The sequence below is a fragment of the Octopus sinensis genome, linkage group LG11, assembly GCF_006345805.1.
Source record: "Octopus sinensis linkage group LG11, ASM634580v1, whole genome shotgun sequence".
Classification (NCBI taxonomy): domain Eukaryota; kingdom Metazoa; phylum Mollusca; class Cephalopoda; order Octopoda; family Octopodidae; genus Octopus; species Octopus sinensis.
Window position 1 is genome coordinate 21,758,419 of NC_043007.1, and position 129,766 is coordinate 21,888,184.

General features: G+C 38.8%; 4 protein-coding genes across 10 annotated transcripts in view; 2 read left to right on the forward strand and 2 right to left on the reverse strand.

The window, feature by feature from the left end:
- Positions 1–770, forward strand: part of LOC115217577 (cell surface glycoprotein 1) — a 314,511-nt gene extending 313,741 nt beyond the window's left edge. For all 7 annotated transcript variants that reach the window (XM_036507206.1, XM_036507205.1, XM_029787317.2 and 4 more), the window contains one exon: positions 1–770. This exon is cut by the window's left edge and continues 2,319 nt beyond it. The gene's annotated coding sequence lies outside the window, so the exon portion shown is untranslated.
- A 27,034-nt stretch (positions 771–27,804) lies between these two features.
- LOC115217274 (plasminogen activator inhibitor 1 RNA-binding protein-like) lies at positions 27,805–29,210 on the forward strand. The gene has a single exon (XM_036507212.1). The coding sequence runs from the start codon at positions 27,824–27,826 to the stop codon at positions 28,310–28,312; it is 489 nt and encodes a 162-aa protein (XP_036363105.1). The 5' UTR covers positions 27,805–27,823; the 3' UTR covers positions 28,313–29,210.
- Positions 28,557–120,472, reverse strand: LOC115216962 (low-density lipoprotein receptor-related protein 6). The gene is made up of 16 exons (XM_029786433.2): positions 119,467–120,472; positions 84,838–85,228; positions 60,701–61,101; positions 55,667–55,798; positions 54,090–54,290; positions 52,245–52,440; positions 49,371–49,621; positions 47,216–47,356; positions 45,204–45,502; positions 43,723–43,949; positions 42,147–42,331; positions 39,955–40,161; positions 37,339–37,494; positions 36,306–36,508; positions 33,608–33,807; positions 28,557–33,506 (listed from the first exon to the last, which is right to left on the reverse strand). Exons 1-16 carry the CDS (start codon positions 119,519–119,521, stop codon positions 31,940–31,942), a joined length of 4,812 nt encoding a protein of 1,603 aa, XP_029642293.1. The 5' UTR covers positions 119,522–120,472; the 3' UTR covers positions 28,557–31,939.
- A 9,241-nt stretch (positions 120,473–129,713) lies between these two features.
- The window catches only part of LOC115217275, an 855-nt gene continuing 802 nt past the window's right edge, over positions 129,714–129,766 (reverse strand). The window contains exon 1 of the mRNA XM_029786916.1: positions 129,714–129,766. This exon is cut by the window's right edge and continues 802 nt beyond it. Coding sequence (XP_029642776.1) covers positions 129,714–129,766 — 53 coding nt within the window.

Genomic DNA, 129,766 nt, shown 5'->3' on the forward strand with positions numbered 1-129,766 from the left:
TATGTCTTGTCTTTGGCTAGAAAATTGACATAGATACTATAAATGTCCAAGGAAGAGGAACAGCGCTTGCCAGTTCCATTTTCCATGTCTTCCATCTCTAGTGGTGTTGACGCCACTTTGAAATTATAATAATGGCGATGGCTTTTAGCACGTCTGGACGTTGCAAGAATTATTCAACCATTTTGAAATTCACTGCTGCCAACTATATCATATAATTTTATTGGACTGTTTCTTTCACACTATATACATATATATATATATATATGCATATATATATATATGTATATATATGTGTATTCTTTCCTTTTCTTACACCAAATTATCTAGCTAAACACATTTTTCTTTTCTTTTTTTTATGTATTTGAAATAAAGAAATTTATTAGACTATTCCTATTCCTATCATTATATTATTATTATTATTATTATTATTATTATTATTATTCAAAACAACACACGGACTAAGACTTCTCAATTGCCAATGCAACTGGTCAATTCAAAAGTGATGGTGCTACAAAAAGATTTCGGTTGACAAATAATACTCAATAAGTCTTTTGAAATTGTCTTTTTTTCCTTTTATAGTTGGCAGCAAACTAACACACTAATAATATCCAAAGAAGACTGAATTCTTTTACAATTCTTACTGGCACCAAAGTTATCTTATGCTTTATCTAGCTGCCTCGTTTTTTGTTTTTTTTTCCAATTTTTTTTTTCTTTGCCTGTATTTTCTCATATTTTGTACTTGTCACAGCTAATAAATTATTGCCTTTTTACATACTTTTCGTGTTGACATTTAATATTTGTGGCAAAATTTATGACAGAACTTATTTTATCTCGTCTTTACATTATTCTATTCTATCATGTGGCATTGCATGTGAACGGCAAAAAATTCATAGTTTAAATACCAAAAAGTAGTTACAACATGTAAAGAAATTTACCATCTAGCTCTTCAACATTTTTCCAAAGGTGCTAATATACTGTAAATCTTTTGTTCTTTTGAAATAAAAAAAGATCCCAATCAACTGTTTACATTTTATTCCCACATTACAAAAGCATCTGAGTTCAATCCTAGCAGACCAGGCTCCAGAGGCCCAATTGCAATAAAAAGGGGTTATTGTCAAACTGGTAAGAAACCTATCAATCATAGGGATGAAGGTGTTGGTGGTGGGGGCTAATTCGTTGTATGAATCATAGTCTATCATCATCATCATCATCATCATCGTTTAATGTCCGCCTTCCATTCTAGCATGGGTTGGATGATTTGACTGAGGGCTGGCGAACCAGATGGCTGCACCAGGCTCCAATCTTGATCTGGCAGAGTTTCTACAGGTGGATGCCCTTCCTAATGCCAACCACTCCGAGAGTGTAGTGGGTGCTTTTATGTGCCACCAGTATGGGGGCCAGTCAGGTGGTACTGGCAATGACCTCGCTCGAATCTTTTACACATGCCACCGGCACAGGTGCCAGTAAGGCGATGCTGATAACGATCACACTCAAATGGTGCCCTTTATGTGCCACGGCACGGGGGCCAGTCAGGCGGTACTGGCAATGACCTTGCTCAAATCTTTTTACACATGCAACTGGCACAGGTGACAGTAAGGCGATGTTGGTAACGATCACACTCAAATGAAGCCAGTTAGCCGCTCTGGCAACGATCGCGCTTGGACGGTGCTCTTAGCACCCTACAAGCACGGGGCTCAAGTGCCGGTAAGGCGACACTGGTAACGATCACACTCGAATAGTGCCTTTTATGTGCCACCGGCACAGAAGCCGGTTAGCTGCTCTGTCAACGATCACACTCGTCTAGTGAAAAAAAAACTAGGCAATATTAACCTTTTAATTGCAGGATTAAATTTCTTCGTTATTCCAGTAATGACATTAAATATCTACCTTAAAAAATTGAATTGGTATTTTCTGAAAGTTATGTTACTCTTTGTTTCAGTCATTTGACTGTGGCCATGCTGGAGCACCGCCTCTAGTCGAGGAAATCGACCCCAGGTCTTATTCTTTTTAAGCCTAGTATTTATTATATCAGGCTCTTTTGCTAAACCACTAAGTTACGGGGACGTAAACACACCAGCATTGGTTGTCAAGAGATGATGGGGGAACAAACACAGACACACATACATACATATATGTATATAGATATAGATATATACATATATACAACAGGCTTCTTTGAGTTTCCGTCTACAAGGTTTTGGTCGACCCAAGGTTATAGAAGACACTTGCTCAAGGAGCCACGCAGTGGAACTGAACCTGGAACCATGTGGTTGGTAAGCAAGCTACTTAGCACACAGCTACTCTTGCTAAATTTTTTATCATTTTCAAAATGAATTGAAACAGAGTCAGGGTCTTTCAGCAGAAGCATGGTACCAAAATGGTTAAGGCATGTAATGACCAGACAGTAAGAAGGGTAAACTCAAATATATGGATCACTGTATATTAATAGCGCTTGTTTCCTTAATTTCAGCTGAATTTGAATTCAACTAAATACGACAAGGCATTTAATTCGATGCTCTACCAACTCTGTTAATCTGCCGTCTTATGTGTATTCGTTCAAACAGTCTGTTGCATCCTAAAGTCTTTTGTCTACCGTAAATCCTCGAGTATTGTCCGTCCTTGAGTAAAATACGCTGGGAATTTTTAGGGGGCTGTACCTCTGAAAAACCTAAACCTTGTGTATGATACTCACCCCTTCTCTAACTTGAGTCGTGCGTAATTAAGCCAGCAGCACTGAGTCGAACAAACACTTCTGTGCATGCATAATAAAATAATGGTGATGTTCTTAACTGTTATATGGGAATGTAAATATGTTAGCAAATTGTTTTTGTTACATGTTATTCTGTGTTCTGAATACTTTTATTTTGATAAATGTTGCTTACTGCAAGTTATGGATGATTCTTTTATGACTTCATTGCTTTCAGGCTTAGCTTAAGGTATTTTCGTGCCCGACATCACAAAATGTGTCTGAATAAACATTGCCAGACAGCAAATAAAGACTCGGACATTGCTTAGAAAATATTTTTTATTTTTAACCTCGTATGTAGTACGCACTAGGGATTTTGACCTTTAAATTTTGGGCACTAGGGATCTTGATCTTTAAATTTTGGGCACTAGGGATTTTGACCTTTAAATTTTGGGCACTAGGAATTTTGACCTTTAAATTTTGGGCACTAGGGATTTTGACCTATAAATTTGGGGCACTAGGGATTTTGACCTTTAAATTTTGGGCACTAGGGATTTTGACCTTTAAATTTTGGGCACTAAGGATTTTGCCCTTTAAATTTTGGGCACTAGGAATTTTGACCTTTAAATTTTGGGCACTAGGAATTTTGACCTTTAAATTTTGGGCACTAGGGATTTTGACCTTTGAATTTTGGGCACTAGGGATTTTGATCTTTGAATTTTGGGCACTAGGGATTTTGAACTTTAAATTTTGGGCACTAGGGATTTGGGGGAAAAAATGCAGATTATACTCGAGGATTTACTGTATGTCTAGCTTGACAACCCTCAACTACCATTTCTTGGCACTTCTCCAATCAGTTTATGACAATGTTTTCAATGCATGTCAGTCGTCTCTTCTCTGCATACATTAATCATTCAACATATGCTTCTAATGCTTCTTGCCCTTTAATCTCTCCTTTCTTACCATATTTCCACTGAAGCATCTTGCCTGTGCATTTTGGTTGATTTTTAAAATAATCCAGAATTCAAAAGGAATTAGTAAAATTAGATTTTTCTTTATCAAGATGTTGATATTTTAAAAGTTTTCAATTTTAAATTTATGATGCAAGGATTTTAGTTATATATATTATGTCGTGCTGGAGAAGAAGACCCGTCGAGCCAAGTAAAATCGCAGTTGTGGAAGATACTGGTGTCACACAAATGGCACATAAAAGCACCAGCACCTATTGAGCGTTGGGCCTCATGGAGGCAAAGTGGTACATGAAAAGCTCCTTTTGAATATTAGGCCTCACAGGGGCAATGACTGAGACCTTTGGTATTATGTCATGCTTGAGAAGACGACCCATCGAGCCAAGTAAAATCGCAGTTGTGGAAGATACCTATTTCTTTACTACCCACAAGGGGCTAAACACAGAGAGGACAAACAATGACAGACAAATGGATTAAGTCAATTATATCGACCCCAGTGCGTAACTGGTACTTATTTAATCGACCCCGAAAGGATGAAAGGCAAAGTTGACCTCGACAGAATTTGAACTCAGAACATAGCGGCAGACAAAATACCTATTTCTTTACTGCCCATAAGGGGCTAAACACAGAGGGGACAAACAATGACAGACAAATGGATTAAGTCAATTATATCGACCCCAGTGCGTAACTGGTACTTATTTAATCGACCCCGAAAGGATGAAAGGCAAAGTTGACCTCGGCGGAATTTGAACTCAGAACGTAGCGGCAGACAAAATACCTATTTCTTTACTGCCCACAAGGGGCGAAACACAGAGGGGACAAACAAGGACAGACAAACAGATTAAGTCAATTATATTGACCCCAGTGTGTAACTGGTACTTATTTAATTGACCCTGAAAGGATGAAAGGCAAAGTTGAACTCAGAACGTAGCGGCAGACAAAATACTGCTAAGCATTTCGCTTGGCGTGCTAACGATTCTGCTAGCTCGCCACCTTGTTGTGGAAGATACCGGTGTCACACAAATGGCACTGATGCCAGTGGCACATAAAAGCACCAGCACCTATTGAGCATTGGGCCTCACAGAGGCGAAGTGGTATATGAAAAGCTCCTTTTGAGAATTGGGCCTCACGGAGACAGTGACTGAGACCTTTGGCATTATGTCATGCTTGAGAAGAAGACCCATCAAGCCAAGTAAAGTCGCAGTTGAGGAAGATACCGGTGTCACACAAATGGCACCGATGCCAGTGGCACATAAAAGCACCAGGACCTTTTGAGCTTGGTTGGGCCTCACAGAGGCAAAGTGGTACGTGAAAAGCTCCTTTTGAGTATTGGGCTTCACGGGGGCAGTGAAGAAGAAGACCCATCAAGCCAAGTAAAATAACAGTCATGGAAGATACCAGTGTCACACAAATGGCACTTGTGCCAGTGGTATGTAAAAGCACCAGCAACTTTCAAGTGTTGGAGCTCACGGAGGCAAAATGGCTGATGCTGGTGGAACACGAAAAACTCCTTTTATGTGTGGGGCTCACGGAGTCAATAACGAAGACCTTTGGCATTATGTCATGCTTGAGAAGTCCCATTAAGCCAAGTAAATTAGCAGTTGTAACAGATACCAGGGTCATGTAAAAGCACCCATTACACTCTCAGAGTGGTTGGCATTAGGAAGCATATCCAGTTGTAGAAACAGTGCTTGATCAGATTGGAGCCTGGTGCAGCCTTCTGGTTCGCCTGTCAAATTGTCCAACCCATGCCAGCATGGAAAGCGGACGTTAAATGATAATGATGATGATACTCTCTTATTGGCATTATTTATTCACCACTACATTTTCAGAGTGGTTGGCATTAGGAAGGGCATCCAGCTATTGAAACTGCCAGATCAGATTGGAGCCTGGTGCAGCCTTCTCGTTCGCCATTCCTCAGTCAAATTGTCCAACCCATGCCAGCATGGAAAGCGGGCATTAAATGATGATGATGATACTCTCTTATTGGCATTATTTATTCACCACTACATTTTCAGAGTGGCTAGCATTAGGAAGGGCATCCAGCTGTTGAAACCATGCCAAATCAGACTGGAGTCTGGTGCAGCCCCTCAGCTTTCCAGCCCTGGTCAAACCATCCAACTTATGCCGGCATGGACAATGGACGCTAAATGATGATGATAACATAATACCATTTTGAAATGACAGCTTCTATATCACAGAACTAGAAGCGGTACAAGTTACTAATTTCCTCAATTTGACTAAAATGTGTTTCACCATTATATTTTACTATTATGTCACCTAAGTAACGAAGTTTCTTTCCAGTTAATTCTACGACCTAGAGATCTCCTGAAGTTATTGTTCCTATTCAACAGCCTGTAATATCAATAAATCAATCCTATATTTATTGCATCGTGGAGGTGCAATCGCCCAGTGGTTAGGGCAGCGGACTCGCGGTTGAAGGATCGCGGTTTCGATTCCCAGACCGGGTGTTGTGTGTGTTTATTGAGCGAAAATACCTAAAAGCTCCATGAGGCTCTGGCAGGGGGTGGTGGCGACCCCTGTTGTGCTCTTTCGACACAACTTTCTCTCACTCTCTCTTCCTGTTTCTTGAGTAATGCTACGATGGACTGGTATCCCGTCCAGCTGCGAGGAACATATACACCACAGAAACCGGGAAACAGGGCCCATGAGCTTGGCTAGGCTTGAAAAGGGCGACATTATATTTATTGCATCAAAGAGTAATAACTGAAAGTATAATCATAGATTTTGATTATAATGAACTGGGGGCGGGACACACTATATTGTCTGCAACATTGCATTGCATGTCACACGTGCCATTTCTGACCAGGCAACTGGTCAGGACTGATCTATGTCACCTCTGGATGGTCCTTCAAGAAGCACTTCTCGCTTTGGTCTTCGGTCTTTCAGAGGAAAGAAAAGGCCAGTATATCTGAGAGAGACAGGTATACAGAGGCTGCCGAAAGAACAATGCTTGGCTCAAAGTTTCAAATAAGTGCCACTCCATTTGTTGATTTCTTAATGGATGGCCATTAACTTTTTGAATTCATCTGCGCTCATTAGCAATTTTGATTTTTGTTTTCTTTTATTCTTTTACTTGTTTCAGTCATGCTGGAGCAAATAGTCAAATAAATCGACCCAAAGCACAACCTTCGAACATTAGCCTTCACCAAGGCAATGACTAGTGACTGAGACCTTTGGAAATATGCAGTTCATGAGAAGATCTGGCAAGTTAAGTGAAACCATAACACATGGCCTGTGCTAGGGGTGTAACCAGCCCACATATGTGTACCTTTCCTTCATTGGACACTAAACTCTGCTTGCGAAGACCTGTTGAGGCAGGTGAAATCAAAATCAAATCAAATTCGACGACTGGCACCTGTGCCAGTGGAGCACTAAGAGCACCATCTCAGCGTGATTGTTGCCAGAGAAGCTGACTGGCTTCGATGCCGGTGGCGCGTGAAAAAACATTTGATCGAGGTCATTGCCAGTGCCACTGGACTGGCTCCTGTGCAGGTGGCATGTAAAAAACACCATTTGAGCATGGCTGTTGCCAGTCCTGCCTGACAGGCCCTCATGCACCCACTACACTCTCAGAGTGGTTGGCGTTTGGAAGGGCATCCAGCTGTAGAAACTCTGCCCGATCAGATTGGAGCCTGGTGCAGCCATCTGGTTCGCTAGTCCTCAGTCAAATCATCCAACCCATGCTAGCCTGGAAAGCAGATGTTAAACAATGATATATATATATTTGTGTGTGTCTGTCTGTTTGTCACACACACTACCACTTAACCAGTGCTTGTTACATCCATATAACTTAGTAGTTCAGCAAAAGAGAACATTACAATAAGTACCAGACTTTAAAAAAAACAACATAAGTACTAGCTACTGATTTATTTGACTAAACCTTCAAGGTAGTGCCCCAGTATGGCCACAGTCCAATGAGTAATGAAACAAATAAAAGTTATCCATCCACCCTCCAAATACAAAAGGTGAGACACTACACTCCTCTCTTTCCAATTTTCTGTGTAAATAATATCTTGCCATGAGGAGACTTAGAAACAGGTGGCAAGAAAGGCATCGAGCCATAGAAAATTTCTCTCAAATTTCCTCTGACTCATGCAAGCATGGAAAAGTAGACATAAAAATGACAACGATAATGATATGGAAACTGGATTCCTAATTTTGAATGTGTTGAAGCAATAAAGCCAAATATTCATTAACCATTTTACAGTGGAAATCAGATATATCCGTTCAAAATTCCATAACCTTCGAATAATAGTTTAGTCACTAATGGCTCAACTAGTAAAAAAGTAGTCGAAGGTAAAGACCTGCTTCAGTCATGAATGACCGTGGGATTGCACCTAGACAGTTCCCCTCTAAGACACAAGTCCAGGCAAGGTGGTTTACATGGGAGACCAGCAGTCCTCCATGCATACCAGCCTATTATCTTGTAGCTTTGAGGTTTCAATGCTGTGATCATTTACGTTTTGAATGACATTGTCGGACACGTGTAAGAGGCTGGATGTGACCAGTTTTAACATGGAACATTTTGGGCCAAATATGGCCAGGTTAAATGCTAAAGGGTTAAAAGAAGTACCAGTGAAGTACCGGATTCAATATAACAAATATTATATTGAGTAGCAAGCTCAAAGGGGAGTGTTTAGTGTATATATGGTATTAGGCATAAATAGAAGCTGAAGTGCCTGTCTGTTCAATTCATTTGTATTGTTCTGATTTGACTGTATCGCAGCTTAAATAATACATGATTTGATCTACTTGTTCAGAAAGTGGAAATCTCTTCACAAATCTAAAAGTGGCCTTGACTTGCCCTCAACTCTTAATTCAATGTAATTGAAATTTTGTTGTTATTTGTTTTCCTTCTGAGATAGAGTTACAACTTGGAGGAAGTGACAATGAGTTGAGTGGAGGGGAAGGTTTGAAAGAGGTGAGTTCTTTGTGGCCAACAATCCTCAATTTTCGTGTACTTCCTTAAGCGTTTAGCATTTAAGACCGACCGTATCTGGCCCAGATGTTCTTCCTGTTTTACGTTCAAAACAGAGGCCAGATCAGGCCTCTCACACCTACCCTTCAATGTCATTCTAAAAATATACAATTGCATCATAGAAACTTTGAAGCTACAAAATAATGCATGATTAATTCAAAACAACGTGAATAAATAAACATTCCTTTTGAATGAGTTGTCTGAATGCTAAAGGGTTAATACAGTTTAACCTATGACGATATAGATAGGGAAATACCTCCTTATTTTATATATATATATATATATATATACATACATATATATATCATAATATTAGGGAGTATAACTCCAAACTTACAGGGAAAAATTCAATTTAATATTAAATCAAATTTCACAATATAAATATATAATATATATAAATTAGAGAAAAACCACTATTAAGCAATTATATATATATATATGTATTTTTCTTCAATGGTAGCAAAGAGATAATATGTCACATCTCTTGTTTAGCAATATCAGAGGGTATTTCAGGATCTGGAATGCTTCAATCAAGCTAATGTAAAATTTCTTGCCCCATTAACATATGGGATAGATTTGGTCATAATGTTCATCTCATGGTTTGAAAAAAAAATTTACTCAATGATTAATATTATTTTGATAATTATGGCAAATAGGTGAGATAATGTTAGATATCACCAGTTGTGTATCATACTAAATGTATACAAATCGAAATCGATCAAAAATCAATGAAAATTGTAGTTGTGATACCAGTGCCAGTGGGACGTAAAAAGATCCATCCGAACGTGGCTGTTGCCAACGCCGCCTTGACTGGCCTCTGTGCCGGTGACACGTAAAAAGCACCAACTGATCATGGCCGTTGCCAGCCTCGTCTGGCACTTGTGCCGGTGGCACGTAAAAAGCACCCACTACACTCACGGAGTGGTTGCTGTTAGGAAGGGCATCCAGCTGTAGAAACACTGCCAGATCAAACTGGTGCCTGGTGCAGCCTCCTTGCTTCGCAGACCCTGGTCGAACCGTCCAACCTCTGCTAGCATGGAAAATGGACATTAAACGATGATGATGATGATGAGCATTAGAAGGGATGATGCTGTGGAATTTGTCTGAGATAAAATCTCATCATAGACTGCTAAAAAGCACAATATATCTCAGAGCAAGGTGAACATCATTGCTGCAATGACTCATGGGAATGACAGCTGCATTTAACCTTTGTTGAAGCTTGTTAATGTCATGCATTCAATTTGTCACCTAATTAAATAAAATTTATGCTTCCGTGGCCGTTCGCCAGCCTTGTCTGGCACCTGTGTCAGTGGCACATAAAAAACACCATCCGAGCGTGGCCGTCTGCCAGCCTCGTCTGGCACCTGTCGGTGGCACATAAAAAACACCATCCGAGCGTGGCTGTTCGCCAACCTCGTCTGGCACCTGTGTCGGTGGCACATAAAATCACCCACTACACTCTCGGAGTGGTTGGCGTTAGGAAGGGCATCCAGCTGTAGAAACACTGCCAGATCTGACTGGCCTGGTGCAGCCTTCGGGCTCCCCAGACCCCAGTTGAACCGTCCAACCCATGCTAGCATGGAAAGCGGACGTTAAACGATGATGATGATGATGATATATATATGTATATATATATATATGTATGTATATATATTATTTTATGCAATACAGTGTGAAGGAAAAAGTACTGCAAAATTTTAATAATAGTAGGTACAGGTGTAACTAGGTGCAGGTGTAACTGGGTGCAGGTAACTTATTTGTTTAACAAATGTGAACAATAGAATAAGTACTAGACTTTAAAATAAACAACATACGTAATGATTTATGAGACTAAGCCTTCAAGATAGTACCCCAGTATGGCCACAGTCCAATGAATAATGAAACAAAAGATATCCATCCACCCTCCAAATACAAAAGGTGAGACACTACACTCCGCTGTTTCTAATTTTCTGTGTAAATAATATCTTGCCATGAGGAAATATCACCTTACAGGTGGCAAGAAAGGCATCCAGCCATAGAAAATTTCTCTTAAATTTCCTCTGACTCATGCAAGCATGGAAAAGTAGACATAAAAATGACAATAATGACTAATATGTAAACTAGATTCCTAATGGATGGATAGATGGGATCTATTCCATCTCAATCACAGATTTTTTTTTTAACTAAACACTTTGAAACTTCAAATACTGGTAGAATTCCTCACATAAAACACGGTTTACTCTGAACATTTTTGACCAAATTTCGTATTTTAGAAATTATTTTGTGTTAAAGCTGTCTTAATTGGGTAATTTCAACCAATCAGCAACGTGTATTCGGTTAAAGAAAGCTAGTGCTGTTTGTGATAATAATCCTATGTATGTATGTATGTATGTATAATCAAACTAAACAACAAGGATATCCTTGTTGCTTATTTTGATTTTAATCACCTTATTTTGAAATTGTATGGATAATAGGCACAGGAGTGGCTGTGTGGTAAATAGCTTGCTTACCAGCCACATGGTTCAGAGGTCAGTCCCACTGCATGGCACCTTGGGCAAGTGTTTTCACATTGGGCCGAACAATGCCTTGTGAGTGGATTTGGTAGACGGAAACTGAAAGAAGCCCATCGTATATATGTATATGTGTGTTTGTCCCCCCAACATCGCTTGACAACCGATGCTGGTGTGTTTGCGTCCCTGTAACTTAGCAGTTTGGCAAAAGAAACCGATAGAATAAGTACTAGGCTTACAAAGAATAAGTCCCGGGATTGATTTGCTCAACTAAAGGTGGTGCTCCAGCATGGCCACAGTCAAATGACTGAAACAAGTAAAAGAGTAATACCGTACTAAATTCTGGTGCTTCAACTTAAGTACCATATTCATCTGAATTTAAATTTATATATATATATAACTCTATTACTTGTTTCAGTAATTTGACTGTGGCCATGCTGGAGCACCACCTTTAGTCGAGCAAATCAACCCCAGGACTTATTCTTTGTAAGCCTACTACTTATTCTATCGGTTTCTTTTGCCGAACCACTAAGTTCCGGTGACATAAACATACCAACATCGGTTGTCAAGCGATGTTGGGGAGACAAACACACACAGACATATACTCTTTTACTTGTTTCAGTCATTTGACTGCGGCCATGCTGGAGCACCGCCTTTAGTCGAGCAAATCGAGCCCGGGACTTATTCTTTGTAAGCATCGGTTGTCAAGCAATGCTAGGGGGACAAACACAGACGCACAAACATATGCACACGCATATATATACATATATATATATATATATATATACATATATACGACGGACTTCTTTCAGTTTCCGTCTACCAAATCCACTCTCAAGGCTTTGGTCGGCCCGAGGCTATAGTAGAAGACACTTGCCCAAGGTGCCACGCAGTGGGACTGAACCCGGAACTATGTGGCTGGTAAGCAAGCTACTTACCACACAGCCAGGATGTATCCTCATGTTCTGAATTCTATTTTCCTGTTTGCATCACCTGACCTACTTATTATATCAAGATAATTCACACTAAAATTTAAACAAATGAGACAAGAATTTTTTTTAAAAAATGCTTTTTATACACTCAAGAAAATTTTTCAGCTGTTCCAAGGAAAAGTCTTCTGGTATTCTGCATACGCTGCCCCTCCACATCTACACTTTTTCAGTGTAGTTAACCATTGATAGCCTATCTCTGTGAAAGAAACCAGCTGCTCTCTTTTAAGAGCTCTTATTGATGAAGAAGAAAACTGATGAAGACATACTATGAGAATTTTAAAAGGTTTGACTTAGTAACATGAGATTAGAAGCCTTTAAGAGATGAGTGTATGTCAGGTTCTTTCACGAGTTGAATATGTGTTATATCAAATAGAATATTATGATGAATCAGTTATAGAGTTTCTCTATGGTTGGGCAATTTACTAGAAATAACAGCAAAATTTCCGTCAATTCAAACCGCACCAACAAACCTAGGTCGGGCCAGCCAGGCATCCAAAACAATGACAGCCAGCCAGCCAGCCTAGGCAAGTTTCCAGCCAGGCATCCAAAACAATGACAGCCAGCCAGCAAGCCAAGGCCGGGCCAGCCAGTTTCCAGCCAGCAAGCCTAGGCCGGGCCAAGCCAGGTCCACCCAGCCAGCCAGCCTGCCTAGGCCAGTTTCCAGCCAGCAAGCCAAAGCCGGGGGCAGCCAGCCAGCCTAGACCAATTTCCAGCCAGCAAACATAGGCCAAGCAGCCAAGACCCAGCCAGCCAGCAAGCTATATCCAGGCCAGCCAGGAAACCAAGGACAGCCAGTCAGGTAGGCAAGGCTCAGCAAGCCAGGCATCCAGAGATGGCCAGCCAGCCTAGGCCAATTTCCAGCAGCAAACCTAGGCTGGGCCAGCCAGCCTAAGGCCCGGCCAGTTTCAAGCTGGCAAGCCAAATCTGGGCCAGTGAAGCACCCAAGGACTTGCCACCCAGCAAGGCTAGGCCAGTGTCCAGGCTGCTAACAAAATCCAGGCCAGCCAGGCAACCAAGGCCCTGCCAGCCAGCCAAAGCCAGTTTCCAGCCAGCAAGCCAAGGCCAGGTCAGCCAGACAGCAATGGCCCGGCCAGCCAGCAAGCCTCAGCCATTTTCCAGCCAGCAAGCCAAGGCCAGGCCAGCCAGGCAGCCAAAAGAGGGCCTGCCAGCCTAGGCCAATTTTCAGCCAGCAAACCAAGGCTGGGCCACCCAGGCAACCTAAGCCCAGCCAGCAAGCCAAGGCCGGGCCAGCCAAGCAACCAAGGACCGCCCAGCCAGCTAGCCTAGTTCAATTTCAAGCCAGCAAGCCAAGGCCAGGCCAGCCAGGCATCAATGGCATGGCCAGCCAGCCAGCCAGCAAACCCGGACAGCCAGTCAGCCTAGGCCAATTTTGAATAAGCAAACCTAGCCCGGGCCAGCCAGGCAGCCAAGGTCCAGCCAGCCAACCAGCCTAGGCCAGTTTCCAGCCAGCAAGTCAAGGCCGGGCAAGCCAGGCATCCATAACAATGCCAGCCACACAGCCTAGGCCAGTTTCCAGCCAGCAAGCCAAGGCCGGGCCAGCCAGCTAGCCTAGTTCAATTTTAAGCCAGCAAGCCAAGGCCAGGCCAGCCAGGAAACCAAAACCCAGACTATCTCCCCTGAGACCCTGCAGCACAAGTTGACCAAAATTGAGAGTATGATAGAAGGCTTGCTCTTCCTTCAGTAGAAGAAAAAATTCAAATCAGACCATGTTAAGACCAAAAATTATTTACATCAAAAAGGTGCTTTTTTTCTATTAAAATACCTATTTTTCACGATTTTTTTACTGCTGTGTCGCCATTTTTCGGTGTATTTCAACCAGAAAAATGTTCACTTATAGAGAATAACAAGCTACATAATGCACAATTTTTACTTTTCAAAAATTCCAATTCTAAAGGGTCGAAACAAACCCGAGCAACAACAAGCGATACTGCTAGTATCAAATAAAATACAATGTGCCTATGATGGAGCCTCTATGTGGTCAATCGATTTACTAGAAATAGCAGCTAAATTTCCCTCAATTCAAACACCACCATATCTGTTATATCAAATAAAATACAATGGGTCAATCAATTTACTAGAAATAGCAGTCAAATTTCACTCAACTTAAACTCCACTCTATCTGTTATATTGATATTAAATAAAATGTAATGAGCCAATGATAGAACCTATGTCTAGTCAATCAATTTATTTGAATAGCAGCCAAATTTCCTTCGACTCAAAATCCTGCCTACTTAAAGAAGAAGGACACATTAGATTATGTTGTCCTATAGTGAGTTCACCTTTTTGATCTCCATGTGTCTAACACACGTGGACATGCCTACAAAGTCAGAAAACAACACAGCTCCCATGACTTTCGGAAACATTTTTTCACGCTCAGAGTTGCTGAAGCATGGAATAAACTGCCTGCGTCAGTTGTTGACTGCCATGACACTGCATCCTTTAAGTCCTCATGCTTTCCGAAATCCGCCGAAACTACACCTGATTATATATACACTTTAGATGAGTTGTAGTGCACCTGAGCACTGTACACAATTATTATTATTATTATTATAGTCCTTTCATGTAATTCCACAATGTAGTCCCATAAAATGGTGGCTTTAATGCCTTTGATCTTAGGGCCAAGCAACAATGTCAATAACACATTTTACAACACTTTCATATCACAAAATCTGAATTCAGATTGAAGAGAAAAACATTCTAAGAATTTAACTTAATTAATTAAATTCTTTCTTTATGACCTGCAACATTGTTTACTTAAAGAGTTTGTGTTTATTTATTTATTTTGTCTTACTTTTAATTGCTCGTTAAATTATTTCTTCTTGAGTGACTAACCCATTTCGTTTCTACAAGACATGGTACCTTTGTCCCACTCATTCTTATCCCTGCTTGCTTCCTACCTTAACCCTTTTGTTACTGTATTTATTTTGAGATACTCAGTTTCTTCCAATCATTTTTAAATATAACAAAGAATTTAGTAAAATAACTTAGTTATCGTTAAGCTAGTGTTAGGAACATAAATTGTGACTAATGTTTGGTGAAAGATTTTAATTTAGAACTTTTAAAAACAAGACATTTGTACTACAAAACCAGAACCGGTTTCAGCCAGGTTGGTAATGGAAAGATTAAGAATTGTTTCTCTATTATATAATTTAATCCTTTTGTTACCATAATTGTGTTGAGATGCTCTGTGTTTCTTTGAATTACTTTAAATATAACAAAGAATTTAGCAAAATAACTTAGTTTATCATTAAGCTAGTGTTAGGAACATAAATTGTGACTAAGGTTTGGTGGAAGATTTTAATTCAAAACTTACAAAAACAAGAGATTTGTACTACAAAGCCAGAGCCGGTTTCAGCAAGGTTGGTATCAAAAGGGTTAAAGAAAAACAATTTAAAACCTGTTGCAGTCACAATCAAATCACTTTGATTCTCAAAGGCTATGAAACTCCAATTTATCAACTAATTGACTCACACGATATATCCATTTGCATCAGATAAGAACAACTGAGTCTGAAATAAGATTAGCCTTCTTCTAGTAGTGTTACTTTGTAATGTTAAAACAAAGTCTATCATAGTTTGGGTGAGATATGCAAGACCAATTCTTTAAAACTTTTCACCTTCCATATAATTTAAAAGTCAGGCTTTTATTGATATTCAGATATTTACATTGTAATGATATAACATGTGGTGCTAAGCTTATACACAAAGCATCTACAAAATTTTGTATGGACGGGCATACATGAATTGCTTTCTGTGGCTTTCTCCTGATAATTTTGAAACCTAAGCATGTTTTCAATAAGTACAGAAGCTATTGTGGAATAAATATGTGAAGTCGTAGAGATAGAAGTGTCATGTGTCCTTTCCCCCAAATTAAATAGAATTTTCACAACAGATTTTAACTGATGATACAAGGTGGTAGACCATGCCAAATCTTTTTTTTTTTTTTCTCTCTACCACATTCATCATAAAAAAAAGAAAGAAAATATTTTTCAAAATTTTGTAGCTAAAAAAAGAGAAAAAAAAAAAAGAACTCAGAAATCCATTCCCAAGAATAGTCTCCTTGCCTTTACAATTCATTATTTTTATGTATCACAACTAAGCTGATGAAAACATTGCTTTGCCAAGTTGACAGCTGAAACCTGAGCATTTCCTTCAAATGCTTTGGAATTAATTAGCTGATCCTTTGCTTCCACCAAGTACCAGAATATTCAGTTACAGTCAGCTTGGCCTGTCACTGATAGCAAATTGGGGCAAAGCTGTCCCAGCACATATACACACATACATTCACACACACACACACAGCTGTTAAGAGCTCCATCACACACCAAGGCCAACAGCCATAAGTTATTTCTAAGAGACAGGTCTGCTTGTACACCTCACAAGATTCCTCTTTCTGTAAACCAGATTCTTACTTAGTGGGTCATCAGTGCAGGAACAGTATCAAATTTTCTCTGGCATCATCTGAATGATTTGGCATATGTCAAATGGCATTATAAATTCTTTCTTTCAACATTCTATATTCAAGTGAAGGATCAAATTATTTTCCCTTTCTTTTCTTTATTTTTGGGTTTTCTTAAACTAGAGTGATTAAAGTGAATACATAAACTTAACCACCACCACCACCACATAATGTTAAAATATATATATTTATTTTCACAATTATTGAGGTCAGTTTTTCATGATTACTAAATTGCAATGGTTTAAACTTAGTTCTAACAACTGCAATTTGAACTGAATTTTTTTTTATAGGGATTATGAGCTACACGTTAATAACAACTTCTCTATATTTCAGAAACTAATTAGTTACTGGTGGAATTATTGAACAACTTCTGGCAGTTATGAGTTCTCATACACTGCAAGTAATCTGACCAGCCTACACATTAAACATCTTTAACCCTTTAGTGCCATATCCAGCCCTAATATTCTACTTGCTTTATGTCCAAACTGGCTATATCTGGCCTCTCACACATACCCTACATTGCTATTCTGAAAATAAGCAATCACATCATTGAAATCGTAAAGCTTCAAGATAATTCAGGATTAATTTTAAATAATCGAAATCGATCAAAAATCAATGAAAATTGTAGTTGTGATACCAGTGCCGGTGGCACGTAAAAGAACCATCCTAATGTGGCTGCCTCGACTGGCCTCTGTGCCGGTGGCACATAAAATACACCAACCGATCATGGCTGTTGCCAGCCTCGCCTAGCACCTGTGCCAGTGGCACATAAAAAGCACCCACTACACTCTCGGAGTGGTTGGTGTTAGGAAGGGCATCCAGCTGTAGAAACACTGTCAGATCAGACTGGGCCTGGTGTAGCCTCCTGGCTTCCCAGACCCCGGTCAAACCATCCAACCCATGCTAGCATGGAAAATGGACGTTAAACAATGATGATGATGATGAGTGCGAATAAATAAGCATTACATTTGACCAAATAATCTGAATGCTAAAGGGTTAAAATAATTTTCCTCACTGCGGCATGGTAAATTATATGCAGTCCACACTGTAAAATGGTTAGTGACAGGAAGGGCATCTAACTGTGGAAACCATATATAAAATGAATAAAGGAATGAATGGAGTTGATGTAAGGGAGAGGGGACCCTTCAGTATTGTACAGGTAACCTCTTTAGTACAAGTAGCACAATGAAATGCACCTAGGTCAGGTTGTAAAACAGGGCATTCCAGCCACCTTGGCTACAGACCGATCCTGGGCCATGAAGCATTTGGTACTGAACCACACAGAAAGAATAAATTTTGAAATTTTATTTATATTTTATTGACTATTGCAGTCTGTAGAGTGTTCTTGCATTATAAATCGGTATTATGTATGATATATATATATATATATATAAAGCTGAAGTTGTCTGTATATAGCAGGTTTGGTACCCTTCAACTAACACTATCTCCTTCGAGACCCTGTGGCGCAAGTTAACTAAAATTGAGAGTATGATAGAAGAAGGCTTGCTCTTCCCTCCGTAGAAGAAAAAATTCAAATCAGACCATGTTAACACCAAAAATTATTTACATCAAAAGGTGCTTTTTTTTCTATTAAAATACCTATTTTTCACGATTTTTTGTCTGCTGTGTCGCCATTTTTCGGTGTATTTCAACCAGAAAAATGTTCACTTAAAGAAAATAACAAGCTACATAAAGCAAAATTTTTACTTATCAAAAATTCCAATTCTAAAGGGTCGAGACAAACCCAAGCAACGTCAGGCGATAGTGCTAGTCTACTCTGAATGGAATGATTAAAGTATATATTATGCACCTTATTGTGTTTTGTTACGAATGTGGCTTCCCAGTCTGTGGGGCAAAAAAGGCAGGGAACTGCTATTGTAAAGTATCATATTTACTTGTATATGAGTCACACTCTCTCTTTTTTTTTTACTCTCTTTTACTTGTTTCAGTCATTTGACTGCGGCCATGCTGGAGCACCGCCTTTAGTCAAGCAAATCGACTCCAGGACTTATTCTTTGTAAGCCTAGTACTTATTCTATCGGTCTTTTTTTGCCGAACCACTAAGTTACGGGGACATAAACACACCAGCATCGGTTATCAAGCGATATTGTGGGGACAAACACATACATATATATATATATATATATATACGACAGACTCTTTCAGTTTCCATATACCAAATCCACTCACAAGGCTTTGGTTGGCCAGGGGCTATAGCAGAAGACACTTGCCCAAGGTGCCATGCAGTGGGAATGAACCCGGAGCCATGTGGTTGGTAAGCAAGCTACTTACCACACAGCCACTCCTACGCCTATAAATGTTAAATGATGATGATGATGACGAAAGAGGTATATCTTTCTTCATTGTTGGGTGTGACAGACAAAGAAAAACCACAAGGATTAGCCAAGCACTATGAAACCTGTTCAGCCCAGACCTGCATGGAAAGACAACAGAGCTAAAACGATGGTGATGTAACATGATACTTTCTTATTTATTTTTCTTCAACCCTAGGACTCAAAAAGGCCAGTTACTCAATTTCCATGGTGTGCAAATAACAGAGATCACAACAGACCTCTGCACAGAATGTTGGTCCATTTGAAGGGAGGGGTCAAGTTGATTACATTATTCTTTTACTTGTTTCAGTCATTTGACTGCGGCCATGCTGGAGCACCGCCTTTAGTCAAGCAAATCGACCCCGGGACTTATTCTTTGTAAGCCCAGTACTTATTCTATCGGTCTCTTTTGCCGAACCGCTAAGTGACGGGGACGTAAACACACCAGCATCGGTTGTCAAGCAATGCTAGGGGGACAAACACAGTCACACAAACATATACACACACACTTATATATATATACATATATACATATATACGACAGGCTTCTTTCAGTTTCTGTCTACCAAATCCACTCACAAGATATTGGTTGGCCCGGGGCTATAGCAGAAGACACTTGCCCAAGATGCCACGCAGTGGGACTGAACCCGGAACCATGTGGTTGGTTAGCAAGCTACTTACCACACAGCCACTCCTACGCCTATTGTGTGTGTGTACTGACACACACACACACTTGACTGATCTTTTAGTTTATCGACTCCAATTTTATAATGGTTTTAAATTTTGACACAGGGCCAGCAAATTTTGGGAAGGGGATAAATCAATTCTATCAACCCCTCGTGCCCAACTGGGATGAAAAATATAGAGATGAAAAATATAGTTGACCATGGCAGGATTTGAACTCAGAATGTAAAGAGCTGCAAGTCTGACATGCTAATGACTGTCAGCTCATTGCCTGGATGAAACATGTCTAGAAGATTAAATTCCACTACAGTACTTTTCTAGCTGTGATACCAATGCTGGTGGCACATAAGAGAACCATCCGAACGTGGCCGTTGCCAGGGCTGCCCCAACTGGCCTCCATGCCGGTGGCACGTAAAAGGCACCATCCGATTGTGGCCATTGCCAACCTCGTCTGGCCCCCGTGCTGGTGGCACGTAAAAAGAACCATCCGATCGTGGCCATTTGCCAGCCTCGTCTGACACCTGTGCAGGTGGCACGTAAAAAGCACCCACTATACTCATGGAGTGGTTGGCGTTAGGAAGGGCATCCAGCCGTAGAAACACTGCCAGATCAGACTGTGCCTGGCGCAGCCTTCTGGCTTCCAAGACCCCAGTTGAACCGTCCAACCCGTGCTAGCGCGGAAAACGGACGTTAAACGATGATGATGAGATAATTGTTTGTTATTGTTTGTCTCTCAGGTTTTCCCTGAAACCAAATACTTTCCACCTGGAAAGCGAACACACACTTACGTCACCCTGTCCTTTCTAAAGAACTACAGATAAACAACCCATTCACGATCGTTTCTATCTGAAGGTAATCAAACCAGCACGCCGTCTTAGCTGTGGCATGGGTTTTAAACTGATCTTTTTGCAGATTAAAATACATAAAATTACAGGGATTGCAAGCTAAAAATTCTCTATATTTCAGAAACTAATTAGTTACTGGTGAAATTATTGAACAACTTCTTATTTCTTTATTGCCCACAAGGGGCTAAACATAGAGGGGATAAACAAGGACACACAAAGGGATTAAGTCAATTACATCGACCCCAGTGCGTAACTGGTACTTAATTTATCGACCCCGAAAGGGTCAAAGACAAAGTCGACCTCAGCGGAATTTGAACTCAGAACGTAGTAGCAGACGAAATACCTGTTTCTTTATTATATATCATCATTATCATCGTTTAATGTCCATTTTCCATGCTAGCATGAGTTGGACGGTTTGACCGGGTCTGGGAAACCAGGAGGCTGCACCAGGCTCCAGTCTGATCTGGCAGTGTTTCTACAGCTGGATGCCCTTCCTAAAGCCAACCGCTCCATGAGTGTAGTGGGTGCTTTTTACGTGCCACTGGCACTGAGGCCAGTCAAGCACAGCAGGTCGCCCTACAATCCAAGGTAAAGCACAGCAGGCCGTTCTGCGATCCAATGTACTTTGGATGGGCTGGGGCTGCTATGTGATGCTGGTGCAGGAAACAGCCATGAACTCACGTTATTTGTTGGGTCTTCGCAGTCACAGCATATCTCCAGAGATCTCGGTCTTTTGTCATTGCCTCTGTGAGGCTCAATGTTTGAAGTCTCATGCTTGACCACCTCATCCCATGTCTTCCTGGGTCTACCTCTACCCCAAATTCCTTCAACTGTTTGGGTGTGGCACTTCTTCACACATCTCTACTCATCCATCCGTACATGACCATACCAGCGCAAACGTCTCTCTTGCACGCCACACCCAATGCTTCTTATGACCAGCATTTCTCTCAGGGTGCTTACACTGTCATGTGTGCACACTGACATTACACATCCAGTGGATCATGCTAGCTTCATTTCTTTCAAGCCTACGCATGTCCTCTACAGTCACAGCCCATGTTTCACTACCATGAAGCATGGCAGTTTGAACACATGCATCATACAATCTACCTTTCACTCTGAGCGAGAGACCCTTTCTAAACTTTGCCCAGGCTATTCGTATTCTAGTGGTGACACTCTCTGAGCACCCACCTCCACTATTAACTTGGTCACCTAGGTAGCGGAAACTATCAACTACTTCTAGTTTCTTCCCCTGGAGTGTAACAGAATCTGTTATCTGAGTATCTGTGGTGTCTATTGCCCCTGTGCATCTGCAGGACACGAAAGCTATCTTCTCGGTTAATTTTCCTTTGATGTTGCTGCACCTCTTATACGTCCATAGCTTACACTGGGTACATCTTATGGAGTTTCTACCTACACCCTTTCTACAGATTGAGCAGGGCCACCTACCTGAGGGTGTGTGTGGTGAGTTTGCCTTCCTACTTACTATAACTTTGGTCTTTGCTACATTGACTCTAAGGCCTTTCGATTCTAAACCGAGGTTCCACACCTGAAATTTCTTTTCTAGTTCCGGTAGTGATTCTGCTATGAGGGCCAGGTCATCAGCATAGAGCTCCCAGGGGCAACCCTTCTTGAATTCCTCTGTTATTGCCTGGAGGACTATGATGAATAAAAGGGGACTAAGGACTGAACCTTGGTGGACCCCTACTTCTACTTGGAATTCTTCACTATACTCGTTGCCAATCCTAACCTTGCTGACAGCCTCTCTGTAGAGGACCTGAACAGCCCTTATTAACCATTCATCAATCTCCAGTTTCCGCATCACCCACCAGATAAGGGATTGGGGGACCCTGTCAAAGGCTGTCTCCAAGTCCACGAAAGCTATGTAGAGGGGTTTATCTTTAGCTAGGTATTTCTCCTGCAGTTGTTGAACCAGGAATATGGCATCAGTGGTGCTTCTACCCGGAACAAAACCAAACTGCATCTCATCTAAGCAGACTCTCTCTCCCTAATGTGATGGGCTATGACCATCTCTGTGCCCTTCATCACCTGATCCAGCAGTTTAATACCCCTGTAGTTATTTCTATCTAGAGCATCACTTTTACCCTTGTAGCAGTTGACTATGGTGCTGCTATGCCAGTCATTGGGTATGACTCCATCACAAACTACCTGGTTTACAATGCGGGTGACTAGGCCATAGCCCACACCACCAGATGTTTTAAGCATCTCAGCAGTGATTCCTGATGGGCCAGGGGCTTTTCCTGGCTTCATACTCTTAATGGCTTAATCTACTAGGGAACTGTCTATTCGGATAGCTGGTCCCTCTACTGGGTCAACATTTGGTAGGCTCTCCTCCTCCCATTCCTTCTCCACATTCAGCAGTTTTTCAGAATGGCTTCTCCAAACCTCTTTCTTTTCAGAAACATTAAAAGCAAGGGCATCATCATCCATGCGGACACATTGCTCTCCTGTAACATCACAATTTTCTCTCTCACACTGTCTGGCAATCCGAAATACCTCAGTCCTTTGGTCCTCACGTCGTCGGAGATTGGTAAACTTCTTTTCTGCTTCGCCCTTGGCTATGTATACCTGCTGCCCAGCCTCCCTTTTAAGAACACAAAACATCCGGACAGTTAGGTGATACAAAAATGGGACAACAAAACATCCAGATAGACGATACAAAGAAAACAAGGAGGGGTCATTTGAAGTTTTCTTTCCTCGGTCAAGTGCTAGATTATCTTTGCAATTTCGGCTGGTTATACTTGAGATTGCTCCAATCTGGCCAGCCTCGAGGAAAAACTAAGCTAAGAGCATTAATTCCTTGGAAGAAAACAACGAATGTATACAAAAACAAAGAGGGAAAAAAACGAACAATGTTACAAAAAAAACAAATACAATAAAAATAATAAAAACAGCAATAATAAAAATAATATATATACACACACATATATATATATATATACAGTAGAACCTTGGTTTCCGAACAACTCTGATCACAAATAAATCATACTTTATCTCCTGTCTTTCTCATATTCATTTAATACAGTATTACCTCAGTTTATGAATGCCTCTATATGTATATATATATATATATATATATATCACCGTGACCGACCAGGCTATCAGATGTTGCTACACATTACTGATCACAATGCGCTTCGCATTGTTTTAGCCTTGAAATGACGCCACCCCGCTGGCTAAGCGAGCAGGCCAACAGAAGAAAGAGTGAGAGAAAAGTTGTGGTGAAAGAGTACAGCAGGGATCGCCATCATCCGCTGCCGGAGCCTTGTGGAGCTTTAGGTGTTTTCGCTCAATAAACACTCACAACGCCCGGTCTGGGAATCGAAACCGCGTCCTACGGAGTCTCCTGCCCTAACCACTGGGCCATTGCACCTCTCTCTCTCTTTCTATATATATATATATATATATATATAATATATATATATACTCTTTTACTTGTTTCAGTCATTTGACTGCGGCCATGCTAGAGCACCGCCTTTAATCGAGCAACTCAACCCCGGACTTATTCTTTTGTAAGCCCAGTACTTATTCTATCGGTTTCTTTTGCCGAACCACTAAGTAACGGGGACGTAAACACACCAGCATCGGTTGTCAAGCAATGCTAGGGGGACAAACGCAGACATACACGCACACACACACATATATATATATATATATATATATATACATATATACGACGGGCTTCTTCCAGTTTCCGTCTACCAAATCCACTCACAAGGCATTGGTCAGCCCGGGGCTATAGCAGAAGACACTTGCCCAAGGTGCCACGCAGTGGGACTGAACCTGGAACCATGTGGTTGGTTAGTAAGCTACTTACCTCACAGCCACTCCTGCGCCTATATTATATCTATATATATATTATATATGTATCAAAGGTAGAACAGAAAAAACAACAAATGGAAATGGTCAAAACACAACATGCAGAAAACATTATGATAGCACAATGGCAAACACAACTGTACAAGATACACAGATCATTCACAGCCAATTGCCTCTTCAGTCAGAGTCTGGGATGTCCATGTAGTTTCACCCACTTATACACACAATGGCTTACTTTCGGTTTATCTACCAAGTCCACTCACAAGGCTTTGGTTGGCTCCAGGCTATAATAGGAAACACTTACCCAAGATACTTCGCAGCAGGACTGAAGCTGGAACCATGTGGTTGAGAAGCGAGCTTCTTTAGACATAGCCACACCCACACCTATCGTGTTTGCTTATTTAAATTGTTTTAAATTAATTATGCATCATCTTGTGGCTTTGAGATTCCAATGATGCAATCGCTTATTTTTAGAATAAAACTCTGCTTGCAAAAACCTGTTGAGGCAAGTGAAATCAAAATCGATGACTGGCGTCCATGCTAGCGGGGTGCAAAGAGCACCATATGAGTGTGATCATTGACAGAGTGGCTAATCGGCTTCCGTGCCGGTGGCTTGTAAAAGGCACCATCCAAGTGTGATCGTTACCAGCATCGCGTTACTGGCACTCGAGCCCCATGCTAGTAGGATATTAAGAGCACTATCCGAGCATGATCATTGCCAGAGCGACTATCTGGCCTCTGTGCCAGTGGCATGTAAAAGACACCATTTGAGTGTGATCGTTACCAGCATCGCCTTACTGGCACCTGTACCAGTGGCATATGTAAAAGATTTGAGCGAGGTCATTGCCAGTACCACATGACTGGCCCTGTGCCAGTGGCACGTAAAAGCACCCACTACACTCTCGGAGTGGTTGGCATTAGGAAGGGCATCCAGCTGTAGAAACTCTGCCAGATCAAGATTGGAGCCTGGTGCAGCCATCTGGTTCACCAGCCCTCAGTCAAAATCGTCCAACCCATGCTAGCATGGAAAGCGGACGTTAAACAATGATGATGATGATGATGATGATGATTACCGAAGAAGCATGAGAAACCAGATCTGGTTTAAATATGAAACAGGTAGAATAAGTAGAGATGCAACAAGGAATTTTGTCAGTGATCAGGTAGGAACAGGTTGGCTGGATATGGCCAGTTTGAATGTTGAAGGGTTAAGGAAGTGAACTTCAGGACTCAACCAATAACATCTCTTGTTCTCATATCCTGATATTTCTAGATGATGATTCCAATCCTTTCCATCATCATCATCATCATCATCATCATTTAATGTCCGTTTTCTGTGCTAGCATGGGTTGGATGGTTCGACCAGGGTCTGGAAAGCCAGGAGGCTGCACCAGGCCCCAGTCTGATCTGGCAGTGTTTCTACACTGCACGGCACTTTGGGCAAGTGTCTTCTCCTATACCCTCAGGCCGACCAAAGCCTTATGAGTGGATTTGGTAGATGGAAACTGAATGAAGCCCATCGTATATATGTATATATATATGTGTGTGTGTGTATGTATGTATGTGTTTGTCCCCCCCAACATCGCTTGACAACCAATGCTGGTGTGTTTATGTCCCCGTAACTTAGAGGTTCGGCAAAAGAGACCGATAGAATAAGTACTAGGCTTACAAAGAATAAGTCCTGGGGTCAATTTGCTCGACTAAAGGCGGTGCTCCAGCATGGCCACAGTCAAATGATTGAAACAAGTAAAAGAGAAAGTAAAGAGAGAATTGATTAACTGCATAAAATGTTTTCCTACACCATGAACATAGTTACTCTCCCATCTTTAGCTCAAGCTTTTCAATATTATGAAATCCATTATGTATCTGCTGATTTGATTATGTTTTAGTTAACATCTTTTACTCTAAAATATTGATATAAAATGTAAAAAAAGTATCGTAACACACTTGCTAAGTAGAAGTGTATTTAGGGAAGCCAGTAAAATGTTAAAAGATTTATCATATTTACTTGTATTTAAATCACATTATTTTATCATTGATTTTAACACACAAAAAAAAAGCCTAGGGTGTCACCTATCGTCATTTAACAGGAGCTGGTAAGCCAGAGGGCTGCAATAGGCCCCAATCATGTTCTGGCATGATTTCTATGGCTGGATGCCCTTCCTAACACCAACCACTTCACAGAGTGTACTGGGTGCTTTTTACAGGACACTGGCATGGGAATCTTTTTTCACATGGCACCAGCACAGATACTTTTTCAAGTAGCAGCGACACAGGTACTTTCTTTACATGGCACCAATACAGGTGCTCTTTCAAGTGGCACAGGCAGGGATACTTCTTTTACATGGCACCAGCATGGGTACTCTCCATGTGGCACTGACACGAGTCCTTTTTTATGTAGTGCCTGCACAGGTGCTTTTTCTTTACATGAAGTCTGGTGCAGGCTTCGGCCTGGCTGGCTCTTGTGGTACCTATTTCTTTACTACCCACAAGGGGCTAAACACAGAGGGGACAAACAAGGACAGACAAATGGATTAAGTCGATTATATCAACCCCAATGCGTAACTGGTACTTAATTTATCGACCCCAAAAGGATGAAAGGCGAAGTTGACCTTGGCGGAATTTGAACTCAGAACGTAACGGCAGACGGAATACCTATTTCTTTACTACCCACAAGGGGCTAAACATAGAGGAGACAAACAAGGACAGACAAATGGATTAAGTCGATTATATCGACCCCAGTGCGTAACTGGTATTTAATTTATCGAGCCCAAAAGGATGAAAGGCAAAGTCGACCTTGGCGGAATTTGAACTCAGAACGTAATGGCAGACGAAATATAGCTATGCATTTCGCCTGGCGTGCTAACGTTTCTGCCAGCTCGCCGCCTTGTGGTACCATCCCACCCATGCTAGTATGAAACACAGACATTAAGTGATGATGATGACGATGATGATGAAGCCAGTATGGGTGCTTTTAACATAGCACTGGCTATATGTGGAGCAATGGTAATCAATATCAAGTTTGAAAATGAAGGGAAAAAATTTTGTACAACGATTTAAAACAAAATGAAAGGTATGACTTACTCTTTACTCTTTAACTTGTTTCAGTCATTTGACTGCGGCCATGCTGGAGCACCGCCTTTAGTCGAGCAAATCGACCCCGGGACTTATTCTTTGTAAGCCCAGTACTTATTCTATCGGTCTCTTTTGCCGAACCGCTAAGTGACGGGGATGTAAACACACCAGCATCGGTTGTCAAGCAATGCTAGGGGGACAAACACAGACACACGAACACACACACATATATATATACATATATACGACAGGCTTCTTTCAGTTTCCGTCTACCAAATCCACTCACAAGGCATTGGTCGGCCCGAGGCTATAGTAGAAGACACTTGCCCAAGATGCCGCGCAGTGGGACTGAACCCGGAACCATGTGGTTGGTAAGCAAGCTACTTACCACACAGTCACTCCTGCGCCTATAGATTTTAAAAAAAATCAAGTGTGAATGATTAGTTTCAGTGATCGTGGCAGAAAAAGGGAATTTGAACGACACAGTGGCAGTGATAAAACTGGAGTAAAGGCAGATGAGAAAAAGGAAGGTGGTGGCTCCCACAATTGGGGAACAATGAAAGATGATATGTATTCGACCAATTCTAGGGAGCAGCTCAAGGAGACTGAGACTCAGGAGTGGAGTGCCCAAGCAGAGGATGCCGAAAACCAGGATCCTAATGAGACCACTGCAGAGACCACAGAGGCCAATCCTGAAGTGCCTGACGAAGAGCAAATCGTCAAGCAAATGACCCTGGACGAATGGAAGGCCCCGGAGAAGGAAAACCGTGTAAAAACTGAGTTCAACATCAGCAAGCCCAATGAAGGGGTTGACGAGTCTCAGAGGAAGAAGACCTATGTTCTGAAAAAGAAAGAATCTGATGAAGAGGATGAACAAATAAAAAAAAAAAAAAAAATTTCAAAGTTACAAAATAGAATTTTGTAAGTACCATTTGTTACCGAACTTGTCTGTGCTGAAATCAAACGTAAAACACTCCATGAAGATATTTTCAAAAGACTTCCCATGTTATTTCGTCATTGTACAAAAATTATTAAAATGAAATTAACAGGAAAAAAAAAATCTTTAAATTTTATTTTACAAATCTAAAAATTACAATTTCTCTGTAATACAGTCACACTGCTGGAGATTCAAAGTTCAGTGAACAAGGATAAAATATTGGCTTTTTTTTTTTTTTTTTAGAATTGTCCCTGCATGAGCCCTTTTTGTTATGTTTCGTTTTTATTTTTTTTTTATTTATATATTTTTTAAATTTTTGTTTTGGCCTTCAAATCTTTCTGTTGCACTTCTTTATGAATGCTGATGGTCAGCGAATTTACTTTAGAGACAGTCAACAAACTCAATCTGAAATAAGATTCCATCAGGTAAATTGAAAAGTTTCAAAAGAAAAAGCCACAGAAAAAGATCCTTTCAAAAGCTTAGAGACGTCAGCATTAAACCATGCCATGGTTTTTCTTTATATATATATATATATCTATATGGGCTAGAAGCAGTTGATGTATAAACATTGAGCCACCAGTTTTTCATGTTCTCTTTTTCTTTTCAGATTAATACACAGCAACAAGTGGTTGCTGAATATTACGTAACAAAGTGGCTGACTGGATGACAGCAGTATGAGAGCAATCTGCCAGGAAGAAGACGATGAGTGGAGGAAAGAAATATGGTTTATCTGGATTTTTTTTAGAGTCTGTTGTAGGCTAAAACGCCTTTATTACATTTTTCAAGTTTCATTGTAGAACGCACACATTTATACATTTGACTGGTGAAAGATGAATAATGAATAATGGATGTAATTAATCTTGAGAAGCAGCCAAATTAAAATATTAAAAAAAAAAAAATTTTTGTACAACTAATAAAAAAAAATTTTTTTTGAGTTTATTACATAGCAATGTTGACTCCCACGAGGCTTGTAAAGTCAAAATTATCGTTATATAATTAAAAATTTAATGCTAGTTTATCCTGTACAATGCATATATTTTAGAGATGAAAATGTAATCGGTTAATCTAGTCTTAAAAATTATACTACCCTCGACAAAACTAAACCAGTTCACAGAATCTAGGATTAGTAGAAAATATTTGCTACATACTAGTTAAAAAAAATGAAAACTTTGCAAACCAGTCTAGAAGCAAAACCAAAATAGAAAGAAATGTTGATTCAGCCCTCTTTCTAAATTGTCCTTATTTCTTTTTGTTGGCAATGGACTTAAGGATGTCAAAATCATAATAAAAATATAGATATGATTTTGAGAGCCTTAAATACATAAAAAAAAGGGATATAAGAACAGTAGAACCATTTGTGGTGAAAGTTGATATTAGTTAGAATATGAGAAGGAAACAAAATCCAACAAGCTCCAGTTGAAAATTCTAATAAAATGGTTAATCATTTTAAAGAATTCCGTTGCAATATTTACAAACACCTGCTGTGTGGAGCACATTAAGAAGAGAAATGAAAAGACAAAAAACCTTAAACTGTAGTAATAATAAGATCAGCATTGAATAAAAAAAAAAAATATTAAAAGATTGAAATAAAAATATTTAGACAATAAAAATATAAAAGTACTACAGTTAACAAAAATAAAACACCAGATGGTAAACTTCAAAATATTACGAATATACCTAGCGAAATAAGTTAAATCTAAATTATTATACTAATGCCGAAAATAATTAACTTGCACTTACAGAATATCTATACCCTATGTATCAAAATTACCCTATCAAGACTCAATTGGTTTTAAAAATAAGAATACAGATAATTTCATCTTAATGCTGTTTAGAAACCTTGATGACTACAACAAAGCCTTAATTATACCTATCGAAATGCCATAAATATACCTATCGAAATAATCTAAATTATTATATTAAGGACAAAACTTACACCTGTGTATTAAGAATACCTTATCAAGACTCAACTGGTTTTAGAGAATATGTAAAAAGCTTATCTCAACGCTGTTTGTCTAGAAACATCGACAAGAACGGTAAAGAGAGGCATAGAATTACAGCCAGCGTGTCTTGTGATGTTGTCTTTGAAACAAGGAGACAATGATAAAAAGAAAAAAAAGAAGAACAGAACCTATTTGTTAAATGAGAGAAATAATTTGAAATTAGTTCTTCAAACTCTCTGTAGAAGATAACCAGTTGTAACAAAGACAATACCTGCAAGTTAGTTACACCAAAAAAATTCAGAATCTTAAGTTCAGTGACAATTTGTTATATACTATTTCCAAAAGAGAATAGGACTATGATAATTAAGATAGATTAATAACCTTTTTGCTTTTATATATATATATATTATCATAAGAGATATGTGTGTAAACCTGAACTAGCAACAAAAATATATTTTGTATAATTTGATGGAGCTTGCAGAAACATGTAATTCAGCTGTGAAACATTAGATTGATCCAAACCAGAAGGAAGTAGACAGAGATATTAATGTAGGATGGGTGGTGGGTTGATTGATTGAGCTGATCACAGGTAATTGTATGATAAAATAGCAGATGAAGAATAATAATAATAATCGGAAAGGAAAAGGAAAAATCCAGAGGTATAAAAATGAATTAAAGAGAGAATGAATGAATTTAAAAATAAAACTCATGACAATAGAAATAGAAAAATTATATGTAACTTAGAGTCTTTACACAAGAGAAAGAGAGAGAGAGTGAGTGAGAGAGAGAGAGATTCATAAATAGGACCAATGAAGGAATGGACTTTCTAATATTTCAAACTCATGTTGTGCACCATTTATCATGTAAACATCCTATCTAAATCTTTTGAGAGAAATATCACCATCAGTTATCAAATGAATGGGTTTCAAATCTGCCAACGTCCATAGGAAGGAGTGGACGTTTTTTTGTTGTGTTTTTTCCGTTTTTTCGTTTGTTTTTGTTTTAGTTTTTTTCCATAACTTTCCCCAGACATTTCTGAAAAGACAAGCAGTGTATTAATGCGTGCGATTGAACGGTTGTCAATATCCAGTAATGACGTTACTACACTTTTAGAATCAGTGGAGTCATCGAGTTTCATTGCCCTAAACGCAGTACACAAAGTTTGAAAGAGAAACGATCTCAAACAAAGCATTGCATTCACCAACAGCAATGTAAATAACCATTGCATGTGAAATAAAAGTGTATAATCGTTAGAATTTAGCATGGGCTAACACAGGCGACACAACACCCTCTCCTAGATCAGGAGCTGTTATCATAGTTCATTATCTCCATGGTATTTTCAGCAGCAATAAGTAATTTCACAGACTGTGATCATTCTCATAACATATTGCTATGGTTTATTTTCTGTAGCAAAAGCTACCAAAATAAAAAAAAAAACGAAAAAAAAAAAAAAAAAAAAAACCTTGGAATACAACAATTTGCAACAGATTCTAAAAGGTTAAGGGCTGCAATGCTAACATGAGCAAGCAATAACAACACCCAGAAGATTGAACAGCAATCTGATCGTGGTAAGTTACAATGGCAGAGCTGTGAATAAGCAGCTTCTTCAGGAATGACAAAAAATACAATCTCTTATAGAAGGGGTCGGGGGCAAAACACAGCTGTTATTGTCTCAGTAGTCGGAAGTTGCAACAGGTGACGGAGGTGGTGGATAGGGATTGAAACTACGCTCTGTAGAAGGTGATGGAGGACAACTCATATCGTCAGATAAATAATGACTCCGTGGAGAAGGTGGCGGAGGGTGTGGGGCAGAATCGTAACTAAGTTCGATTAGCGAGTGATTTAAATAGTACTTCTGACATGGGTAGGGTTCACTTTCTTCATACACATCTGTACTATAAGGGGTTGTTGGTGGTGGAGGAATGTGCCGGAACTTGTATGTCCGAAATGAACGAACCGTGGAAGGACTATTGGAAGAGTAACAGAAATCTCCCGTGTATAATGAACGGTCTGTGACGGGGGTTGGCGGTGGGTTTAGTGTTCCTTTCGGATATTGTGTTACAGTGGAGCTGCTGGATGAAGCCCCCGTCACGTGATTCCTGTCGTAAAGAGGGGCAGGGCCTGAGCTCAGGGACAAACCAGTTCCAACAGATTTACCACGAGAAAACATTGTGTGTGGGGGAGTGATATTTTTGGGGCAAGGATTTAAAGGTTTATTAACCATCATTATTTCATGATCGTTGGCAGTATTCGGTGGGGACTTGCGGCGACAAGCAAACACAATAACTAATATAAGCAATGAGACAAAGACCACCACAAAACCGACGGTGTATTGAGCAGTGTTGGTATCACGCATAGGTGCTGGTCTAGGAAACTGACAGTCCCACTCGTCAGAACCGTCTGGACAGTCGTCTCGCTTGTTACAGCGTAACTCAGAATTAATGCAAGGGCCGTCATTACAATACGTTTGACCACTGGGACAACATTTCTCTTCGTCGGAACCATCTTCGCAGTCTTTCTCGCCGTTGCAAACCAAAATCTTTTTTATCACGTCGCCATTAGCACAAGTAAAACGCATTGTCATGACAGGACAGTTGCTTTCGTCCGATTCGTCGACACACTCGGCAATACCGTCGCAGTGCCATGCAGCAGGGATACATTTGATATCGCCCGTAACACATGTGAACTGTTCAGGAGAGCAAGTTGGTGGGTCTGAGCAAGTTTGCTCATCGTTTGTAAGAGCCAGGGCTACCGGGCAAGAACAACGTGCAGTACCATCCCCTTTCGCTACGCAAATATGAGAACATTTGCCAGTGTCAGGGTAGCAGGGATGCTTTTGAAAGTCTTCTTCACTAATCATCTGAACAGCATGGATATCGGTTAATCCCTGAATGCGACGACCTTGCATACGATATCTTACATGGGTATCAGCATAATCGACCCACTGGATAAGCTGTTGGTCTTTATCAATCCAGTAAACGTATTGTCCGAGAACAGCTAATCCGTTTGGATGTTCAATTTCACTGTCGACGAGAATTTTCCGGTTCCCACCGGAAAGGTCGGAACACTCGATGCGGTTTAATTCCAAGTCGGACCAGTATAAACGCTGGGATTTGTAATCAATGGTCAGAGCAGTTGGGTGTTTCAAGTCGTTTCCAAATAGAACTGTTTTTTCTGTTCCATCCATGGCGGCCATTTCAATCTTCGGAGGTTTCACCATGTTGGTCCAATAAATATGACTGCAACGACAATAAAGATAATTGAGTAAGAGCAAATGAAATGGAAATATGAATGGAGACAGACACACACGGAACGACAACAGCAACAAAGTAATACGTACCCCTGTTCTGGGTTCAGAACAAGTGACCGAGGCTTTTCTTCCGTGTCGCTGACCACAGTACCGACATCTGTCATATCGATGTGAGTGACATTGATTACATTATTCTGAGAACATGACCAATAAATATGATGAGAGAATGGATCAATAGCCAAATCATGCGGGTGGAAGTAGTTTGATGGATTCGGTACCACTGTTGATACCTAGAGGAAAATAAAATACAATATTGTAATTAGAAACACAGGTCTTATTTCTTTGTACAGTAGGTGTGGGTGTGTGTGTGTGTGTGTATATATATATATATATATATATATATATATAGAGAGAGAGAGAGAGAGAGAGAGATTCATGAAAAAGACAAAGACAGGTGGTCTAGAAAACAAACAGATGTATTAGTATAACGCTCGGGAATTGAAAAAGTCTTTAATGTTTCAAGCCTACGCTCTTCCACAGAAAGGAACACAGAAAGAAACAAGGAGAGAAAATAAAGAATGTGTAGTGGCTACAAATCTATCATGGTGAATATATATATATATATATAAATAATATATAAATATATGCATATTACATACATATATGTACATACCAACATATATATGTGTATATATATATATATATATATATATATATATATACATGCATATATGGGTACAGAACATCAAAAAAACATTGAACACAATGAGAAACGAGACATACAACACAAGGAATATTTCCCCTTCTTCAGTTGTCCCTGTTTCATCTATTCCGGGTTTCGAGGGCAAGGACAAGACGCGACTTCGTTGAAACAGTCCTTCCCGCAAAGCAAATTAAATAAAATTTGGAATTTTTTTGCGGAGGGTGAAAGTGGTAACAAAAACAGGACAGTGAGACAAGACAGTAAAAACAAACGGTGAGGGCTGTTAAGCCAAGGTGATAGAAAAAATATTATATATATATATGTATCTTTTATCTTTTACTTGTTTCAGTCATTAGACTTAGACCATGCTGGAGTACCACCTTGAAGAATTATTTTAAGCCCAGTAATTATTCTATCATTCTCTTCTGCCGAACCGCTAAGTTACAAGAACATAAACACACCAACACCAGTTGACAAGCGACGGTGGTGCTGATAGACACAAAGGCTTCTTTCAGTTTCTGTCCCTCTGTGCAAGGACAATCCGAACACAGACACACACACAATTAAAGGTTACAAACCTCATTCAGGAATAGCAAAATCCTAAGAAGGTACTAGTTAATTACCAATACAAAGAGTGTGTGTGAGTGTGTATATATATGCACACACTCACACAGAGTTTACTTGATTTTAGTATTTATTTTAATGATGCCAGAGACTAAACAGTAAACTCCATTAAACTTAGTAAATGTGTGCTAGTACATACTATAAAGCTTCTTCTCTTACAGTTTATAAATAAATAACACAAGGGAAGCACAGTCTTCCTAAGACAAGGCATATTATTCTGCTTAACACAATCCAACTAACAACAAAGTCCTGTTCTTATTTCATAATCAAGTAGATAGCAGAAGCAGCAGGAAAGGCCTTTAGCTGTGAAGCCATTTGCTTCAAAAGTATGCAAATATCAAAATTTGCAGTAACCCTTTTAGTGGCTGTTGTTTTGTTGTTTTGCATTGCTCCCTTATTTATGAATCTCCTCGTTAGCTTAGAAATGATAGGAGACAATTCCCAAGTGCCTTTGGATGGAAGCACTCCGTCGGTTACAACGACGAGGGTTCCGGTTGATCTGATCAACGGAACAGCCTGCTCATGAAATTAACGTGTAAGTGGCTGAGCACTCCACAGACACGTGTACCCTTAACACAGAGAGTGACAAGGCCGGCCCTTTGAAATACAGGTACAACAGAAACAGGAAGTAAGAGTGAGAGAGAGTTGTGGTGAAAGAGTACAGCAGGGATCACCACCATCCCTGCCGGAGCATCGTGGAACTTTAGGTGTTTTCGCTCAATAAACACTCACAACGCCCGGTCTGGGAATCGAAACCGTGATCCTACGACCACGAGTCCGCTGCCCTAACCACTGGGCCATTGCGCCTCCCCCAAGTGCCTTTAAATCACTATACAAACACAAAGTATTCAAAGGAACCCCCCACTCCAACTATCACAAGACTGCATTTAGCTTGTTTTTTGTTCTAGACTGGTATGGATTAAATGGGAGGTAACTGAGGCAGGACTTTTATAGCTGGATGCTCTTTCTGTCACTAACCTTTACCTGTTTTCTAAGTAAGAGTACAGAAATGACTGTGTAGTAACAAGTTAGCTTCTCAACTACATGGTTCTGGGTTCAGTCCCACTGTCTAGCACCTTGGGCAAGTGTTTTCTAATACAGCTCTGGGCTGACCAAAGCCTTGTGAGTGAATTTGGTAGATAGAAACTGAAAGAAGTGGAAATTTTACCGGTGAACATGTTAAATTATAAGGCACAAAAAGAAAAGGACTCTCCCAAGACACAACTAACATTTGTTTTTGTTGTTTTTTTTGCATCGAAATGTGTATTGTACAATACAAATAAGATGATATTTATTCTTTGAATGTAGAATTGCCATTAAAATGGCAGGAATCCTAGGTAAATTACCCTACAAAGCAGAAAAATTTGTCAAGGCTATTTGTTGACAAAATTTTCCATTTGGGAAAAAAAAAGTCATCTCATTTGTATCGTATACTACTTAAAGAATTTATAAAGGTCTTACCTCTGTGCCATTCTCTCTCGATCTTTTGATAGTCTTTGACCGGCCATCAATCCAGTAAACGTATTTATCATAAACATCATAATCAATAGCCTTTACATTGCGCAGGTTATGAATGGGCAAAACACTCGGAGGAAGATGTTCAGAGTTTGGCACCAAACGACTAAGGTCACCCTTTTGACTAAACAATAAAAAAGACTCTGGTGCTGAAAAAAGAAAGGCAGAAATTATGCAAATTAACCTCTTAATGGATTATATAGAAAAAATATATCATCTTTGTCCCCCAAAATGATATTAAATAAAATTTGATCCACTATTACAAAGTCTTACAACATTTGCTTCTTCCGGCAGATTAAACTAATATGAATGTTTGGTTCTAAGAATCTAGTCAGTATTGGAAGTATTTCAGAAAGTCATTAAGCAGTCTTTTCAAATCTGAACCTAGCATAAATAATATTGTGTAGGGCAGATAAAAAAATAACGATATTAAAATCAGTGCTTTATAATATTAGGCAAAAATTGCTTTGCATTGATTCATAAAAAATGTAAGATCTTTTCGGTTTGAATGGCAGTTTTTTCTAGTGGTGTCATATGAAATTGTCACCCATAATTATGACCCTAGTATCGATCTATTGCATTTCAATCTGTTTTAGGGTTAGGTGTGGGGGGAAGGGTATCTTTTTTCTTCACAAATGTAAATAAACCCAATCTGTTTCTTAAACGAGGGACATATTCATACGGTACAGAATGTTGTTTACCTCAATAGACGTCAGTGATTGGTTGAATTGCAGAAATTGAAGAAAAAAAACAACAAATATCTTACAAACTATAGAATTTTCTCAATAAAGCCAAGAGAAAAAGATGTTTTATAAACACATTCTACCAGTATACGAAGTTTAAAATTTTTTAGTTACCTAGAAATTATGTTAAAAACTGCCGTTCAAACCGAAAAGATCCGCAATCGAAGATAGTTAAGTTATATGGATTTTTTTCAATGTTTGAGTTAATTGATCAATTAGATAACTTGATTACTTACGGGAACAAGTTTTATTGTCTTCTCCCAATGAATAATGAGTTGGGCAGGCACAAGTGAAATATATATTGTTATCAGTGTCCATTTGATCAAATAAGGCAGGATGAGCCAAGCACAAGTGAGAACAGTTACCATTATCACCTCCACATGGGTTCCAACCTGTCAGAAATAGAAGACAAATATGGATTTCAAATTGGGACACAAGGCCAGCAATCTTGCGGGAAGGAGTAAGTCATAAATATTAAAAATAATAATAATAATGAAATTACTGTATACAGTGCTCAGGTGCACCACAACTTGTCAAAAGTGCATATAAAGCATATGCAGTAATGTACAAATGTCTGGGAGGTGAACAGTGTATGAGTCAGATACATGCTTGCATGTGTATGGAGGGGAGAAAATTCAGGTGTAGAGTTGGTGAATCTCAGGAAGCATGGAAGTTTTGAAGGATGCAGTGCTCCGACAACTAACAACTGATGCTGGCAGTCTGTTCCATGCTTCTGCAACTCTTAGCGTGAAAAAATGTTTCCTGAAGTCATGGGAGCTGTGCTGTTTTCTGACTTTGTAAACATGTCCATGGGTGTTAGACAGGTGGAGTTTGAAAAGGTGCTCAATGTTATTGTTAGTAAGATGGTTAATAATTTTATGGGTGTCTGCCAAGTCAGCTGCCAGATGTCGGAATTTCAAAATTTTGGCACAAGGCCAGCAAATTTTGGGGAGGAAGACTAATCAACCCCAATGTCTAACTGGTACTTATTTCATCGACTTCGAAAAGATGAAAGACAAAGATGACCTAGGTGGAATTTGAACTCAGGACAGAAAGACAGACGAAATGCTGCAAGGTATTTTGCCCGGTGTGCTAACATTTCTGCCAGCTCACCACCTTAGATTCATCGTCATCATCGTTTTTAATGCTTGTTTTCCATGCTGGCATGGGTTGGACAGTTTGACTGGGGGCTAGCAAACCAGTAGGCTGCACCAGGCTCCAATTTGATCTGGCAAGGTTGTCTACAGCTGGATGCCCTTCCTAATGCCAACCACTCTGAGTGTGTAGTGGGGGGCTTTTTGCATGCCTCTGGCATGGGGAGCCAGTCAGGTGGCACTGGCATCGACCCATGGTTGAATGGTGCTTATTACGTATACCAGTAATTCATTATATACTGGATTATCAGATAAATTCATTTTGGGGGAGGGGTAGTGGGGGTTCCTTCATTCTAATCCTTTCCGATGTTTTACTTTTTCATCTTTTACTTGTTTCAGTCACTAGACTGCGTCCATGCTGGGGCACAACCTTGAAGAATTGTCTTTTTGCAGAGTGACTTAGATTGATTAAAGTGATGCCATGTAAGTGTTATATTAATCCCAGAAGGATGAAAGGTATATTCAGCCTCAGCAGAATATGAACTGGGAAGCAGATTGATGAAACTAAATGTCATCATCATCATCACCACCATCATTTAATGTTCGTTTTCTGTGCTCAAAATGGGTTGAAAGTTTCAACATGAGCTGACAAGCCTGCTCCAAGCTCTGCTTTGGCATGGTTGCTACAGTAGGATGATGCCTTTCCTAACGCCAACCACTTTACAGAGTGCACTGGATGTTTTTTCATGCCACGGGCACCAGTGAGATTGCCAAGCAACTTGCAAGACTCTCTCAACAGAGTTGGAGAATAATACTGGTTTCAAATTTTGGCACAAGGCCAGCAATTTTGGGAGAGAGGTAAGTCAAATACATAAGTCAGATACATCGACCCCTGAGTTCAACTGGTACTTATTTTACTGACCCTGAAAGGATGAAAGGCAAAGTTGCCCTAGGCAGAATTTGAACTCAGAATGTAAAGACAGATGAAATGCCGCTAAGGATTTTGCCGTGTGTGCTAATGATTCTGCCAGCTTGTCAACCGATAAGATATGAAATGTCTGAGAGTAATATTGAGTGGGGTGATGAGAGGTTAAAGTATGATAGAGGGACAAGAACAAGAAAAACATGGTTGACTCATTTGGCATAAAAAGAGGATGCTGGTGAAGATGTATCAGGGAATACCCTCAAGTTATAGGCAGGTGGATAAAGGAAAAGTAGTATGGGTAAGTTCATGGGGGTGCAAGATGTGAGTATCAAGTGGATAGTGGGAAATGCAATGAAAGGTGAATGGCAATCTTGTAATTAAAATAAACATAACATAAACCAAATCTCTTTCTATATAAAGCTGAAGTTGTCTGTGTATGGCAGGTTTGGTAGCCTTCAACTAACACTATCTCCTCCGAGACCCTGCGGTGCAAGTTGACCAAAATTGAGAGTACGATAGAAGAACGCTTGCTCTTCCTTCCGTAGAAGGAAAAATTCAAATCGGACCATGTTAACACCAAAAATTATTTACATCATAAAGGGGTGCTTTTTTTATATGAAAATTCCTATTTTTTACGATTTTTTTACTGCTGTGTCACCATTTTTCAGTGTATTTCAACCAGAAAAATGTTCACTTAATGAGAATAACAAGCTACATAATGCAAAATTTTTACTTTTCAAAAATTCCAATTCTAAAGGGTCGAAACAAACCCGAGCAATGCCGGGCGATACTGCTAGTAAATTTCAAAATGCAGTAAAGATATAGAATTTTACCAGGCTGACGTGACTCTTGGAAAACCAGGATATCCATTACAAAATCATCGTGGCTTTGGTGAATTGTTGTACGGTTGGTTCCGGTTAGCTTGTGGGCACGTTCAATTGTGTTCTTCTCTAAATCGGTCCAGTAGATGAAATCTTTGTATTGGGTGATGCCACGTGGATATTGTAAATAGCTGTCTATGATCACTTGTCGGTTTTCTCCTGAGAAGAATAAACAATTGAAACATTCAGATAAAAATTCATTAAATTAAGGTGTAACGATTAACTCATAAGGTGGATATTTACCGACTGCATCGCATCATCTTTTATTTGTTTTAGTCTGTGCATGTATGACAGATTTAAATTGTTCTTAAAAACTTAAAAGGTTTAGCAGTTTTACATATCCAGTTAGGGGAGTTTGTTAATATTTGATAATCCACATTTTAAACTTACTTTTTTAAAAATTATATATATATAAAACTGCCTAACCTTTTAAGTTTTAAACAGCAATTAATAATTAATCCCTTAATTATTTTCATAATACTTAGGTAAATAAAAATTAATTTTTACACTAAAAAATAATAGGGTATCTAATCCTAGTTTATTCTTAAAATTTCAAAGTATAAACAATAAAGAAAAAAAAAACAGATCAATTCCAAAAATTTTACCAAAGAACTAATCATAAAATTTTCTTTTAATCATAACTACAGCTTACTTTACTTTTAACCAAAACCTTTCAACTTTAATTATAGGTATAACCACAGATGCTGGCACAAATTTATCCAATTATAACTTATAATTTCTATATAAAACTCTCATTCATTGGATAAATAAATATACTGAAAAATTAATTATCATATTAAAAATCATTTAATAATAAATCACTAATATTTTTGCAGTTAATATTAAATTAAACTACAACAAATATATAATAAATATTAATAAACCAACAACATATATATATATATATATATTCAACAAACCTAACATGTATAAAATTACAACTAATAACAAAACCAAAGTCAAATTACTATATAAAGAGACAACACAAAATCTATTTTCGAGGTATGAACCCAATAGCTTAATTAGCTTACTTAATCAAAAACAAGTTTTAGCATAAACTATGTATCTTTAATTAAAATATAAAACCATGAGAAAGTAAAACACTTATAGATAAATTTACAATCGACCAACTAAAAATTACGACCATTTCACACAGAATTTAAACAATATTATTTATTACAAGTCTTGAAAACTTACAGTTTAACTTAACTTAAAACTCTTTAGTAAAAAAGGACTTGAACCTTTTCTTTAAAGATCAAAACTTTATTTGCCCATACACCAAATTATAATATAAGTGTCTTGACAGAAAAATTGGGCATAAGAGACATCAGATGTGGCGAGCAAGGGAGACGACTGTACTAGCATGGTCATGTGATGTGTATGGACGAGGGTGGCTGTATAAAAAAAAGTGCCAATCTCTAACTGTGGAGGGAATCTATGGAAGAGGTAGACCCAGGAAGACATGGAACAAGGTGGTAAAACATGATCTTTGAATGTCGAGTCAACATGGGAGCAATGACAAGTGACTGAGACCTTTGCCAATTTGTCATATTCAGTGTCACACTGAATCTCCCTGAGAACTACGTTAAGGGTACACGTGTCTGTGGAGTGCTCAGCCACTTACCCATAAATTTCTCAAGTAGGCTGTTCCACTGATTGGATCAACGGGAACCTCCATCATTGTAACTGATGGAGAGCCAGAGTGTGTGAGTGTGAGATCAGTTTAATGTCAACTTTTCAATGCATATTTCAAACAGAATTTGTGAAGGCAGATTTTCCATCTCTGGATCCCCTTCCTCTCATCACTCCTCACCTATTTCCGAACAAGATGATATTTTCTTACGTTGGGACATTTTTTACAGAAGAGTGAAAAAAAAAGGGCATTAATCGTATGACAGTGACATTTGTTTAAAACTATCATGAATTTTCACAAGACACCCCCAGCCAACCATGCACACACACACACACACATATAGCAAAAATAATATATGCTATGGAACCTAGTGTGGCTCCTGGACTTGCCAGCTCCTGTCAAACCATCCAACCCAAGCCAACATGGAAAACAGACGTTAAATGATGATGATGATAATGAATGCTAATGTTGGTGATGATGATGATGAGGCAATAAAATAAAGACTACATACCTAACATATCTGAAGATTCGATACGTTTATTATCTAAATCGGTCCAATAAAGCCTATTGTCAGCATAGTCTATAGTCAAACCAGCAACGCGACCAAGATCAAATACTAAAACCTTTCGATTTTTGCCATCTAACGAGGCTCTTTCCAGCTTTGGCTTTTCTCCCCAATCTGTCCAGTACATGTATCTAGAAAAATAGAATATATTTATTTAGTAAAATTTGAAATCAATTACCATTTCTGGTGGCATATAAGACACATTTTTTAAAAATAAAATGTCTCAAGAAAACTTCTGGGTTCTATATATGAAGTTGGACCTCCCACAGGCTTCAATCTACTAAAAAATTTTTTTATTCCCTAATGTGGAAGGTTTAAATTTGGATCAATTTAAAACAGGAAGTTTGTATCTTAGAACCAGGGACAGTCTCATGCAGGTTGGAATCAAAAGGGGTCATGTAACACAGAACATAAATGCAGGAATGAAATTTGCTTATGATGAGCAAACCCAATTTTTTCAGGAGGATGTTCAATACATTCTCATCAACCCTCACATAAAAAAAAAATTTTTATTTAGGGGTTGCACTTGCATCCCTTGTTCCTGCGCCTATGCTACTGAAATAGGGGCATGTGTAATATACGTGAGCATCATTTATGATATCAAATATGGTATATAACAATTTTGAACATTTGCACAAAGCCAGAAAGTTCGGAGATGGGAACAATCAGTTACATTAGATGAATGGGTCAATTAATACTTTGTTTTTCATCCTTCTGAAGCTGATAAAATAAAGTTGACTCAGGTAGGATTTGAACACAGAATGTAGAGCAAAGTAATCAAATACTACAAGGAATTTTGTCCAGTATTCAATTGATTTTGCCAATCCAGTTATAACACTGGCTAAAATTCTTACATATTACGTATTAGTTGGAGCGGATTGTTGTTTTCACTCTGTTTTGGTTATTCTATGCTTCAGTCTTCTTCAGGTGGTGTCTTGTGAATTACAAGACACCTGAAGAAGGCTGGAGTGGACAACAACTGAAACTTAGTGAAAGCAACAATCAAAATGAGGACGCTGTGTGGTAAGTAGCTTGTTTACCAACCACATGGTTCCGGGTTCAGTCCCACTGCGTGGCACCTTGGGCAAGTGTCTTCTACTATAGCCTCGGGCCGACCAAAGCCTTGTGAGTGGATTTGGTAGACGGAAACTGAAAGAAGCCCGTCGTATATATGTATATATATGTATATGTATGTATGTGTATGTGTTTGTGTGTCTGTATTTGTCCCCCCAACATTGCTTGACAATCGATGCTGGTGTATTTATGTTCCCGCCACTTAGCGGTTCGGCAAAAGAGACCGATAGAATAAGTACTGGGCTTACAAAGAATAAGTCCCGGGGTCGAGTAGCTCGATTAAAGGCGGTGCTCCAGCATGGCCGCAGTCAAATGACTGAAACAAGTAAAAGAGTAAAGAGAGAGAGTGTAAAATTCCTAATTTTTATCAATAAATTTAATAGAATTAATTTTGAAATGAAAGTCAGTGGGAGGAGGGTGAGAAGAACTGGTAACTTGTTATACAAACCCTTCAGGTGGATCCAATACTATTGAACGTGGGTTGGATAGATCCTTCCAGATGAGCACGCGACGTGACTTGCCATCGAGACGAGCAACTTCTATTCGCTTTGTCCCAATGTCAGTCCAGTAAAGATTTTTAGCAATCCAATCTACAGCCATTCCTTCAGGATATTCAATTCCAAATTCTATTATGTGTTCTAGAGAGCTACCATTCATAAATGCACGACTTATTTGCTGAAATATCAAATAAACGGGGTCAAGATTGAAATTATAGTCATGTAAAAGAAAAAAAAAAAAGAAAACCAACATTTAAACAATTTTATATCAAAATAAACTTGGCCATAATCTCTCTATATATAAACGGCAAAATGTCTGTGTGTGTGTCCTTTATACAAATCCACAATTTTTCAGTTAGAGGGCTCGCACTTTCTATGGTCATTCAAAACCATACAAGGGTGGTCGTGCACATCTTTACATTTCCCCAGTCACCCTGCAAAGCCATTAAAAAATCAATAGAAGTGACTTTTTTTGTGAATTTTCTATCCAAAACCTAATCAAAATGCCCGAAACTTGATACACCAATTGAACGCCAGCTAGCTGTATGTGATTGGTCTGAGATTTGGACAGTACTCACGTGTATGTGCACACACACGCAGCTGTATATGCATGCACTAGCACTATGACCAGGCGTTGCCGGGTCATAGTTAAGAGTTAATTACAATAAATAGCAACTTCTTTAATTTGTTTTTCTTTTCTTTTGTATGAAGCAAAGTTTGGATGGTTTTACAAATTCAAATTCTCACTGCCACCACCAGCCTTTCTCTTTTCTATGTATCTCCTCTACAGCAAGACACCTGATTCTGTCCCTTTAACATACTTTAACCTCTCATTACCTGGTATAAAGACTAGGTTACCCCTCAGTTGAGAGGTTTTATCATGTCAGTTGACTTTGCTTTTCATCCTTTTTGGAGTAGATAAAATAAGTACCAGTTGAGCACAGGGGTTGATGTAATTGACTTAACTACTCCTGGGTGTGAGTATAAAAAACTGCACACACTCAGCCATGCCATGTCAAACCAGTGTGCAAGAGTTAGTTCAAATTCAAGGCCTGTACATCTGTTGAGTGGAGAGAATATGTTGAGGCCTTCATCCTGCAATGGACTGGACATAGGCAATCTAATCCAAAGGCAATCTACTCCAATCTTCTGAGTTACTCAGTGAGCTCAAAGGAGTCAGTGCCACATACAAAGCACCGAAAACAGTCTGTAAAGTAATTGATATTAGGAAGGACATCCATCCGTAGAACATGCCAAAAACAGACATTAGAGCTTAGTGTATTCCTTGTAGTCCTCTGGTTCACAAGATTCTGTCAAGCTATCCGGCTTGGTACTCTTAACTAAACTGCTTTGCTTTTTGTTAGTAGGAGGTAAATCATAAAAGAAAGGAAAAAAGAAAAAAAAAAAGGTCTTCATTATACAAGATACATACTTTAAGTGAAGCATCTGTCCAATATATCCTATTATCACTGTTATCAAAATCCAGGGAGTGTGCATCTTTAACTGACTGGATGGGAATTAACACATCATTGTGGTTAGTTTCGAGTGAGATACGGCGAATATCTTCTTTTCGAGAGAACAGAAGGAATCCATCAGGAACTACACAGGTTTTCTCATCATCAAGAAGCTCAAAGAAAATCCCAGTAGGACATGCACACACGGGACCCTTTGGGAATGTATTTAAACATAGATGACTACAACCGCCATTGTTTTCAACACAACCATTAGTTCCTGAAAATAAGAAAGCATTACAATATAATTTAAACATTTTGCTATAAAAATACAGAAATTATTTATAGCTGTTATTGAAACAATGTTAAATGGCATCAAGTATTATCAATAAGACCATTATTCATTCAATAACGCAGCTTTCAACTGTTCCTTATTATTAAAAACTGCTAAATGTGACTTGGTGGAAGCACGTGGCTTAGTGGTTAGGGTGTCCGCATCATGATCGTAAGATTGTGGTTTCGATTCCTGGACCGGGCGACGCGTTGTGTTCTTGAGCAAAACACTTCATTTCACATTGCTCCAGTCCACTCAGCTGGCAAAAATGAGTAACGTTGTGATGGACTGGCGTCCCATCCAGCTGGGGAACACATACGCCATAGAAACCGGGAAACTGGGCCCATGAACCTGGATAGGCTTTAAAAGGATGCATATATTTATTTTATTATTTTTGTTTATAGTATATGCTCTTGTTTTTCACTCTGATGAGCATTAGCTTTTCCTTGTAAAGTCCAAACAATATCCTCAAGACAGGACATTATAAGTTTAATGTAATTGCATTAATTTTCTTATACTACTGGAGTTATTACATTTTCATTATGAAATATATTAACAATTCAAAATTAAATGCTTATGTTGTAGAAAAATAAATCATCATCATCGTTTAATGCCCACTTTCCATGCTAGCATGGGTTGGACGATTTGACTGAGGTCTGGCGAACCAGATGGCTGCACCAGGCTCCAATCAGATCTGGCAGAATTTCTACAGCTGGATGCCCTTCCTAATGCTAACCAATTCAAGAGTGTAGAGGGTGCTTTTACGTGCCACCGGCACGAGGGCCAGTCAGGCGGTACTGGCAACAGCCACGCTCAAATGGCGCTTTTTACGTGCCACCTGCACAGGAGCCAGTCCAGCGGCACTGGTAACGACCTCCCTCAAATGTTTTTTCACGTGCCACCAGCACAGGTGATATGAGAAATAAAGAAATGGCAGGATCTATGTAAATACACATTTCTTTCACTGTATTCTTCTGAAGATAAGCCTTTGTTCCTGAAATATAAAAGTTTTTTTGAATCTTTTCGGTTTGAACGGCAGTTTTTTCTAGTGGTGTCATATGAAATTGTCACCCATAATTATGACCCTAGTATCGATCTATTGCATTTCAATCTGTTTTAGGGTTAGGGTTAGGGATAGGGGGAAGGGTATCTTTTTTTTTCTTCACAAATGTAAATAAACCCAATCTGTTTCTTAAACGAGGGACATATTCATATGGCACAGAATGTTTTCACCTCAATAGACGTCATTGATTGGTTGAAATTGCAGAAATTGAAGAAAAAGAAACAACAAATATCTTACAAACTATAGAATTTTCTCAATAAAGCCAAGAGAAAAAGATGTTTTATAAACACATTCTACCAGTATACTAAGTTTAAAAGTGTTTAGTTACGTGGAAATTATTTTAAAAAACTGCCGGTCAAACCGAAAAGAACCGGTTTTTTTAAAAACTTTCTGCATTGTTAGAAGCTTTCCTCATTCCTTATTCCATTCATTTTTTTTACTTTTGTACTACAATGCTCTACTTTAATTACTTATGTAATTAAAAGAGAAATTATACCAAATAATTCATGGAAATGAAACAGAAACATGAAAATAGATAATACGTCTGATTTGAATAATTGAAATATTACAAAATGAGAAACCAAACGAAGCCTTACCTTCAACTTGGTGCATGCTCACTGCCTTCAGTCCCATCAAATCTGGAAGCTGGTCAATAATTACTTGACGTTTTCCACCAGTAAGCTTATGCACGCGTTCAATGGATCGCCTTTGCCAATCGGTCCAGTATACATAGTCACCTGGCAAACAGTAAAAAATGGTTAGGTTAAGTATCAGCTATACAATGTCCTTTGAGGGTACATCCCAATGCAGCTGCACAATCATCTTCCCTCTTTGCTAACTAGGGTAGCTAGGGTAGTCACGTATCTCCTCTACAGGAACACATCTATTCCTGTCCTTAAATTGTACTTTAACCTCTCATCATCTGGCACACAACCCACCTCCCTTGATATTATTCACTCATTAGCACGCCGGGCGAAATGCGTAGCTGTATTTCGTCTGGCATTACGTTCTGAGTTCAGATTCTGCCGAGGTCGACTTTGCCTTTCATCCTTTCGGAGTCGATAAATTAAGTACCAGTTACGCACTGGGGTCGATGTAATCGACTTAACCCTTTCATTACTGTATTTATTTTGAGATGCTTTGTGTTTCTTTCAATCATTCTAAATATAACAAAGAATTTAGTAAAATAACTTAGTTATCATTCAGCTGGTGATAGGAACATAAATTGTGACTAAGGTTTGGTGGAAGATTTTAATTCAGAACTTTTGAAAACAAGACATTTTATCACAGAGCCAGAGCCAGTTTTGTCTGGGTTAGTAACAAAAGGGTTAATCCGTTTGTCCCCTCTGTTTAGCCCCTTGTGGGTAGTAAAGAAATTTATATTTTTATACATATTTAAGGCGGCGAGCTGGCAGAAACGTTAGCACGCCAGGCGAAATGCATAGCAGTATTTCGTCTGCCGTTACGTTCTGAGTTCAAATTCCGCCGAGGTCGACTTTGCCTTTCATCCTTTCAAGGTCGATAAATTAAGTACCAGTTACGCACTGGGGTCGATGTAATCGATTTAATCCGTTTGTCTGTCCTTGATTGTCCTCTCTGTGTTTTAGCCCCTTGTGGGTAGTAAAGAAATAACTATTCACTCATCTCAGTTGAGGGATCTTGTCTTGCAAGATGTTTGGTAACCTCTCTGATGTCGGTGCTACATGAAAAGTACCCTGTACACTCTTAAGTGGTTGCACATCATATCAGATACAGGCGTGAGCTGTGTGGTTAAGAAGCTTGTTTTGCAAACACATGGTTTCAGGTTCAGTCCCACTGCATGGCACCTTGGACAAGTGTCTTCTACTACAGCCTCAGGATGACCAATTCCTATGAGTGAATTAAGTAGACAGAAACTGTGCAGAATCCTGCTGTATCATCATCAGCAGTATTGTTTAACATTTATGTTTCATGCTGGCATAGGTTGGACAGTTTGACAGGACCAGATGGGCTCAAGGATTTCATCATGTTCTAGTGTCTGCTTTGGCAGGGTTTCTAAAGCAGGTTGCCCTTCCTAATACTAACCATTTAACAGCATGTGCTGGGTACTTTTTTCACGTCACCAGCACTTGACAACTAATATTGGTTTGTTGACATCCCTGTAGCTTTGTACTTTTGGTAAAAGAGACCAATAAGAATAAATGCTAGGGGTCATCATCATCATCATCATCATCGTTTAACATCTGTTTTCCATGCTAGCATGGGTTGGACGGTTTGACTGGGGTCTGGGAAGCCAGGAGGCTGCACCAGGCTCCAGTCTGATCTGGCAGTGTTTCTACAGCTGGATGACTTTCCTAACGCCAACCACTCTGTGAGTGTAGTGGGTGCTTTTTACGTGCCACTGCCACAGGTGCCAGGCGAGGCTGGCAACGGCCATGATTGGTTGGTGCTTTTTACGTGCCACTTCCACAGGTGCCAGGCGAGGCTGGCAACGGCCGCGATTGGTTGGTGCTTTTTACGTGCCACCGGCATGGAAGCCAGTCAAGGCGGCGCTGGCATCGGCCACGTTCAGATGGTGCTTTTTTACGTGCCACTGGCACAGGTATCACAACTACAATTTCCATTTGATTTTTTTGTGCCCTCAGATAGCCACAGTCCAATGACTGAGACAAGTAAAAGCTGCAAAATAAAAAGATATATTCTACAGCATCATCATACAGCACATATGGTGCTATAAAATATGGTAACAACCAAAGTGAAAATCCAACTCACCTAGTAAACTGAATCCAAATATATGAGGTAAATCATTTGATACAAGAACAACTCTATTAGTTCCGTCAAGGTTGGAGAATTCAATCATGTCTGTTTTAGCGTCTCCCCAATAAAGCTTCTTCTCGTGGTAGTCAATAGCAACACCATTTGGCCAGCCTAATGAAGAATTAATCAGAGCTACTCGTTCAGAGCCATCCATGTTGGCCCTTTCTATCTTTGGAGTGGTTCCCCAATCAGTCCAGTACATATGCCTGCAATATTTAGGAAAGGCGATACAGATGAAAAGTGCACAATAGAAACAATACCTAAATAAATAATATCAAAATAAAAAAACACATCTGAAAAATTTTAGCCAACACTGAAGTTGAATACACACCATACAATAATTGCCAAAACATTAACACATAAAGCTAATTGTCTATCATACTAAATGTAAATACATTGTGACACAAAATTTACTGCTATATTCATCAGAGATAGCATATCCTATGGATGTACTGTGTTTAAAAACACAAAATGATGTATATATGAGGGGATGCTGAAAAGTTCCTGACTTTAAGGATATCACAAAAGGCCTGATTGGAGGTTTAACCTTTCGAATTCTTTTACAGGGATTAGAAAAACTGAAGTACCACAGCAATAAGTATTGCGTCCCCAAAGTCCATCCCCTCCTCACCGTGGTGGGGACGCTGGCAACGGGTAGTGTCAGAGCTATGCCGTTGGGAACTTCGGCTCCTGGTAGGGCCACCCAAGGCGGATTGGTCTGACACCGAGTGGTATTAGGGCCACAACCCGGCAGACGGGGCTCTGGTGAAAAATCCTCGGAGTGTCTGTTTCGGCAACCGGCAGCTCCTCGGTCGTTCTGTCCCTGCGTCTGCGGACAATCTGCGGCAAACAGGATGTCTCTACATACTGGATTGTTGGGGCCTGCTTGTTAAATCCACATATTCCCACGAAACTTCTTCCATGGTAGAAGAAGCCGACTCAACCCGCCCAGGGTGAATGTTGCCACAAGTACAAGTAAGTAATAAGTATGTGAATCTAAGAGGGGAATATGCTGAATAAAATCATAATTAACTGATCTTCCTGTATTTTCTTTATGCAAAGCCAGGAACTTTCCAGCTCCCCCTCGTATCAGAGGGAGGCTGAACTCATCCCAGCAGCAGCAAATGATAATGTTAGATGCATTTCAGCCTTGTTAGGCATTATCAATAACACATATCCTCTGACAGGATTCTTTAGTGAAATCTCTCACCAAAGATATATACATACAATGAAAAGAAATCATTGGTGTTGCTAGTAGCTACACAGCTGAATAAAAGTCCATTGTAGGCAACAGAAGAAGCATTAGATTTGAGAAAAAGCGTGGGCTAAAACTACGCGCCTTCACTAGTCAGTTAAGGTGGGACAGAGTCACGTGACAACTTGCTGGGGCTGCCTGCTGGAGCCTATGCAGCAGGTATTTAAAGAGAAAAATTTGACAAGACAGTCAGTCATCGGCTGACACTCGCTGACGATACATTGAAGAGGGCAGGGAACAGAAGAAAGAAGAAGAAAGAAGACATGCACCCAACACCAGAGCTGAAGACACCTCCGAAAGGGGGGGGGACGCCACGTCAAAACGGTAGAGGAGTAGGGGCCAAAAACAGTAGAGGAGTAGGGGCCGAAAACGGACGTGGTTCCTCCTGATGATGTCTTGAGCTAACTAGATCCTATAAAGGAGCTGTTGTGGTAGCAGACCACGAAACACGGTTGTAATTCCTAGTCATTTATGTATCATTCATTGTAAGTACATTGTTATAGGCAAACATTTTCTGCAGTAGCCATCCAGAAATAATATCTCTTATGGATGTACAGTTTACTAGCAGCATGTATAAATCAGAGGGAGACAGAACCCACCCCAACAGTGGTGAACACTTTTTAATCAAATTGCTAAAGAATTTCTAGTAATTAATGCTTTAGCATTCAGATAACTGTGTAAAATGTAACATTTATTCACATTGTTTTGAATTAATCATGCATTATCTTGTAGCTTCAAAACTTCTACAATGTGAATATACACTTTTAGAATGACATTGTAGGGTAGGTGTGAGAGGCCAGATATGGCCAGTTTGAACATAAAACAAGTAAAATATTTGCACCTGGTATGGTCAATTTAACCCATATGGCATTTAAACTGTCCATGTCTGACCAAAATATTCTACTTGTTTTATCTTCAAACAGCTCAGATCTGGCCTTTTACACCTATCCTACAGTGTCATTTTACAAATAAACAATCACCTCATGAAAATGTCAAAGCTGCAAAATAATGCATGATTAATTCAAAATAATGTGAATAAATAAGTATTACATTTGACAGAGGAATCTGAAAGCTAAAAAGTTAAAGAAATTTCATGAACAAAATGGCGCAGGAATGGCTGTGTGGTAAGTAGCTTGCTTACCAACCACATGGTTCCAGGTTCAGTCCCACTGCATGGCACCTTCGGCAAGTGTCTTCCAATATAGCCTTGGGCTGACTAAAGCCTTGTGAGTGGATTTGGTAGACGGAAACTGAAAGAAGCCTGTCGTATATATGTATATGTATGTGTTTGTGTGTCTGCGTTTGCACCCCAACAACATCGCTTGACAACCAATGCTGGTGTGTTTACGTCCCCATAACTTAGCGGTTTGGCAAAAGAGACCGATAGAATAAGTACTAGGCTTCCGAAGAATAAGTCCTGGGGTCGATTTGCTCGACTAAAAGGCAGTGCTCCAGCATGGCCACAGTCAAATGACTGAAACAAGTAAAAGAGTAAAGAGTAAAATGAAGGATAATTGTTTTAAAATTGTGGTAAAGGCTAAACAGTTGACACATAAATCAAAGTTTCTATTTACCCTCGAATGGGATCAAGACAAATAGCTCTCGGTTCAGCCAGTCCTTCTGATATAAGCACCTTGCGCGATGTTCCATTCAAGCGGCAAACTTCAATACGATCTGTCCCTGTATCAGTCCAGTACAAATTACGCCCTATCCAATCAACTGCCACACCGTCAGGATGTTTCACTTCAGTGCTGACCACTATTTCTTGACCTGTTTGATACACAAGAATTTTGTATTAGCAAACAACAAAAAAAGAAATTAATAAAGATTTAATAAAAGGACATTAATGTAGTTTAATGAGAAATAAATAAAACAAATATTACGGAGATGTACTTGCATAGCAAGTGACTTGATCTGAGATCGTGTGCTGAAAAAAAACAAAACAATTGCAGCATAGGTGTTTACAAGCCATATAAAAACACACAAAAACCGTTAAGATTCACTTCAACATTTAAATTTAATTTGCGTCAAAATATTTCTGTTGCTTTGAAACTGCAACCTGTTCACTGACAAAATGCAGAACAGAATTTTGTGGTTTCAAAGCGACAAAAATATTTTGACACAAATTAAATTTAAATTTTGAAGTGAATCTAATGGTTTTTGTGTGTATTTCTATGGCTTGTAAACACCTTCTATGCTACAATTGTTTAACCCTTTGGTGTTCAAATTTCTCTATTAAATGTAATACTTTTTCACTCAAATTGTTTTGAATTAATCATGCATTATGTTATAGCTTTGAGGTTTCAACGATATGATTGTTTATTTTTAGAGTGTCACTATAGGTTAGGTGTGAGAGGCTAGATATGGCCAGTTTGAATATAAAATATATAGAATATTTGGGCCAGATATGGCCGGTTTAAACACTATAAATAAAAGATAAAATTGATTGAATTTCAAGCATATTTTTCTTATATTCCATTGTGTATACACCCCACACACATCATCTATGAGACATCATGTTCTAAGACAATAAACACCACATATACCTACTCTTTTTTGTAGCATTGAGTTCTTTCTTATCGTGGATAAGTACAATTAACTGAGTGAAATCAATCTAACTATTCATCTACCAAACTACCTATCTACCTGCCTATACACACACGCATGCGCGCACAGATTTACGGATTACCTCCCTTGGTAAACAACTGAGCATTCATAAAAGAGACGGCAAAAATAACTTTCAAATGTAAAACAGAAGTATATTCCGAGTCCAAATTCAGCAGGGGTCGACTTTGACTTTCATACTTTCAGGGTCGATAAAATAAGTACCAGAAGAGCAACAGGGTCGATGTAATCGACTTAACCACTCACCTGAAATTTGTGGCCTTCAGCCAAAATTTGAAACCAACAGAAGATAGAACTATTCATTGTGATATAAAAATATATAAGCCTTAATAAAAAGATCTCACAACTGTTCTTCAATGAATATATTCAATTATTTGCAGAATTATGATGAACCCCCCCCCCCAACTAATTACCTTTTTAACTTGATATTGTCATCAATTAATTGCAATTAATTAATTTCATCATCAAATGCTTTTTAAAGTTGGCTAAAATTTGCCTCTCACCCATCATTGTTTTAAGGTCCATGTTTTAGATGCTTGCATGGGAGGGATAGAGTTTACCAAAGCAAATTTTCTACAGTCAGCTACCCTTCCTGTTTCCCAGCAAGGGAATATTTCTTCACGGCCAGACAATATTTCACACTTCGAAAGGATGAAAGGCAAAGTCGACCGTAGTAGAATTTGAACTCAGAATGTAAGGATGGACAAAATACTGCTAAGCATTTTACCCGGCATGCTAACAGTTCTGCCAGCTTAAACATAATAATAACTAATAATAATAATAATAATACTAACCAGATCCATCCATGTGAGCTCGTCGAATGAGATGTATATTATCATCAGTCCAGTAAACGTAGTCCTCAACGGGGTCATAGTCTATGGCAATGGTGTGTTGGATGTCATTTAGCTGAAGAATCACATCAGTGTAGTCAGGAGTATCCAGGGATATTCGACGCAAATCAGATCTTCGAGCCAGAAGAAGAATTTCCTTAGGACCTAAAACATCAATGCAAAATTCATACAATTAGAATGGATATACAAAATGTCAGCTTCTCATTAAATTTAATAGTAATTTACTAAAGTTTATTGACACTGCGTGGCATCTTGGGCAAGTGTCTTCTGCTATAGCCCCAGGCTGACCAATGCCTTGTGAGTGGATTTGGTAGACGGAAACTGAAAGAAGCCTGTCGTATATATGTATATATATGTATGTATATGTGTGTTTGTGTGTCTGTGCTTGCACCCCAACAACATCGCTTGACAACTAATGCTGGTGTGTTTACGTCCCCGTAACTTAGCGGTTCGGCAAAAGAGACCGATACAACAAGTACTAGGCTTCCGAAGAATAAATCCTGGGGGTCGATTTGCTCGACTAAAAGGCAGTGCTCCAGCACGGCCGCAGTCAAATGACTGAAACAAGTAAAAGAGTAAGAGTAACTATAAAATAGAATTACAGTAGAACCTCGCAGTACGAGTGTGCTATTGTACGAGTAATTTGCTGTACGAGCCGAGACTTGTGAATTTTTGTCTTGAAGTACAAGCGGAAATCCACAGTACGAACACACAAATTGTCCCATCATCATCATAATCATCATCATCGTTTAACGTCCGCTTTCCATGCTAGCATGGGTTGGACAATTTGACTGAGGTCTGGCGAACCAGATGGCTGCACCAGGCTCCAATCTGATCTGGCAAGTTTCTACAGCTGGATGCCCTTCCTAACGCCAACCCCACTCCGAGAGTGTAGTGGTGCTTTTACATGCCACCGGCACGAGGGCCAGTCAAGTGGTACTGGCAACAGCCATGCTCAAATGGTGCTTTTTATGTGCCACCTGCACAGGAGCAAATGTTTTTCACGTGCCACCAGTACAAGTGCCAGTAAGGCGACGCAGGTCCCATCCCCAAAGTAATTCAGTTAATAAAACCAGTTTATATATTTCTTTTGCATTCTCTTTTTATAATTGTCATTTTATTTGTAACTACACCTTTTCTGTTTTAAAACCCATAAAAATTTATTTTCAAGTGGTTTTGGTGGGCTGGAACAGATTAATTACATTTTAGTTAATTTCAATGAGGAAAACTGATTTGTAAAAACGAGTAAGTCGTAAGATAAGCTCGGTCATGGGACGAATTAAACTCATAAAGCGAGGTATCACTGAATTTCTAGTAAATATTCACCAATTATTTAAAATTGTATGTTGAAACAAAGTTGTGGCAAAAGACTTTCATACCGTAAACTATACAAACAAGTATCTCTGTAAATAAATACTAGCATGTGTTAATTAATTGATTGATTGATTAATTAATTAATCAATAGAAAATACAATTACAAACTATATACATAGATTGTACATCATCAAAATAAAACTCACTGCCAGGACAAGTTTGGCCGTTTTCATGAATACGAATTCCCGTCGGACATGCACAAGAGTAAAAAGGTGCTTGAGGAGACATTAGACACAGGTGAGAACATCCGCCATTATTCTGACCGCATGGATTTGTTTCTGGTTAATTGGAAAGAAAAAATCGTTTTTAAAAAATGGCAAAAAATACAAAAATTCATTTTTGCAAAAAAAAAAAAAAATGTAAAATAACATACATATGTGTCAAATAAATGTTATAAAACAGTGTTTATGTGTTATGTATCCTGTTTATATTTCGTTTTTGGATTTGGTTTGCAAGATTCTTTATATGAGTTCGTGTGTTGAAGCATATTCTGTTGTGTCTGGGGAGAGTCATTTTCTTTTTGTGCCTTATAACACACTCACCGGTAAAATTTCCACTTTTTTTCTTATTTTTATTGTCTTAAAATTTTTGTTGCATCTTGCAACCTTTTCAATAGTTTTGAGTCAAAACTATTGAAAAGGTTGCAAGATGCAACAAAAATTTTAAGACAATAAAAATAAGAAAAAAAGTGGAAATTTTACCGGTGAGTGTGTTACATTATAAGGCACAAAAAGAAAATGACTCTCCCCAGACACAACAGAATATCCTGTTTATATTATTCATACTAAGGTAATTCACAGACTCAACTGAAGCAAAAGATGCCATGAAATGCAGAGAGTGGAATGAGAACAGTGTATGTCCCCATGGATCGAATAAAAGGTTAGGTTTAAAATTCTGATACAACGACTGAGTTCAACAAAAGACACCTGAAGAAGGCTGGAGTATACAACAGCTGAAATGTAGTGAAAGCAACATTTAACAAGAGCACCCAGAGAGTGCAAACCACCACCAAGGCAACACCAACGTTCTCTATTGAGATTAGCCAGAGATGATTTTTAAAATGAGAGTATCTGAAATAAACTCGAATGCTCTCACAGTGCAACACCTAAACCACCAGGCCATGCATCTTCACAGGTTAACCAACACATATCAAAATGAAAATCAAACACCAACATCAAAATGAAAATCAAATGGAAATTGTAGTTAAGCTAGTGTGCCGGTGACTCGTTAAAAGCACTGTCTGAACGTGGAAGATGCCAGCGCCGCCTGACTGGCATCCGTGTTGGTGACATGAAACACTGCCAGATCAGACTGGAGCCCGGTGCAGCCTCCTGGCTTCTCAGAGCCCGGTCGAACCGTCCAACCCATGCTAGCATGGAAAAAGGACGTTAAATGATGATGATGATGATGATAATGATGAAATGTAAACAGGAACATTAAACTATAGAAAAGACATAAGCCTTTGTCCATATTAACAATAATAAAAGGACCTCAATAATACCTCTGGACAACACCTCTGTCAAAAATATATAACAACCATATATATATATATATATATTTATATAGGGGTCGGGGAGAATTCACAAAAAACAAAAGACGAAGCAGATGGTGTAGACAACAAACAGATGTATTAGTATAACAGTCGGGAAGTGAAAAAGTCTTTAATGCTTCAAGCCTATGCTCTTCCACAGGAAGGAACATATCTATATATATATACATATATATATATATATATGTAACAATTGCAGCGTGGAAGGTGTTTATAAGCCATTTAAGAAACGCACAAAACCGTTAGATTCACTTCAACATTTAAATTTAATTTGTCAAAATATTTTCGTTGCTTTGTAATAAATGTTACTTTTTTTCAGATGTATAATGTTGGAATACCAAGTAGAAAAAATAAAAATCAACAAATTTATCTGACAACCCAAAACTTTGTAAACTCCCATTTTCATAAGTACCAAACTTAAATGAATCATTAAGGAGAGATTTCATGCCAAAATGTTCAGCCTACAAGCTGGTTTACAAAGACTACATAAACCAGAGAGTGTATTCCTAAGATATCTGAGTTATTAATCTAATACTTATACATCTCTGCAAATCTTTATTATCTCGGTTACCAGGGTATTGGGTTTCAAATCTTAAACCCTGAGATAAACAAATAAATCTATTTTTAAATAGTCGTTGACACCATGGGGTCAAACTGAACAAATCACAGCCAAGGAAGCTTAATTTTGTAAATCAACACTAAAAACATTTCCCATGCCCCTGATTTGGGACTGTAGTCAAGAACATCTTACACAGCTTATGAGTGGAGGCGCAATGGCTCAGTGGTTAGGGCAGCGGACTCGCGGTCGTAGGATTGCGGTTTCGATTCCCAGACCGGGCATTGTGAGTGTTTATTGAGCGAAAACACCTAAAAGCTCCACGAGGCTCCGGCAGGGGATGGTGGTGATCCCTGCTGTACTCTTTCACCACAACTTTCTCTCACTCTTACTTCCTGTTTCTGTTGTACCTGTATTTCAAAGGGCTGGCCTTGTCACTCTCTGTGTCACGCTGAATATCCCCGAGAACTACGTTAAGGGTGCACGTGTCTGTGGAGTGCTCAGCCACTTTCACGTTAATTTCACGAGCAGGCTGTTCCGTTGATCGGATCAACCGGAACCCTCGTCGTCGTAACCGACGGAATGCTTCCATCACACAGCTTATAACAAATTTCCTTAATTCTATCAAAAACTTACAGGACCTACATAAAACTCATTGCCTGAAAACACACTGAACAGGTTGACACACATAGGTGCAGGAGTAGTTGTATGGTAAGAAGATTGCTTACCAACCACATAGTTCTGGGTTCAGTCCCACTGCGTGGAACCTAGGGTAAGTGTCTTCTTCTATAACCTTGGGCCAGCCAAAGCCTTGTGAGTGTATTTGGTAGACGGAAACTGAAAGAAGCCCGTCGTATATATAACGTGGCACTGTCATCTATGACGGCGAAGGTCCCAGTTGATCCGATCGACAGAACACCCTGTTCATGAAAGTAATGTGCAAGTGGCTGAGTACTCCACAGACATGTGTACCCTTAACGTTGTTCTAAGGGAGATTCAGTGTGACAAAGAATGTGACAAGGACAGCCCTTGGAATTACAAATACGACCCATTTTTGCCAGCTGAGTGGATTCGAGCAACGGGAAATAAAGTGCCTTGCTCAAGGAGACAACGTGCTGCCGGGAATTGAACTCATGACCTTATGATCATGGGTCGAATACCCAAACCACTATGCCATGCACCTTCACACACACACACACACGTGTATGTGTGTCCTCCACCACTGCTTGACAACTGGTGTTGGTGCATTTACGTCCTCCATAACTTAGTGGTTCAGCTAAAGAGACTGACAGAATAAGCAGCTGGCTTAAACAAAAAGTACTGGAGTTGATTCGTTCAACTACAATTTCGGAAGGCAGTGCCCCAGCATGGGCACAGTCTAATGATCTAAACAAGTAAAAGATCAAGAACAACCACAGTTTCTATTAATTAGGGAACTCTATTGCATGCAAGTTTTTTCTAACAAGAAACCCAACTTTTCCAGACAGCAATGCTACATTATTTACATTAGATGGATATTTGTCCTCATCTTGTTTGTTGTTAACACAACGTTTTGGCTGATGTACTCTCCAGCCTTCATCAGGTGTCTTTGGGAAATTTCAAACCTGGATTCTCATTCCTAAGGTATTTTTCAATGTTATTGTTAGTATTATTATTATTGTTGTTGTTAGTGTTCAGGTCACTGCTTGGAATCGAACTCGGAATCTTGGGGTTAGTAGCCCGTGCTCTTAACCACTACGCCATATGCCCGTGGGCATATGATTCCAAGCAGTGACCTGAACATTAAAAAATACCTTAGGAATGAGAAACCAGGTTCGAAATTTCCCCAAGACACCTGATGAAGGCTGGAGAGTACATCAGCCGAAACGTTGTGTTAACAACAAACAAGATGAGGATAAATATCCGTTGAATGTAAATAATACCAATGCTACATGCCAAGTGATTGACTGAAAGGAACAATTTTTTTTACTCTTTTCATTAAGGGAGAAGGCAATGCCCTTGACCTTTATAAATCCTCTAAGACTGGAAAAGGAAGAGAGGAAAGTATCCTCAAACCAGGTGATGGATTATGCCCACTACCCAGGTGTAACAGACATATTTGAAATATGCACACACACACACACACATGCATACACACACACACACACACACACACACACATTATCATCATTTTCATATCCAATTTCCCATACTTGCATGGGTCAAATGGAATTCATTGAGTCAGATTTTCTATGGTCAGATGCCCTTCTTGGCACCAAGCCTCACCTATTTCCAAGCACGGCAATATTTCCACATGGCTAGACGTGTTTTCGCAGAAGACTGAAATGCCCAAGGTACCACGCAGTGGGACTGAAACCGGAACCATGTAGCTGGTAAGCAAGCTACTTACCACACAGCTACTTCTGCACCTATATAAACAAATGAAAGAAGACTGTGCTTGTATGGCCATGTGATGTGTATGGATGAGGACAGCTGCGTAAAGAAGTGCCGATCTCTAATTGTGGAGGATGTAGACCCCAGGAATATGTGGGATGAGGTGGTGAAATATGATCTTTGGGTGTTGAGTCACACAGAGTTGATGACAAATGACCACAAGGTTCTGAGTTCAGTCCCACTGCGTGGTACCTGGGGCAAGTGTCTTCTAATATAGCCTCAGGCCAACCAAAGCCTTGTGAATGGATTTGGTTAACGGAAACTGAAAAAAAGCCCATGGTATGTGTATGTGTGCGTTTGTCCCCTACCACCGCTTCACAACTGGTGTTGGTGTGTTTACGTCCCTTTAACTTAGGAGTCCAGCAAAAGAGAGAGAATACTAGGTTTTCAAAAAAAACAAAAAAGTACTGGGATCAATTCATTCGACTGAAAGTTCTTCGAGGCAGTGCCCCAGCATGGCCACAGTCAAATGACTGAAATAAGCAAAAGATAAAAGATACATAAAAGCAAAAGTAAATTCAATATACAAGTAACCATGGTGACAAAAAAAAAATAAACAAAAAAAAACAAACAAAAACATGAAAATAATTGTCATGATAAACAAGCAATTTCTCTACAGAATGGTAACAATTTGCTACTCACTGCTAGGCTGTCTCTTGGCAGTGTAGACATGAATATCCATTGGCGAGAAGATATCACTGTGTACCACCTCCTTATTACTTCCAGTTCTCTTATCACATGAATAAATGGCACGGGTGTGCCAATCTGTCCAAAAAAGTGTTTCTTCAAAGAGTGTCAATGCAAAAGGATGAGGTAACGAACCTTCTACAACTGGCCTGCGGTCAGATCCGTCAAAATTGCAACTATGAATAAAATTGAGTTTGGCATCAGCCCAATAAATTTTGGAATCATCATAGTCTAAAGTCAAGCCATTTGGCCAGTGGATATCTTCACTTATTATCACAGAACGATTTAATTTATTTCCATCCATTCCAGCACGTTCAATTTTAGGCCGCTCGCCCCAGTCCGTCCAGTACATATAACTGTAAAATATATAAAAATATACAAATTAGAAGTTAAAATATATAAAATACAAATATATAAAAATATATAAAAATATACAAATTAGAAGTTAAAATATATAAAATACAAATATACTTTATTTAAAGCAGTAGAAAATTCAACAAAACCTGTTACTCTGAGTTTCCCGTTGCCGTTCATCGGACAGTTTTTGCTAGAACAGCAACGGGAAACTCAGAGTAACAGGTGTTGTTGAATTTTCTGCTGCTTTAAATAAAGCATATTACTCTACCACTGGTATTTGAGTACTCTTTTTTCCACCTTGTTTCACATTTATGTAAAATACAAATATATAAAAATATACAAATTAGAAGTTAAAATATATAAAATACAAGTTAACCCTTTTGTTACCAACCCACCCTGGACCACCTCTGTTTCAATGATACAAACTTCATGTTTAACCTTTCCAATAATAACCTGGCTGAAACTGCTTCTGGCTCTGTAGTACAAATGTCTTGATTTTGTAAGTTTTGAATTAAAATTTTCCATCAAACTTTAGTCACAACTAGCAGTATCGCCCGGCATTGCTCGGGTTTGTTTTGACCCTTTAGAATTGGAATTTTTGAAAAGTAAAAATTTTGCATTATGTAGCTTGTTATTCTCTTTAAGTGAACATTTTTCTGGATGAAATACACAAAAAAAGTGGTGACACAAGCAGTCAAAATAATCATTAAAAAAATAGGAATTTTCAAAGAAAAAAAGCACCTTTTTTATGTAAATAATTTTTGGTCTTAACATGGTCCGATTTAAATTTTATCTCCTACAAAAGGAAGAGCAAGCCTTCTTCTATCATACTTTCAATTTTGGTCAACTTGCGCCGCAGGGTCTCAGAGGAGATAGTGTTAGTTGAAGGCTACCAAACCTGCCACACACAGACAACTTCAGCTTTATATATATAAAGATTTATGTTCCTAACACTAGCTGAATGATAACTAAGTTATTTTACTAAATTCTTTGTTATATTTAAAATTAATTGAAAGAAACGCAGAGCATCTCAAAATAAATACAGTAACGAAAGGGTTAAAGTGATCTAAAAACCATCTTTGAAAATTTCCTGTTGATTTATGTTCCAAACACCAGGTAAATAATGATAAAGTTACTTTACTCTTTACTCTCTCTTTTACACTTTTACATTTGACTGTGGCCATGCTGGAGCACCGCCTTTAGTCGAGCAAATCGACCTCAGGAACTAATCTTTGTAAGCCTAGTGTCTCTTTTGCCGAAATACTAAGTTACGGGGGTATAAACACACCAGCATCGGTTGTCAAGTGATGCTGGGGGGAACAGACACACAAACACACACATACATACATACATGTGGAGGCGCAATGGCCCACTGGGCGCTGTGAGTGTTTAATGAACGAAAACACCTAAAAGTTCCACATTGCTCGGGCAGGGGGTGGTGGCGATTCCTTCTGTACTCTTACGCCACAACTTTCTCTCACTCTTTCAGCGGGGTGGCTAAAAGAATGTGAAGCACATTGTGACCAGCGATGTGTAGCAATATCTGATAACCTGGTTGGTCACGTGATCACATAATATATATATATATATATATATATATATATACACACACACACACACACACATATACGACAGGCTTCTTTGAGTTTCTGTCTACCAAATCCACTCACAAGGCTCTGGTCAGCCCAAGATCATAGCAGAAGACACTTGCCCAAGGTGCCACGCAGTGGGACTGAACCCGGAACCATATGGTTGGTAAGCAAGCTACTTACCACACAGCTACTCTTGCTAAATTTTTTTATCATTTTCAAAATGATTTGAGACAAAGGCAGTGTCTTTCAACAGAAGCATGGTAACAAAACGGTTAAAAACGATTACTGAACAGGAAAATAAAAAGATTAATAAACAAATTCTTAAAAAAATCTTCTCAAACACTCTTAGAGATTTGTAGAAAAATTTATATAATTCTAGTTAATTGTTCTTACAAATGTTATATAAGTGATTAGTTACAAATATTACATAACATGAACTGAAAGTTATATATATTACATAACATGAGCTGCTAGTTAAAATATTGCATTACATTAGTTGCTAGTTGTATAAGGATGTGATTAAAATAAAATGGAAGCAATGAGAAATAGAAAATTAAGCTCTTTTGGAGTCAGATTTTTGCATGAAAAATGACCTTGCAGAATCTTTAAATACACAGAGACACAACTACTGGCACTGCACCACAAATGCACACACACATGCATATTCATGTATGTGTGTATATATATATATTATATATATATATATATACACACACATATATATATATATATATGTATATATATATATATGTATATATATATATGTATATATATATATGATATATATATATATATATGTATATGTATATATGTATATATATATATATATATGTATATATATATATATATGTATATGTATATATATATATATATATGTATATATGTATATATATATATATATATATGTATATATATATATATATATATATATGTATATATGTATATATATATATATATATATATATATATATATATGTATATATGTATATATAATATGTATATATATATATATATGTATATATGTATACATATATATATATATATATATAAATAATAAATATTAGGGAATATATCCAATTTACAGGAAAAAAATCAGATTTAGGATAAATCAATTTTATAGTAAAATATTATAAAATATTATTTGAGACAAAACCACTATTTGCAAAACAAACAAGGAAAGACTTAATCAATACATAAATTTAATATAGTCAAAAAACCGCCACTACAATCGTTTCTTGTCTTGATCGACAATCTTCAGGTGGACTTCCAATAATTCAGTTTTGTAACTGATTATTGAATCCACCTGAAGATTGTCGATCAGACAAGAAACGATTGTAGTGCGGTTTTTGACTATTTATTAATTTTATGTATTGATTAAGTCTTTCCTTGTTTGTTTTTGCAAAATAGTGGTTTGTCTCAAATAATATTTTATATATATATATATGTATACATGTATATACATATATACATATATATATATGTATACATGTATATACATATATACATATATATATATATGTATACATATATACATATATATACATATATATATATATGTATACATGTATATACATATATATACATATATATATATATGTATACATGTATATACATATATATACATATATATATATATATGTATACATATATATATACATATATACATGTATATACATATATATACATATATATATATATATGTATACATGTATATACATATATATACATATATATATATATATGTATACATATATATATATATATTATACATATATATATACATATATATATACATATATATATATATATATATGCATATATATATACATATATATATATATATACATATATATATGTATATATATACATATTATATGTATATATATATACATATATATATGTATGTATATATATATGTATATATGAATGAGTAAGTGTGTATGTGTATACGTACATATATTTATATATACAAATATATGTAATCATATACGCAGTACGAATCAGCCTCTCTTCACATGGAACTGGTACATTTTACTTTGCTGCAGTTTTGACATCTGACAAACGATTATTTCGAATTAATACTTACAGAGCTCAATTTCCATAAGGAATTACACGAAGCATTTTAAGCTTATTTTTCCCCTAATAAGTCAAGGGTTAGCTCTGCGGGGGACCCCATGACACTTCCCCTCGTCTTGACCTATCCCCTCTCATCCTTCTCATCAATCTCCCTGCCTTGCCCTCATTTGCTCCTCCATCATCTTTAGCCATGTTTTCTTGGCCTTCTGCTTCGAATTCTTCCCACAGTCATTCCTACTAATCTTCTCACACAATCAATTCCATCCTTCGTCAGCCCATGACCCAGTCATTTCATCTAATTTGTCTTCACAGCATCCATTATTCCCATCATTCTCTGCAATTCACGGTCTTCCTCTTACTCTTTCACTCTCTCTCAGTAATTCTCCACTCATTCACTGAACCATTTCTCGTTCCAATTCTGTCTAACCTTCCCTACTGGTGAAGGCATGTGGCCAAGTGGTTAGGGTATTTGGCTCACAGCTGTAAGGTTCTGAGTTCAATACCCACCAGTGCACTGTGTCCTTCAGCAAGACATTTTATTTCACATTGCTCCACTCCACACAGCTAGCAAAAATGAGTTGTTTCTTATTTCTTTATTGCCCACAAGGGGCCAAACAAGAACAGACAAAGGGATGAAGTCGATTATAACGACCCCAGTGTGTAACTGGTACTTATATAATCGATCCCGAAAGGATGAGAGGCTAAGTCGACCTCAGCGGAATTTGAACTCAGAACATAACGGCAGATGAAATACCTATTTCTTTACTACCCACAAGGGGCTAAACACAGAGAAGACAAAACAAGGACAGACAAATGGATTAAGTTGATTATATCAACCCCAGAAAGGATGAAAGGCAAAGTCGACCCTGGCTGAATTTGAACTCAGAACGTAACAGCAGATGAAATACCGCTAAGCATTTCATTTGGCATGCTAACATTTCTGCCAGCTTGTCATAATTCAAGTTGGCCAGGCCTGGACTAAACCCTGTCAAAAGTTTTCTCCAGATCAACAAACCCATTAAACGACATCTGCTTATTTTCCTGCGATTGCCTTATAATAAAGACTTTATCAGTCATTCCTCTTCTTGGCACAAATTAGAATCGCATTTCATTAATCTTTATACAGAGTGTATCCTATATCTTTATACTGTGTGCGTACATCTGTGTGTCGTAGAGAGCTTCTAGGAGTTTGGATGTCAGGAAAGGCATCCACTGTAAAGTACGACTCAAAACAAACCCCCGTGATGAGTTTCCATAAACAATTGGGAAAGGTTGAAACAGCAAAGACTCTACTCCCTGGAGAGAAGACGGGAGAGGTATGCAGTAATATATATCTGGAAGATCCTGGAAGGAATTGTGCCAAATTTTGGCATTGAAAGCTACACCGATGCTAGAACGGGACAACACTGCATAGTGCCAAAGATCCCAGCAATGCCATCACGCTTCAGGACCAGCTTCTGCAACAGCCTGGGTTTCAAGGGTCCACAGCTTTTTAATATTCTCCCAAAGAGTCTGAGGAACTTGCACAAAGTAGATGTAGCAGTTTTTAAATCAAAGCTGGACCTCTTCCTATTGAGAGTCCCAGATGAACCTACTTCACGGCAAAAGGTGCAAATGAGGGTAGCTATATCAAACTCCATGCTTCACCAAGTGCCACATATTGAAGGAGGCTCTTAGTAATAACAATGTAGCACAAAACGGCGGTGCATCAGCATGGCCGCAGCTCTGAGCTGAAACTAAATTAAAAAAAAAAAAAATTTGAGAAAACACAGGCGCAGGAGTGGCTGTGTGGTAAGTAGCTTGTTTACCAACCACACGGTTCCAGGTTCAGTCCCACTGCGTGGCACCTTGGGCAAGTATCTTCTACTATAGCTTCGGGCCGACCAAAGCCTTGTGAGTGGATTTGGTAGACGGAAACTGAAAGAAGTCCGTCGTATATATGTATATACATATATATATATGCGTGTATGTGTGTCTTTGTCCCCCTAGCATTGCTTGACAACCATTGCTGGTGTGTTTATGTCCCCGTTACTTAGCGGTTCGGCAAAAGAGACTGATAGAATAAGTACTGGGCTTACAAAAGAATAAGTCCCGGGGTCGAGTTGCTCGATTAAAGGCGGTGCTCCAGCATGGCCACAGTCAAATGACTGAAACAAGTAAAGGAGTAAAAGAGTATACTCTTGGTATAATTAACTTTCCTTTAATGAAATTACCCGTCTATCAAGATGATTTGCTCATTGTTTGTTCGGATACAATCAATCTGTATGTTGAATGTAAATATTTGCAACCACTTTTCAGTGTTAATTGCAAGTATTTGTTTAACCACTCAACAAAATGGCTTAATAAGCTTCTTTCTCTCATGACTTTGTCACAGACACCTCCGTAATGCAAATACAATGCACAATCTCTGTGCAGCTACTTCAGTTATATGCTGTTGTCTGCTTAACACCCAAGCAGGTTTTCAAGCATTTCCCCGTTCAGCAGCAGACAGCACAAACATATAAGTTTCAAGGACAGACTTCTTGCATGAAGCTGGCTTTCTTCCTTGTTAGACACCTGGTAAAATACCAGTGTTTGTAGCTTAAGACAAGCTATCATTGCCTTGAGATTGTGAGTCACCAGTGAAAATAACCTCAAAGTACATTACGATAAGCCTAGAGAGAACTGAATCTATTTTCAATATCATTTGAATGTCTGTTTTCCATGCTGGCATGGGTTGGATGGTTTGACAGGACCCAGTGAGCTGCAGGACTGTGCCAAGCCCCAGTGTCAGCTCTGGCATGGTTTCTACAGCTGGATGCCCTTCCTAAAGCCAACCACTTTACAGAATGTACTGGATGCTTTTAAAGTGGTACCAGCGCTAGTGAGGTTGCCAAGCAACTTGCAAGATAGAAAAGAACAGAGAGAAAGGAGAAAAAAATAATAATAATGATAATAATAATAAACTAAAACACAACTGAGTGAGTACTTGAAATTATTACTCTTTTACTTGTTTCAGTCATTTGACTGCAGCCATGCTGGAGCGCCGCCTTTAGTTGAGCAAATCGACCCCAGGACTTATTCTTTGTAAGCCTAGTACTTATTCTATCTGTCTCTTTTGCCAAACCGCTAAGTTATGGGGACGTAAACACACCAGCATCGGTTGTCAAGCGATGTTGAGGGGACAAACACAGACACACAAACATATACATATATACGACGGGCTTCTTTCAATTTCTGTCTACCAAATCCACTCACAAGGCTTTGGTTGGCCCAAGGTTATAGTAGAAGACACTTGTCCAAGGTGCCACACAGTGGGACTGAACCCGGAATCATATGGTTGGTAAGCAAGCTACTTACCACACAGCCACTCTTGCGCCTACATGCAAATTTTGATAGCAGATGATATAATTGGATTGAAGGAAATGAATTGGTGGAAGGAATTTAAGGAGGCAAAATATATGGCTGCAGGCATGGCTGTGTGGTTAAGAGGTTCACTTTGCAACCATGTGGTTTTAGGTTCAGTCCCAGTGCACGATACTTTGGACAGATGTCTTCTGCTATAGCCCTGAACCAATGCCTTGTAAGTGAATATGGTAGATGAAAATTGTGTGGGAGTCTGTTGTGTGTATACATGCACCATCATCTCCAAACTGCTCATTATGACTAGAACTCCTATTGTACTGAGTTACAGCGCCCACATTGGCTTACATTTTATGATTCTGGACTAGCAGCATAGCCCGGCATTGCCCGGGTACGTAAGAGCCCCTAGTAGGCAACGACTAATCCCAATCTAGTCCTTTCCCTCTAGGGAACGAAGGCGCATGTGTAGGTTGCAATGTCTTCTCTTCATTCGAATACTTCTGTGTATACGATGTTCCTAGCTGTCCTTTTGGGCGATAAAAAGGTCGAGTTGTGTCCCCTAGACAGAAAATGTGTTGCATATAAAAAGCTTAGATTCTCGACCCCATGTCGAATTTATCGAATTTTTTCGGAACTGAGGGAACTTTTCAAAATTTTCGCTGCGTTAGTTTTGAATTATGACATTGGGCTATGTGTGTGTCAAGTTTCATCAGAATCGGTTGAAAGCCGTGATCAGGGTGAGGGTACAACCTGACAGACACACAGACAGACAAACTGCCGTTTATATAGAGAGAGATATGTCGGTACTTTTCTTCGTATATTCTTAATTCAATCTGAGCCGCATGCAAAGCATATCATATCATGGAAGTCCATTAGAAATCCCCAAAGTGCAATATGGTGAGACTGCAGCAGCCTACCCAAACAGGAAAGAGCAACAGGATGCTCTTCAAATCATGTAAAAGAGAGTAATAGAAGGTGCAACAGAGCATTCAACCGTATCAGACATATGTGCAGCTATATGGCCCCTGCCCTTGATTGTGTTACATGTCTGCTTTTCAAATGCAGCAGGTTCTTTCGACTGCACCAGCTTTCACTACTTTTTTAAATAACTACCTTAATAACTTTATAGGCGTAGGAGTGGCTGTGTGGTAAGTAGCTTGCTAACCAACCACATGGTTCTGGGTTCAGTCCCACTGCGTGGCATCTTGGGCAAGTGTCTTCTGCTATAGCCCCAGGCCGACCAAAGCCTTGTGAGTGGATTTGGTAGACGGAAACTGAAAGAAGCCTGTCGTATATATGTATATATATATGTATGCGTGTTTGTGTTTGTTCCCCTAGCATTGCTTGACAACCGATGCTGGTGTGTTTACGTCCCCGTCACTTAGCGGTTTGGCAAAAAGAGACTGATAGAATAAGTACTGGGCTTACAAAAAGAATTAAGTCCCGGGGTCGAGTTGCTCGACTAAAGGCGGTGCTCCAGCATGGCTGCAGTCAAATGACTGAAACAAGTAAAAGAGTAAAAGAGTAAAGAGTAACTGTGCTACCCCTCAGAACAGTGGAAAATTGCCAGTGTTAAGGGTGACTGTACATCATTTCTTAGTTGTTGTCTGGTCAGTTTCACAAGTTGAATGACCATATTGACAGTCCTGTGTCAGAGAGATACTTTGGAACTTCTGGAACCCTCATAACCTTATTGGACCCTTATGGTTTGGATTTATCTCCAACTCCAGCTGTTGTGGCCAGCTCATTAAATTTCTTGAAGACATCACCTAACTCACAGATTGTATTGGGTTGCCCAGAAAGTTTGTGCCGATTTATAGTAGCTTATCTTTCGACTTATTTTAAAACATGGTTGAGTCCATAAAATAGGATTTGACTACACCTCCATTTAGAACACAGTTTAAGCTATCTTTTCATGGAAGAAGATTTGTTTTCCTATAACCTGTGTTAATTCTGTAACCCTTTAAAATGGAAGATAAAAAAGTTTATTTTCGGCACTTGATGCTTTGGGAACCAGATAAAAATTGCTGCAGCTCGGCTGGGAGGTGTTACCCCACCATCCATATTCACCAGATATTGCTCCTTCGGATTTCCACTTATTCAGGTCTCTACAGAATAGTCTTAATGGTAAAAATTTCAATTCCTTGGATGACGTAAAAAGATACCTTGATGAATTCTTTGCCATGAAATCACCTCAATTCTGGGAAGAGGGTATTTTCAAGTTAAAGGAAAGATGAAGACGCATTGTGCAACAAAATGGTTAACATTTGGTTGAATAAAAATGTAATGACAAGTATTTATTGACCTTTTTCTTTCCTTTAAAAATTGGCATGAACTTTCTGGACAACCCAATAGCTCATGAATGGATGTCATCTCTCTTGACTTTGCCAAAGCCTTTAATTCTGTGCCATACAAATGACTTAGAGTGAAGCTCTCTGCAATGGGGCAAACATTACTGGTTGAAATCCAAAGCATTTGTTGCAATACCAGGATAACATTTTGCACCTTATAGATGACATCTGATGTCCTACAGGGCCTCTGTTCTTGGTTCCCTCTTATTTGTTGCATACATTAATGAAACTGATGCCAACACAAAACATGTTTATGTGTTAAAACATGCAGATGACGTTAAGCTGTACTTTATGATAAAAACAAAACAAAAAAGACAAAAAAAAACCCCCAATCCTGTTTGCTATAGAGCTTTCTGGCAATTTGACTTGAAAACAATGTAGTAAGAGATTACTGACTGGTGACTCAAGCAGGCTGCAGACAAGTGCACCTCCATACATTTTGAGAGGTAAAAACTTGGAATTTACCTACTCACTCCACAACTCCAACTTTAAGGAGTCTGTTAGTGAACATGACTTTGGTATTATTGTCGACATCCGTTTGTGGCCGTTGCCAGCCTCGCCTGGCCCCAGTGCTGGTGGCACATAAAAAGCACCATCCGATCGTGGCCGTTTGCCAGCCTCGCCTGGCCCCCGTGCCGGTGGCACGTAAAAAGCACCATCCAATCGTGGCCGTTTGCCAGACTCGTCTGGCACCTGTGCTGGTGGCACGTAAAAAGCACCCACTACACTCATGGAGTGGTTGGCGTTAGGAAGGGCATCCAGCCGTAGAAACATTGACAGATCAAACTGGGCCTGGTGCAGCCTTCTGGCTTCCCAGACCCCAGTTGAACCATCCAACCCATGCTAGCATGGAAAGTGGACGCTAAACGATGATGATGATGATAGACATAGGAGTGGCTGTGTGGTAAGTAGCTTGCTTATCAACCACATGGTTCCGGGGTTCAGTCCCACTGCGTGGCACCATGTGAATATGCACATGTTTGTGTCTCCTTGTCTTGACATTGTGTGATAGTCATAAATGACGGTTGCTGTCATACGAGCAATGTCCTCCATTTCCAGTAGTCTGCGAAAGTATATCTGGCCTTGGGGAAGTATTTACCTTGCTTGGCAACAGAAGGTCAATGACAGGAAGGGCACCTGACCATAGAAAATTTGCCACAACAGATTCTGTCTGATTCATGCAAGCATGGAAAAATGGACACAGAATGATTAAGATGATGATGATGATGATGATGAAGAAGAGGAGGAGGAGGGTATATATTTGAGAAAGTGTTGCAGAACATCGATCATCCTTTTGTAAGAAGAAAAAGAAAAAAGAAAACAAGAGAAAAAAAACCATATACAACTAAACATTCAGAGTTTTATGATCAGTGGGTAGTTGGGTGGGTGGGGCACACAGCTACTAAAATATTTTTCTCACTCATAACCAGCAGTATCAAGTAGGTCTTACACTAGGTGGGTCACAGAGTGCAATGAGAATTAAGTACCTCACCAAGCCAGATGTGCAACATCAGAAAAATTTACAGTCAATTGATTGGACAGCAACATGTCTTAACGCAATAAAAGTGTAGTGCACATCAGCACAAGACCACCCCAGCTCAGCACATTATAAAATCATTAAAATACCACCCACACCTTAACAGCACAATAAGTTCAGTGTCACCTTGAGAGGTGGGCACACAGGACAGTTGCCCGGGGGCCTCAAGTTTGGGTGAGTGTACATCGTGTCAACAGCGTCGAGGTACAATTATTTTCAACTTTATTGCAAGCCTCACCAGTTTTTCCTCACAACTTTTTCGGATTCTAAACATCAAGAATGGAGTGGAGTGAACAATTTGATTGCAGAGTAATGGAAGCCAAAGTTCGGGGTCGATTATATAAGTACCAGTTACACACTGGGATCGTTATAATCGACTTCATCCCTTTGTCTGTCCTTGTTTGGCCCCTTGTGGGCAATAAAGAAATAAGAAACAACTCATTTTTGCTAGCTAAGTGGAGTGGAGCAATGTGAAATAAAATGTCTTGCTGAAGGACACAGTGCACTGGTGGGTATTGAACTCAGAACCTTACAGCTGTGAGCCAAATACCCTAACCACTTGGCCACGTGCCTTCACCAGTAGGGAAGGTTAGACAGAATTGGAATGAGAAATGGTTCAGTGAATGAGTGGAGAAAAGACCACTTGGAAGGCCTCCATGACAATGGGAAAACTATTTACTCAAGCAATTTGGGTCAAATGGAAAAGATTGGTGCAATAAAGACAAACATCAAGATATACTAACCTCGAAAATGGGGTGGTGTTTACGACACACTGTTACTAAAACACCTCATTTGTTATAGGTTTCTAACAGACCAACCTCTGGTTCACTATATTTTCTAATAGTGAGAGAATGATAAGGGAGTGACCGTGTCACCCGGGTGGAACAAACAGCACAATGCGCTTTTTGTTTGCTGCACTGATTTGCTGGCAATAAAAATGTTTTTTTAAACTGATATAATAACCCAACCCACCCATATACACACCCTTACAGGATGAGCTTTCATGGACATGGTTGAGTGCTTAAGGAAGTTTGCTTTGCAAGTGTGTTTTGGGTTCAGTCCCACTGTGTGACATCTCGGGCAAACGTTTTCTGCTATAACCTTGGGCAGCCCAATGCTTTGTGTGTGAATCGAAATTGTGTGGAAGCCTCTATGTGTGTGTATGTGTGTGTGTGTGTGTGTACACCCCACCCCACATATATATACACACATATGCATACATATATACACATGTGCATACATATATACACATATATACATATGCATACATACACACATACATATACACATATACATATGTATGTACGCATATACATGCACGCACACACATATATATATATACATAGTGTGTGTGTGTGTGTGTATGTACCCCACCACACACACACACATACAAACACACATATACACACATGAATACAAACACACATATACATGCACACACACACATATATATATATATATAGTGTGTGTTTGTGTGTGCCCACCATCAACATTTGACAACCAGTGTTAGTTTGTTTACATGCCCATAACTTAGCAGTTCAGTCAAAGAGATCAACAAAATAGTACCAGGCTTCAATAGTGGAGTCGATTTATTCAACCAGCCATATCTAGCCTCTCGGACCTACCCAACAATGTCATTCTAAAAAAATAAACAATCACATTATTATCGGTCTCAATGTGACAAGATAATGCAAGAACAATTGAAAACAAGGTGAATAATTAAGTATCACATTTCACAGAGGAATCTGAATGGTCGGTTTGAAAGTCTTTATACTTTTTCTGATAATAATAGCAATGGCCCAGTGGTTAGGGCAGCGGACTCGCGGTCGTAGGATCGCGGTTTCGATTCCCAGACCAGGAGTTGTGAGTGTTTATTGAGTGAAAACACCTAAAGCTCCACGAGGCTCCGGCAGGGGATGGTGGTGATCCCTGCTGTACTCTTTCACCACAACTTACTCTCACTCTTACTTCCTGTTTCTGTTGTACCTGTATTTCAAAGGGCCAGCCTTGTCACTCTCTGTGTCACGCTGAATATCCCCGAGAACTACGTTAAGGGTACACGTGTCTGTGGAGTGCTCAGCCACTTACACGTTAATTTCACGAGCAGGCTGTTCCATCGATCGGATCAACCGGAACCCTCGTCGTCGTAACTGACGGAGTGCTTCCACAGTTAGGTGTTAGTGAGGCAGTTACACAGGATCGGTTGGCAGAAATAGCAGCTATGAACTGAATTCTGTTGACTTCCAAAAAGTTTGCTAGAAATAGTTGACCTAATTAACAGTGGAGAAAATGTCACTAAAACTTAATAGTTACAACTGAGTGGGAAAAGTTCAAACTATTTCATACTTGATTATAATTGTAAAAGAAAAAAAAAGAACTGAGGGTGCAACTTATACACAAGGCAAAACTAAAACTAAAAAAAATTATGTACCAAGATGCCAGCGCCGCCCCGACTGGCTTCTGTGCCGGTGGCACATAAAAAGCACCATCCGAACGTGGCCGTTGCCAGCACCGCCTTGGCTGGCTTCCGTGCCGGTGGCACGTTAAAAGCTAAAACCGATCGTGGCTGATGCCAGACCCCCTGGCACCTGTGCAGGTGGCACGTAAAAAGCACCCACTACACTTGCGGAGTGGTTGGCGTTAGGAATGGCATCCAGCTGTAGAAACTCTGCCAGATCAGACTGGAGCCTGGTGCAGCCCCTGGCTTCCCAGACCCCGGTCAAACCGTCCAACCCGTGCTAGCGTGGAAAACGGATGTTAAACGATGATGATGATGATTAGGGGCTCAACTAATACACAAGAATAAATATGGTATTACTTTTGTTGGCAACAAAAGGATTCTCTCCCCAAACTAATTGCCGAAAGCATGATGATTGTGTATAGTAACTTAGGAGCCTTGAATGTAGAGAGTGTGACCATTGGATAGTAAATACTGTATATACCGGCATACAGGACAGTATCTGGACTTTTAAAAAAATCACCCCAGAACTAGGGGTTGTCTTATATACCCCTGTATAAAATCTGAACATTAACTTAGATGTGTATTATAGTAGGTAATTTACAACATTTAGCCACTTTTTGAAAAGGACTTGATTAATTTTAAACAACCAAGACTTGCAGAATTGTTGCATACAAAATTTATTGATTGAAGCACAAGAAAAGATTCAGGGGCCGCTGGGAAAGCTACAGCCCACCCGACCCCTTTAGCTATGAACCTCATGCCTTTGGTGCCCGAGCTATTTTCCACGAAAACTATACAGCAAGTATAGCTCAAAACCCACTTTTTAAATGGAAATCCTGGCGGTCATTTTGTACACCCGGTTGCGTTATGCACCAGCATATATGGTAGATAACTATGCTCTGCTGGATGGGTAATGTTAGTGAGCATGAACAACGAAGCTCAAATGAGTTAAGGGGACAAAATAGGGATAAGATTTATCAAATGTAGTGGGCTTTGTTACTATAGAAACGTTGTCATTGTCGTCAACATCATCATCGTTTTAATGTCCACGTTTCCAAACTTGCATGAAATTTACTGAAGCAGATTTTCTATGTCCTGATGCCCTTCCTGTTGCTAGCTTCTTGTTTCCAGGTAGGGTAATAGTTTTCCATGTCCAGACCTGTTTTTTTGCCAAATATTAGAAATGTTCGACATTCATTTACAACAACCATATGATGAAAAGACAGGGAGACACAATGGGCTTTCTTTCAGTTTTCATTTACCAAATCCACTCACAAAGCTTTGGTCAGCCTGGTGATGTAGAAGACACTTGCCCAAGATGCCACACGGTGGGACTGAACTGAAAACCATGTGGGCAAGTGTCTTCTTCTATAGCCTTGGGCCGAATAAAGCCTTGTGAGTGGATTTGATAGACGGAAACTGAAAGAAGCCCATTGTATATATGTGTATATATATATATATATATATATATATGTATGTATGTGTGTGTGTGTATATGTTTGTGCATCTGTGTTTGTCCCCCCAACATTGCTTGACAACCGATGCTGATGTGTTTACGTCCCCGTAACTTAGCGGTTCGGCAAAACAGGCCGATAAAATAAGTACTAGGCTTCCAAAGAATAAGTCCTGGGGTCGATTTGCTCCAACTAAAGGTGGTGCTCCAGCATGGCCGCAGTCAAATGACTGAAACAAGCAAAAGAGAGAAAGAGATAAGAGCTAGCATTGGTGCATGATGAAGAAACTTGCTTCCCAGCTATGAGTTTTGGGGTTCAGTCCCACTGCACAGCACCTTGGGGAAGTGTCTTCTACTGTATCCTTGAAATACAGTATGGAATGGAAGATTTGGCAGATGAAAACAGAAAGAAGCCTGTCTCACGTGCATGCATGCATGCGTGTGTGTGTGTGTGTGTGTGCCCATCCGTCTGTCCCTCTCCTTTCCTTGGCATTGCATGATAGTTGTAAATGAATGTCCCTTTCATAAAAACAATATCATTCATTTCCAATATCATGTGAGAACATACCTGGCTATGAGGAAACAATACCTTTTTTGGGGAACAGGTGAAGGTTGGCAACATGAAGGGCATCTGGCTGTAAAAAATCTACCTCAATAAATGCAAGTAGGGAAAGGTGGACATTAAAATGGTGATCATATCTCTTATATAAAATCCATTCTGTCTCTGTTTGTGTATGTGGCTTCTAGGATCTCAGGCATCCTCCATTCGATTGCGCTCAAATTTGATATGTAGATACTGATGGTATCAGGGCGTGTATAAGTCTTGAAAAAATTACAAAAATCGATTCCAGGTGAGAATGCGATCGATAAAGCCGTGGGAAATCGTTTTTCTTTGGAATAGAAAAAAAGTCTATTTTTATTTCTTCTTTTGCTGGTGTCTCAAATTTAGGTTAAATCAGTGTTTCCTCAAAGGGGAGGCTTATGGGACGGTCGGACAAGTTGTTTTGAGAAAATTTGGCTTAAATGTTTGACAACACAGCACCGTCCATTGGACGAGGGGCATTTTGTTCGTATGTGTGTGTGAAAGAGCGAGAGAGAGAGAGAGAAAAAATGGGGGGGAGAGTAGAGCGTATGATAAATGTAATCCTAATTTTTTTTAAATGCTACTCAGATTGAAATTCCATATGGTAGACAATGTGATAATATTAGAAATAAAGAAAGTGACTAATTCAATTAGCATTAACATCTAATGACTGTCATGGTATTTATAAAATAGAAATTAAGCTCAGCAGATTCTTGGAAAGCATAACGTTTAGATAGTCGAGCTCAGAGAAATATTGATTTCTTACATAAGTATACGACTTCAGGTTTATTTGGGGAAAGTAAAGTTGTGGTCATCCTGGGAATAGGATGTAATTAGCTCAAAGACTTTACACCATCATCATCATTTAATGTCTGCTTTTCCATGCTTTCTATTAGGTGGATGTCTCTCCTGTCACCAGCCCTTACCTGTTTCAGGCAAGGAACAGCAAAGTGGGGCTGAATCCAAAACCCTTTGTGGGCTAGCAGGGTCCGTTGGGACCTCAGCAAATTTTAAAAGTTATGCAACTTTTACATTTTTTATTTAAATGATTTTATATTTTATGATTTTTATTGTCAATAGTTTATGTACGCATAAATAAATTTAGAGTTAAAAATTCCCAGTCATATGGATATTATAGCATAAAATATGGTCATTGGGGTCCGGCTGAGCCCCATTGACCCTCTGTGAAATTATATTTTTCTGTTCTTTTTTCAGATATTCAATTTTCTTCATATTTGTACTAGTATGAATCGATATACTTTTTTCTTTTATTCTTTTTGTTTTATTTTATATTTAGTGCTATATGTACAGTTTATAAAACTAAAAAAAAAAAGCGTTAAATTTCTTGTTCTGTATCATGCACTCACACATATACCGTAAATCCTCGAGAACAATCCACATTTTTCCCCAAAAATTTAAAGGTCAAAATCCCCTGCGTATTATACTCAAGGGCGGACTATACTCGAGGATTTACGGTATACAAGATTAAACAAATATTACTTTATGGATAGTATGGAAATGCACAAAAATAAAAGGGGGATACCAATGGCCTTTTGTGCAATTCCAACCCCGCCAGCCCATGAAGGGTTAACAACACACCACACCTGTGCCAATAAGCCATACCAACGTTCTTGTAATCAGTGACACTGTATAACTATATACTTTCATTTAATAGGTTTCCAGTCTTCCCTTTACTCTGAATTAACCATGAGACTCATGTGAAATAGACCAGACATATTATTTATCAAGACGGACAAAACTAGAAAAATTCACCTTCCATGTTCAGAGCCTTTCTCCTTTGAATTATTAAAAAAAAAATTTGATCAGTATTTTTATTATCCACCCATTCATTTTCGCTACCTCCTAATCCTGGGAGAGCTGCTGGGTAGAATTCTCAGGCACCTACTCCATATGTTCCTTCTCAAGCCATGCCAGGCTCATAAGGGCCGGTTTCCCGGTTTCAGTGGTGTAGAAATTCCCCACCTGGATGGGACGCCAGGATTACTCATTCTTGCCAGCTGAGTGGACTGGAGCAACGTGAAAATGAAGTGTCTTGCTTAAGAACACAATGCATCACCCGGTCCAGGAATCGAAACCACAATCTTAACAATCATGATGCTGACATCCTAACCACTAAACCACGTGCCTCCACAAAAATAAATGCGCCCTTTTAAAGCCTAGCCAGGCTCATGGGACCGGTTCCCCGGTTTCAATGGCGTATGTGTTCCCCAGCTGGATGGGACGCCAGTCCATCGCAGCATTACTCATTTTTACCAGCTGAGTGGACTGGAGCAACGTGAAATGAAGTGTTTTGCTCAAGAACACAACGCGTCGCCCGGTCCAGGAATCGAAACCGCAATCTTACGATCATGAGTTCAACACCCTAACCATTAAGCCACGTGCCTCCACGAACCTCCTCCATAGGATCCTATCGGAAACAACCGCTGTTAAACTCTCTTGATGGATTCCCAAACATAATCAACTGAGTCCGTGAATATTATCCAAACATCTTGTTCATGATCTACGAATCTTCATTGAAAAACAAAACAAACAAAAAAAAATCATCTTTCATGTTGGTACAGTTCCAAAGTTTTGCCTGGTTTTAACTCAAACCATCATCTAAAATGCAACCATATTATTCTAATGTATGGAGGGGACGAGAAAATGATACACCCAAGCCATTACTAATAGTATTTATGGAAAAAATTACAGAAATATTTGTAATGTTTTTAAAATTATGCAAGCATGAATGAAATGCAAGCATGAATGAAATTACTCAACAAATTAAATGTTATCTGCAAATGGGTTATTAGAATAACCAACAGAATGGCAAAAGTTAGCATGTATTGTAGTTCAGAAGCTGGTGAGCCTCGGTGACCCCCAAGAGTTATTTCAGCGGAAGGCAGGTTCTTGGTAGGACTGAACACGTCAAAGGATAGAGACCAGACTAATAAGGACCACCTCTAACGAGAGGTAAAAAATGGGTTTGCAGAGAGCTGACAGCCCTACCTAAGAAAAAGCAAAGTTACAGAAGCACCGATGACAATTCAAAACCAACAAGACCTGGGAGAAGGTAATCCCTCTCTCGGGACCCATAACCCACAAGGGAACCAGAAAGGAAAATGCCCTTAAAACAGTTAGAGGCAAAATACTTAGGTAGAGCTTAAGAAGCAAGGATCCAAGTATGGCTGTGTGATAAGAAGCTTGCTTCCCACCCACATGGTTCTGTGTTCAGTCCTGCTGCATGGCACCTTGGCAAGTGTCTTCTACTATAGCCTCAGGCCAACCAAAGCCTTGTGACTGGATTTGGTAGCAGAAACTGAAAGAATCCCATTGTATATTGTATGTATGTATGTATGTATGTATGTATGTATGTATGGAGGGAGGGATGTCAGGAAGGGCATCGCTGTTACACTTCCACATGGGAAAGGTCTTCCTTTGATGCTGACATGCAATGTCTGTGCAAGACCCTGCCTCAGTAAAGCTGGACTCAAGAGTCATCTTCATAGTCATAAAACGAGACAGATGAGTGACAACCTGGCCACTGGTGGTGGTGTTACACACCATACTAATCATATCTGTCGGGCATGTAGAAGAGAGTGTAATTCGGCAGGAGGACTTAAACGACATGCAAAGGTACATGAAGCCCAGTTACAACTACAGCCAGCTATTACCAGTAAAGGTTTTAGTTGCCAATTCTGTACAAGACATTGTAGATCTTTAGCTGGGCTAAAAAGTCACATTCGATCACAGCACCAGTAACAGTTAAGCTTCGTGCAATGGCCATACTCGATAACGAGGGGGAAGCCCTAATATGTATGTATGCATGTATGTGTGTGTGTCTTTGCATCCGTGTTTGTCCCCACCTGTCACTGCATGACAACAGGTGTTGATGAGTTTGCAGTTCGGCAAAAGAGACTGATAGTATAAGTACTAAGCTTAGAGACCAATAAAACAAGTCCTGAGCTTGGTTTATTTGACTAAAACCCTTCAAGGCAGAGCTCCAGCATGACTGAAACAAGTGAAGAGAAGCAGAAAGGACAACCCAGGGTGGAGAAATGTGGAGAAAAATCATCGATGGCCTCTGCTCCTTGGGAAAGAAGGACTTAAAGAAGAAGCTTACTGGAATTAAGTTAGGTGTCCTTCCAAGGGTCAGGTGAGGGTGGCATTTAATCCGCTGATCAAAACTACATTTACATTAATCATTATTGTCATTGCTTCAACATCCTCTTTTCCATGCTTGCATGGGTAGGACAGAGTTTATTGAAGGTTTTCTGCAGCCAGGTGCCCTTCCTGTTACCAACTCTCACCTGTCTCCAAGCAAGGTAATATTTCCCCCACGGACAGATGTATTTGCACAGACTATTGGAAATGAACAACATATATTTACAACAATTAGCTGATACAGACAAGAAGACACAAGCATACACACACACATACACACACACACACACACACACGTGTGTGTGTGTGACAGGCTTCTTTCAGTTTCTGTCTACCAAATTCATCACAAGGTTTTGGTCAGCCCAGGGATATAGAAGGGGATGCTGGAAAGTTCCAGGCTTCGGATAAAAGAAAATACAGGAGGATCAGCTAATTATGAATGTTATTCAACATGTCCCCCTCTCAGATTCACATACTTATTGTAGCTGTCCTTCAGTTTTTCTAAGCCCTGTAAAAGAACTTAGAAGGATGGGTCTCCAATCAGGCCTTTCATGATATCCTTAAAGCCAGGAATTTTTCAGTACCCCATCATAGAAGAAGATACTTGCCCAAGATGCCATGCAGCAAGACTGAACCTGAAACCATGAGTTAAGGAACCAAATTTCTTAACCACACAGCCACATCTGCACGTACTGACTTTTCAAATAGATGACACAATGTCATTCACAATTCTTGACAGAAGCGTGACCATTTTTCAGTAACAAGCTGTGATTTGAACTCAGAAATGCAGAACCAAAACAAAATACCACAAGACATCTCATCCAATGATCTAACAATTCCAAGAATATTCTACCTTGGACTGGTACTATTTTTTACGTAGCACCATCATCAGCGTTTTTTACATGGTATCAGTACCAATGCTTTTTACATGGCACCTTATATATATATAGGAGTGGCTGTGTGGTAAGTAGCTTGCTAACCAACCACATGGTTCCGGGTTCAGTCGCACTGCGTGGCATCTTGGGCAAGTGTCTTCTGCTATAGCCCCGGGCCGACCAAAGCCTTGTGAGTGGATTTGGTAGACAGAAACTGAAAGAAGCCTGTCGTATATATGTATATATATGTATGTGTGTGTGTTTGTTCTCCTAGCATTGCTTGACAACCGATGCTGGTGTGTTTACGCCCCCGTCACTTAGCGGTTCGGCAAAAGAGACCAATAGAATAAGTACTGGGCTTACAAAGAATAAGTCCCGGGGTCGATTTGCTCGACTAAAGGCGGTGCTCCAGCATGGCCGCAGTCAAATGACTGAAACAAGTAAAAGAGTAAAGAGTATATACATACATACATATAAAGAAAAAGTATACTTGAAATTAGATATGAGGCTACACTGAAGAGATTTAAAATTTATTAAAGACTTAAATTACTAAAAAGTATGTGTGCTAAATTAACAGCTTAATTATATTATTAGTCTGAGTATAATGTTCTTTTTGTTAACGGAGTGTTGTCAATTAACCTGATTTCAGTATGTTACTGACATATGATCTTGGTAGGATTTGAACTTAAAATTATGAGAAACCAAACTAGACGTAAAATATGAGTCATTTCCTCACCATTCTCTGAGCTTATGAAAAATATATATATATATATATATATATATATATATATATATATATATATATATATATGCACACATATACACAGGGTGTAGTGAATATATTGTCGTCTAAATTACGTAAAAGTGAAAATAACACTGACATCTCATTTTAACAGATATCATCATCATCGTTTAACGTCCGTTTTCTGCGCTAGCATGGGTTGGACGGTTCGACCGGGGTCTGGGAAGCCAGGGCCGCACCAGGCTCCAGTCTAATCTGGCAGTGTTTCTACAGCTGGATGCCCTTCCTAACGCCAACCACTCCGCGAGTGTAGTGGGTGCTTTTAACGTGCCACCGGCACGGAAGCCAGCCAAGGCGGCACTGGCATCGGCCACGTTCGGATGGTGCTTATGTGCCACCGGCACAGAAGCCAGTCGAGGCGGCACTGGCATCGGCCACGTTTAGATGCCGGAATACTAAAGAGTAAATTCATTTAGTAAAATTGCCATTGGCTTCAACCAAGGCCTCCAGACAACTTCGGAATCTCCTGCAACTCTTCTGGATGGTCTCCTTGTTTAAGTTGGTGAATGCTGCCATAATCCTTGCCTTCAGTTCATCTTTGGTGTTACAAGGAGTTTTGTTGCTCGCTCACTCAACTGCACCCCACACATAATAATCAAGAGGGGTTGCAGTCAGGGGAGTTAGGGGTGATGTGGTTGCAGAAATTGTCAGACAGCCATGACTGGGTTTTCCTACTTGTGTGGCACGGTGCAGAGTCCTGTTGCCAGACATAGGGTCTTCCAGCAACCACCCTCTCGACCCAGGTGAGCACTACCTCCTCCAGTCACTTGATGTAGGCTTCCATATTGAGTCTGAGGCTGTGTGGGAAGATGAATGGAGGCATAACATTGTCATCACTAGTGATTGCTCCAAACTCCATTATGTTGACTGGATGTTTGATTTTTATCATTATCGGTACATGTTTTGGAGACACGGCAAGCCAATGGTTGTTTTGTGTGTTCACCATCTGTTCATATTGGAACTTCCAGCGTGAATGCCAAGCAGTACAGCATGTCATTTCCAAATTTCTGGCAGAGTGAATTGTGTCATGGTGCCATTTTTCTCACAGACGGTGCCCAACTGACCCTACTATACTATATAAATAACAAAATCAAAAATAAACAATGCACATGCACGAAATTAAAAATATAAAATGGTGACAATTTACCCATTGCACCCTGTGTGTGTATGTATGTATGTATGTATATTATATATATATATATATATATATATATATATATATATATATATATATATATATATATATATATGTAGTGGATCTTGCATACATGAAGTGGATTCGATCCACCATAGCCAAATTTAAATCAACACTGCTACAGAACTTTTCCCACGGTGGAACAATGGTTTTTCTCTGGCAGCAGTTTTACATTTTCCAGATGCCTTTAACTAGGCCTGAAATAATGTCTTCACCACTTGACTCTTTCTAACCTCTTCTACTTCACCAAAAGCTAGAATAGAGATAACAAGACCACCAACTAAATCTATTGTTCCCAATGATATATCTATCTTTCTGGATAGTTATATAAGCAGCACATCCCAAGCAAAAGTCAGTTTGTCACCAGCCGACCAGCTAGAACCTTGGTCCCCTTGACTATTGTGGGTGTTACCTCCTGCGATAGTTGAAAATCCGCAAAGTAGAAACAATACTGTACTGTATATATTTTTTACCATTTTTATAATTTGTATATGCTTATTCTATTAGAAATACAAAACAACACCACACACTCACCTCCCGAGTTTCGTTTTCCGTACAATACATGCAATTCTTTGTTTACTCATTTATGGTACACTGTGTAATTTCTTTTAATATATTTTAATTAATGTGTTATAAAGTGCAGTACTGTATTCATTTGTATTTATTAATTTTTAGGCGTGAAAATGCTTATTTTACCACAGAAATACTTTTAAAAAATATAAATACCTATTGGCTGCAGGAACCTGTGATATGGTGAGGGGTTACTCTGTGTGTGTGTGTGTGTGTGTACATATATATATATATATATATATATATATATATATATAGGCACAAGCATGGCTGGCTGTGTGGTAAGAAGATTGCTTCTCAACCATATGGTTCCAGGTTCAGTCCCACTGTGGCACCTTGAGCAAGTATCTTCAGGCAAGTGTCTCCTACTGTAGCCCTCAAAACTGGGTTAACCAAAAACTTATGGGTAGATTTCATAAGCAGAACTAAAAGAAACCTGTCATATATATATATATATATATATATATATATATATATATATATCTGTATGTGTGTGTGTGTGTCATTCCTTCTCTTTGTGCTTGTCCCACCACCACAACTTGACAACCAGCATTGGTTTGTTTATGTCCCTGTAACAGTCTGGCAAATAAGACCTATAGATTAAGTACCAGACTTTAAAAACAATATGTACCGGGGTCAATTTGTTTAACTATATAACACTTCAAGGCAGTGCCCCAGCATGACCACAGTGCCGTGATCGAAACAAAAAGACCTAAAAAGGCATGATTACTTACCCGTTTAAAGGATCCAGAGCAATAGCCCGTGGTTGATCTAAATTTTCCCAAAATAATATTTTACGAAATGATCCATTCAAATTACTGACTTCAATCCGATTGGTTTCGGAATCAGTCCAATAAAGCTTTTTTCCTAGCCAATCAAGGGCTAAACCATCCGGCGATAACAATCCAAATGTGATCACATTGTTGCTGGTTTGGGAGCCGTTTATATAGGTTCTTTTAATCATTTCCAAGCTGACGTCGGTCCAAAAGACCGAGTTCTCAGCGTAGAAGAAGTCCACTGCAGCAGCATCTTCAAGGCCACTGATTATCACGGAAGAATTCTGTGAGTCTGCTGCATCAACAAGACGCACATCTTTGCGATTAGCAAACAGCAACAGTGGTGAACCTAAAACAGAAAAATAAAAGAAATTAATTAATCTCATCTCATCTCATAATCTTTTAAGATCATTTACCACATTCACAGGCATATAGGACACACAATCACATAAGATGCACCCCTATTTTACCATAGTACCTTGTGGGGAAAAAAAAATTTATTATATATCATCACGAAGGCGGAGAGATGGCAGACACATTAGCACGCCGGGCGAAATGCTTAGCGGTATTTCGTCTGTTATTACGTTCTGAGTTCAAATTCTGCCGAAGTCAACTTTGCCTTTCATCCTTTTGGGGTCAATAAATAAAGTACCAGTTTCGCACTGTGGTCGATGTAATCGACTTAATTCCTTTGTGTGTCCTTGTTTGTCCCCTCTGTGTTTAGCTCCTTGCGGGCAATAAAGAAATATATATATCATCACATGCTTATTGAAAGATATTGGGTTGTCCGAAAAGTTCGTGCTGATTTTTAAAGGAAAGAAAAAGGTCAATAAATACTTGCCATTACATTTTTAATCAACCAAATATGAACCATTTTGTTACACAATGCGTCTCCATCTTTCCTTTAACTTGAAAATACCCTCTTCCCAGAATTGAGGTGGTTTCATGGCAAAGAATTCATCAACATATCGTTTTACGTCATCCAAAGAATTGAAATTTTTACCATTAAGACTATTCTTCAGAGACCCGAATAAGTGGAAATCTGAAGGAGCAATATCTGGTGAATATAGAGGGTGGGGTAACACATCCCAGCCGAGCTGCAGCAATTTTTGTCTGATTCCCAAAGCATCACGTGCCGAAAATGCACTTTCTTATCTTCCATTTTAAAGGGTTACAGAATTAACACAGGTTATAGGATCATAAACCTTCTTCCACGAAAAGATAGCTTAAACTGTGCTTTAAATGGAGGTGTAGTCAAATCCTATTTTATGGACTCAACCATGTTTTAAAATAAGTTGAAAGATAAGCTACTATAAATCGGCATGAATTTTCCGGACAACCCAATATTTTATCCCTTGGGCATTCACATTACTTCGTCAAATGCATTGCTTATTTATTTTCATTATTTTGAATTATTATTATTATCGAATCATTTATTATCCATTGTTACTGAATCATTTATTATCTTGCAGTTTTGAGATTTCAATAATGCGACTGTTTATTTTGAGAATGACATTGTAGTGCAGGTGTGAGAAGCTGGATCTGGCCAGTTTGAATATAAAACAGGCAGAATATTTGGGTTGGACATGGTTTAAAAGCTAAAGAGTTAACCCTTTCGTTACTGTATTTCTGTTGAGATGCTGTGTTTCTTTCAATTACTTTAAATATAAGAAAGAATTTAGTAAAATAACTTAGTTATCATTCAGCTAGTGTTAGGAACATAAATTGTGACTAAGGTTTGGTGGAAGATTTTAATTCAAAACTTATGAAAACAAAACATTTGTACAACAGAGCCAGAGCCGGTTTCAGCCGGGTTAGTAACGAAAGGGTTAAATTCGTTTTGGAGAGGCAAAACGTATGATTCTGTGCATGTAGATACAATGCTGTGACAGTATATTAGCATAAAGTATGAAACCATAAATTTATCATAAATAAACTACATGGCCCTAATACAACCATATTAGGGATGGGAGACTGAATGTCATGAGAGAACCAAATAAGCTTAGGTCTTTTAGGTTCAATAATTGTTACCAATAATGAAATACTGAAAATGAGCCCAGTTATCACAGACACATGAAAATTTGCTTATGCTGTGTCAGCAAGTATGTGGTGAGGTCACATCACGTTATATCACCTTCCTTAGCATACACGGCTCACACTTGATAGGTTTCTTAGGTTATTTAATGAGAGTTAAGTAAAAAGCACTAAGTATGTTAAAGGTGCCGCATGAAAAGCACTGGTGGTGGTGCCGCGTATAGAGCACTGTTGACGGTGCCGCGTATAAAGCACTGTTGACGGTGCAGCGTATAAAGCACTGTTGACGGTGCCGCGTATAAAGCACTGTTGACGGTGCCGCGTATAAAGCACTGTTGACGGTGCGCGTATAAAGCACTGTTGACGGTACCGCATATAAAGCACTTGACGGTACCGCGTATAAAGCACTGTTGACGGTGTCGCGTATAAAGCACTGTTGACGGTGTCGCGTATAAAGCACAGTTGACGGTGTCGCGTATAAAGCACAGTTGACGGTACCGCGTATAAAGCACTGTTGACGGTACCGCGTATAAAGCACTGTTGACGGTACCGTGTATAAAGCACTGTTGACGGTACCGTGTATAAAGCACTGTTGACGGTACCGTGTATAAAGCACTGTTGACGGTGTCGCGTATAAAGCACTGTTGACGGAGCCGCGTATAAAGCACTGTTGACGGAGCCGCGTATAAAGCACTGTTGACGGAGCCGCTTATAAAGCACTGTTGACGGTTCCACGTATAGAGCACTGTTGACGGTGCCGCGTATAAAGCACTGTTGACGGTGCCGCGTATAAAGCACTGTTGACGGTACCGCGTATAAAGCACTGTTGACGGTGCCGCGTATAAAGCACTGTTGACGGTGCCGCGTATAAAGCACTGTTGACGGTGCCGCGTATAAAGCACTGTTGACGGTGCCGCGTATAAAGCACTGTTGACGGTACCGCATATAAAGCACTGTTGACGGTACCGCGTATAAAGCACTGTTGACGGTACCGCGTGTAAAGCACTGTTGACGGTGCCGCGTGTAAAGCACTGATGACGGTGCCGCGTGTAAAGCACTGATGACGGTGCCGCGTGTAAAGCACTGATGACGGTGCCGCGTGTAAAGCACTGATGACGGTGCCGCGTGTAAAGCACTGTTGACGGTGCCGCGTGTAAAGCACTGTTGACGGTGCCGCGTATAAAGCACTGTTGACGGTGCTGCGTATAAAACACAGTTGAGTAAATATTATCTTGCTTGGAAGTAGGTGAGAGTTGGTGACGGGAAGGGCGTCCAGCAGGGGAAACTCTGCCTGCAACAGACTTTGTCCCATCTGAGCAAACATGGAAAAGTGAACTTCAAAACAACGACAACATATCTTGAATTTTGAAGTGGTGGAGACTTCAGGGGCCAACTAGTAGCCACTGGATTCCAGAGTAGAAGCACACTGAAATTTTAGACAAGAAATTTCAATAACTACAACACCAAATTCATGCTTTCGCATCTAATCTTATTTAATGGTCACAGTGATGCAATGAGGATGCACAGAGAGACTGTGAGTTTGACAGAAATTATCAAAATGTACGTGCCACATGGTACAACATTTGAAACCAGTGGGAACTCGACCCCAAACTGCTCAGGTCTGGCAATACCAAAGGCAGCTAAAACCTAACATCCCCACATATATAGTGTCCACTGTTGTAGTTGCAGCTCATTGATAATATCTGCATCAGATACTCTTTTACTTGTTTCAGTCATTTTGACTGCGGCCATGCTGGAGCACCGCCTTTAGTCGAGCAAATCGACCCCAGGACTTATTCTTTGTAAGCCTAGTACTTATTCTATCGGTCTCTTTTGCTGAACCACTAAGTTACGGTGACGTAAACACACCAGCATCGGTTGTCAAGCGATGGTGGGGGGTGGGTGTGGACAAACACAGACACACACATATATATATATATATATATATATACACACACACATATCTATATGATGAGCTTCTTTCAGTTTCCGTTTACCAAATCCACTCACAAGGCTTTGGTCAACCCGAGGCTATAGTAGAAGACACTTGCCCAAAGTGCCATGCAGTGGGACTGAACCTGGAACCATGTGGTTGGTAAACAAGCTACTTACCACACAGCCACTCCTACACCTATGCTTGTGATCCCCAAGCACAACCAGCTTCTGTTTGCAATGGTGTACATTTGCTGGTTGGAACCAGTTCAACCCAACCTGGTTGAAGCCAACACATCACCAGCATTGTTTCATGTCAAATTTTCCATGCTTGTATATGGGTCAGATGGAATTTGTTGAGACAGATTTTCTACGGCTGGATGCCCTTCCTGTTGTCAACCCTCAACTGTTTCCAAGCAAGATAATATTTTCCCATAACCAGATAAGTTTTTTTTTTCACAGAAGACTGGAAACCAACAATATCAATGTGAGGTATACTAGCCATCTCAATATGGCTAACCACTAAGGGTGGGTGTTACTGTAGCTTGTAGGCCCAGGAGAACATCTCCTCCAGCTGGCTTTAGGCACACTTTCTGTGCCCTTATGGTATTTGCAAAGGGAGGTCATCCCTCCCTCGTCAACCTAAGTGATACGCACGGACTGCAGTTTCTAGGTATTGACCTGTCATCAGTGTACGACAATCACCGGTTTTCGATGAAAGGGGTCCCAATGCAAATCCTTATATCGTTTTTCCAGTAACTTTTCGTCACTGATCTCGAAAAACTGCAAGCAATAATAAATCTCTGAACGATAATAAATCTCTTATACCTCGTTCAGAGATTTATTATTATCAACAATATCAATTGTATGACAATGATACTCATTTACAACCATCATGTGATGCCAAAATAAGGCTACATACACACATACATGCAACAGGCTTCTTTCAGTTTCCATCTACCAAATTCATTCGCAAGGATTTGATCAGCGTACAAGATACTTCCTCAAGGTGTTGTGCAATGATACTTGAACCTGAGACCACATGGTAAAGAAGCAAACTTCTTACCCACACAGACAAGCCTGCACATATCACACATACAAGTACATAAAAATATTAGTTGATTTCATTTTTACATAGAATTCATTATCAAATCTGCCTTTTTAAAGACAGCTTTGAAGGATTTGAAGGCTGCTATTTCTAATAGGCTGAAATATCTACAGAGAAGTTCCCTTTTGGTTCATAATAGGTTTTGAAAGTATAAACTGTTTCAACGGTTGCATATCTATCTATAAATATATAAAGCTGAAGTTGTCTGTGTATGGCAGGTTTGGTAGCCTTCAACTAACACTATCTCCTCCGAGACCCTGCGGCGCAAGTTGACCAAAATTGAGAGTATGATAGAAGAAGGCTTGCTCTTCCTTCCGTAGAAGAAAAAATTCAAATCGGACCATGTTAACACCAAAAGTTATTTACATCAAAAGGTGCTTTTTTTCTATGAAAATCCCTATTTTTTAATAATTTTTTTACTGCTGTGTTGCCATTTTTCGGTGTATTTCAACCAGAAAAATGTTCACTTAAAGAGAATGACAAGCTACATAATGCAAAATATTTACTTTTCAAAAATTCCAATTCTAAAGGGTCAAAAAGAAAACAAACCCGAGCAATGCTGGGCTATACTGCTAGTTTATAACTAAAATAGTTTTCAAGTTATAGAGCTAAAAACCTTAGTCAACATTTCTATCACATGATCCGTCAAGATTGTTCAACTCTGGGTGTTTACTCTAAACCATGGAAATTGGATACACAGACAACATATAAAATAATAAAACAGTAAAAAATGTTAAAAATCAACAATAGAAATGGAAATTAAAAACATGCCAAACAACTTAGGAGCAGTCTCAAGAACAGAATGATTTGACCCTCGTTAACTATAATAATTTAACTTTTAATCATGTGATTATTCTTGTGAACTGGAATTAAAATTAGAACTGCAGTTATTGTAACTTGGCCTTGATGTCAAAAAATTGCACTAGACTTTTTTTTTTTCAAATTTAGTTACTGTATTGTCTATGTCAACTGAGACACTGATAAAAATATGAAAAAATCTTTTTTTGAAAGTTTGTGTTTTATCAGAAAAACTTGTTGCTATAAGTTTACTAAATAGATTTTTTCCTAAAGAGACATGCATAGTACACTAATGTTCAAAATTAACCTATACTCTTTACTCTCTCTTTTACTTGTTTCAGTCATTTGACTGCAGCCATGCTGGAGCACCGCCTTTAATCGAGCATCTCGACCCCAGGACTTATTCTTTTGTAAGCCCAGTACTTATTCTATCGGTCTCTTTTGCCGAACCGCTAAGTAACGGGGACATAAACACACCAGCATCGGTTGTCAAGCAATGCTAGGGGGGACACAGACACACGAACACACACACATACATATATATACATATATACGACAGGCTTCTTTCAGTTTCCGTCTACCAAATCCACTCACAAGGCTTTGGTCGGCCCGAGGATATAGTAGAAGACACTTGCCCAAGGTGCCACGCAGTGGGACTGAACCCGGAACCATGTGGTTGGTAAACAAGCTACTTACCACACAGCCACTCTTGCGCCTATGTTTGTGATATTTCTATATCTATAAAACAGTCCTTAATCATCTCATCTCATCTAGATCATCCCATAGGGCGTCCCACATAGGGGTTTTGGTCGTGCATACTATAGGAGTTACAGGGCACTGCTCCATGTGGCCCTGCAGTTTCCATTTAACTAGGAATATTAGGGTCTCATCCATTGTCTGGTATTCAAGATCCTCTGTGTGACATCCTGCTAGTTCAAAGCCAGAAATCTGATCTGTTAGGTCCTACCTATAACTAAATCCACACCCTGCTGTCGGCGCTTCGATTTATTGTCATCATCTGTCTCCTACCCTTCGACCAGTCTGGCCTGGTAAGACCTGCCTGAAGATTTCTCTCACTCCAGCATAGCTCTCCGGGTCAATGGAGCACACAGGCACTTCACCGTAACTAGGTACTTGTTGAATTGGATGTTGACTACACAGTAGTTCTTCCGCCCTTAAACTAGGATTGTTTGTTGATAACATCATAACTTTCTGATCCCTTCATCATCATCCTTTAACGTCCGCTTTCCATGCTAGCATGGGTTAGCCAGTTTGACCGGGGTCTGGGGAGCCAGGAGGCTACACCAGGCCCAGTCTGATCTGGCAGTGTTTCTACAGCTGGATGCCCTTCCTAATGCCAACCACTCAGTGAGTGTAGTAGGTGCTTTTTACGTGCCACCAGCACAGGGGCCAGAGGAGGCTGGCAAATGGCCATGATCAGTTGATGCTTTTTACGTGTTACTGGCACGAACATCAGTCAGGTGGCGCTGGCATCAGCCACGTTCGGATGGTGCTTTTTACGTGCCACTGGCATGGGTATAACAACAACAGTTTCCATTTGATTTTTATTTGATGTTGATGTACTTGAGATATCTCCCCAAGCACAGCAGGTCACCCTACAATCCAAGGTTAGCACAGCAGGCCGTCCTGGGAGCCATGAACTCACTTTATTTGTCGGGTCTTTGCAGTCACAGCATATCTCAGAGGTCTTGGTCTTTCGTCATTGCCTCTGTGAGGCCCAACGTGCCTCTTACAATAAATGACTCCCATGCCTAGTTGAAAGAAACTGAAGCAATATGATTGAAAACAAATATATATTCATAGTTCACAGTGTAAGGAATAGTAGCTTTGTAAACCTGCCAGCCACACATCTTGTGTGTGTGTGTGTGTATACACGTGTGTGTGTTTGTGTATTCCCTTCCATTGCTTGACAATCTTATTTCTTTACTGCCCACAAGGGGCTACACACAGAGGGTGACAAACAAGGACAGACAAACGGATTAAGTTGATTATATCGACCCAAGTGCGTAACTGGTACTTAATTTATCGACCTCAAAAGGATGAAAGGCAAAGTCGACCTCTACGGAATTTGAACTCAGAACGTAGAGACAGACAAATTACCGCTAAGCATTTCGTCCGGCGTGCTTATGTTTTGCTTGATAATCTGTTGGTTTGTTTACATCCCTGTAACTTAAGCAGTTCAGCAAAAGATACAGGCAGAATGAATACTCTCTCTTTTTACTCTTTTACTTGTTTCAGTCATTTGACTGCAGCCATGCTGGGGCACCGCCTTTAGTCGAGCAAATCAACCCCAGGACTTATTCTTTGTAAGCCCAGTACTTATTCTATCGGTCTCTTTTTGCCGAACCGCTAAGTTACGGAGCCGTAAACACACCAGCATCGGTTGTCAAGCGATGTTGGGGGGCACAAACACAGACACACAAACACACACATATATATACATATATACGACAGGCTTCTTTTCAGTTTCCGTCTACCAAATCCACTCACAAGGCTTTGGTCGGCCTGAAGCTATAGTAGAAGACACTTGCCCAAGGTGCCACACAGTGGGAATGAACCCGGAACCATATGGTTGGTAAGCAAGCTACTTACCACACAGCCACACCAGACTTCAGAATAAGTACCAGGGGCAATGTTTGACTAAACCCCTTCAAAGCAGTGCTCCAGCATGGCTGCAATCTAATGACTGAACCGACTGAAAGGAAAGATAAAAGATCATGCGAATTCTCTTCTCTTCTTCCATAAAACTGAGGCGTTGTGTGTATTGAGCATTCTTCGTCTAAATCAGTTTCCCTGAGTCAACAAAAGCCTCGTGTTCCTCTTTAACAGTTAATCACAGTTTAGGAGCAGCAATCAGATTGTATAATAGTGAGCGAGTGCTTGTGCAAACACGACAAATTTGATCATTTTCGTGCCATTCTATTTTAATCGTAGAGCAAACAGTTTAACAGAGACAAAAATTGCACGGTAGTGAAAGAAAAAAAAAGGGGGGGGGGTTAGAAAGAAAGAAAAGCAAAACTGAAAGAGAGAGAGAATTCCATCACCGCCGCCATCGTCTCTCTTAATATCTTGGCATTGGTGAATTCTGTTATTGTTGTCACTCTCGGCAACTTCTCACACGGCAATCTGTCATGTGAGTAGCAGAAATTATCTACCAGAGTTGTGTATCAGAACATGTTTTGAATCCCAATCCGTAATGACTTCAAAATTTTTACACCCCAGCACAACTACACCCCCTGTATTCTCCCCACCACCACAACAAAACCACCACCACCACCACCATCTCCTCCAGTCTGATACATTCAATGAACACAATGTAATTAACGCCCTAGACAAAACAAGGTCCCCAATTTAGATAGAATTACGGAGGCGAGGGCATGTTAGGAGGGGTTTCAAGAAATAACATGAATTTGTTACTTAATAGCTGTCATATTTATTTGTTTTTTGTCTTTACAAATAAATGAAACAATCAAATGTAAATCATATATTGTCATCGTAAATTTAGAATATATCCTTTCTGCTCCCCAACAACAGAAATTCTTTATAATAATAATAAAAGAAAGGCAGAAAGAAAAAGGAAAGAGAAAGGTTGGTGGTGGGGGACTACATTCCCATAGTTATCTTGGATAAAAGCAAAATTTATTTTTCTTAAATGAAAGAGAGAAGAAAAAAACCCTCACAAGAAACTTTTCTAAACATTTACGTATAACTAAACTAATTATTTCATTTAATTCAATTCAAAAGGGATAATTATTTTAATATTTGTTTTATATTTGGAGCAAATATTGTGTACCCTTTTAATTCTGAAAATAAAATAAAAACTAAATAAAATAGAATAAATAAACAAAGAGGTGAGGGGGAAAGCAAGAGAGACAGAGGGGAAGGAGAAGGAGAGAGAGAAAAAAAAGAAGAAAAATTAGAAGAAGGAGAATAAAAACTATCCCTGCCTTCAGCATTCATGTCAAGACCCTCTTATCTGATCTCCAGCTGAATACCTCTGCATATTACTTCCTCCTGCCAAGTGTCAAAAAGACTGCCATAAACTTCTGTTTCAAAGCCACTGCTCAAAATCTGTCATAGATAAGGTTGGCAGCCAATTGAATGCTAGTCACATTAGCAGCTTACCATTAATAGGCATCCACTGAGCTCTCACTCTTTCTTTCTCTCTCTCTCTCACTCTTTCTTTCTTTCTCTCTCTCTCCCTCTCTTTCTTTCTCTCCTGTTGAGGGGAGGAAAAGCTTTTCATCAACAAAACAATATTGTTTTATAGAGGGTGTTTGTGTGTAGTCGTGCGTGTAGGTGTGTTCTTAAAGGGTTTTTAAAAAAAAAAAACTTAAACACACACTATAACACTTTCTAATTGTATATGTGGTCTTCAACTACACTGAACCAGCTTTGTGGAAAATAATATATACATACACACACATACATATATATATGTATATATATACATACATACATATATATGTATGTATATATATACATACATATATATATGTATGTATATATATACATACATACATATATGTATGTATATATATACATACATACATATATATGTATGTATATATATACATACATATATATATACACATATGTATATACATATATATATATACACATACATATGTATGTATATATACATACATACAAATATATATACATATACACATATGTATATACATATATATATACACATACATATGTATGTATATATACATACATACAAATATATATACATATACACATACATATATATATATACACATACATATGTATGTATATATACATACATACAAATATATATACATATACACATACATATGTATATATATACATATATATATACATATACACATACATACAAATATATATACATATACACATACATATGTATATATATACATATATATATACATATACACATACATATGTATATATATACATATATATATATATATACATATATATATATATATATATACATACACATATATATATACACACATATATATACACACACACACATATATATCTATACACACACACACACATATATATATATATACACATACATATGTGTGTGTGTATAGTACAGCCTTTTAGTGCTGACTGTTGGGGGAAAAGAGTACTCAATACCAGAGCAGAGAATAATATATTTTATTTAGGTCAAGTCAGTCTCTTACTTCTCAGAGTTTTGCCTGTGGGTGCACAAGGTCTTCAGGCAAGTTATGATATATATATACTTTTATGCTTTTATTTGTTTCAGTCATTTGACAGCGGCCATGCTGGAGCAATGCCTTTTAGTCGAACAAATCAACCCCAATACAATCTTTGTAAGCCTAGTACTTATTCTATCGGTCTCTTTTGCCGAACCGCTAAGTTATGGGGATGTAAACACACCAGCATCGGTTATCAAGCGATGGTGGACACACACACACATATATATATATATAAATATGATGGGCTTCTTTCAGTTTCCATCTCACAAGTCTTTGGTCGGCCCGAGGCTATAGTAGAAGACACTTGCCCAAGGTGCCAAGCGATGGGACTGAACCTAGAACCATGTGGTTCATAAGCAAGCTACTTACCACGCAGCAACTCCAAACCATAGTTTAGCAAGTCTGAGACAACTTTTTATTAATGTAACTGTTGGTTATGATGACGAGTTTTCCAGTTGATCCAATCAACAGAACAGCCTGCTCATGAAATTAACGTACAAGTGGCTGAGAATTCCACAGACACGCATACCCTTAATGTAGTTCTCAGGGAGATCCAGCATGATACAGAATGCAAAAAGGCTGGCCCTCTGAAATACAGGTCATATTCATTTTTGCCAGCTGGGTGGGGTGGAGCAACATGAAATGAAATACCTTGCTCAAGGACACAACACATCACCAGGAATTGAACTCGTGACCTTACAATCTTGAGCCAAATACCCTAACCACTAACCCATGCTCCTTATATTAATATAATATGCACACTGCATTTCACTATAGCCTGTTATAAAGATTTTCATTATCATTATCACTTGAGCATGATCGTTACCAGCATCGCCTTACTGGCACTTGTGCCAGTGGCACGTGGACAAAACATTCGAACGAGGTCGTTGCCTGTGCAACTGAACTGACTCCTGTGCAGGTGGCACGTAAAAAACACCATTTGAGCACGGCCGTTGCCAGTACCACCTGACTGGCCCTCATGCCAGTGACATGTAAAAGTACCCACTACACTCTCAGAGTGGTTGGCGTTAGGAAGGGCATCCAGCTGTAGAAACTCTGCCAGATCAGATTGGAGCCTGGTGCAACCATTTGGTTCGCCAGTCCTCAGTCAAATCGTCCAATCCATGCTAGCATGGGAAGCGGACGTTAAATGATGATGATGATGATGATGATTGTTTAGTGCCAGTGTGCTATGCTGGCATAGGTTGGATGGTTTAACAAGATCCGATGAGTCCAAGGACTGCATCATGTTCCGGTGTCTTCTTTGGCTTGGTTTCAACAACTGGATGCCCTTCCAAATGCCAACCACTTTACAACATGTGCTGGGTGCTTTTCATTTTCATGCCACCAGCACAATGGAGGTCACCATGCACCTCAAAGGACTACACTCCCTGGCAGATTAGCTTTATGCCAGTGGATGAGAGGTTAAAGTATGTAAGTAGGGGACCACAACAGGTTGCTTACATTTAGTAGGAGAAAGGGAACCCAAAATGTTCCTTCAATTATTAATTAATCTACTTATATAATGAGCAATGTATCATACTAAACATGTTAGCATAATTCTTATCTCTTTATTGCCCACAAGGGGCTAAACATAGAGGGGACAAACAAGGACAGACAAAGGGATTAAGTTGATTACATCGACCCCAGTGCGTAACTGGTATTTAATTTATCGACCCCGAAAGGACGAAAGGCAAAGTTGACCTCGGCGGAATTTGAACTCAGAACACAAAGACAGATGAAATACCGCTAAGCACTTCGCCCGGCGTGCTAACGATTCTACCAGCTCACAGCCTTACTATCATGTTAATATCATTCTACAATCACTGAACAAGCCACTCAGAGATCGCTTTCCCATTAAAGCATCTTTAATGAAATTAAAGATACAGCTAAGAGCTATTTCTTCATCCAGTTCAATTTAGATGCAAATTCTTTTGAAAATGGCTTATGGTTGTTTATCTTCTTGGAAAGTTCTAGCAGCTCTGCACTATGGAGATTTCAGTTGCCTTGCAGCTTGAATAAGAATCCAATACTAAGTATTGCAACTAGTTTTTATTTTAAAAAATAAATAAATGCGTGGTAAGAAGTTTGCTTCCCAACCAAATGGTTCCAGGTTCAGTCCCATTGCATGACACCTTGAGCAAGTGTCTTCTACACTTGTAAGTGGATTTGATAGACAGAAACTGAAAGGTGTGTTTGAGTGTTTGCATGTGTGTGTGTGTGTGTGTGTGTGTGTGTTTGCATATGTGTGTGTGTTTGCATGCGTGTGTGTGTTTGCATGTGTGTGTGTGTGCGTTTGCATGCGTGTGTCTGTCGCCACCATGACTTGACAACAGGTGCTGGCGTGTTTATGCTCCTGTAACTTAGTGGTTCAGCAAAAGAGACCTAACAGCATAAGTACTAAGCTTTACAAAAAAAAAAAAAAAAAAAAAAGCACCGGAGTTGATGTGTTTGCCTAAAAGCCTTCAAAGCAGTGCCCCAGTATGGGCGCAGTCTAATAACTGAAACAAGTAAAAACTAAATATAAAAATGATTGAAAAAAAAAACACCCAGAAATCCACTTGAACTACATAAAAAAACCATCTATGAAAATAAAGCAGTGTTATCATTTGAAACCATAACTGTTTACATCCAAAAGAATTCCGTGTCCCTGATAAAATTTGTACAACGTCATGACCTCAAGATAAATACTCAAGGACCTCAGTGAGTTATACTATGTTACATAGTATACTAAAGCACCATACTAAGCACTTGTCTTCTGTGATTACTAATGTTCCAAAATCCAGCAATAGTCTCATTACATTTTTAACTCAATTCATTTTGCATAAAATTTCTTTTTTTTTTTTCTACTAATTCTTGTTACAATTGCACACTAAAAAGTTATCCTTCTCCAGAGTATCTTTTTGGTTCTTTTACAAGTTATTTCTTTTATTTCAAATACGTTGTATCTATAGCAAATTTTATCATTAATTCCAATAAAGGCAGAGAGCTAGCAGAAGCATTAGAACGCTGGGCAAAATGCTTAGCGGTTTTTCATCTGCCGTTATGTTCTGAGTTTAAATTCCGCTGAGGTCGACTTGGCCTTTCATCCTTTCAGGGTCGATTAAGTAAGTACCAATTACGCACTGGGGTCGATGTAATCGACTTAATACCTATGTCTGTCCTTGTTTGTCCCCTCTATGTTTAGCCCCTTGCGGGTAGTAAAGAAATAGGTATTTCATCTGTCTTTACATTCTGAGTTCAAATTCCGCCGAGGTTGACTTTACCTTTCATTCTTTTGGGGTCGATTAAATAAGTACCAGTTACGCACTGGGGTCTATATAATCGACTTAATCCCTTTGTCCTCTCTGTGTTTGGCCCTTTGTAGGTAGTAAAGAAATAGGTATTTCGTCTGCCGCTACGTTCTGAGTTCAAATTCCTCCGAGGTTGACTTTGCCTTTCATCCTTTCGGGGTCGATTAAATAAATACTAGTTATGCACTGAAGGTGATGTAATCCCAAATTTGAGGCCTTGTGCTTCCAGTAGAAAGAATTATTACGGCCAATAAGGCAACGAACTGACAGAATCCTAAGAATGCTAAGCAGCACACCATCCATCTTTACATTTCAAAGTTCAAATTCTGCTGAGGTTGACTTTGCCTTTCATCCTGTCAGGGTTGATAAAATAAGAATACTGGGGTTGATGTAATCAACTTAACCCCTCCCCTGAAATTGCTGGCCTTGTGCCGAAATTTGAAACCATTCTTACCAGTGAGCTGGTAAAAATTATAAAAACTTCAGAAAATCTGCTTAGTGGTATCTCTTCTGACTCATTACATTCTAAATCCATGGGCCCAGTTTCTCAGTTTCTGTGGCGTATGTATTCCCCCCACCAGCTGGATGGCAAGCCAGTCCATCGCAGCGTTACTCAAGAAACAGGAAGAGAGAGTGAGAGAAAGTTGGGGTGAAAGAGTACAACAGGGGTCGCCACCACCCCCTGCTGGAGGCTCGTAGAGCTTTAGGTATTTTCGCTCAATAAACACACACAACGCCTGGTCTGGGAATCGAAACCACGATCCTCCGACCGCGAGTCTGCTGCCCTAACCACTGGGCAATTGCGCCTCCACACACACACACATATATATATTTTACTGCATCAACAAGACTACTGTTGTTAAGCATTACTGGTTACAATGCACCTCTTTGCAATCGTTGTAGCCATCGAATGATTTCACCCCACCAGCTAGGTGGGTAGATCAACACTCCCACTGAACAGGACACTAGACCATCAGAGGGTTATTCATTTACAGGTGAGTGGACTGGAGCAACATGACTGGAGCAGTGTTTTGCTCAAGAACATAATGCATTGCCAGCCCTGGAGTCAAAATAAGAATCTTGTGATTCTAAGTGCAATGCCCTAACCACTAGCCCATAAGTTATGACTCCCTCACATCTTGACAACTGGTATTGGTTTGTTTATGTCCCTGTTACCTATAAGTTCAGCAAAGGATGGAATACATATTGGGGTCGGTACTTTTGACTAAAACCCTTCAAAGCAGTGCCCTGGCATAACTGCAGTCCAATGACTGCAAGTAAGAGAGAAAGGATAACTGTATGGTAAGAAGGTTGTTTCCCAACTACATGGTTCCAGGTTCAATCCCACTGTGTGGCACCATGGGAGAGTATCCTCTACTATAGCCTAAGGTCAATTAAAGCCTTGTTGAGTGGATTTGATAGATGGAAACTGAAAGAAGCCTCTCATGTGTGTGTGTCAGTAACTTAGCAGTTCAGCAATAGAGAACAATAGAATAAGTTTCAGCCTTAAAAAAAAAGTACTGGGGTTGATTCATTCGGTTAAAATTCTTTAGTAGTCTAATGACCGAACAAGTAAAACATAAATGATGTTTGGCCACAGTCAAATACCAAATGAAGAAGTTGATGGAGATGAATATGAATTGAGATGCTTGCCAGAAAATAAATCCAATACAAATTTCTGTCATCAAATTTTAGCTTTCATCATTTTGGGACTCGAAATATCAAGGAAGTCCAGTAAAAACAGAAAAAGCAATTCAGCCTGTGGTTTGTGGCCTTCACTGAAGTTCTGTCAGAGAAATCTCAAGGGAAACAGAATTCACAACGCAAAATATAGGCAATCCGAGAAGCATCATAAAAATTTGGGGATAAGCTTCAGATTTAAGGGCTAATAAATTATTACTGAAGAATAGTGATTTAATGAAATTTTTTTTAAAAAAAGGTACAGGCATGGCTGTGTAGTAAGCTTGCTTTCCAACCACATAGTTCAGGGTTCAATCTCACTGTGTGAAACCTTGGGCGAGTGTCTTCAACTATAGGCTCTGGCTGACCAAAGCCTTGTGAGTGAATTTGGTAGACAGAAAATGAAAGACCACTCCCCTAAATATGTGTGTGTGTGTGTGTGTGTGTGTGTGTGTTTATCTCCTTGTCTTGACAAGGCGTGAAAGGTATAAAAGAGTGTCATTGTCAGGCAAACAGTACACTTAGTTTCCAGTCTTTATAACACATCTGGCCATAGGGAAACAGATGAGGATTGGTGACAGGGAGGGCATCTAGCCATAGAAAACCTGCCTCAATAGACTGTCTGTCCCATGCAAGCATGGAAAAGTGGAAATTAAAATAACAGTGATGATGAGTGACAGAATTAAAGGACTTAGAATTATAAGGTTGGAAAAATAAAAATTGTATGATGTTCATAACTTTTTTAGGAAGAACAATAATCTAAGTGAAATGTGTGGTTACACTCAAAATCAAAACCTAAATAGAGGAACTCACTTATCAAGGGCTTCTAAACTGCTGTAATAAATATATTTATGTGTAATATATATATGTATATATATGCTTTTACTGCGATGGTTTTTGTTAAGCAGTTTCGATTTTTACAATTCTGCAAATAATAATGATAATACTTTATAAGCTTAAAGCTTATAAGCGATCTCCATACAATGATCAAAGAAAATAGTCTGATAATGGGGCACATAAGCCCTCGATGGAAAAAAGTAGGTTTTCCTGTGAGTGGGGAAAACCTACTTTTTTCCATTGAGGGCTTATATGCCCCATTATTAGACTATTTTCTTTGGTCATTGTGCTGTGATTACTTAAAAGCTTATAAAATAAATACACACACAAGGTAACAAGCTGACAGATTGTCAGTGTATCAGACAAAAATGCTTAGTGGGTACCCAGGGGCCATATTGACCCTGGTTGAGAGCCCCTGATCTAAAGGACGAAAGGAAGCAAACCTAAGACAGAAAGTGAATTAGGGCTAAACCCTGGATGAAAGGAAAGAAGTTTTTTTTCTAAGTAAAATTTTTCCTTGCAGCACTAAACATTTATAATATATTGCATTAAGTTTCTGTAACATACAGTTGATATTTTAAGATACGTCCGTGCTAGTGGCACGTAAAAAGCACCATTCGAGTGTGATCGTTACCTGCGTCACCTTACTGGCACTTGTGCTGGTGGCACATGAAAAAACATTCGAGCAAGGTCATTGCCAGTGCTGCTGGACTGGCTCCTGTGCAGGTGGCACATAAAAAGCACTATTTGAGCATGGCCGTTGCCAGTACCTCTTGACTGGCCCTCGTGCCGGTGACACGTAAAAGCACCCACTACACTCTTGGAGTGGTTGGCATTAGGAAACTCTGCCAAATCAGATTGGAGTCTGGTGCAGCCATCTGGTTCGCCAGACCTCAGTCAAATTGTCCAACCCATGCTAGCATGGAAAGCGGATGTTAATGCTGATGATGATTAATACAAGCTTTAGAATGGCCAGGGCTCTTAATTCAGCTATCTTTTATCTTTCACCTTTTACTTGTTTCACTCTGAAACAAGTGGCCATGCTGGGGCACTGCCTTGAAGAATTTAGTTGAAATTGACCTTAGTACTTTTTTTATTTGGTACTTATTCTATCAGCCACTTTTGCCAAACCATTAAGTTACGTGTTACAGGGATGTAAACAAACAAACACTAACACATTTGTATGACAGGTTCCCAGTTTCCATCTACCAAAGTCACTCACGAGGAATTGGCCGGCCCACAGCTATAGTAGAAGACACTTGTCCAAAGTGCTATACACTGGCACTGAACCCAAAACAATGCGGTGACAAAACAAGTTTCTTAACCACACAGCCATGCCTGTGTCCATGGCGACATGCTTTTTTTTTTCTATTGCCAATTTCCATCTTGAAATACTAGATTTCAATTTTGTAGACTGGATAGAAAAGCACCAGCTAGCAATTAGCAGTTACTAATGATGATTAAAGACTTGAAAAAAAAAAAGAAATTGAGAACAATTGTGAAATAAGCACAGGAGTGGCTGTGTAGTAAGTAGCTTGCTTACCAACCACATGGTTCTGGGTTCAGTCCCACTGTGTGACACCTTGGGCAAGTGTCTTCTGCTATAGCCTCGGGCTGACCAAAGCCTTGTGAGTGGATTTGGTAGACGGAAACTGAAAGAAGCCCGTCGTATATATGTATATAGATATATGTATGTATGTCTGTGCTTGTCCCCACCAACATCGGTTGACAACCGATGCCGGTGTGTTTACATCCCTGTAACTTAGCGGTTCAGCAGAAGAGACCGATAGAATAAGTACTAGGCTTACAAAGAATAAGTCCTGGGGTCGATTTGCTCGACTGAAGGCGGTGCTCTAGCATGGCCGCAGTCAAATGACTGAAACAAGTAAAAGAGTAAAAAAGAGTAAAGAGTACTGTTATTAAAAGAACCAAGATTTATTAGAAAGAAAAAGACAGTCCAAGAGAGGCAGTTTTAGAATTGAAACCAAACCCATGTCAACGTGGAAAGCACGAAGCCGAGAGTAATGATTTATAAGGAGTAAACGAGAAATGTGTGCACAAGTTTCAATTATGGTCATTATATCTGACCAGCCAAATGAGAAAGATAAATAGAGAGTTACAGAATGACATTTGTTATTCGAGAAATTTGCTGTTGTTTCTTGGGTTAACAGAATTGTAATTAACATTAATCTAGTTTTAAGCAAGATTATGTTACCATAGCGATATCTGACCAAATCAACGACATCATATTAAATAGAGACTTGTTTTAATTATAATACTGTCTGAAGACATTTTACATTATCTATTCCTTGTAACTAGATTTTTCATGTACAGTACAGCTCTTGTGAGTTATTCATCCTTCTTTTTTTCTAATTCAGTGGGCCCTTTGTCTACCATATATACATACACATGTATGTACAAAGGTACATATGTACGTATAATTTTTAAAATTATTGGTGCAACTTGATAATAGGGTAAATGCTTACCCAATATTATTTAAATACTGTTTTGCTAGAGAACAAAAGACCTTTCTGTTTATCCCAGCATATATATACATATACATACATATATATAGGTATATTTGGTAGACAGAAACTGAAAGAAGCATGTCGTATATATGTATATATATATGTATGTCTGTGTTTGTCCCCTCAACATCGCTTGACAACCGATATTAGTGTGTTTACATCCCCGTAACTCAGCGGTTCGGCAAAAGAGACTGATAGAATAAGTACTAGGCTTACAAAGAATAAGTCCTGGGGTCGATTTCATATGTGTATGAGTACATTTATATAGATTTATATGGTGAAGCACGACCTTCGAGCATTAGGCCTCACCGAGGCAATGACCAGTGACCGAGACTTTTGGAAATATGCTGTACTTGAGGAGACCCGGCAAGCCAAGTGAGACCATAACCTTGTGGACTATGCCAGGGGTGTAACCAGCCCACTTATGCATACCTTACCTTCATTGGACACTGCTTGTGAAGACCTGTTGAGGCAAGTGAAATCGAAATCAAATTCGATGACTGGCATCCGTGCTAGTGGAGCACTAAGAGCACCATCTGAGCGTGATCGTTGCCACAGTGGCTAACTGGTGTTCCTGCCGGTGGCACATAATTAGCACCATTCGAGCGTGATCATCACCAGCGTCGCCTTACTGGCACTTGTGCCGGTGTGCAGGTGACATGTAAAAAAACACGACTTTTTCGTGGCCATTGCCAGTACTGCCTCAATGGCCCTCGTGCCCGTGGCACGTAAAAGCACCCACTACACTCTCGGAGTGGTTGGCGTTAGGAAGGGCATCCAGCTGTAGAAATATTGCCAGATCAAGATTGGAGCCTGGTGCAGCCATCTGGTTCGCCAGTCCTCAGTCATACATCCAACCCATGCTAGCATGGAAAGCGGACGTTAAATAATGATGATATATAAACAATTGCATATATATATATATATAAGTTGAGTACAGAAATTCGGGGTGAGTACTTGATAATTGTAAGCACCTGTATATACCATTTGGTGGTGGAGTAAAAGGGTATTTACGGTATATTTGAAATATTAATTTATAAAAATAGGGTAAAGTAAAATAATTTACTTTACCACATACCGAGTTTTTTAGAAATAGCAGCCAAAAATTTGGCTATTTCTTCCACTGCAAGAAAAGTCTCCCAGACAATGCATACTCAGAAATAACTCACATAGGTATAAGGGAAAAATCAACGAAAGATCACATCCTTATACCTATGTGAGTTATTTCTGAGTATGCATTGTCTGGGAGACTTTTCTTGCAGTAGAAGAAATAGCCAAATTTTTGGCTGCTATTTCTAAAGTTTACTTTACCCTATTTTTATAAATATATATATATATATATATATAGGTATACGAATACATGTGTGTGAGTACATTTATATAGATTTATATACATATATACATATGTATGTATGAATTTTTTGAAAGACAATTATTTTTCTAGATTTAGGTTTATGATAATAGAGATTCATTAGTTTCAACGTTGATATACAAATATTTTCCACTACAAACTATTGTGTCAATCAATGAAATGGTTTACAAAGGAAATATTTTAGATATTTTATTCTCATCTGTTGATTTTAACTTTGTTAATCAAACAGGAACCTCAGAATATATCTTGCTCTCATTTTCTTTCTTTATTAATCAGTTTGTTCATTCCTGAAGCTATGTCATCAAGCTTTCAGATTATCTATTAAAATAAATGTAGTTAATAGTAAATGCTGGCTGATTCAAGGTGGCAAAATTTAAATAATCCCCCCCCCCCTCAAAAAAAAGTTGAGGTCAAAAGATTAAGAAAAAACTCTAGGTATAGGCGTTAGAATGGCTGTGTGGTAAGTAGGTTGCTTACCAACCACATGGTTCTGGGTTCAGTCCCACTGCATGGCACCTTGGGCAAGTGTCTTCCATTATAGCCTCGGGCCTTGTGAGTGGATTTGGTAGACAGAAACTGAAAGAAGCCTGTTGTGTATATATATATATGTATGTAAGTATATATGTATGTGTGTGTGTTTGTGTTTCTGTGCTTGTCCCCACCAACATCGCTTGACAACCGATGCTGGTGTGTTTATGTGCCCGTAACTTAGCGGTTTGGCAAAAGAGACCGATAGAATAAGTACTAGGCTTACAAAGAATAAGTCCTAGGGTCAGTTTGCTCGACTAAAGGCGGTGCTCCAGCATGGCCATAGTCAAATGACTGAAACATGTAAAAGAGTAAAGAGTATATAATATGAAATGTAAGTTAAATATTGGTTTCAAATTTTGGCACAAGGCCAGCAAGTTTGTAAGAGAGATTAAATCGATTACATCGACCCCCAGTGATCGACTGGTACTTATTTTATCGACCCTGAAAGGATGAAAGACAAAATCAACCTTGGCAGAATTTGGACTCAGAACATAGAGACAGATGAAATGCCATAGAGCATTTTGCCTGGTGTGCTAACGATTCTGCCAGCTCACCGTCTTAATTTCATATGAAAGTTAATTATGTTTTATTCCACCACAAATGACAGAAAACAGTTATTTGAAATAACAGTCGCAGCCACGTCTGTATGGGTAAGAAGCTTGCTTTCCTAACCATGTGTCCTGGGTACAGTCCCATTGTGCAGTACCTTGGGCAAGTATCTCCTACTATAGCCCTAGGCTGGCCAGGGCCTTGGAAGTGAATTTGGTAGACAGAAACTGAAAGCCCGAAGGCGGTGAGCTGGCAGAAACATTAGCACGCTAGGCGAAATGCATTGTGGTATTTTGTCTGCCACTACCTTCTGAGTTCAAATTCCGCCGAGGTTGACTTTGACTTTCATCCTTTCGGGGTCGATTAAATAAGTACCAGTTACGCACTGGGGTTGATATAATCGACTTGATCCATCTGTCTGTCCTTGTTTGTCCCCTTTATGTGTAGCCTCTTGTGGGTAGTAACGAAATAAGAAACTGAAAGAAGCACATTGCACATATGTGTGTGGTTTTTGTCCCACACTGCTGCTTGAGAAACGGTGCTGGTTTGTTTACATTTAGGCAACTTAGCAGTTCGGCAAAGGCACCCAACAGAATAAGTGCTAGGCTTAAAAACAAACAGTCAGTCCAATTTGTCCAAAGATGAAAAAAACTGGGGTGTAATACTTCTTCATTTGTAGTTATCCTCTCTCTCTCTCCCTCTCTCTTTCTCCCTCCCTATCCCTCTCTGTCTCTCTCTCTCTCTCTCTCGCACACACACACACACACGTTTGTTCATTAGTAGTTATCCTGCCACGAGAAGAAAGGAAAAGCTGTTGTTGGAATAATGATATTTGAGGATCTGCTGCCTGGGGCAGAGAGAGAGATGCCAGTGTCAAACCAGATGTGAAGATACACATGCTTATAAATGAAAGACGGAGGTGGTGGGGCGGAATTGTTTTACTGACAAGAAGTGTATGTACGCATATACATACATGTATGTATATATATATGTGTGTACATATATAATATATATATATGTGTGTACTTATATACATACATATATATATATTGTACTTATATACATACATACATACATATATGTACTTATATACATACATACATATATATATGTACTTATATACATACATACATACATATATGTACTTATATACATACATACATACATATATATACTTATATACATACATACATACATATATATACTTATATACATACATACATACATATATATACTTATATACATACATACATACATATATATACTTATATACATACATACATACATATATATACTTATATACATACATACATACATATATATACTTATATACATACATACATACATATATATACTTATATACATACATACATACATATATATATATATATATATATATATGTACTTACATACATATATATATATGTACTTACATATATATATTTGTACTTGCATACATACATATATATATGTACTTATATATATATATACATATATGTATATATGTTTGTATGTACTTACAAACATATATATATGTACTTACAAACATATATACATATATATATATATATATATATATATATATATATATATATATATATATATATATTATATATGTACTTACATATATACATACTTACATATATACATACATATATGTACTTACATACATACATATATGTACAAACATAATTTTATGTGTGTGTGTGTACTTATATATATGTACATACATACATATAAATATATATACACACACACATACATACATACACACAAAAAAAGTTATTTGGCCTACTACTGTTAGTGAATCTAAGCAGCCGAGCTGGGTCAACATCAGCAGTAAGTAAACAGAGGGAGACGACGACGGACTCGACTCGGAGGGGCTGATGGTGCTGGTGGTGCTGGTTGGTGGTGGTGGTGGTGGTAGCTCGTTAAGTTGGGTGGCATCAACATTCGGGTCACTTGACAACATGGCAGTTAGCAGCTTTATACTCTCCACAACATGCCAACCAAACAACAACAACAACAATAATAATGATAATAATGATAATGATAATACAAGTGTACATCAATTGAAGATTTACTCTTCCTCTCTTTTACTCTTTTACTCGTTTCAGTCATTTGACTGCGGCCATGCTGGAGCACCGCCTTTTTTTAGTCGAGCAAATCGACCCCGGGACTTATTCTTTTGTAAGCCCAGTACTTATTCTATCGGTCTCTTTTTGCCGAACCGCTAAGTAAACACACCAGCATCGGGGACAAACACAGGCATACAAACACACACACATATATATATACGACAGGCTTCTTTCAGTTTCCGTCTACCAAATCCACTCACAAGGCATTGGTCGGCCCGGGTCTATAGCAGAAGACACTTGCCCAAGATGCCACGCAGTGGGACTGAACCCGGAACCATGTGGTTGGTTAGCAAGCTACTTACCACACAGCCACTCATGCGCCTATTTGTTTTCTCTTGTAAACAAATTTAAAGTAAAAGAAATGAGTTGGTGAGGAAAGACCCCTAGAAACGTTTAAGATACCACATAAGGCAAAATATGTTATTTAAATGCAAGTGGGCCCTGATGGAGCAGGTCTTTGATCGAAAGCGCTCCAGCTTATGACCACCCAGTGTTTTGTTGTGTTTTTTTTTGGGGGGGGGGTTGCATTGGATCTCTGATATTGAACCGAACCGAGTAGGTTTATATATGTTGTCTTTCTGAAGACTGTAGGGTGTGATTGAAGGATTGAAAGGAAATTTGGCTGCGATTTCTAGCCAAGACAAAACCACCACATTGGCTCTATGTTGATTTGATTTGTGCTAAAACATACTCATACATCTTAACATATATAACCACACACACACACACACATATATATATATATAAATATATATAATATTTAATAAATATATATATATACACACATCTAATTATTATCATCATTATTACTATATATACATATAGTAATAATGATGATAATAATTAGATGTGTGTATATATATATATATTTATTAAATATTATATTGTTATAATAATAATAATAAATTATATATATATATATATATAAAACATACATACACACATATATACACAAATATATGTAAGCATACCTACATAAACAAATAATGTATACATGCACAAATGCGCAACATTCATACACACAATATATATATATATATATATATATATATATATATATATAACATATATACACACATATAGAAAAGAGAGAGAGAGAGAGAACGTGAGAAGTAAATAGACTTAATTGTAATTCTAAAAAAAGGTCTGTTTAAAAAAAAATCGCAGCCGATATCCTAGCATTTAGGCAAGAAAATAGTTAATCAATTGTCAAGCAATTCACAGAAATCAGTTTTAATTACTACTGCACGCATATAATTAGACGGTTTATGAGAGAGAAGGGAAAATTGCCTGGCTTCAGTTGACAAGTATTGGCGGAGGAGGTTGAACTGTGACAATGATTAAAACTGTAACACACACATCATTTCCCTAGGGTATATATATATATATAGATGATTGACAAGGTACTAATACATGACTGGTACTAATTTAGCTGGCCCCGGGTTGAATGAATAATGAACAGCAGCAAGCTTGATAATAGGGAAATATCTAAACCCAGAGACGGGAGTCCAGCATCTAGATTAGATATAACCCTTCGCCTTGTGTGTGTGAGTGTGTACACATATATATTTCTTTACTACCCACAAGGGGCTAAACACAGAGGGGACAAACAAGGACAGACACACGGATTGGGTCGGTTATATCGACCCCAGTGCGTAACTGGTACTTAATTTAATCGACCCCGAAAGGATGAAAGGCAAAGTCGACCTCGGTGGAATTTGAACTCAGAACGTAGCGGCAGACGAAATACCTATTTCTTTACTACCCACAAGGGGCTAAACACAGAGGGGACAAACAAGGACAGACAAACGGATTAAGTCGATTATATCGACCCCAGTGCGTAACTGGTACTTAATTTATCGACCCCGAAAGGATGAAATGCAAAGTCGACCTCGGCGGAATGTGTGTGTACACATATATGCACACAGATAGTGATGTTTATTTCAATTTCGAATACAAATGGAAATTGTAGACAACATCGGGGCACTACTTGAGAACAGGGGTCCCGGTGCGCGCACTCGCGCAAGCTAGTCATGACTAGTCGATCCTTACTTTGTGTTTTTGTGTTATTTACTTTGTTTAAAAAATTATTTACTTTGTTGTTTTTGTGTTTTATTTACTTTGTTTAACAAAAATTATTTATCTTGTGTTTTATTTACTTTGCAAGGTAGTCGTTGTAGGATCGACTAGTCACGACTAGCCAGCACGGATGCGCGAGCACGCGAATGCGCGCACCGGGACCGCTGTTCTCAAGTAGTACCCAACATCGGTTTCATTCTTTCATTAAAAAAAAATGCAAAACTTTTAATTTTTAAAAAAAAATACGATTTTAACGAGTAAAGAGTCTAAAAGATAATGAATAATATAAACACAAATAATTAATAAACAATTTCCCTTTATTCACGGCACAGCTTTTCTTCATTAATAACACCGAGATTGTATCTGGAGGAGCTTAGCAGACGGCATTATATCTTTAACTGTTTAAAATTCTGAAGCACAAACACACACACACGTGCGTTAATCACCGCCACCACTGCTTGAAGACGGTGTTGGTTTGTATACGTCCCCGGCCGTTACGTTCTGAGTTCAAATTCCGCCGAGGTCGACTTTGCCTTTCATCCTTTCCGGGTCGATAAATTAAGTACCAGTTATGCACTGGGGGTGATATATTTGACTTAATCCGTTTGTCTGTCCTTGTTTGTCCCCTCTATGTGTAGCCCCTTGTGGGTAGTAATGAAATAGGTACTACTAGCGAACAGTGGTCCCGGTGCCCGCACTCGCGCCAGCTAGTCGTAAGTAGTCGATCCTACAACGACTTGCGGCGCGCGTATGTTTGCATTTCAAGGCTGAATACATATCAAAAGAAAATTAAATAATATGGCGGTGCCCCAGCATGGCCACAGCTCGTGAGCTGAAACTAGATAAAATAAAATAAAGTATTTTTCGAACAAAGTAAATAATTTTTTAAACTAAGTAAATAAATTATTTTTATTAACAAACTAAGGTTAGGGTTAAAATGTCGTTGTAGGATCGACTACTTACGACTAGCTAGCGCGAGTGCGCGCACCGGGACCACTGTTCGCGAGTAGTACTCCCCGGATCTTAGCGGTTCGTCAAAAGAGACCAATAGAATAAGAACCTGACTTTAAAAGATTGCTTCAGACTAATCTCAATAGTTATATGAGGGTTAAGAAGGGGGCCTGGGATCGATGTGTCAGGGACATTTTTTCTTTTCTTTTTCTGACAAGAAGCGTGTGTACGCCGCTTCTAAAATACCTTTTGTGCATTGATGATTTAAACTCGACGACCCCGTTTCAATTCCCAAGCAGGGGCTTGTCACAACCGCCACCACCAAGTGTCAACTGAGAAAGACATGAATGTCACAACCTCCCGCTTCCTCTCCTCCAGTAAACCTGAAACTTCATAAAAATAAAATAAAATAATGAGGGGATCGACAGGGGGCAGACAGCAGCCGCGGGATAGCAAAATAGGGAGAGAAATGTGTGAAGAAATCGAAAGCAGCCTTTAAGAGGAGTCCACTACAATAGCAGATAAAAGGTTAGGGAACCATAACACCAGAAAGGGTGAAATAAATAGTAATAGCAGCAGAAAGAGTAATAGAAGATGTTATTGTTAGTCCCTGGTCTATCCTAATTGAATTGTCCTGTGATAAAAGGCATTTCAGTCGAGATAATTACTAATTACTAAATATTTACATACTGTAACGTCTAGGATTAATAAGAAAATTTCATTGCAAAAATATTCATTTTTCTGAAAGCTGTGTAAAAACAAAAGTCAACTGGATTAAATCAATTATCCGAGACTTTATTGACCATTCCGAAAAAAAAAAAAAAATTCCACAAAAAAATTCCGACATAAACCTAAAAGGTATTTGTTGAAAACTTCAATGAAAGAAGATATCCATTTTTCTGAAAGTTATGAGGAAACAAAGTCGGGTAGGAAAGTGTAGGTATGCCAATTATTCAATGTGACCTGGCTCCTTTAAGACGGTTGGATGTGATTTAGCCAGAATGATTTGGTTGCTATTCCTAGCAGAGTGAACGGTCATGAAGTAGAGAGGGTCCCTTGTAAATAACGGTAACAATTAAGCTGTAAAGGGGGCAGTTATTAAGCGGTGTGATGAAAAACAATAATAGCAGGAACATCCACAACAATGACGGTCGGCAGCAATTAACCATTGGAAAGAATAAAAACACACACACACACACACACATTAGTAAGACTTCGATGAAGGCGATCACAACATAAGAAAATATGGGTGACCTCCACGTTAATACAGGGTAGAAGCGAATCGACAGTAGATGAGAAAAAAAAAGGGACAAAGCAGCCCCATTAGCTGACAGACATCCAGTGGGGTCGCGAGAACCTAAAAGATAGCGACAGCAATATCTTATGGGATAAATGCAACGGTTTTACAAATAGTGAAGGTAACCCCTGGGTATTACTAGTCTCCAGTCCAAAAATTTATGGGGCCAATTACCCGGGTTCCATAACGCATACGTGACCAAGAGAGATTACAACATACACTCGGAACAGACGCCAGTTCGTTGAAAGGGTTTCGCATTTGTAGATGAGTGGACAGGAGCAATGTGAAATGAAGGGTTTTGCTCAAGAACACGATGACCAACCTGGTCTGGGAATCGAAATTACGATCCTGCGATGGATGCAACACCCCTAACTAACTATTAGATTATGCGTCCTTCACACAAATATCAAACAGAAATAATAGTAACCAGGAGATTTAATAAATGGAAATAGTGTGGAAGTCTTGGAGAAGAAAAATGAAGTTGGTAACTATTGTCGACCAGCACTCAAATCAATATAAGTGTGGTCAACAGACTTCTATATCAACTGATTCTAGAGGTTGGTCAGTTTAATTCCGTCAAGGAACTGATAAGCCTGCTCTGGAAAGTATCGGATTGGAAAAAAAAAATGAAGAGATACATGTGCCCGAGGATGAAATGTTGACGAACGTTTCGGGGGAACACCCTTCGTCAGAGTAAAAATAGGTGATCTCAAGTTGTATGAACGATTCTTACAAAACTGTAAATTCTAAGTCGTTTTCAAACTATTTTTGTTGAACAATTTAGTTGAACAATGTAGATACAGTAGTCCCAACATGGAATAAACTTCAAGAATCCCTGGTAATGACACAGTTTAAGCATTTCCCGAAAGAGTTTTTAGACAATGTAAATCTTCATTTTTTTTTCTCTACAAAAGTGAGGCTCTCTAAGTCAAATAATGTTTATGCTTTTTTTCTTTTAGTAAGAAATCGACGAAGGAAAATACTACCCTTTTAACATTCAAACAATACCCCGGACAAATTCCTCCAAGAAATACCAGAAAAACCGACGAAACTCTACGGCATGGACAAACTTTTTCTAGAAACGGACACGAAAAGAATTCGAGGTAATTTTTCGTTAAGCGTGCCTTTCAGAGAATCCTGAGGGGGTCGCAGTTTGCCCATGATTATCCTAAAACACCACTTCAAAAGACTACCACAGGCAATGCTATAAAGTTAGACATGGCCTGGGCTAATAATGACCAAAACCCACCTAAGCTCTGTGGATGTGTGTGTTATAAGATACGGTCGGTTTAAGTTCAATATAAAATTTGTTTCAGTGTTTTCATTGAATTGCTTACAGTATAAATGTGAACTTGTAGATTTCATAGTCTAGAATATCAAACAATTATTTTATTTTTTTTTTGTTCGTGCATAATGGTTTTGAATGCAATGCAAAATAAAATGTATTTATTATTATCATGTGTGGAAAATAAGATTGAAAACAACGACAGCTTTACCTCGAGGATAAATAGGTCAGTTTTTATTGGATTTTTATATATATATATATATTTTAATATAGTAAACGAAATTAACAATAACCATGTGACTTATATGGACGAGCACCGCCCGAAACGTTAGTCGCACCACACAGCATTGTTTTTAATTGCAACTACTTCGCATGGCTAAGAGCGGTTAGGTCAGTGAACTGGGAAGAACTGCTGGACAATTCTCATTTCTCCATCTATGGCTAGCTTAGTTCCAATTGAAACAGTTCTAGATTTTTAAAAAAATAAATAAATTACAGTCGACCTGTCCGGCTCGGTCGATAAATTGTTGACCAGTACGCTCAGTCGTTACCTAATTCCATTAGATTATTCTTTAAAAAAATAATAAATCTACGTGCAACTTAAGACAAATAGAGTTTGGGGAACAATTTAGGGGACAAGGATCAAAACCTTTTTTATTTATTTATTTTTTTTGGAAGCAAACGGTATTTTACCTGATTATCTAATATAATTTTTCTACGTTCCGAGTTCAAATACTACCGATGTCTCAACACTGACTTTTACCCCCTTGGGGTCAATTTTAGTAGACGATACGTCTCCCCTACGAAATGTGTGGCCTTTTGCCAAGTAAATTAATAACGATCGCTAGTAACAAAGCACAAATGGAGAAGAGACCAAACGACAAACAGTTGTTTTGTGTCCACATTCTGCTTATGTAAATATCAGTCATGTACCGAGTATACTTCGCTATAAATTCGAGGCCTTTTGTCGCCAGTGTCAGAATTTATTATTAAACAGCAGAGCAAGAGCGACAGGGACACATACAGTCGAGAGGTCAGCAGTTCATATCCTGTCTCATGAAATGTGTCTACCCGTGTCCATGATATATAGTGGCTCTGGCTACATTACGACTATGGAGTGGCAAAAATCGTAAGGAGAAACTAAAAATGCCTTATAGTATTTCGGTAATATCCCGAGTTCAAATTCATCCGAGATCGACATTAACTTCTCATCCTTGTCCCTTAGCATCGACTCTACAACAAGTAACAGTAATATATCGGGTGTCGATTTTATCAACTTAGACATACCTTCCCCAGCACCACTATGGATTTGTGGGGAATTATAAATATATATATATATATTAGACATTCTAGATATATGAGATTCGCTTGTACCACAATCTTGGAAATGAAGTTGTTAATTCCCACCTCCAAAACCGATTTTGACTGGCATAACATGAAGAAAACGGTTGGAATGAGAGGTATCAAATGCCACGACCAAATAGCATTTAGCTCAATCTAGATTTGATAAGAGATAATGGCGAAATAGTAAATGTGGTTTGGTGTGTGTATAGAAAGATAACTGGACAAATGGTAATATTTATAGTTACTGAATGTTATTAGAGAGGCGGTGACGGAACAATAGACCCGATATTGTTATCGAACAGTTCAGAAATCTAGTATCTAGAGAGACGGACCATGAAGATCTTGTTGACAGTCGCTACACATAATGATAGAGTTTATAAAACAAAAAGATAAAGTACAACAGAATGCAAACAGCTCCAAGTCAACCCTGATCACAGGCATTCCCTGTTGTCATCGTCCCGTTTTGCTCCTAGGCATGGTGTACTTAGGAGAACCACATTGTCCAAGGCGATAGAGTGTAGTCTCTGAGGGAGATTTGAGTATTATTTTCAGCAGGTCGACCGATCGTGTAGAGAGAGAGAGAGAGAGAGAGGGGGGGGGGGTTCATCACATTGGCTCTACAGTTAATAATAGTAAATGTTGTACACTAGATTATATCGTGAAAAAGGAAGTTAGAATATTTGCCAACACATGGAATGGAAAACGTAAATAACCGAAGCTACAAGTTTATGACAAAGGAAAGGAAGGAAGGAAGGAAAGAAGGAAGGGGGGAAAAAACTCATCGCAAAATAAAAGGAATTTAAAAAAAAAAAGATTATTATAAAACTAGGTGAATATCTGAGTAGATATGTCGAAGAGAAAATAATATTGTTGGTAGTGGTGGTGGTAGAAAGGAGGAAACACCCCCTCATGTCATTTTAGGTGTAAATGCAGAAATATATATATCTACATATATATACACACATACATATATATATACATATCTACATATACACACACATATATATATATATATACATATCTACATATATACACACACATATATATATATATACATATCTACATATATACACAGATCTATATACATATCTACATATATATACACACACACACACACATATATACATAACATATTTATATACACACACACACACATATATACATAACATATTTATATATACACACACACATATATACATATCTACATATATACACACACATATATATATATACATATCTACATATATATATACACACACACATATATATATACATACATATCTACATATATATATATACACACACACATATATATACATACATATCTACATATATATATATACACACACACATTATATATATACATATTTACATATATATATACATATCTACACACACATTATATATATACATATTTACATATATATATACATATCTACACACACACATATATATATACATATTTACATATATATATACATATCTACACACACACATATATATATATATATATACACACATTATATATACACATATCTACATATATATATATATATATATATATACACACACATTATATATACACATATCTACATATATATATATATAATATATATATATACACACATTATATACACATATCTACATATATATATATATATATATATATATATATATATATATATATATATATACACACATACATTATATATATATATAGCAATTTAACATACAAAGGAGGGGATTAGATAAAGGCCTCGGTCAAGGCAGAAAATACACCTGACCGTATAGAGCCGAAACAATAAGGTGAAGAAAAAAAAAATACGAAATAGAAATATCCACAGTAATATTGTTATACTAAGACGAGAAAATCTTAGTCACTGAAGACACTAATCTGTCTGGAGACAAATTTTAGTGAAATACTATTCTATCGATAGAGTGTAATCTCATGGATGGTTAGACCTATTGTATATTATTAAGTCTGGTATATCATTAGAGTGTAGTAGTAATCTATGGCTCAAACATGATAATAAACTCAATTAATAGTTTGTACTGTATAGTACTAGGCTGTATTGGTAGACAGACTATCATAAAACTGGTTAGATTGTCTGGAGTGTGGCTATGAAATTGGTAAGGTAGTAGAATATTACGCCATAAGTTACCATACTATCGATGAAGAATATATTATAGTATGGTATTGCACTATCACTAAATAGTATAGCATAGTCGTTGTTCAAGCTCCAGGTTAGCTCTGACTGAGCAGGCATGATCAGAGGCGGTCCAACCATGACTACCCGTGTTTTTTTTTAATGTATATTTAAGGGGTACCTTGCATTAGAAATCTATCCTTTCTTTTAATGATGGTAATATAGTATTTGGAGGAATTTAGCTGCTGTTTCTCACAGGTCGAGCGACCACGTAGATGGTATAGCACAGTCGTTGTTCAAGCTCCAGGTTAGCTCTGACTGAGCAGGCATGATCAGAGGCGGTCCAACCATGACTACTCGTCTTTTTTTTTTTGTATATTTAAAGGGTACCTTGCATTAGAAATCTTTTCTTTTAATGATGGTAATATAGTATTTGGAGGAATTTAGCTGCTGTTTCTCACAGGTCGAGCGACCACGTAGATGGTATTAAAACGTTGTAGTATATAGTAAGACAGGAGATATGTAGTGTGGTGTATAGTATGATATCAAAACTATTGATAAACAGTTTAGAGAAGATAGAGAAAAAAAAAGGTAACAGAAATTGTTATGGCATGATAAGGTGCTAAAAATAGAGTTGGGTATATGGAAAGATAGGAAAAGATATCAATCGATAATTTTTATCTATATGTAGTAAAGACGTTTATATATCGATAAAACGGTGAAAGGTGAGATAAGGTAGAAAGGGAAAGCCAAAAAGGAGAAGATGGAGTAACAAAATCCATGCTACATGCATATATGGAAAGAGAGCACAATATGGCGGATCATATCTCTCAATGTCTACAACACACACACACATATATATACGTAAATACACATATATACGTATATATACATATGTATAGACATACACAAATACATATGCATGTGCGTGTGTGTAGATATATACATATATTTACGTATGTGTGTATATATATATAATACATACACGCACGCACGCACACATTTCACAGCTCGCCAAATACACATTACACACATACATATGCATGTGCGTGTGTGTAGATATATACATATATTTATGTATGTGTGTGTATGTGTATATATATAATACATACACGCACGCACACACACACATGTACATTTCACAGCTCGCCAAGTCCCCCGATTCGTGTAATGTGTACATTGTAATTGTTTGGAACAAAGCATGCAGAATTTCGACGAAACAATCCACGGGCTCGAGGCGTTGTTGAACAAAAAGAAAACTGGGAGATAAAGGACAGACATAAATTCCTCGACAGTGAAATTATAGCGCGATTTGTGAGAAGGTAGTATCAAGTTTTTTTTTTTGTAACCAGCCATTACACGCGCACATATCATAAAAGCACATACATACATACACAAATGTGTAAACATTGTATAAACAATATAGGGTAAAGGCACTCACCTAAACAACTCCAAAATAGCGTGTTGAGCAGGTAAAAGTTAAAGAAGGTATCCATGATATAAAATGCCGATCTGCAATATGCAGTACGGTGATGGTAGAGCCTTGCAGATCATCCAGCCTTTTGCCTCATATCCGAGCGATCATTCTTTTAACTTTCACCCAGCCCGTCGTCTATCGTCAATAAACACAAACTGAGCATGATGTTCAATTTCTTTCAATTATTTAATGTTGGTATATATATGCTTATGTATTAAGATATCACTCCTCTTGGCTGAGTCTCTGACGATTCGACGACAAAACGTTGCTTTTAATTGCAAAGTCCGTTAATTACTTTTCTTTTTCTTTTTGGTATTTAGAAGCGGTGCCCAAAGTTTTGGCAGTGTCGGGAGCAGCATCATGTTGAGTGTGCAGTGTCATCCACTATCATTACCATCTCTCTCTCTCTCACTCACTCACTCTCTCTCTCTCCTTCACTCACTCTCTATCTCTTCTCATTATACTGACCTCCCCCGTTTCACAACAGCTTTTTTTTCTCCCCCCGTCGTCGTCTCTCCAGTGCTTCCCCTTCCTACAACCTTGCTTTCTTTCAGTTTACCTTAAAAAGCCTAGGCCGTTTTCTGTTTTGCTTATTCCAGGTTTTTACCACAAATCGGCCCTTTCCATATCCAATTAACCTCCTCCTCAGACTTGCACTACGCTGATTATTGTTGCTTCTAGCACAAGTTGGGCGATTGAGTCGGAGTCGGCCACGTTTCCATGGTATGTCAGCTCCCAGCGACTTTCAATGTGGACTAAAAATGCTGGCACACAACACCTCCAAGGGAGTACTTCTTTCAACTCGACGGCTACTAGTATTCGCATAAAACTTTCCAAACTATCCAAGCGTCATATTTCTATAAATATGTGTGCAAAAGATGATTTATAAACAACACATAAAACCTTTACTGCTAACATAACGACGTCGATAATTGGACAGCTTTTTTATAGCAATTCCTCAGAGATTCAAACTATAGCAGACAAGGGGGATAATCATTGGTCTCCTTGTTTTTCCTCCTCAGACGTAGAACTTTTTTTCTTCCTCCTCCTAATGTTAACAACTTTACGAAAAGTAGCCAAGTGCTCGATTATAATCCTTTCTTTTCTCACTCATTCGGTCGCTGTCGTCTTGCTTGTTTCTCACATGATAAATATTAGTTCTCAGATCTCAGGGCATACGAGTATATGACACAGTGCTACCTTAAAGCATGGGTGCATTCGGCATTTGCCCGGGGACCTCACGGGTCTCGAGGCTCGTTTCTGCTTTACGTATATTATACAGTGGCTTGCTGTCAAATACATACTTATCGGGCCAGTGCATTGATTTGCCCAGGGGCCTATAATGCAACTAAGACGGATCTGATACGATATATATGCTTTTCTTGTCAAGGACATTATCGATATGAGTGGCGTGAAATAGCTTCAAGGCCGGAGTCCAAGACTTTATTTTTACCTTGAATTCTGCTGGGTGACGTGCTGCACTTGTCTATAAACAACAAACATTTTGTAAACTTATTCGACGATCCCCTTCGAATTAAACTGAAGCGACTCGCGAGAAGAGTCCGTGGGCCTGTTTCGATTTCGGTTTGAATGTAAATATTGACGTTAATGCCCTTGGAAAAGCCATGAATGTCACAACTTCTGTCTCCCTCAAATATCTAGCCTCTATATTTAATAAATATCGATATTTTTATATTAAGCACAAAGCCACAGGTAACTTATGCAATATATTGAAATTTATAATAACTTATGCAATATAAAAGAATATACAATCACAAAAAAGGGACCTTTTCGGTTTGAACGGCAGTTTTTAAAAATAATTTCCACGTAACTAAACACTTTTAAACTTCGTATACTGGTAGAATGTGTTTATAAAACATCTTTTTCTCTTGGCTTTATTGAGAAAATTCTATAGTTTGTAAGATATTTGTTGTTGTTTTTCTTCAATTTCTGCTATATCAACCAATCAATGACGTCTATTGAGGTGAAAACATTCTGTGCCGTATGAATATGTCCCTCATTTAAGAAACACTTTGCCATATATTTAAAGGAGTTCACTGGGAAGGAATTCATTATCCTGCACGGATTGATCTCCCATATGACCTCCGCAGCCACCTGCAAAGGATACTCAGGGTTCTCCGTGCAGGAAAGAAGCCCCTCCCACTGGCCCTTCCTTTCAAATTTCTTAATCAAGTTCTGCAGTGTCCCTCCCTTGTGGAAGAAGACCACAAATTCCTCCTCCAGCAGCACACCCGCCGAAGGAGCATCAGGACACGCCGGCAGCATGTCACAAACTGCCAGAAATGTCTCGTTTTTCTTTTTTTTTCTTCTTTTTCCCTTGGACCACGGGAGGGTGGTGTTCCTCTGCTTTGTCCAGCAGGTCCTCCCTTCCTCCCACAGCCCTCGGGTCCTTCAGTGGGCTAGCTTCTTGCCACACAGCCACACCTACACAGGCCATACCTGTGCCTTCACACAGCCACAGCTGCACACACACACATTTGCAGGCCCATAAAAAACCAAACCTCCACCAACTACTTTGTCTATATATCTGTGGACACCTTTCAATGCCATGCATACCATATGGTTTGCAAATCTAATGGAAGTCTCAAAAGACAATTTAAGATCTACAAAGATCAGAACTTATCTGCAGCTCTTGGTGGTCCAAATCTGATATGCAATCTATGCGGGTGTCCTTTCAATACATTGACTGGTTTAAAAAACCACATCAGATGCCATGATGGATCTAAAGCGGATATAGAAGTCTCCAAATTTGAGAAATGAATATGAAATGGTTTTTGATAAAACTGGAATATTTTACACTGGTAAGGAAGGGCCATAAGTTAACATCTCTTGCCTGTAATGTCTCCTGGATGACTAGGGGTGGTCAGAATCTGCATAAGAAATAGACAACCACCACACACATGAATACACAATCACACACACACACATGATGTGCTTCTACACAGTTTGCATCTACCAAATTCCTTCACAAGGCATTCATCAGCCTAGGGCTATAGTAGAAGGAATTTCTTTGAGGTGCAGTGCAATGGGATTGAACCTAAAAATCATATGGTTACATAGCAAGCTTCTTAACCACACAGCCATGCCTGTGCTCATATAGAAGTCTCCAAATTTGAGAAATGAGTATGAAATGGCTTTTGATAAAACTGGAATATTTTACACTGGTAAGGAAGGGCCGCAAGTTAACATCTCTTGCTTGTAATGTCTCCTGGATGAAGAAAAATTCTATCTTTTTTATTCATTTTCAGTTTTTTTATTTTCCCTATGCACACACATACCACCACACACATACACACACATACCACCACACACATACACACACATACCACCACACACATACACACACATACCACCACACACATACACACACACACACACGCATGCACATGCATATGGATGATGATGAGGATGAAGATGATGATGATGACTGATGCTGGCGGTGGTAGTAGTGGTGGTGGTGATGGTGGGTGGTGGTGGCGGTGGTGATGTTGAGGAGGAGGAGGAGGACAGTGATAGAAGAGGAAGGGGATGGAGGAAAGTGAAGACAAAGGAGTGTGAAAGAATCTTTTTTTAAAGAGAAGGGGGAGAAAAAAATGTATTAGAATTGTTATATAAAAACATCTGTTGTGACAACTGAGACTCGAAAACAGCAGAAAATCTTCAGATTCTGTTAATTCCAGAGCGTTTAACCGAACATTATTCTATGCCAAGAAACAATATATCTGAGACCTGTGTGTAATTCAAGGAAAGACAATCCCTATCACCTTTTAACTGAGGAAGTTAGTTAAAAATAAAAATGTCATGACCCCCCCCACCACCACCACCACTCCCACCCCATCATAAAAGAGATTGAATAACTCAGGGACATCATCTGCAGAGTGGTGAACAACAGTGAGTTAGTATGGATATGTTTAACCCTTTAGAAATCAGGGATCTTTACCTTTTGACTTACAGATTTCAAAAAATAATTTTTTGTAACTAAACACTTTCAAACTTCGGACACTGGTAGAATGTGTCATGTAAAACATCTTTTACTCTTAGCGTTTTTGAGAAAAACTTATATTTACAAAGATATTTCACCTTAACCCTTTCGTTACCAACCCGGCTGAAACTGCCTATGGCTCTGTAGTACAAATGTCTTGTTTTCTTAAGTTTTGAATTAAAATCTTCCACCAAACCTTAGTCACAATTTATGTTCCTAACACTAGCTTGATGATAACTAAGTTATTTTACTAAATTCTTTGTTATATTTAAAGTAACTGAAAGAAACACAGAGCATCTCAAAATAAATACAGTAACGAAAGGGTTAAAGTTCTCATATTTCGGTAATTTCAACCAATCAATGATGAGTAATTCAGCTGAATGTTTCAGTTACATAACCTTATCTGCAAACCGTACCAACTGTACTTATGAAATAGTGATGGAAGAATTTAGTACTTTTTGTAGGCGCAGGAGTGGCTGTGTGGTAAGTAGCTTGCTAACCAACCACATGGTTCCGGGTTCAGTCCCACTGCGTGGCATCTTGGGCATGTGTCTTCTGCTATAGCCCCGAGCCGACCAATGCCTTGTGAGTGGATTTGGTAGACGGAAACTGAAAGAAGCCTGTCGTATATATGTATATATATATATATATGTATGTGTGTGTGTGTTTGTGTGTCTGTGTTTGTCCCCCTAGCATTGCTTGACAACCGATGCTGGTGTGTTTACGCCCCCGTCACTTAGCGGTTCGGCAAAAGAGACCGATAGAATAAGTACTGGGCTTACAAAGAATAAGTCCTGGGGTCGATTTGCTCGACTAAAAAAAGGTGGTGCTCCTGCATGGCCGCAGTCAAATGACTGAAACAAGTAAAAGAGTAAAGAGTAAAAGAGTATCTGTTAACTGCCATCTGATTTCTTCCCCCACCCCCAGATACTTCCACCCACTCTTTTATAAATATGGGGTGGCCATGTATCTGCTCTTCAGCAAGACACCTCTGTTTGTCCCTGGTATAAAAATCACCTCTCTGCTCTCTTAAATACCCCTAATATTTAGTTAAGACAGGTCTTTCCCCTTTTCCCTTTACTTGCCCTTGTATGTATTTCACAACCCCACCCCGCCACCAGAACCAGTGGCACGGAAAAGAAATACTCAGTACACACTATTAAAGGATTGGCATTAGGAAGGGCATCCAGCTGTAGAAACCATGCCAAAGTAGACTTTGGAGCAGAATACAGTCTTGGGGGACACATTGAATTCTGTCAAACCCATACCAGCATGGAAAACAGATGTCAAATGATGATGTTGGTGGTGGTGGTGGTGGTAGAGGTGGTAGTGGTGATGGTGGTGGTGGTAGAGGTGGTAGTGGTGATGGTGGTGGTGGTGGTAGAGGTGGTGGTGGTGGCGGTGGCGGTTGTAGTGGTGGTGGTGGTGGTGGTGGTAGAGGTGGTAGTGGTGATGGTGGTGGTGGTAGAGGTGGTAGTGGTGGTGGTGGTGGTAGAGGTGGTGGTGGTGGCGGTGGTAGTGGTGGTGGTGGCGGTGGTAATGGTGGTGGTAGTGGTGATGGTGGTGGTGGTGGTGATAGTGGTGATGGTGGTGGCGGTGGTGGTGGTGGTAGTGGTGGTGGTGGTGATGGTAGTGGTGGTGGTGATGGTGGTGGTGGTGATGGTAGTGGTGGTGGTGGTAGTAGTGGTGGCGGCAGCGGCTGTGATGATGATGGTGATGATGATGAAGCTGATACTAAGAGGATGTGTTGCATGAGAAAAAAAGGATAAAATAATAACACAATTTAATGCTACATCATTTTAGCATTAAATTTTTAATAAAGAGAATGTGAGAAATATTTTTATTTTGCTGTGTAATTCCTTCCTAAAAATAACTCAACTAATTGTTAACCACGGTAATTACTAGGGTCTAAAGATTTCACTGAAAATTTTTCTTGTAAAATATCTTGAATTGACTCTCTTTTTTATTTTATTTTATTTTTTTATTTTTTACCAGAAGCTTTTTTTATTTGTAAAAAAAAACAATAAAAAAGCTTTTTGCTTTCAAGAAAATAAAAATTTTGCTTCTTTTGTTTGCTTTTTTTTTTTTTACATTTTTTAAATGCTTTTAAAAATATTTCATTTTTTATTTTTATTTATTTATTTATTCTATTTATTTTTTTAAATTTATTTTTTGCTTTGTCATTGCTGAAGATGCACCAACAGCATACAGAAGATAGTTTGCTTTTTATTTATTTTTTTTAATTATATTCTTTTATTCTTGTTCATATATTTCTATATATATAAAAAAAAAAGGAGTGTGTGTGTATGTGTGTGGGAGTTCAATTCAATTCGAATGTTCATTAGTGTCTCAATGAGTTTTCACAAACTCCAAACACATGCAAATTTCATTGAAAGTTTCACATATCAGTCGCTGAATTTTTCCTTAACACTGTCAAGAGATATAAAACTTAATACCAATGCTGTGTTGTTACCGTTTCCTCAGCAGCTGATCTACTGCAGAACATCTTCCTCTTCTATGCAGGTGAGTCAGCTAATTAATTGTCTCGCTTGAATACCAGGTTTTGATAATAATAATAATAATAATAATAATAATAATAATAATAATAATAGTAATAATGATCCTCTTTTTAAGGGTTTCTTTTTTCTCTTGCATTCCTCACAATACCATTTACGTGAGTGCTGACATATTGGTTGTTGTCATTAGTTACAAGACTTCTCAAAAAGCTCTGTGATTAACAGTTTCTGTCTTGTATCACCGGGGGCCCCTAATTTCTGCCCCCCCCCCATACTGTTTCTTTTTACGATTATCTTAGCACTACATCGCTGCATGGTATACTCTCTCTCTCTCTCTCGTTACTCTTTTACTTGTTTCAGTCATTCGACTGCAGCCATGCTGGAGCACTGCCTTTAGTCGAGCAAATCGACCCCAGGACTTATTATTTTGTAAGCCTAGTACTTATTCTATCAGTCTCTTTTGCTGAACCGCTAAGTTACAGGGACGTAAACACACCAGCATCGGTTGTCAAGCGATGTTGGGGGGACAAACACCGACACACAAACATATACACAGACACATACACATATATATATATACATATATACAATCGGCTTCTTTCAGTTTCCGTCTACCAAATCCACTCACAAGGCTTTGGTCGGCTCGAGGCTATAGTAGAAGACACTTGCCCAGCATGCCACGTAGTGGGACTGAACCTGGAACCGTATGGTTGGTAAGCAAGCTACTTACCACACAGCCATGTGGTATTCATTTAAAGGGATCTTGTAGTGTAAAATTGTTTCACTGTCATGCATTTCCATGTGAAAGCATGTCTGGCCATGGGGAAACAGGACCTTCCTTAGGAACAGTAAAGAAGAACAGAATCCAGCTCTTAGAAATCCCCTTTGCAAATTCTGTCTGATTAAGTACGGAAAACTGCATCTTAAAACTATGAACATGTTAAAGTTGAAAATATCATGCTATTTATATTTTCAACCCTTTATTCAGTTTTGGGTATTTGATTATTTTTCTTCCCATCATCCTTTTACCACATAATCATTTTGATTATTACTTTTTATTATTATTATTATTATTATATTATTATTATTATTATTATATTGTTATTGTTATTATTAATCATCATTTTCCATTTTATTTCTCTTTAAAAATATTTCTCAAAAACTTAAATGTTTTATGGATCAAATTTCTGCTTGAAAAATATGTTATCTGAGAATCTCTCTCTCTCTCTCTCTCTCTCTCTCTCTCTCTCCTCTCTCCCCCTCTCTCTTTCCCTATATATATGTATGTGTATATATATATATATGCGCAATTTTTTTCTCTCCTTGTTTCTTTTCTGTGTATCTTTCTGTCGAAGAGCGTAGGCTCGAAACGTAAAAGACTTGTTTTATTTATATTCCTGAGTGCCATACTAATACAATTGTTTGTTTGTACTCCACCTGCCTTCGTCTTTTGTTTATTTTCATAAAGCTTCCCGTTATATATGTGTATATATATATATGTATGTATGTATATGTATGTATATATATATATATATATATATATATATAGTTAATCCAAACATGAAAACACAAAGAGAAAACACAACAACGCGAGGACGTGGAACAAATATAGTATTATTGGATGCTCAGGAAGGAAGGGAAGAAGAAGGGTTTAACGTTTCGAGTAGAGCTCTTTGTCAGAAACATAGCAAAAGGAAAGATCCAGAGAAGGGAAGACGGAGGAAAAAAAATCACCAACGGTACACAAACGGTCATACATATATATGTACATGTGTATATGTATATATATGTGTACGTATATGTATATATATGTATATATATATATATATATATACATATACATATATATACATATATATACATATATATACATATTATACATATATATACATATATATATATATAAAATATTATTAGAGACAAAACCACTATTTTGCAAAACAAACAAGGAAAGACTTAATCAATACATAAAATTTTAATAAATAGTCAAAAAAACCGCCACTACAATCGTTTCTTGTCTTGATCGACAATCTTCAGGTGGACTTCCAATAATTCAGTGTCAAATTATGATTTTTTTTCCTCCGTCTTCCCTTCTCTGGATCTTTCCTTTTGCTATGTTTCTGACAAAGAGCTCTACTCGAAACGTTAAACCCTCCTTCTTCCCTTCCTTCCTGAGCGTCCAATAATACTATATATGTTCCACGTCCTCGCGTTGTTGTGTTTTCTCTTTGTGTTTTCATGTTTGGATTAACTATATATATATATATATATATATATATATACCGGAGTAAACACATAAATGTGAAACAAGGTGGAAAAAAGAGTACTCAAATACCAGTGGTAGTGTAATATGCTTTATTTAAAGCAGCAGAAAATTCAACAAAATCTGTTACTCTGAGTGTCCTGTTGCCGTTCATCGGACAGTTTTGGCTAGAATGGAACTGATATGTCAATTCTATCCAGACTATTACAAACGCTACACCTTTAAAAAATGGACTTGTTTGATTGGCCCTTTAGAAATAACGGTCAATTTTCGAGCGATAAACAAAGATGAGCTCAAAAATATATATATATATATATATATTTATAAAAATTATAAAATTCGAGGAAAAACCTTACATTGAATAAAATACATATTGACCTTAATGAAGGAAATATAATTAATACATGGAAATTGAAATGCATTAAAAATATAACACAGCAATACATATTCATATTAAAGTATACATATATATCAACATACACAGAATAGATGCGTGCGAACCCCATACATATACAGATGTATAAATATAAAGCTAAAATATACACACAAATGCATGTATACATGGTGACGGTGGTGACCCCCTTCGGTCAGACACTGACCATGGGTTTGCACCTAGAGTGTTACCCTCTGAGGTACAAGTCTGGGCAAGGTTGTTTTATGGAAGACCAGCAGTCGCCCATGCATACCGGCCTCCCCTCTCCACGTCACCAATGTTGTCCAAGGGAAAGGCAGCAGCTGATACAGCTTGGCACCTGTGACATCACAACTCATTTCTACAGCTGGGTTAACTGGAGCAAAGTGAAATAAAGTGTCTTGCTCAAGAACACAACACGCAGCCCGGTCCGGGATTCGAGCTCACAACCTCACAATTGTAAGCTGGATGCTCTAACCACTGAGCCACGCGCCTTCATGTATGTATGCATATGTATACATATATGTATACATATGTATACATATGTATATAAATATGTATACATATGTATACGCAATCTAGTTCGCACACAAGCTAAAATCATCGATGGTTAAGTATTGTTCTTATTTACGAAGCAAAGCTTAAGACATGAGTAAGTGAGGGGGGCGTAAAGTTGCATGACTCTATACATGTATCGTATAGTTAGAGAAAAAAACGAAAGAAAGGAAGAGAGAGTAAAAAAGGGGAAGGAAAAAAAGAAAAAAGGAGGGGTGGGGAAAAAACGAAATAAGAAAAATTATGTATACAACTGGGAGGGCGCCTTGCGCATCGAGATCTTCTCAGGCTAAGCACCTCGTTCTCCTCCTCTCCACAATCGTCATCCGATGAAGCGACAATCCTGCAAAGATCCAAGACATGTCACGGCATTCTATCAATGGAGACGTTGTTTCTGGAATTGACTACCGTCACCATTCCTCTACTCCATTGAGACGTACAGCACACCTTCGGTGGCTTAAGTCAGACTTCCTCCCCTATTTTCATGCAAGCGGGTCCCTTCTCTTCCTCGTAGC

Coding starts and splice junctions, on each gene's coding strand:
- LOC115216962 (XM_029786433.2), bottom strand. CDS start 119,521: ATGGATACCTTCTTTAACTTTTACCTGCTCAACACGCTATTTTGGAGT. Junction 55,799..60,700: donor TGCCAAGAGACAGCCTAGCA/GTGAGTAGCAAA, acceptor CCAATTAACCAG/AAACAAATCCATGCGGTCAG. Junction 52,441..54,089: donor AGCTCACATGGATGGATCTG/GTTAGTATTATT, acceptor TGTATCAAACAG/GTCAAGAAATAGTGGTCAGC.
- LOC115217274 (XM_036507212.1), top strand. CDS start 27,824: ATGATTAGTTTCAGTGATCGTGGCAGAAAAAGGGAATTTGAACGACAC.